The 121,896-nt window shown below is 41.6% G+C and overlaps 14 protein-coding genes and 1 long non-coding RNA gene across 26 annotated transcripts; 7 read left to right on the top strand and 8 right to left on the bottom strand.

Annotated features, from left to right (window-relative positions):
• The first annotated feature begins 16,511 nt into the window (after positions 1-16,511).
• On the top strand, positions 16,512-49,648 carry Cep164 (centrosomal protein 164). Of its 4 annotated transcripts, none has more exons than XR_013083529.1 (11): positions 16,513-16,815; positions 22,682-22,930; positions 33,044-33,808; positions 34,152-34,984; positions 35,460-35,879; positions 37,824-38,149; positions 40,445-40,923; positions 41,490-41,662; positions 43,173-43,404; positions 43,660-43,840; positions 45,430-45,568. XR_013083529.1 is itself a non-coding variant. In XM_076801502.1 (11 exons), the coding sequence occupies exons 1-11, from the start codon at positions 16,737-16,739 to the stop codon at positions 45,675-45,677; spliced, it is 4,002 nt and encodes a 1,333-aa protein (XP_076657617.1). In that variant the 5' UTR covers positions 16,515-16,736; the 3' UTR covers positions 45,678-49,648. The 4 variants fall into 4 exon arrangements, 3 of the variants coding, with proteins under 3 accessions (XP_076657618.1, XP_076657617.1, XP_076657616.1); XM_076801502.1 differs by having other exon boundaries at positions 16,515-16,815; positions 33,047-33,808; positions 43,640-43,840; positions 45,430-49,648; XM_076801501.1 differs by having other exon boundaries at positions 16,515-16,815; positions 43,640-43,840; positions 45,430-49,648.
• A 629-nt stretch (positions 49,649-50,277) lies between these two features.
• Positions 50,278-52,331, bottom strand: LOC143361347 (uncharacterized). The gene is made up of 4 exons (XM_076800682.1): positions 52,259-52,331; positions 51,085-51,335; positions 50,884-51,003; positions 50,278-50,644 (listed from the first exon to the last, which is right to left on the bottom strand). Exons 1-4 carry the CDS (start codon positions 52,329-52,331, stop codon positions 50,384-50,386), a joined length of 705 nt encoding a protein of 234 aa, XP_076656797.1. The 3' UTR covers positions 50,278-50,383.
• On the top strand, positions 52,264-55,618 carry LOC143361420 (uncharacterized). Its single transcript, XM_076800792.1, has 4 exons — positions 52,264-52,624; positions 52,700-52,872; positions 54,065-54,351; positions 55,441-55,618. Exons 1-4 carry the CDS (start codon positions 52,614-52,616, stop codon positions 55,579-55,581), a joined length of 612 nt encoding a protein of 203 aa, XP_076656907.1. The 5' UTR covers positions 52,264-52,613; the 3' UTR covers positions 55,582-55,618.
• A 2,365-nt stretch (positions 55,619-57,983) lies between these two features.
• Positions 57,984-61,211, top strand: LOC143361527 (H2.0-like homeobox protein). Its single transcript, XM_076801000.1, has 4 exons — positions 57,984-58,089; positions 58,178-58,384; positions 60,415-60,605; positions 61,016-61,211. The coding sequence occupies exons 1-4, from the start codon at positions 57,984-57,986 to the stop codon at positions 61,202-61,204; spliced, it is 693 nt and encodes a 230-aa protein (XP_076657115.1). The 3' UTR covers positions 61,205-61,211.
• Positions 61,212-62,449: 1,238 nt separating this feature from the next.
• LOC143361337 (putative cytochrome P450 12a5, mitochondrial) lies at positions 62,450-67,706 on the top strand. Its single transcript, XM_076800675.1, has 11 exons — positions 62,450-62,522; positions 63,064-63,339; positions 64,264-64,375; positions 64,775-64,897; positions 64,979-65,120; positions 65,857-66,107; positions 66,181-66,364; positions 66,594-66,763; positions 66,904-66,982; positions 67,333-67,533; positions 67,596-67,706. The coding sequence occupies exons 1-11, from the start codon at positions 62,450-62,452 to the stop codon at positions 67,704-67,706; spliced, it is 1,722 nt and encodes a 573-aa protein (XP_076656790.1).
• Positions 67,707-72,994: 5,288 nt separating this feature from the next.
• On the bottom strand, positions 72,995-87,494 carry LOC143361303 (uncharacterized). Of its 5 annotated transcripts, none has more exons than XM_076800594.1 (7): positions 87,437-87,494; positions 86,899-87,076; positions 74,861-75,267; positions 74,581-74,680; positions 74,043-74,144; positions 73,555-73,710; positions 72,999-73,246 (listed from the first exon to the last, which is right to left on the bottom strand). In XM_076800594.1, the coding sequence occupies exons 2-7, from the start codon at positions 86,965-86,967 to the stop codon at positions 73,139-73,141; spliced, it is 942 nt and encodes a 313-aa protein (XP_076656709.1). In that variant the 5' UTR covers positions 86,968-87,076; positions 87,437-87,494; the 3' UTR covers positions 72,999-73,138. The 5 variants fall into 5 exon arrangements, with proteins under 5 accessions (XP_076656707.1, XP_076656706.1, XP_076656709.1 ...); XM_076800593.1 differs by lacking the exons at positions 86,899-87,076; positions 87,437-87,494 and adding exons at positions 75,671-75,848; positions 76,643-76,758 and having other exon boundaries at positions 73,000-73,246; XM_076800592.1 differs by lacking the exons at positions 86,899-87,076; positions 87,437-87,494 and adding an exon at positions 75,671-76,215 and having other exon boundaries at positions 72,995-73,246; positions 74,043-74,117.
• LOC143361300 (uncharacterized) lies at positions 77,495-91,358 on the bottom strand. Of its 4 annotated transcripts, none has more exons than XM_076800582.1 (6): positions 91,063-91,358; positions 90,425-90,831; positions 89,567-89,666; positions 89,390-89,491; positions 88,846-89,001; positions 77,495-77,630 (listed from the first exon to the last, which is right to left on the bottom strand). In XM_076800582.1, exons 1-6 carry the CDS (start codon positions 91,354-91,356, stop codon positions 77,520-77,522), a joined length of 1,170 nt encoding a protein of 389 aa, XP_076656697.1. In that variant the 5' UTR covers positions 91,357-91,358; the 3' UTR covers positions 77,495-77,519. The 4 variants fall into 4 exon arrangements, with proteins under 4 accessions (XP_076656697.1, XP_076656700.1, XP_076656698.1 ...); XM_076800585.1 differs by having other exon boundaries at positions 89,390-89,464; XM_076800583.1 differs by lacking the exons at positions 77,495-77,630; positions 88,846-89,001; positions 89,390-89,491 and adding exons at positions 84,583-84,700; positions 84,784-84,939; positions 85,272-85,373.
• Positions 77,645-79,979, bottom strand: LOC143361700 (uncharacterized). Its single transcript, XM_076801291.1, has 5 exons — positions 79,607-79,979; positions 78,811-79,217; positions 78,618-78,717; positions 78,443-78,544; positions 77,645-77,869 (listed from the first exon to the last, which is right to left on the bottom strand). Exons 1-5 carry the CDS (start codon positions 79,898-79,900, stop codon positions 77,645-77,647), a joined length of 1,128 nt encoding a protein of 375 aa, XP_076657406.1. The 5' UTR covers positions 79,901-79,979.
• LOC143361699 (uncharacterized) lies at positions 80,892-83,547 on the bottom strand. Its single transcript, XM_076801290.1, has 6 exons — positions 83,254-83,547; positions 82,408-82,814; positions 82,106-82,178; positions 81,903-82,004; positions 81,097-81,252; positions 80,892-81,022 (listed from the first exon to the last, which is right to left on the bottom strand). The coding sequence occupies exons 1-6, from the start codon at positions 83,545-83,547 to the stop codon at positions 80,912-80,914; spliced, it is 1,143 nt and encodes a 380-aa protein (XP_076657405.1). The 3' UTR covers positions 80,892-80,911.
• Positions 91,359-92,663: 1,305 nt separating the features above from the next.
• On the bottom strand, positions 92,664-95,511 carry LOC143361246 (uncharacterized). Its single transcript, XM_076800490.1, has 6 exons — positions 95,073-95,511; positions 94,229-94,635; positions 93,904-94,003; positions 93,728-93,829; positions 92,913-93,068; positions 92,664-92,838 (listed from the first exon to the last, which is right to left on the bottom strand). The coding sequence occupies exons 1-6, from the start codon at positions 95,364-95,366 to the stop codon at positions 92,737-92,739; spliced, it is 1,161 nt and encodes a 386-aa protein (XP_076656605.1). The 5' UTR covers positions 95,367-95,511; the 3' UTR covers positions 92,664-92,736.
• Positions 95,486-99,079, bottom strand: LOC143361346 (uncharacterized). Its single transcript, XM_076800681.1, has 5 exons — positions 98,786-99,079; positions 98,166-98,572; positions 97,308-97,407; positions 97,131-97,205; positions 95,486-95,593 (listed from the first exon to the last, which is right to left on the bottom strand). The coding sequence occupies exons 1-5, from the start codon at positions 99,077-99,079 to the stop codon at positions 95,486-95,488; spliced, it is 984 nt and encodes a 327-aa protein (XP_076656796.1).
• Positions 99,080-100,635: 1,556 nt separating this feature from the next.
• Positions 100,636-103,686, bottom strand: LOC143361302 (odorant receptor 13a-like). 2 transcript variants are annotated; one of them, XM_076800586.1, is made up of 6 exons: positions 103,391-103,686; positions 102,753-103,159; positions 101,648-101,747; positions 101,471-101,572; positions 100,927-101,082; positions 100,636-100,843 (listed from the first exon to the last, which is right to left on the bottom strand). In XM_076800586.1, the coding sequence occupies exons 1-6, from the start codon at positions 103,682-103,684 to the stop codon at positions 100,736-100,738; spliced, it is 1,167 nt and encodes a 388-aa protein (XP_076656701.1). In that variant the 5' UTR covers positions 103,685-103,686; the 3' UTR covers positions 100,636-100,735. The 2 variants fall into 2 exon arrangements, with proteins under 2 accessions (XP_076656701.1, XP_076656702.1); XM_076800587.1 differs by having other exon boundaries at positions 101,471-101,545.
• A 2,945-nt stretch (positions 103,687-106,631) lies between these two features.
• LOC143361889 (uncharacterized) lies at positions 106,632-108,440 on the top strand. The gene is made up of 3 exons (XR_013083547.1): positions 106,632-107,075; positions 107,544-107,637; positions 108,010-108,440. It is a non-coding gene; the product is annotated as an uncharacterized LOC143361889 (long non-coding RNA).
• Positions 108,441-110,272: 1,832 nt separating this feature from the next.
• Positions 110,273-116,237, top strand: LOC143361597 (uncharacterized). The gene is made up of 4 exons (XM_076801135.1): positions 110,273-110,700; positions 110,894-111,056; positions 111,662-111,930; positions 116,079-116,237. The coding sequence occupies exons 2-4, from the start codon at positions 110,939-110,941 to the stop codon at positions 116,187-116,189; spliced, it is 498 nt and encodes a 165-aa protein (XP_076657250.1). The 5' UTR covers positions 110,273-110,700; positions 110,894-110,938; the 3' UTR covers positions 116,190-116,237.
• Positions 116,238-118,835: 2,598 nt separating this feature from the next.
• Positions 118,836-120,599, top strand: LOC143361817 (uncharacterized). The gene is made up of 4 exons (XM_076801507.1): positions 118,836-119,040; positions 119,417-119,557; positions 120,050-120,278; positions 120,424-120,599. The coding sequence occupies exons 2-4, from the start codon at positions 119,479-119,481 to the stop codon at positions 120,473-120,475; spliced, it is 360 nt and encodes a 119-aa protein (XP_076657622.1). The 5' UTR covers positions 118,836-119,040; positions 119,417-119,478; the 3' UTR covers positions 120,476-120,599.
• The last annotated feature ends 1,297 nt before the right edge of the window (positions 120,600-121,896 follow it).

Raw genomic sequence — 121,896 nt, 5'->3', positions numbered from 1 at the left:
ATCGTGGCCCGGTATCGGAACACACCGAGTGTCACTATCGCGTTTTATTGGCTCCGCTGCTGGACACCATTGTGATGTCGGTTCGAAGGTGAACCACGTGTCCCCGAGACAACGGCCGGGGAGTAGTACCCGCGGCAGCGAGCTGCGAAACTTTACTCTCAATATTCCCAAAATTCTCTCTCGAGTAATAAATCGTTTGTTCGTTCGAAGAGGAACCATTTTGTTCGATAACATTTTCCGAATTATCGATTCCGACGATTCTTCCGGGGCCTGCAGAGCGTCCTCGCTTCCGAGCAGTGCACGACGAGTCAGCACCGGTTGATCGACACGTTTTGATCGGCGATGACACCGATCCCAGCGAAGATCGAGGATCAAAGATCCATCGAAGTCTCGGGTTTCCGCCGGTCAAAATTTCTTCCGGTGGCCGGGGTTCGCGCAACAGAATGCCCGGGGTAACACGACACGTATATCCCTTCTTGGGCAAGCACGTGGGAAGAAACCTCCTCCTAAATACGCTCATAGAAACCGTGAAAGGGGTGTGTTTCAAAACATGTCACCTTCAATATCGGCGCTGGCCATCGATCCGATACTGGACCGAGGAACGGGTACCGGTGTTCCGTTTCTCGGATCCGATCTCGCCACGAATCCTCGATTTGTTCCTCTGTCTCGGTAAACCGGGGAGAATTCAGGCCGCGATTCATCTCGATCGATTCCGGTCGCTTCGTTCAATCGATCCGTCCGGATAGCTTAACGTTGTCGGGCCCGATCTACTCCGTCCTTCCGGTTTCGATTCTCGATCGCTGCCCCCTCGCGCAGGAAATGGCGCCCGTGATCGATTTATTGGCTCCCATCGGCTGGGAATTAATACTTGGTCCCTGCCGGTGATCCGATATCCTCAGCCTCGCGTGCTCTTCCGGAATCTCCATTTCAACGTTCGCCCGGTATAACTGTCGCAAAACACTCCCAGATTCTCGGTCTTTGTTTTCACATTGTTTCAGATATTTATCGTTATCAGCTCAAGCATATATCGCAATTAGAATCGAAATAAATTTCGAAGACAAGGACCGCTCACTAAATAATATGTAATGCAATTGCAAACAATTTGAGACATTCAAGCTTGACACTTCTTTGTAAAGCGTTCTAACAAAGGTTTCGGGATAACCTGTTAAGCGTTGGCAGAGAGCATTGTGATGCACATATACTTTCGGATGATTTGTAGTTGTACTGTGCGCAGTCTTTCTGACAAAACAATTTCGAAACTTCGGACTCTGTGGAATTATAAATTGTATTTGCTGTTGAAAAGACCGATATGTATTGCGAGTAGACTGCGGATTTATGCATTTATCACAAAAATGGAATGGTTAGATGCAAATCTCTAAAGACATTAGAAGAATTTAACAATGTTGTTATATTATTTCCTACTTGTAAAAATTATTAAAGGAGGAAGTACATATTCATTTAACTTCTGTTTCTTACAATTGGCCAAGTTAATTTTTATTTTGCATAAAAATTCGCAGTCTAACTATGAGCGATCGTACGACAGTGTTTTTTTTTTAAATATTGTACTTCCCTTATGATTTCGTTACTATTCTAACAACCTTTGTCAAAAGATATAGTTTGACAACTATAGTTTGATATCTTCTAGAAATAGCACAGCCATTAGAAAGGTCATTAAGAAACTTCCGACAGCTGAAATGTTAACAGTAAAAAGGAAAAGTGCTTCAATTGTTTATAGGTCCAGTGCACAGTTAATATCTAGTGCATAGTTAGCAGTTACTTTCACGTAAACAACAGATTAAAATACGATTTTTAATCACTCCTGTCGGCAAATAGAAGAGGTGTTCTCCTACTCTGAATATGTCAAACATTTTCAATATTAATTTTACTATACGTTATACTTTTTATAAGAATAATTAATCATAATTTACTCAAAGAAAAGAAAACCTGTTTTTCTTCAAGCGATTCAATTTTCAACGAAAGATATTCATTTTCTGCCGGTTCCTATATTTACAAATTCGGGTTGCTGAAATTTGTAACAACCTGCCATTTTAATGAACAAGATTTTAGTTAACAGCCTCGCTTCCCACGATAATTTAGCGTCGTCGGGAGCAATCTCTTTCTCTTTCTAATATCAACAACAACGCGGTTAATGTAACCAGCGGTCAGATGCGTGTTGAACAATTAATCTTCCTAATTTTGCCACCGGACGTTAATGGAATACCATTTGCGCGAGGAACGCAAGCACACGCGCGTCAGAATCTCTGATGAACGCATACTGTCCGGTGAGAAGCAAAAAAAAAAACCTCTCCTATTGTCAATGGTTGAGTTCGTCGCTTTCGAATTAGCATTTCAACGTTCGCGTCGCGTTAACAGTTCGCTGTCATTCGATTTAGTCTTTGCTGTTCCGGTTCCGGTGACACGCGGACACTATAATCCACTATCAATTGCGGCCGGACCAATTCCCGCTTCGATTGATGTTCCACGCGATTAACGAGACGTTACAAGCCCGACACGTGTGCGCCCACGCGTTTCCGCAGCTGTGGACACATGTTGATCTTGTGATCGCAATGCAAATCCTGCGAACGGGCGCAAAAGTCCCTGTGCACACACGGATTAGGCGAGCTACCCCGGAAAATGTAAAAATCTCTGTCGACAGATTACGACCTCAGAAAACTCGGCAAAATCAAAGTGATTCAGCTGATCGAACCAAAACTGGAGAGACAAAATTCAATCTGGAATATAAATTAAAATTCAGTCGTAATGAAAATTAATTTTCTCCAATATATTACGGCAACAATTCACGTCTAAAGCCGATACAGTGATTTCTCTATATATGTCGCCAAGGCCTGGATGATAAACGTCGCTCGAGAGGCCTCGGAAACCGAGGAGTGTAAAACATAACACGGTTCGGGTATGTCTCCTGCACGATACATGACGCTGACGAGACCCGTGCTGTTGACATATATCGAGAATTCACTGTATATGACCGATGTCAACATGGTAAAAGCAGACATTTTTGTAAGAAATCTATTTTCCTGTTACTGACAGTTCTCGTTTATCTCAGCGCAATCTTGAACATTTAACAACGGAACAACCTACGAAAATGACGTATTCAGACGTTAAAGACGTTCTTCAGGACATTTACTAGACACGATTATTTATTTCTAATTTGAAAAGATAGTCCCGTATATTAATAAATGCAGTCTCGGTATTTTTTAAAACATTACAAATTAGACACTTGTAATGATAGATCGCTCTAGTGTGAATCATTAAACGGCTGTAAAAAATCATAATGTGGCAGCCGATGGGTTAATTTATTCGAGATGAAATTTCCCGAGACTAGAATCTAACAACAGTTAATTTTACAGGATGTTATACCGAAATTTCGACAGGAACATTTTACTATTTAACTGTTAACTTTTTTAGAGATCGATCTGAGCAACCATTAAAACCAGTTAACTGTTTCGACCTCTTTGAAAAATGTGTACCTAAATTGAGGCGTAAAAATGAACCGTATAGCTGTTTTGAGTATACTCGTCGTGACACAAAATATTGCCATTTCTTCATGACGAGTATACTCGTCAAAAACAGCCAACTGGTTAATCAGATCGGTTTTAGAAAATGTAAAATAATAGCAAAATATTCTACCCAAGATTTATAGTGAACAGTACGAGAGGTGTAAAATTGCTGACTAAAACAAAATAAAATTCAGAAGCATTTTAGAAACAATACGTCACGAAGCATTTTAGAAACATACGTCGAACATGTTCCTCTTCCAACGAGCCCGTCAATTGTTAATAAAACGATGAAAAGTCAATTCATAGCACATCGTGAGAACAGTTTCCGAAGTTAGCGATCGAGCAGCTGAAACGGAAGACCCGCAGTCTCGGAAAATCCGCAAAGCTAACAAATTCGTTATTTATAACATGCATACCGTCTGTGCGTCTGATACAATATCGCGAAAGGAGGAAAAAGTAATCCAAAGGAACGCGGTCTCCGAGGAGGTTCGTATTCCCAGTTCGCTTTGCATCGTATCGGATTAATGATGACCGTGTGCGCAACTTCCATTACTTTCATCCACACACGTACACGTCCACACGCGCGCGTTTAACTTCCACGAGACTCCCCGAAATTGATTCTGCCAGCAATTGGATGAAATCACGGAATTAAGCTGAGAAGTTGCAGACAGAGTATCTTGGACGCGTATGCTGGACGGTGGTATTCCAGTTTTTCATTTTCCAAATATCGATTTTTCTATTTTCGTATTTTCATTAAGCGTTGTGAAATACGCGTGCGAGAGGATTTGTGCGAATAAACATTAACGTGGTGACCAGACGCGTTTTTCTCGGAACCACTTTTTCCCGAAACGCTTCCCACGATATCTCAAATTCTAGTTGACCAATTGTCTCGAAATTTTGAGAGCATCTTCAGCACATATCCTGCCATTGTACGAACCAAAATTATAAAAATCTGTCAACTTTTTCTTCTCTTTTTATCGTGCTGAAGGCCAAGAAATATTTTAAAAAATCATCAATTTGACCTCAGAATGCCGCCATTTTGTAAAGAATCGAGATTTTTCATTTTTTTTCAGCTCGGACCATAACTACACTTATACTGATCAACAATCAACTTTATTTTTAGTTTCCGGTCAGTAGGAAGACCGTCGACCCGTGTTTATCGAAGCATTCTCTGTAAAAAATACATAACTCACATAATTTTGATTATTTCAACTTCAAAGAAATCCCACATGTACCGAAGATGCCATCAAATATATGTGCAAAATTCCAGTGCAAAAATTCCAAAAAATTTGTAGAAACTGCCCCGAGAAACCACTCTTTTCGTACATCTGAAATCGTGTCTGCAAAAGAAGGTCGTTCGCATTGTTTAGGATCGTTTGTCCATTGCAGCGATCGAATCCCACGGTCGATGAAATTAATAAATCCCCGTTCCATCGTGCGCGGTGCTCACGCAGCGCACACACGCGCGCACCCATCACCCGGAGGCAGTAGGCCTGGAACACGCGACTGCACACATAATGCGTTTCTGTGTTCCGCGCTGCGGGCTCGAGTGTGCGTGGGGGGTGGGCTGTGGGCTAGGGGTGGGACCCCCTCGGTCTCTGCCGCTTTTAAACAGTAAATACATTTTAGCTGTGTAGCGGGTAATGTGTAATATTTTTAATTGGATCTCTCCGTCTCTGTCGCGCCCGCTCGTTCCTCGCCGCAGCGTCGGCCGCGTTCCCTTCGGCTGCTTCTTCCTCGCAGCAAGAAAACCGCTCGAAACCGTCGGTCTCTTTCCCTCCGAGGAGGCCAACCCCCTCCAATCCCCCTCCGTTTGTCGCCCTCACGGTCGTCACTGACGGAACTTGCAATTATTTTCTCGTACCTTGTGGATTGTCGCGCTGTAAAAATTCTTCCCGCTACCCCCCGCTCGCGTTCCTCCTGCTTCCTTCGCCGCGGAGAGCTGCTGGTAGCCGGGGTGGCTCGCACACGTTCGGCGATTCGCGGCCCTATCTGTGTGTGTGTGTGTGAACCTATGCGTCCCTGTGTGTGCACGTGTGCGTCTATCTGCGTGTGGGTGAGCCGCGATGTGTTCTTTTTTTTTTTTTGCGAGCGCGTCCACGTTTCGCCTTCGTTCCACCCTCCGCCCCCTATATCTTTCTTCCTCCCCCCTGCTCGCGCGCATTATGCATCCTGGCTTTGACAGCCGCGCGCGTAGCCTCCAGGTGGCATTAGACCCCGCAGAAAAGAACACTGAGCGGAATTAGTGACAGTGTGGCGGACGGCCACGATTCTCTCCGCGACGGGGTGGAAAGGGGTTGGCTGCTGGCGCGCATTGCGGCCTGAAAATTGAAAAGCAAAATGGCGCTTAAAGGCTAGACCGGCTCTCTCCCCGTTCTCGTCCGATGATACGCTGCTAATGGCTTTCCTGCCCGCTCTCTCGTCCTGCCGGCTTCCCGCCAGGACTCCTCTCTGTTCTCGAGCTCGATCTTCTTCTTCTTCGTCTTCGTCTTCGTCTTCCTCTTCTTTTGTATCCATCGCGGCGCTCCGATATCGTCGACGCCGTTCGCACCTGACGCGATTGCCGCCGCGGTCGCCTATTTCGACCTCCCCGCCGTCAGAATGGGCTCCTCGGACAGGATTATTAACGATAGAGCTCGGGAAACTGTGAAGTCGGCTGGCGAAAAGTTGCGAGGGATCGCTGGGGGACCGTTTAAATGAGAACGGGATCCGAAGTTGAGACGTTTAGCCCTTCGTCGAGTTAGTATTCGAGCCTGGAAATTATAACTGGCGAAGGAAATTTACCGACGCTCTTTCCAGCCGCTTCTCAACCTGCAGGCACTTGCAACTTTTTCCCGCAACCAGTCGAGCACTTTCGCAACATGGACGCTCGCTGCTGATCCGCGCTGTTTCCGCAGCATCCTTGTTCATCTTCAATCGCCACTGTCGACGCGTTTCCCTTTCTTAGCTCTTCCAGGGCTAGGTGTGCCCACAGGATTGCAAAGCTTCCGGGAAATCTGTAATTAAAGACAGATCTTGCGTTACTGACTGCTGCTCAATATCATTTCGAGTAATAGTTTTATCTGAATATTTCATTCTGTTGATTCACCCTCGAACCGCAGACCAGTCTTGTAACTAGACTGCGGATGTTTATGCAGTTTTCAATTTTTGTAGGCAAATTTTAAGGTAGTGGAGTCAAGTGAAATCTTATTTTCAGTGGTAGTGGGCTTTGTAGATCCGAAATGAATAGAAATCGTACTGAATTCTATGGAATTTTATATTTTAGCATTTTTTGAAAATTTCCAGATGCCAGACATGCAAAATAAATATTGTCTACCCCCGTTGTATCAAGCAGGGATTGAATATACATGGATTTCCTTTCTTAATATAACAGGTTGAAAATAATGTCCTATACATTTTTCTCATGAACGCATCAAATCCATTACTTATAATTCATCATGCTTAGGAGCAATCACTGCAGTGTTTATCAATTTTTTAAAACGTATTTTTGAAGGCACTTCTTGCAGATGCGTTAATCCTTCTATTGTTTCTAATGCAGCGGTTGTTCATATAATTAATTCGCCAAAAACTGAGTAATGGAATGGGAACTTTGATACTTCGGGTCAAAATAGACCCGGATTCCGCCGTCGGAGGGTCGAAACGTTAACAGGGGCGTTGATGCGTTAGTTTCGTACGTTTCTCGCGTAAGTAACGAACAGTTATGGTCTCCGGATTATTGGAGAGTTATTGGTACCGAATGATGGAAACTTGAGTTCGTTGTTTTAGTCCTTTTAGTCCTTGTGTGTGCTATAAATGATCTGCTATGTATATTGTATTAAAGAAATCCCGGTTTATAATTTTTGGAATTTTTATTGTAACATATTTGAATCACTTAAATTTCATTAGAATATATCAATCCTTCCGTAAAGTACAAATCCTAGCAGCTGCACCATCAACCCCCAAAGAAATCTTCTAAAACGAAAGCAATTTCGTAATTAAAATTGAAACTCGAAACCTAAGACTTATTAATCCTTTATATCGCAAAAATTATGACTTTCTAGTTTGTAAATTCGTTAACTAAATTCCCATAATTTTATAGGATTTTTTATAGACTATAACGCCTATACTAATACATCATATTAACCCTTAGCAGACCGAACATTTTTAACGCCATCAGCAACAACAAACTATTAAAGCGAAGCGCATGAATTCCAAACATTTATTTACATTGATTTCCTTCATGGACTTCCTGTATTCCAATGTAAAATAGCAATGCTGTTATTGCTAATGAGTCGTCATAGAGGCTTCAAAGGAGTGCAAATGGTTAATATTGTCTTTCACAAATTCACAAATTCAAATAAATAAATAACACAACAAATTGCAAAGTTCCCACAGAAGAATGACTATAGTTGGACTCCACGCAACGTTGCGACGTAGACGACGGATGCGTCATTAATTCAGAACAATTTCGTGCGAGTTGTCGCGATGACAATCGGATGTCGAGCGACACAAAACAGGCGGATAGTGATCTCGATTATGGTCCGAACGCGAGAAACGGACATGCCGTTACCAGCTGCACGGTGGATCTCGGATAAACATCTCGACCGGATGACGAAGAATTGCGTTATTATTCCGAACCGTGAAAAAGTGTCGTCGCCCGATAACCATCGGCGTGTCCGATCAATGGATTTGCAAATACAGCATTTTTTTCGTCGCTTTTCAGACGGGACAGAAAGCTCGACGACGACGACGACGACGACGACGACGACGACGACGACGACGACGGAGCGAACGGTGGAACGATAACTTGCCAAAGAATATTCTTGCGCTCGCCGCACCTCGAAATGAAATTCAGCGTAAACCAGCCGACACTTGATTTCATTTAACGCCGGGATTTTGCCCCGGCTGCGACTCGGAAACGGCGGATTATTAGAATAATCTAATATATTCTGAAGGGTTACTCGGAAACGAAGCTAAAAACGAGATTCCTGAAAACGGGGGAATTATTAGAACCATTGAAGCCGCGCTTTAATTTTCTATGAAACGCGTTCTTCACAACGGCGGGAACATTGATCAGTTTTCTACTCGCGCTAACTGGTTCTTACTTTTCCCCGGTGATCACGAATTACCGAACATAATATCACCGTAATGCTGATTAAACGCATTATTCAACGTGGCAATATATTACAAGTGGACCGCGGACTTTTATGCAGAAGAAAAATTATAATGCGGATCTCTGTGCAATTTCCCATTTTTATAGTTCGTTCTCGAGGAAAATGTTGAACTGAGAGAAACATTTCTGACTAATGCTAAAAATGTTATTTTGTCGGGAGGTGCAGTTTAAAAAAGTGAAAAGTTTAGAGGATTTTAAGAGTATTAATATATTACTTTTCCCATATTAAAATTATTAATGGACAATATGTATTCAGCCCCTGTGTCTTGCAATTAACGCACAGACTTATTATTTTGAGTAAAGATCCGGAGTTTAATATGTTAATAATATAAATATTTTCTTGCATTTCACGAAGCTACACGTGCCATAAATGCATAATTATCCGCAGCGTGATTACAAGAAACGGAAACAAAATGGATGTTTGTTTCTTCCTTTAAACATTTTCAGAATTTGAAACTAAGTGCATACCGTATTAACTACCGCCTCTAATTGCACGTATATACTCATTTTGGTTATAAAGTCTAATTATGAATGATCGGGGTAGATTTACTGTCGGAGTTTGTCTTTGTATTTTGCAAGTACTAAGAATATTTTTACGTTCTAGAATATTTTACAATATATTTACATTTATTTGAAATTTACAACTGAGCATGTAACGTTACGACATTTTGAGAATGCGATCTAGTTCTCGTTTGGAAGAAATAACTATGAGTATGCTTTCTCATGAGTTGATTCCACTTTTCTTCTTTTCCTTCATTATTACTGTTTCATTAATAAAAGGAAAAACGACACGAATTATAAAAATATATTTCTAGGCGTCTGCTGAATTTATTACAGCTTCGTTCCGCCCGACGCGTGTGGCTTCAATTTTTATTTGCATCGCGCGAAAAAGAAATTAATATGTAACTAGGACAATGTGCATCATTATGCAGCTATGAAGTGTCTTTCGCGAGGAAATAGTGACAGAAAACGCTTGCCGTCGCAATGGCGTACATTGTCGATACTTTTAGGCCTTCCGTTAATCGCCCACGCACGAGTTTTCGTTCGATTTTCCGATATTTTCGACAGTAAAAATTGCTGAAATTGTAATAAAAAATTTCATCGCGTAACAACCAAATGAAAAAAAAAAATAGGAAAAAAGTATAACCGAAGAAGTCGCGGCTTTTACGATTGAATCCTGCGATCGAAAAATGTTTCCCGACAAGAAACGAAAGTGATAAATTAATTTTCAGTCATCCAAACGACTTTAACAACGGAAAATTTATTATTGCACAACGATATTCAAAGTATGCGAGAGAGGGGCCTAAATTTTCCATTGGCCATCGTTGAAAATAATTTCAAACAGATTCGGAGGAAAAACAAACTTGAGATAAATGATTAAAAAACACGAGAGGCTTCGAATTCGCACTTTTCAGCATCCACGACGCGTTGGATCAAATAAAATTCTCGAGACACGAGACAAGGCTATCGGACGACAAGAAAATTTGTCTGCTTCCAAATGTATTTTTATACTAAGCGTGCCACGACGGCTTCACACTTTTCCTTTCCGTGATTATTGAAATAAAAAAGATGCTTCTATTCGAATGTACTAAATGAAATTATTGAACATTGCGAGAAATTTCAATGGATTCGGTGCTGTCGTGTTCATGAAAGACCGTGTACCATTTTGTGCTCGGTACGGTTAGCGTGAAAAATGGACCTTCCGATCGGAGGATGATGGAGGCTGTTGCAGCAGGGATTACGGTTCATCGACACCGAATTATCTCGACTTTCGACAAATGAGTCAGCGGGGTTAGGCTGCAATCGGCCATTGCCGAGGAAGATTGCAGTCGGGCTAAACGTCGCTCCTTTTGTGCTTTTCTTCGATCTGAATCCGCGCGTCGGTCCACCATTTTGAGGGACGCGGACGTTGGCCCAATTTTTAGGGGTTGGTCTTTTGTAGATCGGCTGCCCGGCCCCGAGCGACCCTCCTGCTGTGACATTTATTTAACAAGGTAACGACATTATGCTGTTAGGTCAGATTAGGGGATCCCCCGGCGCGAGTTCGAGGGTCTAACGACCAATAGAATTTATTGTTCCGGGGTGGGTACGTGATTTTTCGGTTGTTACGTTCTCCCATGATGGCTACGTAACGGATTTTTGCTGCTTTCGACAACCTTCTGGTTTCATTGTGCATCACTCTTTTTTATTCTTTTTGGCTACATACATACACACACGAACAGAGCTGATACACTGCTAAACGATCATTCTGTTCTACTGTTTGCTCTCGTCGGCACGAACAACCGAGATAATACTCTGTGAATAGAATATTTGAATGAAATCGTATTGAAATGTTCATTCGAATCATAGTAATTCATTTGTATTGTAGTTGATTTGATATGCATGGGTTAGGAAGACACTTGTATAAATTAATGTAGTTTCGGTGTTATTCGGTGTTATATTTAGTTATGATCTATCGTATTTATGTTGATCTGATCACTTTTTAACTCAAAACAGTGTGAAAATCCTAGATTCGAAACAATTGAATACGGAGACTCAATCCCGATGATATAACTTAAATATTATATTAAATACCATGCTATTTCATGTTTTATTTTTTATACAGGAACGTGAATTTGTATATTCTAATAATACCTCAGCTTCTATTTTTTTGCGTTTTTATGAACTTTAATTTCATCCTCATGCACTGTCCGAATCAATTGTACTCAAAAGGAGAACTTCGCTTTTTATTCTGATTTTTCTTGCTGAAATATGTGAATCATTTTAACGTCAACTATTTTTACAAACTGCACACAAGTTAAGAATTAGATCTTTGTTAGAATTGAACTTTAATTGCAGCCCAATTTAATTCTCACGATGCACATAGGTATCCAAACGTTCTGAACAATGCACAAGGGTTAAAATAACATTTCCGAAGAACCGAATTAAGGTAGACTGAATTAACTAAATTTCAGTGTTCACCAAAAACTTTGATCCGAACGGCTAGTGTTTTTCACCACCGCAAGTACACTATTTATGACACTATAAAAATGTCGACAACCTAAAACGCAGTTTGCATGCTTGGGGTCACGAACGACCCTGGTACACGAGCCAAACGTTTAGACATGAAAGACAGGACTTTCAAAGTGTGGTCTGGCTTTTCGCGATTAACCAATTTTCCTAGATTATACTCGTAGGAACGTAATCATCAGATTTAGATGAGTTTTCAGCGGAAAACACTTGGTTCCGACGAGTGCCATAAGTTTCCCCGGCGCACAGCGGTGGTCCAGAATCGCAAAAAGCTAGACAAAATTTATGCCCCCGTTGTTTATGCATTATTCATTTCAAACTACGGTTTCAGGGGTTTTTAGGGACGTAGAATCTAATTCTGATATTACTTGTTTGCTAGAATGAAAAGTTGTTTTTATAAAACTACCCTTATAGGGGTATGTTACAGTCTAGGACAAATTGGAAGTTTGCTAGTCGATTGCGCATGTGATTTTAAGTAATTAATGCCTTGTGGACATACCTTCGGAGGTAAATAGTTAAAGAGTTAATGTTAACGAAAGTTACGATTTTTAACGATTGCGAGTTTTACACGCCTATTTTAAACGAACAGGGAGTGAAAATTACCGAAAAAAGTTGATCAACTTTTATCCACGGTTACAGCTGCAAGTTGCTGCAGCTAAATTTTGCATTAATCTCTTACACTAAACGTAATTTTGATATACCTAACCATAGCAAAAAGGTTACATGCCTATCCTAGTCTAATATAAAGAACGTCTACAAAACTTAAGAAATGGACGTCCCTAGAACGACCGAAATTTGAGTCTTTCGAACGTCCTAGGGATGTTCAAAATGGACGTTCGGACATAAGCTGAACACGAAACGTATTATGCTATCTGGTGGACGTGTTATCGAGATGCAAAAAAGACTGACCGATACGTTGCTCCAACAGACTTGAACTTGGCTGTTATTTATTTAATAAGTAGACAGCGGATTTGATGCATTTATGACAAAAATGGGTGACCAAAATTTAAAGCAGTGGATATATTAACCCTTAGCACTCGATTGGTGACTGTGAGGCACCACTAAAAATTGCTGTATCATTATCCAAAATATTTTACATATATTATTAAATTCGTTTGCATTTAATAAGTTACTAAACACTTCAGTCTTGTACGAGTAAATGGCACCATTTTCGTATGTATAACATCAAAGAAATATATAGAAGGGAAATATTCTAGGTCGGAAGAAATGTTTCGTTTTGGAGTTAAAATAGCTTCGGGTGCAAACGGTTAAAAAGATTTAAGGATATCAGCGTAGTGTCATAGATTTTTATTTCGCTCCTGCGTCTTGCAATCGATGCAAACATTTTTTATTATGCATAAAGATCCGCAGATACAAGTCTGTGTCCTGTCCAGTTCATCTCATTGTGTCGAAAAGACCTAATTTCAACCTGCTTCGTGACGCGAAAACCTTCGATGAAATTCTACCGATTTTCCAGAAACGGTCCACCGTGCGGCGCTCGCCCGGATGTTTCAGCCATTTTGTCCGTGGCCGGGTGTAATCCTTGTCGGCGGGCGCCGTTCTCGTTCGCTTCGGCCTGTATCACGGAAGCCCGTCAATTAAGGTGTCATCGGCGATAGTTCCCGCGTGTTCGAGGGTCGATTGAGCTTGCGATTCGTCGGGAACAACGAGGAAGAATAATAAGTGGAGCGCCATTAGCCCGCGCTCGGTCACCGAGCCACCTCTAACGATTTATTTAGCTGCCGGGGAAAAAGAGTGGAAAGCCGGCGCGGCGCCCGCCACGGCTCCGTATAATACGCGGGGAATCGTGATTCGAGTTAACGAGGATTTTTACAGAACAAAAAACGCACGGTTCCCTCGAAACGGAACGACGACGGGGGAACAGAGAAAGAGGGAGAGAAAGAGAGAAGGAGAAACGGTTCGAGAAAGACGGAACAGCACGGCGAAAAATCCCGAGAGAGCGAGAAGGAGAGGGAAATAAATGTTCCGGGCTCGAAGGCCGCAAGTATTTCGCGGGGGCGTCGGCGTAGGATATCATTATCATTTAATTTTCGCGTTCGACGAAACGGCTCCCGGGATCCTGGCGTCGTTAACGTTAACACCGTTATTCAGCCCCCCTCCCCCCCTCTATCGTTGTTTTCTATAGAACGGGAAAATTTAAATGTCCCAATCGATGCCCGATCATTATTCCGGGCGTGTATCGGTGGGATCGCGACCGGCAACTAGTACCGCGCCCCACGGTCGAGATCTTGTAAATACGAATCCTCCGGCGAACTTTTCCGGCGTCTTTCGAACCAGCCGCGTCGAAACCACTCGTAAGGATTTGCGGAAACGATCCGCGCCTTGGAAAACTCGAGATCGTGTTGCTCCCATTTTACTCCGATGCGGAGCAACCGAACCGATCCTGATATATTTCGCTAACGATACGAGCTGGAGAACGCGTTTCATGTTCCAAAAGAAATCAATGGATCGATACCTTTTTGGAAACAATTATACACTTTGTTTTATCGATCTTCCGTTCAACGAGATTTCGACAATTAAAATGGAACTGCTACGCTCTGCAAGAGAGATCGTTTCTTATTTTATTCCTGGAGAATCTCTGGTTGGCGAAACGTGTGTTCGCGGAAATTCAATAATTGAATAATCTTGTTTATTTCGAACAGAAAACAAAATTTTATTGAACTTTAAAATTGCATTTAAATAGAAATACTGTTAAAGAAAGTAATACCGCGAAAACAGTTCGTCGAATGATATTTAGAGGGGATTTAGTGAATTTGAATGACTGAAACATAAACGAAACCATAAATGAAATAATCTTCCATTACGTTGAACGTTCAGCGTTACATAACGCGCCGTTCTGCATATATTATTGTGCCAGGATATTAACATTTACTTTTGTTATTATATCGCCAGTGGGAAAGCATTCGCATTCATAGAAACTAATTTACTTAGCGCATTGCAAAATACTTTAGCCATTTCCGTCATGCAGAAAATAAACGCGAGTAATCGAACGCTTTAAATTTTATTGAATGAAGGTGATTACTGGGCACAGTAATCTGCGTCGTTTCTGCATTTAGCAATAAAATAATTTGACCGGGGTGCCGGTAGTTTATCGCAAATAAGATTAACCCCGCAAATGATTATGCACACGATGGCGCCATCTCTGCTGGGGATAGGCAAATGTGTGGACTCCATTTTCAGAGTTCTTGTGCTTAATATGCATGAAGTGTAAACATTCGTGTAGACTATTCAATGGAAAATAACTGTTGTATAGTTTTCTTATTGGATGAAATCTGTTTTTTAGCATGCTTTGCAAAAACTAGTTCTTCTTCATCCTCCGATACAAATTCCCTAGAACTGTCGATAGTGTAGGAAGTTGCAGTCTTTACTCTGAAATGTCACTATATGATTCGAATGCAATGGCGCTGCGATCGAACCTAACCGGAGATATTTATATTGGCAGAGAGGAAATTTCCTCTCTGATATTGATTTAAACTTTTTAGCAGAATTTTCATTATCCCTTAGAAAGATTAAATTTCTATGAAAATAACAAAAAATGCTCGACAATCGTTATTTCAATTTTCTTCATTTTCTTTGAAAAGATCCCTACCTTGACGGCAGATGATAACGTGTACACGAAAAATTGTCACGAATTTTAAAAATGCGAATACAAAGTGTGTATAAAAATATTTAGCTATCCATCAATCGCCAACTTATTGATAGATATTTTTTACGCTATGATAAAAATATTATTGTGACCGTCGGTCAACACCCTCTGTTGTAACGATCGATTGAATTCGCAGAATTACAATGCTTGCACTATTCATTCGCTATAAATATGCATTACTGTTACATTTTACATAGAACCCTGCGACAGATACAACGCGACAAGATAACAGCACCGCAAAAAAAAAAAAATAGAGAAAATCGCAAACCGGTCGCAGCAATAAAAAGACAATTATATTAAACTGGAAGATAACAACCGGAGAAGATATTCAAGAAGAGATTACTCGTGTCTTTTTATCGAACTGAAATTGACATGTTCCATTAAACCCTACGGAATCCGACTACCTCTTCCTTTTAGATTTCGCGTTTAGCATTCCGTCGCGTGCGCATCCCCTGCATAATAAACCAAAATCCGTGCAGACAATAAAATTCCACGGAACCATTCGAATAAATCACCACTTCAAAAATACTCGAGATGTCGCTTTAGGAAATACGATCACGCGCTCTAGCAACGACTACATCTCACCCCCGTTGATCATGGCAATGGAACTTGGAAACAATCTGAAGCATAGCGATTAGGAGCGTTAATTAACCTTTTAACCTTTCCGTGCATGGCTAAAAAATATCCACTCTTTCTTTAAAAAACTCGCATTTCAGAGCTATACCTTGCATTAAACTACACCCAGCAAAACTATGATTCCAGGATAATTTCAAGAGACATTAAAACAGTACAAATTTAATTTCCGAGTTCTTGTAGACCGAATCCGTGCACTGGAGGGGTTAATTAAAAAGTTTGGGGAACGATGTGTCCAGCGTTCCTCGAGCCGAGCGTTTTCCATAAAAAGAAAAACCCACCCCCGTGGTGTCCCGCAGCCATGGTGAATGGGAACACGTAAGCAAGAAAGTTGCCGGAAAGATGCGTGGCGATCCGACGCGGCGCGTCTATTTTGCTCGAGCGAGCGGTGTCGAGCCGAGCGGCTTGCCAGTCCCTCGATTAATCGATAAGACAGTTGCCGGCGGCAGTGCCGCTCGTTTTCCTTATCATTGGCCTAGTTCGGGGTCAGGCTACCGGGGGCGCTGCTCGTCTCCCTCGCTCCGTCTCTTTCTGTCTTTTCTCTTTCCGCCGCCTACGTTCAAGTCGGATTCAACATTGACCGTCGTCGGACGGGCCTCGTCGCTGGGGCGAAAACTCTCTCGCGTGCACGCGCCGCCGTGACGGACTATGACGGGCAACGGCCCATGCGACGCTATCATGTGTTGGCACGTTATGGTGAAGCGCGTTATGTGAACGTCCTGCGACCGGGACCCGGCTGTTCCTCGTACGAGCTAGTATGAGCATTTCCCAGGACAGCGCCGCCACGATCGTCTGCAGGGAGGTCTTCGACGAGACGTCGCATCCGTCGAACGAAGGTACGTCCCCTGAAAACCGCGAGTCCTTCGGGCCCGAGGACCCTCGAAGGTCCTTTTCGCGGTGGGGAAGAGTGAGGGGTGAGAGGGGTGGGGGGGGGGTAAGCGAGACACCATCCTGTCTCCGCTCCCTCCCACGCGATCGATGTAGCACAGGGTGGTTTGGTTTTCTTGGCTCCTGCCGAGCTTCCGGCTTCCGTCCTCTCTTAATTCTTTTACACCGTCGGCCCCGGGGTCGCGGCCTTGACCATCCTCTTTCCGCCGCCGATCCTTTCCGCGAAGGGAACCCTCCTTCCGGCCGTGGCGTCCGAGCCCCGCTGACACCGCGCTCCTCTTAATTGGAAACTAATTGCGTCGCGGCGGGGCAAGGATAGCCACAGGCCGGGTTCCGGCGGGCTTGACACAGTTCGCAGAAGGAAAAGGCGTCGTATTGCGAAACACCGCTCGGTTGCGCAATGAAAACTGACGCAAACGTGCAACCGGGCGGGCTGCCGCTTTATGGCCGGGGGTGGTTTCGCCAGTTGTCGCGCGATTCCATCGTCGATGGGAATATTTACGTTTGCTCGAACGCGACCGGTTAGTTTGTCTCGTTTCCGCGGAGCGCGTTCGAGTACGGTTTCGGAATCGTAGAATTCCTTAATTAAAATAGACTAAGCCAGTGGTAAACCGTTCCCGAATTTTGGAGCAGTGTCAGGAACAAGATACACGCTTCGGGCGAACAACGAATGAAAATTTCACGAGCAGCTCTTGAGAAACTGGCCGCCTCGTGTGCGTCCCCGTGCAGGAGGCTAATTAGAGATCGAGAAAGGGGCGGTTCGGCGCGGCAATTAAACCGCGCGGGGTTAAGACGCGAAAGGTCGTGAATAAAAGGGGAGAGGGTCGAACGGTTTCGGTGGTGAGTTTCCTTGTTTATTTACACCGCGGCCGGACGGGAGCAGTGAGCTCGCAGCCGAGCGTTCCGTGAAAAATCAATAGGATCCGCAGTGCGGCGAAAGTTTTGTCATAAGCCTCGAGAACCCACCCCCTCCGGGCGCTCGTGCCAGTGACTGACTTCCGCAGGATACGCGTCCCGTCCGAACGAAAATTTCGCCAACCAATCCCTGCCACGAATTCGTCGGAAAAATTCGTTTCGATCCCGAGCAATCCGAAATCGTAGCTGTCCGAACGGCTACAAAAATTTCACCACCGCCGCGACGCGCCGCGCCGAGAAGACAGATGTTGTGGCGGGTCTACCCCCATATGCACACCGGGGTAGCCACCTGTCAAAGACTTCCATGATGGAATTTTTAACCGGGCCGTGTTTGCAGCGCTGTCGTCTTCTCCCGCAAAACGTAGCGTTAACTATTCAGAGAGCATAACCGCCGCCGTGGACGCGATGAATGAGGATCCGCTGCGCGGCGGCGATCTTCGCGGCTAATTATATGTTTAAACGCGAACGTTGCCAGCGAACGCTTCCGGCGACGCGTTATCGCTGGGGATTTTCGAACGTGATTCTGGAATTAATTTCCTTGTGAAATCGTGGCCCGTCCTCGGATTGTCATGATAATCATCGACAGACAAGTTCCCAGGAAGCGAGGCTTCTTCTCTTTTCTCTTTCTTTCTCTCTGTTTCTCTTCCTCTTCTCTTTTTGTTTTCGAACGAATAGCTCGGTAAACAGAAGCAACGTTTCACGGACAAAGTACACGGTTGAACCCGGGCTCGATGAATTATTTATAACGAGCGCGCGAAACGTCAAGCGGAGCGACACCGCGTAACAACTTCTCGGGCTCTCGTTAATCATGTTCGACGGTATTTAGCCGAATGGAGCGGGAAGATTAACGGCTCGTGATAGATTGACACTTTATCTACCATCGGCGCGCGCGCGCGAGCGCGAACGCGAACGCTTGCCTTCCGTGACTCTTAAAGCCGGTTCATTTTCAGATATTTGTCTCGGAAGCACGCCCAAGTGGCAGGCTTCTGAAGAATTAATTAAGCGCGAAAGGAGGTCGATGAACGTTGTATCGAATTAAACCGGCCGAATATAATGGACGGTCGTTACCGGCCGAGAATTCCCGTAGCTTCTACCGTGACGAGGTGGAGAATCAGGGGTTAGGTCTTTCATAGTAACTGCTCTCCGTCCACCACGTTGGCCCTAATGCTCGTCACGTTTTAGATTAGTGCGCGCAATGCAAATTCGGAGTAGCTTTTTTAAGAGAGCAACGGGAAGCTCGGGCAATAATCAAACATTAAAGAACAAACGAATGCGTTGTTAGTACATGCACGCGAAAGAAACTTTTGGGACAACCTGATACTGATCAATAGACTTCGTGCAGAAGAAAAAATGTTTGCATTAATTGCAAGGAATTTATTTCTCCCTTTAATGGTTTTAAATGTTTACACTGTTTGGAATTATACTCGTCTATTTTTTCCACAAATGCAGAAAATCCGCAGTCTAATAATCAAAATAATGAAAAACATGTCTTCTAACATGGTCAGTCGCAAAGAAGGGAAGATTCACTATGATTACGGTGACCATATTTTCTTCGAGAAAATAAAGGACATATTAGAAATTGTTTCATGTTCAATCAACATTTATACAATTCATGTCAAAGCTGTGTTTGGTGTAAATGCATGCTTTCAATGTTTCGGTTTTTAATTGGACTTTTTCACTGGTCCACGTATTGCTAACTAATGAATAATACTGCTATTGAATGCAGATGGACACAAGCAAAATTCAACGATTTTTTAAATATTTATAGAAGCCACGTCATTTATATTTCAGTTCCATTGCACTCAAATTTCGCACATTGTGGATCGCGTGTTGTAAACGGATGTCCAATTCCATTACAATTTCCAAAATAAAGGGAAAAATGGCCATTTCAGAAAAGAAAATTTATTTAAAAGACAAAGCAGCGAAATAGGGACTGTCCTCTTAAATAAAATATATATGCTCACCGTATTAAATGCAGATAGACACAAGCAAAATTCAACGATTCTTTTAAATATTTATAAAAGGCACGTCATTTATATTTCAGTTCCATTGCACTCAAATTTCGCACATTGTGAATCACGTGTTGTAAACGGATGTCCAATTCCGTTTCAATTTCCAAAATAAAGGGAAAAATGGCCATTTCAGAAAAGAAAATTAATTTAAAAGACAAAGCAGCGAAATAGGGACTGTCCTCTTAAATAAAATATATATGCTCACCGTATTAAATGCAGATAGACACAATAAAAATTCAACGATTTTTTAAATATTTATAAAAGGCACGTCATTTATATTTCAGTTCCATTGCACTCAAATTTCGCACATTGTGAATCACGTGTTGTAAACGGATGTCCAATTCCGTTTCAATTTCCAAAATAAAGGGAAAAATGGCCATTTCAGAAAAGAAAATTAATTTAAAAGACAAAGCAGCGAAATAGGGACTGTCCTCTTAAATAAAATATATATGCTCACCGTATTAAATGCAGATAGACACAATAAAAATTCAACGATTTTTTAAATATTTATAAAAGGCACGTCATTTATATTTCAGTTCCATTGCACTGAAATTTCGCACACTGTGAATCACGTGCTGTTAACCGATGTCCAATTCTGTTTCAATTTACACAATAAAGGGAAAAATGGCCATTTCAGAAAAGAAAATTAATTCAAAAGACGGAGCAGTGAAACGAGGACTGTCCTTTAAATAAAGGACGTACGGTCACCATAACCGTGATGCCACAAATTTGAAGCAATTTTGTTCGCGCATGCCCGATTACAAATATTCAAATGCGTTTTTAATTGTACAATGAAAAGTGTTCCGTGCATTGGAATAACAGCGAGTTATAAAATTTTTCCAACGTAATGGCGTCAAGTTCGTGTCTCCCCTTTTCTCGCAAGTTTCGTGCTCGTTCTTCGGCAAGTAACGACGTGCGTAACCCACGAAGATATCTTAACGTCCCCTTTCTTCCGGAACAACAGTTCCGCATTGCCACGTGTACGCTTCACCTGGACTGTAATCGATAGGCATCGTTATAATACGCGGTCGACCCGGGAACCTTGAAATCACTTGTTCGAAGGTTTATTAATACTTTCTCGCGTTACTTATTGACACTGGTATTTATAGTAGCCGGGCAATTTAAGATTCCCACCCTTAGTCACGGTGAACTCTCCATCTCGTTCGTTTTTCATGGAACTGAGATTCCAGGGTTCCGAACAATGCCGTCGAGAATTTCTTTATTCCGCGAACATCCTTGACCTCTTTGGAAGCTTTATAAAACTAGCAGGACGCACACGCATACATTCAACGAAAGCTGTCCGTTTCCAGGCGAATGAATTTTCGCGACGATTCGCGTGCGGAGTCTGTCTCCAGGGAATTCGCGAGGAAAGATAATTGTTTGCGCTTTCACGCTCTGGGCCGTTATCGTTCCCGTATGTCAATCTAACGAGCTGTCAGTTTAACATTACTTTGAACCCACTTTAGGGCGATATAATCTTCGAGTTACTCACTTCGTAATTAACTTCTGCGCTTTATCGGAACGCTTAACACCAATGCAATCCACTTTATTGATAACCGATTCACCGATCAGAGTACATCGGAGAATTGTCTAAAAATTATTGTATCGCTTTCGATGCTCTTCCAAAGGAGTGGCAAAGAAAAGTGGATTTGGTTGAACATTTTTTTTGCATTTGAAAATATTCCAAGAAGCCGTACAGATGGAACGTTCAATGCATTGTGAAGTTGCGATAGCAATCTTATTGTTAATTCTTGACGAATAGACTGCGGACTTTTACGCACAGTAAAAATTGTCGGCATCGATTGCAAGAGACAGGAACCAAGTAGGAATTTCGTAGTTACGTTAACAATTTTAATATGTCGCAAATAGCACATCGATATTCTTAAATTCTTTCAATTCTTTAACTGTTCAAAATTTTACCTCCACATTCTTCTCACATATGCACAAAACTAACTGTGTATTGACGAAGAGTTATTTTAATTGGGGAAGAAGTGAGGTGGAGGGGACGTTCTCATTGGAGGCATGTTGGAAAAATATTTAATAAACCATTCTGGGTTTTTGTACGTATACAATTACGTGAATACTCCTTTTTTTAAAAACTAAGACTACATTGTTGATTTTGATAATTGCACACATATGTATATGAGAAATGAATTAAAACTGTATGATAAACTAGCTATGTATGATGAAAAAGTAACTGAAAAAGGCATAACGTTAGAAATACCTCTTTAAGGGATTATGCTCAGTCAGAAGGCAGATAAGAAGTGATCATTTTTTCTTAAAAATTGTAAGACAGTTCATGAAATGTTTTTGTGTTAAAAATGGTTTAGAGAACAACTCATAAATCTTTGTTTATAAATATTCGTCAATTACAAAGTTAAAAAGGTGCAGATCATTTCTACTGAGTACTAGCTAGATTCGTATAATATTTGTGATTTTAAAAACCACAACATTATCTTATTAGCATATCTGCCGTCTAAAATCGATATCTCAAAAAGTCCTTCGTTCCGGCTGGACAATATGCATGAAGTTGTTCCATGAATTCGTGTGGTCCTTGAGCAATGTGCACAATGCAAAACCCGTTTAAATAAGCCAATGGTACAGCTTACGAAATGATGAAACATTATTAAAAAGATGAGCTCACTGTTCGCATATGCCCATGAAGCTACACTACATAAAACCATTCCTAGTAAAATAAGAATTCTAAAATAATTTAAGAAGAAATGAAAATGGAGGGTTTCGAGGGGGAAAAAAAAGTCTAGAAAATCCCATTTTGCTGGCAACGAGGCTGTTTAAATTTCGTCGAAGATACGCCTCTCTGCCGGGTCTCCTCGATACCGGGAGCCAGGTGGTAATTAACTAATGGAGCGCGCGATTGCTTTTTCAGAGGTGCTCGACTATGCGAGGCGCTTGGGAATTGACCCCGATGCGGAGCCGCACCTTATGGACTTGGCCCGGGAGGGCCTCATGGCGGCCCTTCCGAAGGGTTGGCGGCCATGCTACCAGGAGTCGACGGGCGCTTGGTATTACTACCAAGCTTCCACCGGAACAACCACCTGGGAGCACCCTTTGGACGCCGTGTACAGGGAGCTGGTGGAGCAGGCCAGGGCCGGCAACACCAGGCAAATGAGCGTCGGTACGGATTGCCTCGTCATTTCGGCTGAATGGAAAATATAGGATTAACCCTTTGCACTTGGGCCGAATCCTCGATGCACCCCGCACCCGGTTGCGAACGTGACAGAGAGACTGTGATATAACAGAGACAGAAAATAGGCGCACGGGCTTTCGAGCGTTGCTTCTCGCGTTGATCCGTAGTGAATGAACGAAACGGGCGGCACTGATTCTCGCATAATACGAACGCGCGACACAAAAACCGATCGACTGCATCGTTTTCGCATTGGCGTGCAGCGAAACGAACATGTAACCGTATATAGATCAAGTATTTTCTTATTGCCGATGTGTAGCGGTTCGTTTAATCACAGAGTCGCATCCCAGCATGTAACATACATTGTACATGAATAAAGTGTGAAGTGAATCCTTGGCTCGTGATTGGCAAAATTTTTGTTTCATCTTTTTTTTTCTCTCTTTCTTTCTCTCTCTCTCTCTCTCTCTCTCTCTCTCTCTCTCTCTCTTTCTCTCTTTATATTCATTTCTTTCTCGTTACGCGACGACTTCGTGCAAAGGGTTAACAGGGTAATTGTTGTCTTTCTCCGTGTGTACTGTTGGTCGAATGCTTGTCGATATCTCGCCTGGTTTCTTTCAGCGGAGCGTCTTTTCAATCGTGCCGTTTTTTGCACGTTCGCTTATTCCCCGTGACAAAATTCGTTTTCTTTTTCGTCTCTGCTACGGCGAACGACGAACCAGCTTCTATCAAGATATATGTAGAATTCTGGTGCTTACAATAAAGCGCGCTTTATTTATCAAGATTCTATATTTAGGAATTCTGGCGAGGTAGATAAGCATATTCTACGTAACGGCTTTAATTATACAGTTCCACGTTGCGTCATTCCCCGGGAAATTCTCCCCTGGTACCCAGTGACATTGTCAAACTTCCAGTTTTGGGAACTGTTGTGTTCTTTTTCATGAAATATGAACAAGTCGATCTCTACGTTGGCCATATATGTGGCTGGTGTTATTCCTTGACCTAATGAATTAATTTTTATCGCGATTTATTCGAGCTAGTCAAATTATTGGAGGATGTAGGAGAGTTCAAGGACTAACCACTACGATGAATTTCGTCTTTTCGGTTTCGATTTCACTGATGAAATTATCGATCGTGAACTATATTACATCCTTTTTAATGAATTATGAACAATTCGAATGCCACGTTAGCTATATACATGTGGCTGATGTTATTCCTCGACCTGGTGTAATAAATTAATTTTTATTGTGGTACATTCGAGTTAGTCAAATTACTGAAGGATGATGTAGGAGAGTTCAAGGACTAACCAGTACGATGAATTTCGTCTTTTCGGTTTCGGTTTCACTGATGAAATTATCGATCGTGAACTATATTACTTCCTTTTTAATGAATTATGAACAATTTGAATCCATATTAGCTTTATATACACGTGGCTGATGTTATTCCTCGACCTGGTCTAATAAATTAATTTTTATTGTGGTACATTCGAGTTAGTCAAATTACTGAAGGATGGTGTAGGAGAGTTCAAGGACTAACCAGTACGATGAATTTCGTCTTTTCGGTTTCGGTTTCACTGATGAAATTATCGATCGTGAACTATATTACATCCTTTTTAATGAATTATGAACAATTCGAATGCCACGTTAGCTATATACATGTGGCTGATGTTATTCCTCGACCTGGTCTAATAAATTAATTTTTATTGTGGTACATTCGAGTTAGTCAAATTACTGAAGGATGATGTAGGAGAGTTCAAGGACTAACCAGTACGATGAATTTCGTCTTTTCGGTTTCGGTTTCACTGATGAAATTATCGATCGTGAACTATATTACATCCTTTTTAATGAATTATGAACAATTTGAATCCATGTTAGCTTTATATACATGTGGCTGATGTTATTCCTCGACCTGGTGTAATAAATTAATTTTTATTGTGGTACATTCGAGTAAATCAAATTACTGAAGGATGTAGGAGAGTTCAAGGACTAACCAGTACGATGAATTTCGTCTTTTCGGTTTTGGTTTCATTGATTAAGTTATTGATCGTGAACTATACTACTTCCTTTTTAACACTAAACCTACCAAGCACAAAACATATAAAAATGAAACGTCTTGTAGAAGGGAGAAGATTGAATTTACTCAAACCTTGTACAATTTTCATTATAATATGTGCTTCAATAAAGAAGTTAATTTAGTAATTTCCCACGAAAACACGTTTTCATAATTACAATAATTGTGAAATAGAAAACCGGTCATTTTGACCGTGGTAGGTTTAGTGTTAATGAATTCTGAATAAGTTGAATGCCATGTTAGCTTTATATGTATGGCTGATGTTATTCCTCGACCTGGTCTAATCAATTAATTTTTATTGTGATAGATCCGAGTAAGTCAAATTACTGAAGGATGTAGGGGAGATCAAGGACTAACCAGTACGATGCATTTCGTCTTTTCGGTTTCGCTTTCATTGATTAAATTATCCAGGATTGACTGTGAACTATATTATGGTTGATATTATGGTTATATAGTATGGTTGACGCTATTCTTCGACCTGGTCTAATAAATTAATCTTTATGGTGATACATTCGAGTAAATTGAATTAGATTTGAAGGATGTAGAAGGATGTAGTAGGAAGAAAGGGTAACGATAAATTTGATCAGTGTTCGATGTCATTGGTTAAATTATTGCGATTTCGTAAAAGGCTTTTGGGGTGTATCTATTTCAAAGAAACACGAATAAAACGATCGACACGATCATCGTGGCTGCTACAATTTCCCGCAGCTCGCTACGCCAACGCCATTTGCTTGCTCAGGCAAATCCAATATCATTGCACACGCGCGACACTAATCCACGAGAATCGGATCCGAGACGAACGTTAGCTAGCGTGTCGACAAGAAAACTCGTTTCCTCGATTCCTACGGTCGTCTCGCGTATCGACCGATCACGCGGTACACGGAGGTCTGTCTCATCTCGTTTCTATCGAACTTTCTCCCGACGGCCGTACTTTCTGATTGAACTCGTGACTGTTGGTAAACAAGATAAGATAATTCCCCGTGAGTAATCCGCTGGTAATCATCGTGTTCCCTGCGCGTCTTATCTCTCCCTTTCGCCGACGGATACAGCGGGTAACGAGGCAAACAATCATGCTCGGAATTCCCATCGGTCGTCTAAAAACACCTGTTACGCGGCTCCCCGACCGTCAAAACTGTTCCCGCTCGCCTAACAGCCCGCGCGTCGTTCCCGTCTTCTCGGCAGTGTCCGCGCCAAGGACTCGGTCTGGCAGTCGATCGCCCCGGGAGCTGGCCGGTCGTCAAACGATGAATTTGTATTTTTAGTCGTTCCGCGGAGTTTTTGGCCGTCGTCAACGACCGCCCGCCGATTTCTCGCGTGTCCTCTTCCGCCGTCTCGTTCGATCCCGACGCCGGTATCGTCGAACGATAACGATTGCGTAACCGCGGAAACATTCTCTCACACTGGCGCGCTTGACCTTGCTGCATCGGGTTCGCACAATTGCACACGCGTTTCGTTTTCTTTCCCGACGACCGCAGATCACCGGCCACGGGACAGACGCTACTTGCTCGCATGGTTTCTCTCTCTCTCTCTCTCTCTCTCTCTCGCTCTCCGGTTTTTTTTCGCTCTTTTTACGTAACGCGTCGTTACCAGAGACGTTTCGGTTTTATGTAACCTTTCGATTCGCCGACGGTACCCGCAATCGAAACCTCCGCTCTCGATTATTTACCGGGACCGCGGAACGATTGCGATAACGAGCACCTTATCGCCGGGGACGTTCGATTGCGCGCAAACAGCCGCGATTGTTGGTCGCCGAACGTTTCGGAAAACCAGCCGGGAACCACGCTCGGCCATGTTCGTCGGTTTTCCAGTGGTACCGCGCGTTGACGCTCGCTGTCGCATTATCCGCACCGCGGGACTTCCGCTTTGTCTCGGTTCGAAAATGTAACGAGACGGCTGTCGCCGACTGTTTTTCGCTTTTGTGTCTCGTGATCTACCGTTTGGATCCGGTTGAGAACGTTTTGGAGTGCTTCAGGTTCGTTTAATATTCATTCGAAATTGACCCGGAACTAGGACACATTTCTTTTTTTGAATAATAGTCCAGAAACTTTAGAATCGGGAATAGTTGGTAAATTGATGTACAGTCTTGTCTGGATATATGTCGCAAATACCTGGCTGATAGAAGTCGCGGAACTATCCCCACTACCGCAGGGTATAGCCCGTGAGGGGCCACGAAGCTCGAGAGGCCTCGGACGCGTCGAGTGTAAACATAATACGGGTCGAGTGCAACGTTCAGCGTAGATGATATCTCCTGGACGATACATGTCGCTGGAAAGACCCGTGTTGTTGACAAATATCGAGGAAACACTGTAACAGGATGAGAATGAGAAAATTTATCACGGACATGCCTGTCCCTATTTGTACAAGTTATGTTATATCTGTGTACAGCACTATGATTGCGTAGAAGGTCACTAGGATGAGGACACATTTGGATTTTTATGCATTTAGGGCATTTGCGAAATTTGTGAAATCCGAGAAAGTACACGTATCCCCCGATTTACACGGTACATTATTTACACAATTTACACAATTTACACAATTTTACAATATGGGACACAGTTTTGTTTTTTGTTTTGTTTTTTTTTTGTTTTTTTTACACAATTTTTAAAATATGGGATTTAAAAAAAATGTCTGCAGTCATTTTTTAATTCCGTTCGCTTGGTAACACTGGTGCTTATATTCCTAGTCCTTTTTTAATTCCATTTATTCTGAATCGACCGTCTTGCTAGCATGTATAAGGTTTAATAGTCTACGAAAGTGATAACAGTAATTAAATTTTTGGTTAAATTTTTTAATTTATATTTCTTGTTTCTATATATAAAATGAATTACATACATGCACCTTTATATTTCTGTCATTTTATGAATAGACCGTTATTTTTATGTTTTTTAAGATATTTTTATTTTTATTTTACGGTGAAATAAATGACTGAATTACGATATACGACTTCGATTTACACAGTTTTCTAAGGAACCTATCTTCAGTGTAAATCGGGGGATAGGTGTAATAGTGGATCCTCAGTTTATCTTTATCACGTTTTTTCAATCAGTGCAATAATTATATTGCACGATTACGTTGGAATGACTGGGTCTATATTCTCGTTTAAACTCCATGTTTGCATTTAGAATCAAGATTACATGTGCACAGCGTAACATAACACTGAGCCAATTTATTCAATAGCATCCTGTAAAGGCTTCGTTACAGCTTCAATAATCTTAAAACAAAGAATTAAAAAGAGCCATTTTGACCTTCTCGATAATTCCAATGTTAAAGCTCAGTTAAAAAATAACGGAATTTTCAAGGTTCCACTTCGCCCCTTGAAAACAAATTTCTGTAGCAAAAAAAAAACACATAATTCATGCGCACAGACACACTACGCACCCTAAAATTGACACGGACCCACAAAACGTTAAAGTTTCATTACGGGCTCGGATAAAAAAGAGTTTAAAAAATCGACCGATAGCCATTTCCTGAAAATTTCGTTCGCCCGTTGTTTAGCAAACTAATTCTCCAAACATGCGAGAAAATCTCAACTGGTTCAATGTTAAGAAAATTATGCGATTTCGAAGTGTAATCGAATATCATTTTACAGGGGTTGTAGAGCGTCGACCGAAGTGAAATTAGCGGGTTAAAATCTGAAACCTTCTGCTCGAATTGCACGGCAAGGGGTTAATCAATGTTTAGGTCATGCGATCCATAGAAATCGTCCGTGCGATTGTAACGTGAAATGGCAGCGCGGAGATCGCCTATTCCCCTTTATGCGAAACACGAGATCGCGGTGGTCGCACGTGTGTGTGACTCCGATGTCGAGCGTATTGAGAATCGTGGAGAGACACTCTCGCAGCCGGGGGTACTTGAAACCGAGCACAATAACAAGGAAAACCGTGGTTGGTCGGTCGCACAAGTTTTCCTGTTTGTTGGGTCCGGAGGCAAACACATCGCGCGGCAAAACGCGCCCATAGTCGGTCGAAAAATGCGACAAGCGAGCCGAATGAAGGGAGCATGTGTTCATTCCGCGGTGGTTCGAGTGCAATAAGGTTACAGACGAGCGGATTTGTTGCGCGATCCTCCTCGATCGGATGGGCCGCGCGAGAGCGGACGACGTCGTCGCTCGTCCGAGAGCCCTTGAAACTCTTTTCGAGCGGCTGGCGGCCGTGCGACACATTCGTTAAGGCACTCACGTGCCGGAGCGCTCGCTCGTGAAAGTACGTAATAGTCGCTTGAAACGTAGATCCGTCCAATTATCGCGCCACCGCGTATCGGACGCGAATTGTTGCCGGGATGACGCTTTTTCGCCGGCGCGGCGCGGAGCGGAGCGGCGAGCCACCCGAGGCTGATGCGACGCGAGCCGCATTCAAAGGGAGCACACGTACACGTGCACAGGGCTGTCCCGCCCAACTGGGCCAACCTCTAGCAGATAGTCTCGAACCCTTCTGCACCACGTTCCAATTTCTGTTACGCTCGCACGGGTCGATCTGGCTCGACGGCGAAATCAACTATTGCACAATGCTTCGAACGCCACAATTAGGCTGGTCAAAATTCTGTACCGTGACCACTTCGAATAACTCGTGGGTTATTTGTTGCAAGAGTTTCTCGAACAAATGTTGCACGGTTTCCACGGGGGATGGGGGCAGTGCTGTAATCTGTTTTTTGATATTTGGCTTTTAACTCCTTGCACTCGAAGCTATTTTAACCCCAAAACGAAACATTTCTTCCGACCTAGAATATTTCCCTTCTATATACAGGGTCATCCGTTTTTAAACGGCCAAACGTCAACCAGCTATAGAGGACCCCAAATGAAACAACTTTCATCCCTAACACTTTTTTTGATTCGGTCTTGATTTTTAGATAATTGCAAAAACCCGTCATTTTTTGCGTTCACTTAAGATTAAATATATTAGGACTGCAATTATGTATCTTCATGATTTTTCGTTTGTTTGGTTTAAAATAAACAGGGGCATCTTTTTTATTAAGTCAACTTTTTTGTATGATCTTTGGATCTTGGTATTTTTAATATGGGGCACGCCGTGGAGACTGAATGAAATAACTTCGAATCAAAAAAAGTGTTAGGGGTGAAAGTTGTTCCATTTGGGGTCCTCTATAGCTGGTTGACGTTTGGCCGTTTAAAAACGGATGACCCTGTATATATATATTTTTCATATTATACATACGAAAATGGTGCAATTTACTCCTAAAATACTGAAATGTTTAGGAATTTATTAAATACAAACAAATTTAATAATTTAAAAAATATTTTGAATAATGATACAGCAATTTTTAGTGGTGCCTTACAGGCACCATTCGAGTGCTAAGGGTTAAATCGAGATATAAGGGTCATTTTCAGTTCTTTTCGGATGAAGCACCGAATTCTGCGCAAAAAAAGTAAAGTCAAAAACGGCTTAAAATTAAATTACGAATATGACTTGCCGTCGTGAACGAAGTCACGAATAGAAATTCTTCATCGTTCAGAATTTCATAGAACAAAAAGATAGATTATACTTATTGTATGCCTATGTTTTCTCCAAGGAATATACATCAACGAAATAGAATATTATTTCGGTTTAACACTTTGACAAAAATTCCATAAAATCAAAGTAAGAAAATAATTAAATGTATGATGTAGAGTAGTCGTCCAACTTTCTTGCATTTTACAGATCAAATTTGGTACAACGAATATGTTAACGTGAAAATTCATTTGAAAACCTGGACAAATCATTCCGTCACCCACATATGGGTGACATGGCAGCCAACGTGTTGCAGGAAATTAATAACATACATATTCATTAGACTTTGTTCGGAATCTTCATCACGAGTCTGACTCGATATTGCAGGGCAAGGGGTTAACCAGTTAGCTGTTTTTGACGAGTATACTTGTCATAAAGAAATGGCAATATTGTGTGTTATGACGAGTATACTCGTCGAAATAGCTATACGGTTCATTTTAACGACTCAATTTAGGTATACATTTTTCAAAGATGTCCCAACAGCTAACTGGTTAATAGCCACGCTGACTGAACATACGTTCATGAATATAAGATTATTAATTTGAGAATATCTCAATTATTCATTTTAAGCTTTATTTGCTTCACTAAAGCTGACTTGTGTTCTAATAATGAAATCGTGACAAAATGGTTTTGTTCAGCTTGCGCCAAGAGTCATCGAACCACTATGACGACTGCCGAAAGAACGTAGTCGCGCACAGGGGCTGGCAAAAATAAGACATCATCGTTCATCTCTTACATTATTGCCCCAAAAAATCGTGGAGAAACAAAGAATTCCAAATTGCATGTACAGCAGGGTGGTCCTTATTTTATGACTTCGATTTTTTCTGGCCCCCCAAAATTGTGAGACTCAAGAAAAATTCAAAGTAATTTCATCGATGAGCGCACAACTGAACAGTTAAATTCTTCGCTTCGCTATATCTATTTTCCTATCCACCTTTCCAAAACTGTAATTTGGCTTAGCTGCGCGTGACATATACATGTGTAGTCGTCAACGTAATCGTGACTAGGTTAAATTCTCGGTAAGAACAGACAGAAAATATTCGAACGCTCATGCTGCGCATGAAATTCAGAACGCCAAGAAGAACATGATCGAGCAATAATTTCTCGCGTCCCATTACCAGACAAAAACGCTCCTATTTTTATAGTGAATTCTCGATATATATCAACAACACGGGTCCCTGCCAGCGTCATGTATCGTCCAGGAGTCATACACGAGCTAAGCTCTCAAGTGAGGATAATTCCGCGACGTTTATCATCCAGGCCTTGGCGACATATATAGAGAGACGACTGTATATGTACATCTCAAATTCTTCTTTGTAGATTTTAGTGACATGTGTACATTTAAATCCATATTTGCCAGTTTATTTTTAGTTTCCATTGAATCAACTTTTTTCAAATCACAGACAAGAAAATTGGAACTAATCAATGACAAATACATTCGCTGTATTAGCAGTTTCATCGGATAGAATGGTGCTGAGCGGTGAACAAAGTTGCAGTTTTGTTGCACTGTGTGCTTAGGATAAATATTGATATTGGCCCGGAAAACGACGCGTCATTTTGCAGTAATCGTTAACACGGATTAGGAACTGTCGTCGGTTCTTTTTAAAACCGCGGATGCGGTTGGCTCAGTCAAGAGAGAATTGCACGAGCGCAAGAGGTCAATATTTGTTGGCAGTTCTCACTCTCCGGCTGTTTCGTTTTTGCTTGGTGCACGGCAGAAGATGAAACGTTCATCCAGAGAACGGACCTCTTGAAAGTTCGCCAGCATCGATGATCGATTTTGTGGATCTGTGTCTTCGATAGTTCGAGATCCTCGTTTATTTCCAAACGGTTCAGAAGCAATTTATCACAATTCATCAAAACGTTGCGCACGTCTTGTTACAAGATTAGTGTCCGCGAAGACATTTTTAATAATTCTGTAAATGTTTATCGATCATCGCTCGCTATTCAGTTGCGAGCACGGGTTCGAAAGAGCGAGAGAGATAGGCGAGTGCGCTCGGCGGCTCTGAGAAGCGTTTGAAAAACCGGGAAAAAGTGAGCACGCGGTTCTAGACGCGTCGAGAGCACTTCTCGTTGATATATAATAATCGCTTCCGCGCTGTTCCAGGCTTTTAGGCGTATTTTCTTATCCGTTTCATTGCTGTCCCTGTTATCTCTGCGGTGAAAGAGAAAAAATAAAAAAGAGAGGTAGAGACGCAAAACACAGTCGTTGACATGCACTCGAGGGAACGTTGACACTGTCGCCTCTTTCCCTCGAGAGGGCCATCGTGATCGAGGAAAGGTTGCGTTTCTCTGATCCATCAAGTATCGGTTCCCATCTCTTTCGAGTTTTCTCCCCTGTGGCATCGAGGCGGCTCCAGGGGGAGTATTTTTAGCGCAAAATATTTTAATATTCACCCACAAAGGGAAAATTCGAATACGGAAAATCCTTTTACAGTCTCTATCTTCTATTTTTGACGACAGTAGTGTTCGCGCGCCAGTATGATTTCGTTCAAGCTGAAACTGGTCGGGTTACAAAGATTTGTTTTTCAATCAGCAGAGGAGGATTCGAAGACGACGGCCAAGGACCTGGAGTCGCACGAAGAGGCGACGTTGCCCAAGGAACCATCCACCTCGAAGGACCTAGCGAAATCCTCCAGCAAGACCAGTTTACCGCCGACGAGGATCCCCACGAAGTTGACGCCGCTGAAGAAACCGGACAAATTGGATGGAACAAGAAGAAAGGAAAGTCCGAGCCAGGAGAGGCCGACCAAGTACCAAAATGAGAAGCAGGACACCCCGCTGGCGACGGACAGGGCTGCCAGGGACTACACCAACCTGAAGTTCCAAGATCCCAAGTTCTACGAGTGCCCGAAGCTGCTGGAGAATGTCGTGTCCCCGTCAACGTCGATGTCGGCGTCGACCGTGCCTCCCCCGAAGGAGCTCGACCTGAAGGAAGTCCTGAAGAGGTCCGAGTCCCTCAGCCCGAGGAACGAGAAGTGGGAACAGCTGTCCTGCAAGTTCAGCTCCGAGGAGAGCATCATCGACATCGATAAACTCAGCGCTTCCACGTTGTTCAAGTCGGAGAAGACTGACAAGTTCGACAAAGAGAAACACCCGAGCCAGTTCGGCCAGCCGAAGGAGCTAACTCTAAGTGGCGGGGGGACCATGTTTCTCAAGAGCAACAGGAGCCGGGATAATACGCCCAGTCAAGAGGCTGCCAAGCTCGACGACTTCCGGACCATGGCGATTACCGACGAGACCGCTACCGTTGGCGGAGACAGGCTCAAGTCCATTCTCAGGGAGAAGCAGTCCGAAGATGGTAATACCACCGTTTTGCAATCTTTTCATACATTTGTTTTTAATTGCGTACTCTCTTCGTCTCACTCGAAAAGAATAGTCGAGGTACAGTGGCCGATTAAATTGTCAAAGCCGCGGCCAGAAAAATTCATTAACCATGTGACGAGTAATTTTGTCCGCGGCACTGCTGGATGTGCGCGTTTACAATTTTCAAAGTGTTTCAAAGAATCTTTTTAACGTTTCTGTATAGAGTAACTGTAGGCAAGTAAAACGAATTCTAAACATTCGGCGAGAAGCTGTAACCGTTTTGTTAGATTAAAGAATTTCTGAAACGGAGAATTAACTTTTTGATTCGTGTGCGCCAGATGACAGACCAGTGGACGAAGAGCGGAAGAGCGTCCGTTTCGACATCGAGAGGGAGGTGGACATCAAGTTCACGTACTCGGAGGACGACTGGGACTCGGAATCGGAGGAGCAGAACCTCCGGATATCGGCGGTGGTCATGAACAAAGTGACCGGCTCGATTCTCTCCTCTCAACGATCCACAAGCCAGAGCTTCGACGACAAAGAAGAGCCCGAGAACAAAGAGGACTCTGAGAGCAAGCTCGACGAGGACACCAGGAGGAGTTCTTCGTCGGACAAGGCGGAGTCCTCGACGAAGAATGCCAAAGTCGTCGGCAAGAGGTTCGTCGTCCAGAACGTCACCGAGAACGAGCACCGCGATCAAATGGCCAAAGAAAGTCTTTCCAGAGAGAGCAGCCTGGACTATGTGCCGAGCAAGTTCGATAAAGTGAAGAACATCGATCTGGTCTCGAAAAGCGAAACGGACTGTAGCGTGGCGAGGAGCACCGACTCTGACGAATTCCGGAAGAGCAAGCTGAAACCGGAGAAGCCGAAGAAGTCGGCGATCAGGTTCTCGAAGCAGACCGACGACGACGACACGTCCGACTTGTCCAAAGTGAACCAAGAGCTGGACCTTCCGCGACAGGACAGCGGCGAGCTGAAGAGCTACGAAGAGACGCGGGCGCAGCTGAGGATGGACCATCAGAATGAGATCGAATCGCTGAAGAAGGAGTACGAGGAGAAGCTGGAGAAGACGAGGTGGGACCTGGAGGAGAATTTCGTAGCGCAGAAGACGCTCTTGCAGAAGAATATGGACGACAGGCTGGAGGAGCTGAGACGCGTCATGGCTGAGAAGGTAGGCCATTATTGGCAAAAGAAGTCTCCTAAGATGGCACAGGGGCAAGGGGAACCTCTCGCTCGACACGCCTCATCTATGCTTCCGTAGTCCCAATGGCTTTTACGGCACACGCTACATTTACTCTATATATGTCCCAAATGCATAGGCGATAAAAGTCCCAGAACTATCCCCACTGCCGCGGGATATACCCTTCTAGCCGATACTTTTTGGACATAAATCGAGTAAACACTGTCTTTGTGACCGCTTCGTCAATATAGTTTTCTTTAGATATAAGACGATAGCTAGGGACGTCTCTCGACGTATTGCAGATGAGGATACTTATTTTTGAGTGTACCGTGAAGTTTATCGGTCCCATAAAATTGTCCGGCAGACCATGAAGTGAGAGATAGAGATTTTCCTTGCAACAGACTTCTTTAGAGCTCTCAATAATACTGTTATCGATTTACGTTACCGTTGCTACTCGATTTTGCAGGAGGAACGAGAGATCCAGCAGCTGATCGCTGAAATGGACGAGGCGAGGCTGGAGAACCTGAAGAAAGTGAGGGCCGAGCTGGAGGTCTGCTACGAGAAAGAGAGACAAGAGATTCTGACGAACCTGAAGATCGAACTGGACGAGAGGAAGAGGGAGCTGTTGGAACTGAGAAACCAGGAGATGGGGAAGCTGGAGGACGAGCACGAGCGTGATCTCGGCGAGGAGAAGCTCGCCAAGCTCAGCGAGATGGAGCTGACGAAACAGCACAACGAAAAGATCGAAGCGCTGAAGAAGGAACTGGAGAAAGAGTTCGACGAGCTGCGCGCCGAGCTCTGGACACGGCAGAGGGAGAAAATAACGAAAATTACGGAGGATCACGAGAAGTGCCTAGAGGACATTCTGCGTAATTTCCGGATCGACGTGAGTACCTGACGATGCCTATTATTCTAAGTACCTGAGACCGTGTGCACGCGACCCTGTTGCGCAACCCTGTCCGATTCTCCCATTGCGCCGCGATGCGACTCCGGTTGAAATGCTACCTCGAACCCATCCTTGTTTAAGGAAATTAGGTTATTTATGGGCGATGGTAACGATTGCCGTTATGCAACCAGGCTAGTTGACTCCGGTGCTCGAGGCGTTCGTACGGCGAGACCTCGTTAGCCGGCTACTTCTTTCTGCGAACGCAATGAAATGGCTCGCGCCGAGCTCCTTCGGTGTTAATAGATTCGTCATTCGGTCACCACGGTTTCGCCCATGATTGTGTAACCACGTTCCCCGGAATGCCTTGGTGTAGCCTTAAGAGAGTTTCTCCTCGAACTATGTGTATTCGGAAAGACTCGGAGTTTAAGGGGGTCTTTTGTTCTGGAGGCCTTCTTTCGAAATTTTCCTAGAGAAATCGGAAAACCGTTCCGTTATGGGGTTTCGCACACATATTCTCTGTTATTTCGACTACACGATAGAATTTTTTCAAGTGAAAATACTTGAAGTTGTCGAAGTTCTAGTTCCTTGAACAGGGACGGTACAAAAAAAGTGCCTTAATTGGCTGTAAAATGCCTCTAAACCGGAAGACCCCCTTAACGAACAACGAAGTATATCGCGTGCCTGAAAACGCACCGACAGAGTCCACATATCTACTACTAAATACTAAACACTATTTTACTAGAGCAGGATATTAGAGACGAATTTAATTATTTTTTTAACATTATCTGATTCAGGATAGCGAGGCGCGAGGGGTTATGCTCGAACGAGTTGCACTATTATTTAATTAGAAAATGCTAACAATTTGAAATGACGCGTCAGAGTGTAAATAACAGTTCCCAATAATAAAAGCGTTCACTGTTAGATTAACTAATAACCGTACGGTAACATATAATCGATAGAGCGATTTCTATGATTTACCATTACTCAATTATTCAAAACTTCGAACCGAGCATACTCCCTTAAAGAAATAGAAATATCATCTGGCCAGTTTTATACACTATGAGTAGTTACGAGAGGTGTGCCAAAGCTAGTAGGATCGCTGTATCAAGTTTTCCAAGAATTAATGTATTTATGTATATCAAGGTTCAAGTAAGCTTGACGACGTTTGTCATAACATTAATTGCATGAATAAATGTGTAACTTAAATTCGGAACAACACCACTTCGGGCAACTTTCGTGAAAATAGCAGAGAACGATACAAACGCTATTGTGAACTTCTCTAGTATTAAGTATCGAGTAAATCGAAATAGACTACTGATTATGGCTTAACAGTTGACGCTGGCTCCGATATGAGATAATAAAAGTAATACGAAATATGCAGTCTCTGTGTCCTAACACTAACATTCCCGCTCATAAATCTTAGGATATCTGTTGTGCCAGAGGAAATAGAAATGATAGACTCGACAGAAACGTTCTAAGCATATAGTCGACTCGGCAAGTACTTGGACCTGTTGCCAAATCTGCTGCACATCGGTACCTAACAGTGATTTCTCTATATATGTCGCCAAGATCTGGATGATAAATGTCGCGGAACTATCCCCACTACCGCGGGCGCCGATACTTGTCGCTGGAAAGACCCGTGTCGTTGACATATATCGAGAATTCGCTGTATTTACGAACGGGTCTGTACCTATAATATACATACACGTGAATCTATGTGACCCGATAGGCAAGCGATGAGTCCCAGCACGATTGCGACGTCCCACGTTCGAATCCTAGCAAGTAATTGCTCCTGCCTCCGTGGATCACGATGGATGATGCTTGAGGAGGATTAACGGGCCAACCGGTGTTTGTCGTTCGATGTTTGTCAACGTTTTCACGAATGGGAGTCCCGTTTCTGGCTCGGAGCTGAGTCTGAAGGGAGTTTGTCTGCTGCCGTTTCAGGAGACCGTAGCCCAGCAGCAGATCTACAAGCAGCGTTTAGGGGATATGTGGCCGGGCAGATCCGTGGAGATCAAGGCGAGGAAGCTGGCGGAGCAACGGTCCTTCCAACAGGAGAGCGTCGACATCGAGAAGATGAGGTCCGAGAACCGTCTGATGCAGGACAAGTATACCGCGCTCAGGGAAAAGTACAAGAAGCTGAAGAACGACGTTCGTCTGGCTGTCGAGAGGAGAAGCTGGAGGAAGGCGGAGTACAACACGGCCTCCGAAACCGAGAGGTCGACGTCCACCAGGACCAGGACCGACATAACCGAGTCGTCGGAACAAAAGTGAGTCGAACCTTTACGCTTGCTAATCCTAGCGAATCCGATCGGCCAGCCACTTGCTGTTCCCGGAACGACCAGATCGCAATGATCAAATTCAAGGTCGAACGGGATCGGGACCATATCCGCGGATATGCTCCTTCACCCGCTAAAATACTCTTCCTTGATCTTGACAATAAATAGACTCGAGTGGGGTTAGACTGCTGTCACCACCTGAAAATCAGGGACTTGTATCGAAATGTAAAATACAGTGATTTCTCTATATATGTCGCCAAGGCCTGGATGATAAATGGCGTGGAATTATCCCGACTACTCGAGTGGCCTCGGACACCGAGGAGTGTAAACATAACACGGCTCGGGTATGTCTCCTACACGATACAAGACGCTGGCAAGACCCGTGTTGTCGACATATATCGAGAACTCACTGTACCGGTATTTTGCCTACCCGAAACACCGAAATTTTTCGGTTTTCTTATTTTATTGCAATACAATTTTCAGAATATTTTTAGACCGCCAGGAAATTTCTAGTAACTTTGCAGTGATCTAACTCCCTAAGTTTTCAGGTCGAGATGACAGAAACAGAGAATAAATTGTTTCACTCTGATCGAAAGTAAATTGTTTAACGGCAAATGGTTGACACGTTGTACAGTATCGTAGAGCATTGGTAGATGTAATAGCTGTTTGTGACAAGCATGCTTCCCGTCTACACTCGAATGCACAGGGTACTTTTGTCGCTCGTCAAAATGTCACAGAATACAAGTGGTAAACAACCAAGCTTTCAACAATGAACAACTGTTCGAGCTTGTACCTTGTGTATTCCATCAAATGTCTCGATCACGTTAAATGTACTAACGCTAAGTTCTTGCACATACATTTATCTCATCACTGCCTCAGTACCTTCACAGTCAGTGTCACTTGCCGTACCCCAAATAACTATGCGGACTCTGTAACATATTTCTAGCGTGTCCCAAGGTGCCTTTGACAAAGGTGCACCACTAAAAATCGAGTACGCCCAAATGAAATTCTCTGTAACCTTTGCAGCTAAACGTGAATCAGAGGCTACTGTCGATGAATATTAAAATGTACATATTGACTAACAAGTTCGAAACTGCGCCTGTGGTGGACCCTTTCGATTAACACATTCGCCGCTATCTCAGTCAGTGATAACCTAACGAGCATTTCCATAACAAGAGCAAAAGTGAAGGGACTAACAGTACTTAATAGATTGCAGATTTTATGCGTTTATCATAAAAATGAGATTTCCAACCGATTCGAGTGATTTGAAGAAAGAAAGAAATTTATATGTGGCTCTTGTTCCGTGCAATTTTTATTTTGCATAAAAATCCGCAGTCTAGTGCTTAACGATAATTAATGAACGCTAGGTTGAGTAATAAGTCCGTTCGCGTTTTTCAACGGGAACGTTGCTATATTTATATTGACACGTTGGAGAACTAAAATACAGTGATTTCTCTGTATATGTCGCCAAGACCTGGATGATAAATGTCGCGGGTTATACCCCGTGCGGGGCCACCAAGCTCGGCTATGTCTCTTAGACGATACTCGACGCTGCGCTGGCAAGACCCGTGTTGTTGACATATACAGAGAATTCTCGATATATGTCAACAACGCGAGTCTTGCCAGCGTCGGGGAGACATACTCGAGCCGTGTTATGGTTACGCTCCCCGGTGTCCAGGCCTCTCAGTGATTGGAAAAGTATCACTTTAATGTTATTTTTGAAACGCGCTACTTTATGGTAAATTTTATTATATCAAAATAAAATAGATTTGTTGCACATTTACTTTTTCAAAATGTAATTATTATCATTTTCATGCTCGAGGCCTCTCGAGCTTCTTGGCCCGTCACGGGGTATAACCCGCGATAGCGGGGATGATTCCGCGACGTTTATCATCCAGGCCTTGGCGACATATATCGAGAATTGTGTATACCTAGTCAATAAAATGTTCGTGTTTTTGTTATCTTAAGAAATACGTGTATCACGCGGGACACTAACCACTCGATTACTCAGTCTAATAGTTGTTACGAATAGCCGAACGTTTTGTGATTAGGGACGATAGCGAGGACGTGTTTGCATCTTGACGCTGCTGAGGCAGCCGTGAAAAGTCGCTGCGACGGCGAACGTGTTAGCCACTCGCAGCCGTGATTGAGGCCTGCACTTGTACGATTATTGTCACGTCACACAGACCCTACGATCTCGCCGGGAGAATAAACTGTGAAGGTACTCTCTCACGTTCATGCGAATCGTCCTAATGTCTGGCTATAGGCCTTAAATCGTGCTCGCAGTACCCCGGTGAGGAACACGCGGTCTAGCTCTGCGACGAGAAACGGAAAGCCGCAGGAGGCTCAGTCCGCGGCCGATCGGTCCGATCATCCGGATCAGCAGGATCAGCCGGACCAGCAGGAAGCGGACGCCTCGTGCTCGCAGAAGACAGCTTCCGGTTTCCAGAAGATGGCCGCCGCGGGCAACTCGAAAACCGCCGTGAAATTCGAGTCCGACGACACGACCACCGCCAGCGAGACGAACGCGAACATGATGATGATGAAGAAGAAGAAGAACTTCAGCAAGAGAACGTCCAGCGCAGTACGGGCCGGCACGAACACCGCTGCCAACAACAGCAACAACAATAACAACAACAACAACAACAACCCCGACAATCCGGTCGAGAATATCAGGAAGCAGCTAGAGAAGCTGGAAGACCTCGGCGACCAGCTTCCTAGCAACGAAACGGCCTACACCTTGCGATATCCTTTCCAAGACAAAGGTGAATGTTGAAGAATGCCGTCGAGCACTCCTCCTCTTCGTCCTGTTCAGTTCTCCGGTTGCGTTCGATAGCGTTTGTGTATGACGCATGAGTTATTTTCTAGTCGATTAACATCGTTAGTACTTTAGCCTGTACACCCAACGACTACTTTTACGGCTTCCGAAGAACGGCTTCGATTTTTATCAACTCGACAGCTTTCTTTTCCTTTCGTGCTCGTCCGTTTATCAAGTTATTTTCTTGTTACAGCCTAGTGTGATTTTGCTCGTTGATTTTTTACGTTTACGAATATGGTATACTTCTTTATTCCCCCAGGCATCTATAGACTTTACTTTGGCTAACAGCTTACGCTCCTTCGACTCGCTCTCGTAAGTGCACCTCTCTTTTCTTTCACCTTATTGCACCGTGTTCGCTTCTCTCTCTCTCTCTCTCTCTCTTTCTCTTTTCTTCCTTTCCGTTGTCTCTTCTTCTTTCTTTTTTTCTCGCACGTCACACCGTTTTCGCGAAGCTTTTCCGAATTCGAGGGCTCGCCTAGACGACATCGAAAAGGGTTCTGCTCGATTTTCTAGCACCGGCGAACGCCTCTTCGGAACTGGAATTCTTCCGGCACCGTATCCACGTCGAGAGGGACTCCGTGAGGAGGGCGCAGGAGGCGCTCCGAGACCAGGAGACCGCTTTTCAGGGACGGCAGAGGGCTTGGAAGCAAAGCAGCGCACGGGCGACCCTAGAACAATTAGTTCAGGTACATCCTCGAAGAGAGCATGCCGACATTTTCCCACTTTCCCCTGAAAACACATACCCTCGACACTTCGCGTTCTTCTATCGGCCTTCGTTCGCAATCAGAAGCATTAAAGGCTCGATACAGGCCATCGGTCTGCTCACCGTCTCGTGTAAACGCTGAAAAATTGCTACATTTGCGGGACTAATTTTCTGTAGTTTTAATTACGAGCGGACTGATACATACAGTGACGAGCAAAAGTGTAAACACACTTCGCTGGTTTTACATAGAACGTGATAATACAATCTATTTTTCAATTCAATGGTAATGCTTAGTTAATTTCTTAGTTAACCCTTTGCACTCGAGTGGTGACTCTGAAGCACCACTAGAAATATTATTGTGGCATTATTTCAAAGAAATTAGAAAAAATATTACAAAATATTTGTTACATTACAAAATTTCTATTTAATAGATTACTAAACATTTAAATATTATATGTAGAAATCGGATCGGTTTCGTGCGAATAATATGAAAATATTGCAAGACGGAAGAAAAATTTAGTTTTAGATTGAAAATAGCGCCGAGTGCGAAGGGTTAATTTGCTGAAGATGAAGTAGTATTTCCAGAAGACGGGGACCCTAAGCATACTGCAAAGATAGTAAAAACCTGGCCAGGAAATCAAAAGTTTTCTGTGATGAAGTGATCAGCACAAAGTCCAGATATGAACCGAATCGAAAATTTGTGGTCAATTGTGAAGAGAAGGCTAGCAAAATATGACAATCCACATTCAGGTATTCATGAATTGTGGAAAAGGACAGAACAAGAATGGTACAACATTGAGCCGGAAATGATTAAAAATTTAATAAATAGAATGCCACGCAGGCTAGAAGCAGTACAAACAAGTAAAGGAAAATGGACAAAATATTAATTTAAAGCTTTATTTCGACGAGCACAATTAAAGTGCAAAACATGTTTTGCAAACACGTATATTATTAATATGAACGAAAATAAACTGCTGTGTTTTGTTTATCCTATTCACTTTGTAATTATTAGTACGTAATCTTTCAATTGAAAAATAGGTTGTATTATCACGTTTTATGTAAACCTAGCGAAGTGTGTTCACACTTTTGCTCGTCACTGTAGTCTACATCGGACCTTTGTTCCCCTTCCTCAGGGGGAGAAGAGGCGGCCGCCATTTCGGTGCGTCCAAGGAGGATCGGGTATACCCGGTGTCCCTAGGCTACTGGGGAGATGGCCCGAACACAGTGGCCAGGTTAAGACTTTCCCCCCACTCTACCTTCCCCCTCTACGACTCCATTCCCCCACGCTTCCGCCACGGGCCGGTCACGTGACGCGTTTCGCAATGTCCCACGACCAATCAGACGAACTCCCCGAAATCTGAAGTCGAAATAGCTTCGAGCGCAAAGGATTGATTTATTGTTATTGTTAGACAAGCTGGTGCGTCGACAGACGACGATTTCCGAATGGATTTTCCCCGGACAACGTGGCTAACGCGTTTATTGATGGATTGCAGGAAGAACGCGAGCTTTCAGATGTGGAAGTGAGTTTGCACCGTACGAAAAGTCTCCTCGGGGAGAAGGTGATACATTTGAGACACTTAGAGCAAACGCTGGAGAGAGTTGCCAGCGCAAGACGGAACGAGAACGACGCGACTTCTACAAGAAACGACGAATTAACTTTGAGCGATATGTCTAGCGCGAGCAGCGGTTTCAGCTCCACTGATCTGGGAACGGACACGTTTATAGGTGAGCGAACCACCGCGAGAACCTAGATCACTCCGTCCGCACTGTCACTGCGTCCTTTTTTCTTTCATTTCTCGTCATCGTTTGAAACGTCCTTGGTTCGATTCTGTTCGTTAAATCATCGTCGAGAGGCTTTCACACACGTCTGGCTTCAACGGCAGACAAGACGTTCCCGGTTAACGTTCCATCCGCACACATATTTATTTTTCGGTTTTGTGTCATGATCCCCCGTATTCAGACAAACCGGATCACTACCAGGAGTCGACGGAAATCATCGCAAGCCTGGAAAACCTAAACTCGGAAATACGTGAGATCTGGGGCGTCCTGAATAAACGACAGGACAGTAACGTGCCGCCGCCGCCGCCCCCAACTTTGATGTACTCTTATTTGCGATGGCTACGATTTCATCATCTCGCCGCGCAGCCGAACAATGTGCAAGGTTAGTGATCATACTCATCTCCCTTTATCCCCTTTGCTCATACACCATTCTCTCTCTCTACTCGTACACTCTTCTGCATGTCCTTACTGTACGTGCGACGTAAGCATCCCTGCCGCGAAAAATCCCTCCAAGGGATCACATGACGTCACGTCCCGAAAATTGCCCCAGCGGTGTACCGATAGTGGGGGTAAGTGACGTCACGGTCCGGACTGTAGAATTGTGATAGGCCCCCCACCCTCAGCACGGAACGCGACGTTGCTAGTTGGGATAGACTACACTATAGCTTCGTGACGTCACCCAGGTTCAGACTATAGCGTTCGCCCCACTATTTATCCCGGAAATCCCTTGATCTAGCAACGACGTAAGTCGATCGTTCCATTAATCTTAAAAGCATCGATACGTTCAATTAATATCAACAATTGAAAAGTATATTTGTGAAAGCATGTACGGCTGAAATTATAAAATTTAAATATATTTAAAAGAGGGTGTTTTTTATCTTCAACTTTAAGAGCCGTTTTTGCACCCCAAATATGGATCATTAATAAAAAATAATTAAAATCGACTTGCTAACCTCTGTAAGCACTGACAGCAGAAAAGTAGGATTTTATTTCGGTTTAAAAGAGATTAGTAACTTATATGTTTGATAAACTATTTGCACGCTGTTCGTTATATGAAAAATAGTCTAAACAAAGATTGTATTGTGTAAACGTGGATTTAAAACTAGTTGTTGTTATTTTGCTGTTTATTAATATGAATATGTAGGTCTCTTTCTTCACGCTTCTCCACCCACTCGTCGATTATTCTTCTTCTACACCCACACCCTCGTCCTTCACTAATAATATACTCTTCTCCCTCGGTCAACCATCATTGATTTCCTCCTTCTAACTATGCAACATCTGCTTCAAAACAGAAAAAAAATAGTACTTACTTAATACTCTTTATTAAAGGTTCAATGCCAAATGGAACCATCATTTTTCAAGTAATATGTTTCTAAACACAGTGAGGTATGCTAGAACGAAATATATGTACATATTTAGCATTTCTGTTCTAGCATGTGTCAAAGTATATATGTAGTTATAGTTAATCAGTTTCGAACCTACACTTTAGAGCAAACTTGCCACCCAGTACAACAACTTAAACGAGACACGTGTAAAGTAAGTCGTTAAACAAAGGCATGGCAAACGTAACTGTAAAAATATATCCCCTTAATAGAAATCCTACTCAATCGTACAAAAATGGAGGAAGAGATATCACAGTTGGTCTCCGAAGGACGAAACCACTTTTCTTAAACGTTTGTTACAGTAATATTTATTCGAGCGTAGCATTCTAATTTTATTGACAAGAAATTAACTAACCATGTTAACCCTTTGAGGACAAGTGCGGAAATAATAAGAACCTGAAGCTGGAAATAAATAATTCAAAAGATCAGTACATATATTTCTTGTTTTCCAGGTGTTTAAGACCTTCCCTGGAGAATTCAGATTTTTCAGAAAAATATTTTCGGGTGTTTTAAAAAATCCTTGTCTGCAAAGAGTTAAGTCGATCGACCGTTCGAGAGCGCGGCATTAACATAGTTTCTATTTTTGCAGGAACGTTTGGTACTCCGAATATACAGTCAAACATCCTGTCCCAACTGACAGCTGCGCAACCACCGACCACCGCCACGCAGAACATAGTCGCCCAATACGGTCCTAACAGCGGTTTCACGACCAGTGTTGGCACCGTTGAGAAAACCACCTCGAACCTGATGGAACGAACGTGGAATTTGAGGGACTGGCTACGACAAGCCCGTGTCGAGAACACTGACCTGATCACCCCTGGGCAGGCGACCCTCTGAAGAAGAGCCACTAGTATACTAAAGAGCAAAAATTCGTTTCCAAATGTCGACCGCTGACAGAACGATGTCCTACACATCGGTGATGCGAACTAAAACCCCATCGAGCTGTTTCGTGTATACCAGATAGTCTGTGCGTGTGTGATTTCGTGGCAAAATTTAGATCACTTTGGAGGTTCTTTAAAACGGTGTTAATCAATATAGAAATCGAATACATTAGACCAAGCCTGGGCAACCGATCGCTCAGGGCCGCCCCACTACAGCGCGAGAGGGGAAGGCGAGCTCGTACTCCCCTCTCGCGCTCGTGGTGGTGGGGGTAGCGTCTCGAACGTCGGCAACACGTGAACAATCAGTCGCCCAGGCCTGCGTTAGACTTTAAGAGAGATAGAAACGCCTATCGTTATAGTAGGTCGGGATTCGTGCAAGGATTACGTTCCTGATGACTGTCAATCGCGACATTCCCATCAACCGTTCCAAATAGTTTTAACCAAGTATAATCGTTTCGTTGAAAACTGCGAGGAGATTTAGGCACCCGTTTCGTTACCGTAGTGTTCTGTGCACGTTCTCGAAACTAGATGCACACAGCGACCCTCTTAGCGGACTATTACATTGAATTGTGTAGAGCATTTAATGAGCAGTAAGGTGTTTCTATGAGATGTTTGTCGGTTTGAGTCGGTCAATTTTATCTACGAATTAGAATTTAGCGACTTCCTGAACGGCTACAGTCAAATTTCTACAGGGTCTCCCAAAATTCAATCAACACCGTGGGTGGTTCATGTCGCTTGAAATGACCTCAGGAACCACCCATTTCACCGAGTTGAATTTTGGGACAGCCTGTATAAATACGAATTATCGTCATTTGAGTTGTCAAACCATCCGCCATCGACGACCATCTTTTCGATCAGTAAATTAGAGTACGTTTGTTCCACGCTTCGTTTGATTCGTATACCTAAGAAGTGTAAAATTTTATAAGAATTGTACGTGGATTTACAAGAAAACTCTCGCTGCTTATTAAACTCCGGCAGCGTGTTTTGTATATTCGTACCTGTATAAGTTAGTTGTTTATTTCACGGGCGAATTATACTGACCAAAAATCCGCATCAAGTCATTTGGAAGCGAGTTTCCTGTCGATCGTCGTTAGGATAAGTCTCGAAATCGTGCTCGTTCCGGCCTAGGCCGGTCAGAAAAGCCTCACATCCGCTTGTTCCTAACGAGTTCTGTTCATCTCTTCGCTGAACCAGCAATCAAGACTGCAACACGTGCGTGTACATCGTATACGCACAAATATCGTCATGATTTCCGGACGGCTACTTGGAGAAAAAGAAAGTAGCCTTCGTGTTACGACATTCAGAGTTCCGTGTGTCCGCGCGACACTTGTAAACCTCGGTTCACGTAGCGTACCTTGAAACAATCTCTGTACCCGAGCATTCTGCTCGACGACGCCACGAAAGTTGCGTTTCGTTGCGTTCGTTTCGCCCAGAAAAAGTGTCTCAATGCAGAATGATGAATGAAACTTCACTGGATTCGCCAAGTTTGAATGTGGATAAGGGAACAGAACGCGTGTGCGAGTGATTTCCCCGTGAAACGTATAGTCTGATCGACCGAGTCGGGAGCCTCGACGCGCCTGCGCTGTCAGGTGACGCAAAGGGGAGGAGCCTGAGCCGCGTGCTCCTCCTCCTTGCCACGTCGCGCTGCGCTATTGGCTCTAGTTATGCTTTATCAACAATTTGTTGGAATTCTATTTAAATTAACTATTCAAGTTCGCGTTCTTTTGAATCACTTTTCAAAGAATTTTTTAACCAATTCGTTTTGAGATGCTCCGGAATTTCTCGTGAACGAGAATTGGAAGTGAATCAATTTACTGTTTACTGTAGATGACGTATATCTATTGTCGAGTGTTGTGACACATTTTGACGTGTTTTGCGTTTAAAGTAAACCTTTTCTTTCAGGATTTTCTGAAATCCTGGACCTACTTTTCGACGAGCACAAGTCGAATAGAGTGTTAATGACAATTTGACTCGGTCGGCCAGACTACAGGAGCTTTCGGGCGCGTTCTCTTGTAAATAAGAATTCCTCGGTGCCCGTACGCGTCTCGGTACGGTTCGCTGGTTCCTCCTCCCGACAGTCTGTTGATCCTTTATATATATTTTCGAGAACGATTTTTCCGCGTGCGAGCAAGAGGAGACTGTAATTGTACGTATCTCTCTCTCTATATATATATATTCTATACACTTACTACGATACACGTATATCCAACACTTCGAATCGTTTTGCGTAAACGTTGACCGCGTTCGCCGCGGGAAAGTAAACGCGGGCTCTTCGAGGCGCGAGAAGCGGTCGCGAGGCTCGTCCCTCTCGCCACCTATGTTTCCCGAACGCAGAATGTGATGCAGCCAATCAAAATTATTTGTAAAGAGACTTATAAGACTTGGGATCGACACGATCCTCTTCGACAGCTTCTCGAGCTTCGAATCTCGGCCGCGTGACGAGACTTCGCTCCGTTTCGCCACGACACACGTCTCTCGATTGCCAAAGTTTCGTAATTATCGACACTCTTAATCATAATCACACGACGCCGCGCGTACTACGAGTATTTACAGGGATAGGTAGAGGCCGGTGTAATGCCAAAACGTTTCTGGCCCGACCCGACGACCCAGAGGCGATTCGATTACTCCATCGTGTACCGATCAAGGAATGTTTTTAGTGGTTTCTAGCGATCTTCGGACCCTGAAGCATGTATCTCGCAATAATCCTGATCTCGTTAGATGTATAGTGTAGCGCGACCGATCATTCTCTATACTGGAACGCGGGAGAGTATTCGTTGGATTGCCGATCACCTCCTCGCGTGACATCTCGTTTTTCACGTAGTTGTTATTTGAGAAATTGTTCTTTGTTGTTACGGTCGTTGATACGTTCCGTTCGATCTTGTTCCGTTCGAGGATCACCCTGCGACCGTCGATCGACGTTCCCGATCTGGCAACGTCGATCGAGGCAGCGGGTCGCCATTTTGTATCGGTAAAGGGTAATAGCGATAGACAATTTTTTCGGAATGATCGATATTCCAGATTGTAGAGATTTTCTATTAGCACCGTCCTTGCGAATCGTACAAGTATCTTCCTCGTAAACGAATGATATTACGTCCGACTGTTTTGCGTTTGTTCTATCGTCCACTTCGGAACGCTATAGTGCGGAGCTCCCTCTCTTGTATAGCAACGCCGTTCGCGACCGGCGATTATTATAGAGCAGACCTCGGCGAACCGATTGCTCGCGAGCTGCCGAGCCGCTACCCCCACTACCGTGCTCCGACTGGCATAAGCGCGAGAGGGGAATACAACCATACTCACTAACAAGCAAGGCAGCTTCGGTCGTCGGCAGCTCGTGAACAATGAATTGTCCCAGGCCTGTCATAGAGGATCACGAACGCGATTTTGTTCCGATCGTAATGAGGATGGGAGTCGAAAGGGGACGAAGAGGGAGTACCATACGTTACGGATAATATATTTTATAACTTAGTTACGTTTTCATGTTACGTCACTCCATGTTAAAGCTCCTCGCACAACAAATCTCGCGAAAGCGAACGCGCTTTTGTCATCGACAAAACGATTTCACCGAAGACGATTCACGCCGATGGACAACGCGTTGTCTGTACGGATCGAGCGAGTCGATGTTGTTTCAGTTGCGAGGGACTCGTCCATCCTGGTGATGGTTGGAACTGTGATGAGTGTCGCCAATAATTCATTATTCGGTCACCGGAGAATTTTGTTTAAATAATAAACGACGAGCATGCTCGGAGAGGAGTTGACTGAGATTCGATCGTTTCTTTTCACTTTTTCGTTCGACGACAAGCACGTGTATGATACGGGAGGCATTACGACGTACAAGATTCGATAAATTAATTTTTGGACTACCTTGTATATTCTGTAATATAGTATATATTTGTATGGACGCAAATATATATGGTCTATAAATGATTACTTTACTCGCAGACGATTTATTCTCTAACCCCCGTTAATATCGTTCTGTACGAACGTACTGCGCCTGGCAAAGTTTAAAAAATTATTGATACTGTTGCACTTTTACCAAAAATAAAATTATAAAAAGGACAAACATAAAAATTATGGAAGTCTTTAGTCAGCTTCGCATAGCATCAGAGAAGACAGAAGGATTTCTCAAATTTTCTCATTTTGTATTTTATAAAAAGGACAGACATTAATGCAATGAAGAATATGTCCTCCTTGTACGTATGCGACTAGTTTCAGCAATGTGCCATAGTATAATCATGAATTAAAAATATACTGACAGACGCTTAATTTATCTGATCGAACACATTTTGCCGAAGGTGTACCATAACGATTATTAAAATGATTTTTCTGAAACCGTACCCGCATTTGTCTTTCCGTTTGCCATGCCTTCAACGGTAGAGCTATGTCCATATTGAAACAACCACCAGCAACAATTAGTTGACATTGCGTGTCTCTTGAAAAAATTGCCGCTTTTATCGAATAGAAAGAGAAATAAAGAAAGCCTTCAGTGTCGAAGTTACACTTTCCGTTCCAGCCTCGTGCGAATCGAAAATAATTTAGGTGAAAAGCGGTTCGGCGTCGGATAAGAAATTCTTCGGAAATTCCACGAGACTTATTGACCCCTTTCTTCGCCGACTTTTCAGCAGATAAAGTTAAATAAACTGTAGCCCGCCTCGATAACCGCTGCTAAGAAAATAAACTGCAGTCTGCGTGCGTGTGCTCGCACTGGTCGCTGTTTTCCTCGAATTTATCCTTGCTGGGCAGCCAGGCGGTCATGCGACGGGACTCGTCCGGAACATTGTTCTTCAGATAATGCTGAGCAGCCCTTATCACCGGTGAGGTTTTGCACAGTAATAATCGCACGCAAGCGGCATCCACGCTATCTATCCTTTCCATCAACTGGTTGGGCAGTTCTTCGCTGTGTGCTTGCTCGATTAATTTCTGAATCTTGAAAATAGTAGTCTTTAAATATCATTCGACACTCTAAAAGAACCGATAAATTATCTGAACTTGTTAATATTAGACGGAGCGAAATAATATTCGAATTTTTTCGCTTTATGTTTTGAAAATTATTTTTCTAATTTTGATTGCTTGTATTGCATCCAACTTTAAAGCTTATTCATTAATCTAGCTATATTTATATGTTTCTTTCGGACACGCATTTTTGAGACACCCTGTACACTCACTCTTTCGTTTTTGCTTTCCATGATCATGCTGGCTGGATTCCAGTTGGAAGTGTCGTCCTCGTCGTTCGAATCCCTTCCGATATTTTCCTTCGGCGGTTTCAATTCGAACAGCGAACTGATCTGGGAAAGTAGACGCGAACTTTGTACCTTGACACTCTACTGTTTGTTATTTGACGCCTCGACAGCTCGGCACATATTTACCATTTGCGCAAGAAATATGACGCTGTTCACAACGATCGCCGTGACTTTCTGCGAGTCCAGACCGATCATCCGAAAAAACGCTGTCATGACGTTCGAAGGCACGAAACCTCCCTTCTCGTTCTGCTCGTCCTCCCCTCGTTTTTCTTTTTGTTTTCGGCCCAAACTTCTGGCCACCAAGTCAGCAATGTCTTTTGCTGTTTCTAGGTAATTCGTTGCGTACTCCAAACCTGCTTTAATCTTGTCCAGCACTCCTGAAATGTATGGGAAACACGCAAGTGTTTTCTTCTCATTGGACAAATAATGCGATATCCTCGATACAGTATTTAGGAGAGTACGGTAGAACCTCGATCGACGCACGAAACGGGACCGAAAGTGCGAGCAAAAGTTGTGCAGCGCTTGACTGACTTCAAGGGGGATCCCTCAATGGTGGGGAAAAAATGTTGACAGTTACAGTAGAGATCTCGCCGACAGTTACGGAGAGAATACTAAATAGTGACTCGTAGTGTCCATCTTCTTTTCCCCACCATCAGTTCCAGAGCTTTGAATAACTGGTGGTGGGGATCGTTAGTATGCAACGAACGAGGATTCCGTGCAATCAACGAGCGAGGTTCTACTGTACTGCAAATTACTGTGGACGATTTAACACCCTGAGTGTCGCACGTTTGATCGTATATCCAGATTTAAAAATTTCTTTCCAACTTTATCTCTGGTATACTCACTGTATCGATTAGAATTTGCAAAGTGGAAAATTCAAATTGATACTCGGTACAACTTAATTTTTGTTTCCTTAACACTAAATCTACCAAGTATAAAACATATACAAGTGAAATATCTTATAGAAGAGAAAAGATTGAATTTACTTAAACTTTGTACGATTTTCATCATAATATGTGCTTAAATAAAGAAGTCAATTCAGTAATTTCCTATGAAAACGCTTTCATAATTTCAATAATTATGAAAAAGAAAACCGGTCGCTTTGGCCGTGGTAGGTTTAGTGTTAAATAAATTACTTTGATTTTATGGAATCTTCGGGGTTGCTGAATTGGCAGTCAAAGTGTAGTTTACAATTCTCTTGAACTTGCAAGCAAATTTAATAGACTCGAACGGTCAGCGTTGAAATAAATTTTCAAGCCTGGATGAACAATTCCGTCGCTCAATTATGGTTTGAACTTGCCATCCTTCTGTTGCAAGGAGTCGGCAACAGAGATTCCCAGGACACAGATCAAGACGCAGAGAAATTTTCGCATGATGCCTCGGCCGGGCTTCCAGCTGAACTGAAAATCATTCTCGAGGTGTTCCTAACGGGTGTTAATTACTTATTTCCACCCCGTTGAGCACTAACGTTACCGTTCACGCCACGGTGACCTTCTCGCTTTGTCGGCCAACCACGGGAAACTAGATCTCGCGATTCGGAGGACAGTTGTGTCTCCAAGTAGTACGAAAACTGTCCTGCTTCAAGGTAGGAAGAACTTCTGCGAGTTTCGCGAGAACAATACTAAAAGCGTTGGCTACTCGGAACAGACTTGAATATGGCAACGGGGTAAGAATTTCCGTAGCATAATTTCGGCGCTTGTGTTGATTGTTTATGGAACGCTCTCGACCCCGTCGGTTTCAGAAACACCAGCAGCGGACCACTCATTTCTGCGGCATTCATTTTATTCGTGTTATCTTGTTTAAAAGTCGCGTCTGCGAATCGGACGACTTTATACGCGGACGAGGCTCGCGGTCTCAGCGAGTTGCCGATGAGCGAGCTGATTCACATCAGGTCTTCGCTCATGGACGAAGAAGGTAAGTCAAAATGTCCTGATAATTAGTCGAATGTAGGGTTAGACCGAGTATGACTTTCGTTTTCGGGCGGAAATTACAAGTTAAAGAGATATTTCAAAATACTTTCTCATTAGGACCGAATTCTGCTTATAAGTATGCATTAGGGTGGTCCTGAGCTATAGGGGTCAACATTCCATTGAGATTTTTTAGTTTCACCCCCCCCCCTAAATTGTGAGCTTCGGTGAGAAAATGATTCAAAAACGTTTAATAATATTCCCAAAATAAATATTGAAATAAATATAGTTTTAAATAAAATTTTAAAACGACAAATTTTTAACAAATTCTGCACGCATCGTTTTCTCACCGAGTCTCATAACTTAGGGGGGTAAGATCAGAAAGCATCGAAAGTCGACAAATAAGGACCACCCTAAGTTGTGCATCTGTGACATAGTCGCAGGCATAGTCGGCCGCATCTGTTACAGACAAGTGGCTTCGAGTCTTCCCCCGCACACCTTCTCCACAAAAACCTAACCCAAACCAAGCCAGCATTCGAACTTTTTCCTTGCTAGAATAAAATTATTCGCAATTTTATATAGTGAAATTCGTAGATGTGTAAATACCAACTTTTGTTTCCAACATTTAAAGAAAAATACAATATATTTTGTGTCTCGTTTAAGTGTCCGGGGATACCCGCCTCTCACCTACGAATTAATTGATAAAGTTCGAAATTTTAAATAAATTTTTTATTCGAACCTTTTCCTTGCTAAAAGAAAATTATCTGCAATTTTATATTTTGAAATTCGTAGATGTCTAAATACCTACTTTTGTTTCCAACATTTAAAGAAAAATACAATATATTTTGTGTCTCGTTTAAGTGTCCGGGGATACCCGCCTCTCACCTACGAATTAATTGATAAAGTTGGAAATTTTAAATTTTTTTATTCGAACCTTTTCCTTGCTAAAAGAAAATTATCTGCAATTTTATATTTTGAAATTCGTAGATGTCTAAATACCTACTTTTGTTTCCAACATTTAAAGAAAAATACAATATATTTTGTGTCTCGTTTAAGTGTCCGGGGATACCCGCCTCTCACCTACGAATTAATTGATAAAGTTCGAAATTTTAAATAAATTTTTTATTCGTGCGTAGTTATATAGATATTCTTGAAATTTTCTGTGCGCTTTCGGGCATTCTTTATTTCCGCGTTTGCAGACATCTTCGAGGACGACGAAGCATCGAGCAGAACGTTATCCGTCTCGCTGCCAATGGCGCTTCCCTTGAAGAGGAACGCGAAGAGGAACAACGAGAGGCCGTTGAGACGATACGGCGAACACTACGAAGAGAAAGGAAAAGGAGATACGAAAATCTCAAAAATATTCCAGCTGGCCGTAACCGCGCTCTCGTTCCTCGCTTTCGGCGGCTATTTGCTCACGCTCATAATAATGGCAATTCGCCGAAACTCCGGGGGCGGGAACAACGGGAACGTGATCGTTCTATCGGTAAGATCTGTATATTATTTCTCGAAGCGTTCGCGCAACTCATTTTCGATCCATAATTTTCCGTGTAATCGATATTTCCCGAAACTGGATTCAAAATTTCCGAACGAAATCTACACGTCCAAACAAAACAGAGAAAACGTCCTGAAATTCATCAAATTCGCATGGGATAAAATCTACATAATGATACAGGGTGTCCCAAAAATGGTGTGTTTCCTTGAAAGGGACGATTCCTAAGGTCATTTGAAACAACTTTCTCCTTTACGAAAATGTTCTCCGTGGCTTCGTTCAAGAGTTATTATCGAGAAATACGGACCAATCAGAGCGCGGCTATAGCTGGCTGAGTGCGGCGTTGGCATTGGCCGAGCGGGAATCCGTCTGCTGTAGCCGTGCTCCGATTGGTCCGCGTTTTTCGTTAATATCCACTTAACGGAGCCGCGGGGGACATTTTCGTAAAGGAAAAAGTTATGTCAAATGACCTTAGGAATCATCCTTTTCAAACAAATACAACATTTTCGGGAAACCCTGAATAGTCAGATAGAAATTTCTTTCTGTAATAAGTTTAGTAAAATGAGAATAACTTCTTTAACGAAGTTAAATCAAACAAGGGTTATGTTATCACAATTTAACCCCTTGCCCTACAATATCGAATCATACTCGTGATGAAGATTCCGAACAAAGTCTAACAAATATGTATGTTATTAATAGACATAACTCATATAGGCATACAATAGGTATAAATTGTCCCCTTTTTTTAAGGAAATTACGAATTACAAAAAAGTTCTAGTCACTGAAATTAGTCGTAGTGCGAGGGATTAAATACTAATATTAAAATTCTTCACGGTGCCATTGGAAATTGAGATTTCCCTTTTATAAGAGTTTAATGAAGGTTCGTAACAGCTTTTCGTCGAAATCGAACGATCCCGGTCTTTCTTGATACGGTCTCGGAAAACATGCGCCGCTGTTGGAAAACAAACTCCGCGGCGCCGCTGAGAGTTGCGTGAAAAATTACGTCATTTTCCTGAAACGCGGGAAATGTTCCAATTCGAAGTAGCCCGGCGGCTTTGATTCGAGCGGACTTCTGCGTTTCAGAATCTGCAGGGACTGCAGAACTACATGCGGCCGAAGCGGAACATCTTCGATCCTGCGGAAAATAACTTCGAGGTCGAGAAACTCTATCAGGGAATGATCATGTTGTCGCGATCTTACGCGATATACGAAACGCGAAAATGAACATTCACTACAAAATTATCCTTTAAAAATTGTCAAGAAAATCTACACGGTTGAGGGGGATCCATGAAATTTCAGTAGTCTTCGTTTACGGAGAAACCGGAAACGTTAGTGAAATTAAGTGATTTCTTAACACTGAATTTACCAAGCACGAAACATATAAAAATGAAACGTCTTATAGAAGAGAGAATATGTGTTTCAATAAAGAAGCAAATTTACTAATTTCCTACGAAAACGTTTTTATAATTACAATAATTGTGAAATAGAAAATTCTGACAATTGGTAGATTTAGTGTTAATATTTTGACCTCGAGTCTGCAATAATTTTAACACGTATTCGATAAGTACAGTAACACAAAATGAACCGTAAATGGAGACTATGATTTTCCATATACATATAATTTTTACCACAGATTATAAAAGCACTTGTATGAATAAAAATATACTTTTTCACTTAGAATGGCTCCGAAATATTGTCCTAAATGTGTTCATAAAAATTCGAATGCGCTGCATCGAGATACGGCAAGATGTAAATTTGGCATAGGCTAGTCTATTAGCTACAGTATATTTTTATCTTTTCCATTGTGTTCGCCCGTAAGGGAAGATTTTTTACGAAGATCTATCGAAGTGAAATGCTCTATCGTGACCAGGACCAAGACTTCGCGATCTCGATCGACTCAATTAAAGGTTCGATTATCACGATTCGGCGGACTCTCGAAAATCCTAAAACCTAATAAAATCGAATAGAGGATCACGGTGTGTACATATCCCGAAGAATATTCTTGGCGTGTGGGTAGAGAGGCTGCTTCAAACATGGCTCTTCAAATAAACACCTAAGTGACTGTATACTCCCGAAAGTCTGCATGCAAAGATAACCATATGGCTCCCAGAGATATCATCGGCCATACGTCTCTATGCTATTATTCCACGGATATGTATAGCCCGGGTAGCATTTTTCAGAACTTCATCGTTACTATATTTTTTGGCCACGCTCTTTTCCGCGATCCTCGATCATCGTAACGCCATAGTCCACGCGCTCGGATCAAGAAAATATTCTTGACGTAAATATTAACGAAACTCGCATTAAACTAGAGGAAAAAGATATTCTATTTTCTTTTTCTTCAAAAATATTTAGCTTAGTATTAGTAGAAATGTGGATATTCTTTTTAAATAAATTTCCAGAACCGACGAATCGATCTATGATTCAGACACTTTTATCGATATCGCGCGTATACAAAGAATTCAAAAAGATTGCTTTCTCGTTTAGAATATCGATTTATAACGCTTCCAGTACTATTGTTTACACTCGATTGCCTTATAGTATATACAAACGTAAGTATTTTCTAAAGAATTCAAGCACGATGGTTTATAAAAACGTTTCAACACGCAATTATATGTATACTATTTTCAAGTGTAATCTTGGCTCGGCATTTTTAGTAGATTATAATATTTTCCATTAGCAAGATGAAGTCACCGCGTGCCGTCTACGTATTTAAATATGTCAACGAAAGCACACTAATACTATTCAAGTAGCACCAGCACTATTATCAAATTATGAATAATTGCAGGAGCGGTGTTACAACAGCGTTTACATTTGTGGTTTCGGTAACATCTGTCCGCGTTTCGTTTCCCGATTCGAGGGTTATTTATTATTTTCTATAATGGATTCACGAAAGGGGTTAGCTCGACATTTACCCACAATTTTGTAATATTTACTCCGCATCTTGAGGAGCGGAATTGTTGCGAGCGTCGCACCATGGAGTCTCCGCAACCCTGGCCTCGGACTCATCATCCTTCAGGGACCAATCTTCTGTGAGACACGCCTACAGCATCCGCGTGGACCAATCCCCACGGCCGAAATTACGGCGAGCTCCGATGATTTTTCTTTTTGTACACGAAAATCTCCGCTGAACATGGCAGGAATACGCGCGCTCATTCATTCTTATGCACTTCCGTGAAAGTCGTTCTTTAACTATCATCCGCCGCGTCTCGTGTCCCTTCTGATCACCGTCGATCTTCTCCCAAACGATGATCTATTAAAATTCGGACGCTATTAGAAATCACATGCTCGCGTTCGAGAATAAAGCGTTGCTTCCGGTCACGGTGTGAAATGCGTGAAATCGAGTGACGTGCGCCGATTTCGAACCATTACTGGTTCGCACGAGTGTCCGAGGTGTCAAGTGATAGTTGGACTATTTTTCTACGAGAAAAAATAGGATTTTCTGCGAGAAAAGTGAATAGACGGGGCGTAAAGCGGTAGATGAAAGAAATTATATCGTCGCCAGCTTGTTGGAACTGTTGAGATGAGAAATGAAAATTTTTCTTCGGTTCCAGCGTTTTGTAATTGATGAAGAGAACTTTTGATTTTGCTAGTGATAACTGACGCGAGGCTTTAGGAATTTTAAGATGAACGAAGTCAAAACCCGCGTCGTGGATGCAACGAACTGTTCGAGGCAGTTGAAGTTCGGCGTGGAACGCATACTATCGGACGAAATCTCGGCGAAGAAGACAGGTGAGAACAGTGCTCGATTAAGTATCGTTGTCATTGTTGTGTGTCGGCGCGAACGACATCTAAGAGTAAGATTGCGCAATTTCGAAAGATGTACTCAGGCCACTTCCGGTGCAATTCTCGACGGTGCGGTGCCCTTGCCCTGGAAGCTGCGTCAGGTGCGAGGCCCTCCGAATCTGCCCTCCATTTTCATACGGGCAGACCACCATCCCCGGGAACTATGGCAACACGAACCACGGAATTATCGAAAATTATGGGAATATTTATCGACCGGCTCCGCTTCGACCTGTTCCTCGACGTAAGTTTCTCTTTCTAATTATTCGACGATTGCGAAAGCTCGTGTTCGATTTGAAAATAAAATACGCGCGAGTATTAATCAATTATACATACAGTCGCCACTGGACTGCGAAGCTTTGTGCAAAATCAAAATTGTCTGCAGCAATTATCGCGATACTGGAACCAAATGAAGACTTGTTTCTGCCATTAAAAATTTTAACAACTGGCCGATAGTCAGAGTCCGGTTAAAGAATTATTTTATTATTTCTTTGAAAATTAACACGCTACGATTGCAAGGAATGCTTAACACCCCGTATGCTACGCCGTACAATTTTATTACGAGAAAAGCTTTCTATTTCGAAATAAGAAAATCACTATATCTTCTTCTCCTTATTCGTCCGAAATAAGACGAAATCCTGTCCCGAGCCATCGTCTTGTATCGAAAGAAAACTGTAATTCGTGATGCGAATGACTATTATTAATTTCGTTCCGAAAATCGATCTCTTGGAATAATTCTGCCAGAATTTGTTTCATTTAAACGTTAATACAATTCTCACCGAGTTTCGTTGTAAAAATTTTATTATCTCTTCCTTTCTTTAACGATCTTAGTAAGCGAAAAGATTGACAGTCTTAAATTCTTTTAATCGTTCTACTAAATTTTAAATCGCATCCATTTTCGCCACAAATGCATAAAATCCGCAGTACAAATCACAATCGACAAATTCAATGGTTACGAATTAAATCGTGACATAATTTTATTCTAGATCCAAATCTTTTATCCATGAGATCGAAGATTCGGTAATTATTTCGAAGACGAAGTAAATACACAGAAAGTGATCATTGTCGATAGTGGAAGAGTTGTTAGACGGTAATTAATCGTCGGCCGGACAGATTGTTTCATCGTGGCGGCTAATCGATAATTCAAAGACCCCCCAAGTTCGCGGCCGTTTAGATCATCTTAGCGGAAACGATCACGGGTGCCCTAAACGCTGGTGAAACGAATGTTGCGTCATTAACAAATGCGACCATATGGGCTGTGCTGGTCTTGTCTCTCGAATACTCGGCAGCAAGTAGGGCAAAATATTTACGCGTCAGTGTATTCTCGTGTTTCCTGTCCGTGTTTAAACGACATCTTAAGTGCCACCGTTGGTTTACACGTCGTGTAAACAGCGGTTTCGTCGTGACCCTTCCACGGTTAGTTAAAACTCGGGAACCACTGTACTTAATCACGGGACACTCGAATATCCGAGTCTTGAATAATTTTACACGTTTCGATCAACTCGTTCGAACCATGTTTTCGACGTTATTCGATTAATTTATTTGGAAAACGATATGGTCAACCGATTTCAATACAATACCAATTGCAATAATATTAATTACAGTGTTTCTATAGCAATTTTTCCCCTCCCCCTGGTCGATTGTTTATCAATCTCCGCGCGATTCCACGATGGCGGTGTCGAATCGAACCGGGATTAATGGGGCGGTAGGGATTCGTCAATCGCAGTTGCACCTACGGAAAGCGCATGCTAAGCGGCTCCCGAAATAACTATGATCTTGCCCGTCCAATTCATTGGGAGGACCGTACCAACCGGAGAGGGAACCGCACTGTTTAAATTCGTACACATGTTGTATACATTCTGTAGGGCTGTAAATCAGCCAGAAGTACCCAATCGCGGGGGCCTCTTGTTCGGGGCTGAGATCTGTTGAAACAGACACCCGTCCAGCTTAGGCTACCGTTTACATCGCGTCACGTCTCCGTCTAATTTGTGATCTTCGTTCTGTACATCCCATACACCACTACCGAAAAGCTGCCAAAGTTTCGGAACTGAGACGAACAATTTTTGTTCTCCAAAATGGTTAAATATTTTTCATTTATTCTCTCATGACGTATACTTCATCAAATATGATAAGTTTTTATAGTACACGTGTGCCTCTCTTAAACGTTCTCCGAACCACTAATTTTTGCGGTGATCACGTTTACGCAGTCTCTTATGTTTACGAGAGGTAATATGTAAATTCGATACTTTCTATAATAATAGAAATTACTTTCAGCTCCGATAACAACCACCACGACACCGAACAATCAACCAGAGGCCAGTACCAGAAGAAAAAGATCGTGGTCCAGAGCAGTTTTCAGCTCCTTACAGCGGAAAGGATTAGAAAGAAGATTCACCTTGCAGAAGTACATAACGAAACCTGACAGGAGGCAACTCGCCGCGACATTAGGGCTCACGGATGCTCAGGTAATATTATTAACCCTTTTTAAAAATTTTTAATTAGAATTTTAGAATCTTTAGAAACACTTTATCGCCTATTAAACGTCAACAGTTGGTCCAAAAAATGTTTGGACTCTAAATTTCTGATTCTCGAAAGATTGTTGATATCTTTTCGAGAATAGAGAATTTTTTGATCCACTGTAGCTCTTTTCGAGTATTGCTTAAAATAATGATGGCGAAGATAAACTCGCGGTGAGGAAATACTGATTAGAGCGATTTTCTAAAGCCCTTTAATTTCTTAAAACCCATGTTTCGTGGATTTCGGACCGAAATCGTTTCTTTCGAGCTTCGCTGAAAATGGCGGGACCCGAAATGGAGAAATAAAAAGGATTCGGAGTTCCAAGATTGCAATTGAGAAGATAATCTCGCGTTTTCAGGTGAAAGTCTGGTTTCAAAATCGACGAATGAAATGGCGACACACGAAGGAAGGCGAGATCGCTTCTCCGTCGAATCCTGACTCGCAAAAGGACACGACTAGGAAATTAACGAAGGACACTGCAAAATGTTCAACAGAAAAGACTGTTTCCGAGGACGAGGAGGATGTCGAGATCGAAGTCGACGTGTGAAGATCGAGATGTACATTGAATAGAGTATGATAGATTGTAATTTGTAACGATAAATTTGTAATAGGAATAAAGTTTGTATAAAATCGACGACTGCTCGTTCGTTGCAACGCGGTTGTGAGTGAAATTGCACCGAATAGAAGGAGAAGCGGAGTTTGTATAAAATCGACGACTGATTGTTCCTCGTTCTCACTTCGAAAAGGGGTTCACTTCAAAAAGCTCGCTGCCGAGGCAACTGATTCGTTGTTTCTCGCAACGTCAGCTGTCACAGAACCGAAAAACAAAGTTCCCAAGACGAGAGATTTTTCTATTACATACACTGGGACACTGGTGAGCAATATTTGTCGTTTTATTTATGTATTTCGACTGCGGAACGTTACCATTCTTATTAGATTGCGAATTTTGCGCACTTATGACGGAAACGAATAGGTGAAATACAAAATAGTAGAAGTAGAAGACTTCGAGAATGCTGTTACATCATTTCCAGTTTATTAACATTATTATAAATTTTTGTGCAATGTCTATTCTTGCAATTATTGTGTACAAATCCGAAGTCATGATCTAGTACAATTTTTAAATATCCATCTTTAAAATAAATCAAGACAATTATCGTGTAGGACAGACGAAATTTAAGAATTTGTCAGTAGGAAAAAGTTTTCGTGAATCAAACAAGTATGATAAAATTAATAAGCGTTTATCGAAAGAGATAAAAAATTCCGTGATCCCTCTCGCTACTACTGATATTATACTAACCCTTTCATGTCATTTTTAACGAACACGAAACAAATAAAAATGTCTATGATTTACTAACTTTCACCTACTAATTTTTGTCATAAAAGCATAAAATCCGCAGTCATGATCTAGTACAATTTTTAAATATCCATCTTTAAAATAAATCAAGACAATTATCGTGTAGGACAGACGAAATTTAAGAATTTGTCAGTAGGAAAAAGTTTTCGTGAATCAAACAAGTATGATAAAATTAATAAGCGTTTATCGAAAGAGATAAAAAATTCCGTTATCCCTCTCGCTACTACTGATATGATACTAACCCTTTCATGTCATTTTTAACGAACACGAAACAAATAAAAATGTCTATGATTTACTCATTTTTACCTACTAATTTTTGTCATAAAAGCATAAAATCCACAGTCCACTGATCGCTTATTACAACGTTTATAACAGAATCAGTTAACGATGCAACGAATTTTCCCAACGATGGCGACCTTGTCGCGAAAGTGTTCAGTGATGAAGATGGCGAAGCCGTTGACGGCGAACGATAACCAGAAATGCCTGAATCTGAATACCACTGAGATAATCTGTAAGTCAACGTCAAGCTCTAAAATATATATTTTTTCTTACATTCGATAGTGAGCATATGAAATGTACGATTACTAATAGTGACGATAAACAAACGTAACTATTTTTCTAAATAAAATTGTCATCTCCATTTCGTAGTCTTTTTACCATCAACGAGTGATACCTTAATTAATCACCGCATTTTGAGCAAAAATTATATGTATAATGCTACCAGCAATATATTGTTTCTTCATACACGTGAAAAGAATCCACGACAATCGTATTAATTGACGTAGAAATCAAATTTATTTAAAAGTAAGATTAGACACCGAAATTAAAATAGAAGATGGGACCTTGAGAATCAGCCTTGTATCTCAAAGTGATCTAATAATAAATCTGCAGACTGCCATAGTATTTCTTCTCGAAAACGCGTTACATAATATAGACATATAACATAAATAATATTTACATTCAAAAATCGGACATTTCATACGCGATAACCTAGTAAATAATTCGATCTGGTCATCGTTTTTCATTTCGAATGACTAATAAAGATGTTTCAGCTGCATCGATGGCACGGAGTCAAGCGGCCGTCGTTACAGACACCTTGAATCGCACAGACGCGATTCCATTGTTGGATCCGATCGACGATTCCTCATCCTCCTTCGAGGTGTCTACTCAAAGAATTGATCCACCGTTCCTCGCGGATAAATCACCGTTGCCATTCGAGGAAATCCCTGGGCCCGCGATCCTGAAGCTTTGGGAGAAGTATTGGAAATACGTGCCGCTCCTCGGTACGCAACTGTTTTCCAGTCTGCTAATCAACAGATTCACCCAGGGTACGATCTGTTGAAGTACCGATAGGTCGAAACCCGAAGATCGCAATATCGCATGCAACAAAAATTCCCGCGGAAAATCTACTACGAAATTCACCATTCGTTATACACAGTCGATCTAAGAAAGTAGAGGCTTCAAGCTTTAAAATGAGTCCAGGCTTACAGTTACACTGATTGTTTTTACGGAATTATCAGAATTTAACTATCGACAATTTTTTTGGAATGCATTGTTTAAACACTCTTTGGATCCGCTGGTAGATGGAGAATTGAAACAGATTGGCTCATCGGGTTTCCTTGCAGGTTTTATTTCGAAGTGATATCTACTAAAAATCAACCATAATTCAGTGAATTCTCGATATATGTCAACAACACGGGTCTTGCCAGCGACATATATCGTCCAGGAGACATAAGGTGTTATGTTTACACACCTCGGCGTCCGAGGCCTCTCACTAGGTATACCCTGCGGTACTGAGGATAATTCCGTGACGTTTATCATCCAGGCCTTGACGACGTATATAGAGAAATCACTGTATTTAGAGCTACAATGCTTCGATGTTGCATACGTACGATGTACAATGATCGTACAATGACTCACGGATTCGTTCGCGGAAAGATGTTGGATTTATTTGTTGGTTCTAATTGTAGTGGTAGAATTCTTTTTAACAATTTCGTAAAAGAAAAAGGAAATTTATATTTGTTCTATATTTTCGCTTAATGGAATGTTTAAATATTGTTTAGAAAAGAATGCGAGAAAAGAATTTCTTTTAGAACGAAATGAAATTCATATTCAGTAGATTCTACAAAGTTTCAGGTTCATTGAAATTTTCAATTATGCATAAGTAGTAGGGGGAATAGTTTTCTGTCTGACAATTCGCTAACGCTTTTGTCCACCGAAGCGAATGAAGCTTTTAAATGTACAATTTTCAGGACGCTTATCGTGGAATCGCAACGTCACGCCGATGAAGTATCTTTTCAACGAATACGGATGCATCGTGAGAATCAATGGACCTCTTTCAGGAGATATTGTCATGATCCACAGGTAATATTCAAGGACTCAGTTTTTTTAAAGGTGAATAAAAGTCACAACCATGTGGGATTAATTTTACCCCGACCATTAGCCATCTACAATACAAATACATGATTTGAACATGTATTATAGGAAAGTCTTGATCTAAGCCGGACGGAGCTACGCGATCATAGTCAGTTCGCCTATCCCCTCCACTGGAGGGCATACCGGGTCACAAGAAAATAGTAACCCTACACGATCTATGTCACAGCACGGACACGAGAATCCGGCTTAGATCAAGACGTTGCTGCAGTATGCATATTTGAAGATACTAGTTTTAAACCCTTTGGGGTTAATTTAACCTGGTTCGCCGAGAGTTAAACGACTATCATAATTGCACGCATGCTGCACATTATAATCTGATAATTTCAGACCGGAACACATAGCCGAAGTATTCAAACAGGAAGGAGACACGCCGATTCGCAGCGGTATCGACATATTGCAGCACTATCATTTGCATCATCGGAAGTATCGTTTAGCTGGACCCTTTTCGCTGTTAGTGCATGCCATGAGATAGTAAACCAACTTGATGGTTAACCTTGCCATTCGAAAAACAGATTATACTATATTATTTAGGCAGTCTTCGGAGTGGTTGGATATAAGAGAGAAGGTCGAAATGGATTTCAAGAATATAGCGTCCAGTTTCTTTGGCAGGATCGATTTGGTCTGCGACGAGTTCATTTCCAGGATATACAAGACGCGCAACAAACAGGACGAAGTGTGTAATCGATTATTAACAGACAGTGGGTGATCAAATTATTTATTCGGGCCACAGTACGAAAAACATATTTCGATTTGATTTTTAGATGAACATTGTTTACAATACCTACTGCTTAATGGTACAGTTGCAATTTGCGAAAATCAATACTTCATACAAAAATGATAAAAATTCAGTGTAGATTTTTCATTTGGAGTATTAATTGTTTCAATATTTAATCGTCAATTTATGCAAGTGGTTCTGATACTTTGATCCCCCATTGTCTCGCTTTGTTTAAACATTGTGTTTACACACGTTTGAATGACCGCACTATTATAAAAAGAAAAAAAATACACTGCAGAAAGCAGAAAAATTTTCAAGTTCAAAAAGTGAACCTTCAGCATGCAATTTCTGAATAAGCTGAGACTGCTAAAGGAACGCGACTTTTTCAATTTGGACAAAATTGATGATGGATAATCAAAGAGGAATACAGTGTTTATTCGATATTTGTCCAAAACACGGGTCTAGCCACGGACATATATCGGCCAGGAGATACTATTCTTTGATCCTCGCGACCTTAAACTCCTCGGCGAGATCTCTTGAGCTTCTTGGTCCCCCAGGAGATATACCCCGCGGCAGTGGGGATAGTTCTGGGACTTTTATCGGCTAGGAATTTGGGACATATATAGAGTAAACACTGTACGCCTAGAGAATCGAAAGAGTTATGACAATGTACTGTCTGACCTTGAATTGACAGGTGCCCCGCAATTTCCACGAAGACACGATGCGCTGGGCCATGGAATGCTTCTCGACCATCGTCTTCAACAAACACATAGGTTTCTTGGACACGGCCGGTTACAACGCCACGTCCGAGCCCTCGCAGATCATCAACGCTGTAATGACTGCCCACAAGTACATGAATCGCTGCGAGACAGGCTTCCAGGTCTGGCGGTTCTTTTTGACGCCGTTCGCCAAGAATCTCTTCGGGGCTTGCGACGTTATCGACGGGTATGCAATTGTCTGGCGAAAGTTCCGGCAAGAATTCGAATTCTAACAAAACCTCGAACTTTTCATTTGTCAGAATGATCGGGAAGTACGTTCGCCAGGCGCAAAGTAAACTTCGAAGTCGATCTCTCGCGGGAGATAAAACGAAAGAGACGGAAGAAGACCTGCCGGTTCTTGAGAAACTTCTCCTAACCGATGGCGTACACTCTGACGACATCTGCACGATACTGCTGGACATGATCATTCTAGGAGTGCAGGCGGTAATGATTGCCCTAAAGTTGATTGCTTTATGCATTTACAAGGCTCACCGCTAAAAGCCTTGATCAAGTCGCTCGAGCATTTTGTTGCGGTTTTTAGTATGAAATCCGGAATGGGTCGATTACGTTTCCGTTATTTGAAATTACTCTGCAGATGTGTCGGTCCGCATAACGATCCGCAGTCTAATAATGGTGATCCTGAGTGTACTAATAAATATATCTCTCTTTTTAGATGGCGAACTGCGAGGCATTCCTTTTGTATCATTTGGCGAGAAATCCGAGGACCCAGAGGAAATTGTACGACGAGATAATAAACGTTTTACCAACGAATGATTCCCCGTTGACCGAAGACGCGTTAAGGGAAATGCATTATTTAAAAGCGTGTCTTCAGGAGAGTCTCAGGTAGCAACTGCATTAACAGTGTTTTCGCAATTGCATTATCTACAATAATTTGTTGTTCCATTGACTGCCATTAACAAAACCGTAAATATCAGCAGTCTTTTAAACATTGCAAAGGATAGATAGTTTCATTTCGCTTGTAGGTTGCGTCCAGCATTTCCATATTTCACCAGACTATTGCCGAAGACCATATCTCTTCACGGGTACACGATACCAAAAGGGGTAAGCAAAGTTACAACAGCGACCATAATTAATATACAATTTCTAATCGCAACCCGGATTTGAAACTGCAATTAATAATTATGTTCTTCGCTTCTTTAAAGCCATAACAAAATAATATTTTCTGTGTTTTTAACCCTTTGTCTGCGGAAAGCATACACACCATAGGGATATTAATATACGACTAATATACAATTTCCACACGGAAGGAGTGTATGTGTATGCGATCAAGAAATTTTAATCGGTCAATTATTTTAGCTAGTGAGCGCCGCAGTCGAATGGTTAAATAGTTCATTTCCTATCAGCTAATTGTCTTCAATTAAATATTTAAGAGATTTTTTAACGTTTTCTAGACGTTCGTAATAATGGCGAATCAACTAACGTCGCAAAGAGAAGAAAACTACGAAGACCCTGAAAAGTTCCGACCAGAAAGATGGATGAGCAGCTCCTGTGAACAGAACACAGATTTCAGCTGTCTACCTTTCGGTCATGGCGCGCGGTCGTGTTTAGGGAAGAATATGGCTGAGACGACCATGATGTTGCAAACTGCGAAGGTATTGAAATTAATATAGATCTAATGTAATTCTTTCAATTAACGATCACCTGGCTCTCTTAGATTGTCCGACAGTTCAGAATCGAGTACGATTACGCTGACATCAAGAGTAGATTTATGATGATGAACGTGCCGAACAAACCACTTCGTTTCCGTTTTGTCGACAGGATTTAAGCTACAATGAAAATGATCGAAACCTCTGAAACATTTTGCTATTGTACTCTATAATAGCCAGCAGTGTTGTGTTTGTCGTTAAGTTTTTAGTATATGTAGAAAAGGGTAAAACACCCATCGGAACAAGGAAGACTGTGGGGAACAATAATCGTAATTTACTAGGACTCTATTCTGTTGCACGTCTGTAGGATAACAATAAAATTTGTTCAATAGATATTCATCCGATTCATTTCGTACATTACGGTAGATTCAGTCGCGTAATATCGCCCTAATCGTCGAGAACGAGGAGAAAATTGAATAATAGACCTGTAGGATAACAACTGTTAGTATGTATTTGATGTTCTTTTAATTATTATGTTCCAACTCACTTGACCACAGAAGTGCAACGACCAAGCAGTTAGAAATCTGCCTGCATTTATCGTGATGGGTTTCTGGCACATTTGGATAATAATCATCCTCTCTTTGCGAAACCTTGGCGCCAAGTTTGTCCAAGGAGTAGCATAAACCGTCCAGCCAATATCCTGTGCCTGTTTGAAGTGTTCAAAAATTAGCTGAAATAGCAGCAGTTATTTTCGCGGCAATTTTCTTTCTCATGCTTCGACAGTATTTTTGAGGTTTCGAGAATATTATTTCAAAGAATGCACTTGAGGATGGTGTACACTTTAAAATTCCCGCGCACCGCGAAATCGCCACGCAATTTCAAGAAAACGATTTTTCAAAGTTCGAAAATATTCAAATCACGTTTTCAATGTGTCACTGATTTTCCAATCGCGTTTTACGTCTATAATCGATTAGCTATATGCTTATTTGTTTTGGGATATCACTTTTGTTAGGCAGGATAGTCGGTAAATGAATTGACGTGTTAATTGATTCACTATATGCTTTAATACGAATCCACGTGTGTGACTTTCTCACGACTAATTGCGACTAATTGCTCTGCGTCAAATCCGGTCGCCATGTCTGCCTTGTTTCACCACGTATCTCGCAAGATGGCGCTGTTGCAACACGATCTCGCCAATAATGCGGCGTGTCTTCGTAAATTGTACTTGAAGGTGAAACTTTCGCAAGTTCGCGGATTTGAACGGAACGACATAAGGAAATTGTTAAAATAGAATAGAGAAGTGGTAATTTTGGACAAGAAAAAGAAATTCTCACGTTTTTGGTCATCGTATCAGCCGCCCAGCTGCAGGCCAGAAATCTGAGCATCGAGAACGCGGTCACTATGAAGAATTTCGACAGTTCAAGCAGAAGTAGGTCCTGGAAGGGTAATGAATAAGATCGAGTATTTGAAATAGTCTGCGGATTTTATAGAAAGAATTTAGAAACATTGTTAAAACTATTGCAAAATGAACTAAATGTCTCTGCATCTTGCATAGTTGCATCTCTGCATAGTTTAAAACTAATATCCAGTGTTTCGGACCATTGTTGAGAAATCCGCGAAATTAGTACGCAAATACTCACGTGCGTGAGCAGCAGGCAGGACACGATCACGTACAACGCTACAGCAATTGTTGATTTAATTGCGAGCGGTGCTATAACACGGTTGACTTCGTTCGCATAACTATCACAGAAAAGCGAGCGTTTTACACGTTAAACGTTGTAATGAAACGTTTTAACAATGTACGTATTATTTATTTATAGAGGGTGTCGCAGAAAGATCGTAGGAAAAAGAAAGGGTAATTCCCGCGAAACGCTTCGTTTCCGAGTTATCAACGAAAATCGCGGACCAATCAGAGCGCGGCTACAGCAGACGGATTCCAGATCGGCGACAGGATCGCTGAGCGTGGCGTTGCCATTGGCCAAGCCGGAATCCGTCCGCTATAGCCGCGCTCTGATTGGTCCGCGTGCGTAGCCGGCTATACACTCATTTATTGAAGTTTATTTATTAAGTTTATTTATCGTGTATTAATCGGCGATTACCTGATTGCATCCTGATGCTCTCTAATCCATTTCCTCACTTCAGCACGTCTTCTTTGATTGCTGTTTCTGAATGCCTCGCCTAGTAATACGAATTTGCAAGCAGCGTGCCATATTAAACAAATTATTAAGAGGTCAAGGAAGAGCACCGAAGCCGCGTTCACTATGTGAAGTATGTTAAGCGCAAAAGTAACGCAAAATCCCCAAGACTCCTCTCTTGGTATCGAGGAGTATACCGTGTTCACTGGGGTTACATAGCTCTCTGCGACAAGCGGTGAAAAAATGAAAAGCAGTCCACCGATTGTGAATGTACTGATTAGGCTGTAGTGTGCAACTTTTGTACGGTTTAAATAATTTCGTCTAATTATTCTCTCCTGTGGATCAGACGGCCGAAAAAATTCTTCCATTTTGATAATCAATCGCTGAAATCAGCATGAAATTTTCTATCAAATCGCCACCCTCGCAACTGAGGTGGCTAACTTTTAATTTGTTCCGATTAGAAAAATTGTTGGAAAAATACAAAGTCAACGAAATCGGCCACTAATTTTTCATCATAAATAGACTATGCACAATAAAAATTGTCTGCATCAATTGTAACAAACAGGAGACAAATAGACACTTTCTTCCCTTAATAATTTAAAAAAATTGAAAATAATGTATCGTTATCCTTAAATTCTTTTAATCATGCCACTGTTTTCAATTTCACCAACTCATTTTTCCCATCTACTTATTATTTAATATATCTCCAAAGTAAATAATGCTAGTAATAGTGGATAACAATGCAATAATATAAACAATGTATAAGATATAGATGCAATATAACAACCTCAAATTGCGAAGACCGCCTTCGGTAATAGATTAAATTGAACATTGTTTCTAACATGAACACGATTTCCACGAACGATTTAACGATTCCTCCGACACTAGTGAAGCAACAATAAAGACCATTTACAATGGCTAATGCCCCGAAAAATTCATTTACAAAGTGTATCCAATAAGTCACTTCCGGAACAATCAGCCGCCATTTTGGAGCGTTCGGATTCGAAGGCCACTGGCCGAATAATCGACAGCATATTCTCAGAAAACTGAGTAAATCATTATTTGCAAAATTACACATACTGCAACTTCGTTATTCACTTCAATAAAATCGTTCAGTGATTAGTCAAATCTACATTGTTCATCTCACGATCCATATTGTCTGGAGGATATCTCAAAACTGACTTCCGAGACGTTCTCAGCAAGGACAATAGCAGGGACAGAAGAATCGATTGATATAATTAAATGAGCCATCGTTAGTGACGGTAGTTACGAGCACAAGTGGGAAACGCTGTAGGTCATTTCGTAATACTGGATAAATAATTAATTTATGATGCTAATGTGGATGCGTCTCTCTTCCACACTTTATTTGAGGCGTAAATAATGAAAAACGTTTGGATACGAAAGTTGGTAAAAAATGTTTTTACTTAATCTAAAAGAATAAATAATTTTATATCGAATGCGAAATAAAAGGAAACGTTGGCGAAAAATAAAAGTACCGTCGATTAAATAGAAAAAAAAATAAGACAGCTATATAAAAAATGAGACAGCTGTTGAAACACCACAGGAAATACGTCCTGTCCGTGCAATTGAATAATAACAAAAGGCCATAGGCGGCGTAGAGGTATAATAGTTGCATGTAGTATAAAAAGTAATGGTCACTCGTTCTAGGGGTGAATCTACACCTCTGGAACGGTGGACATTTGTCAAAGAAAGAAAATTGTTGTTAAAGGTTTTGTTTATATCAAAACCTCCTATACATCGAGAAAAGAAAAAGTTTGAAAGGAACTATATGTCGCAAACAAATAGTTATTGAGATATAAACTGTTTTCAAAAATTTGATTTATCTTCACAATTATTTTCCAAATAATTCATTTCGAGCCTGGCTGCAGCCACTCATTTTAAAATTGAAATGATACATGTACAAGGTGTATAAAAAAATAATGGTCATTCGCCCAAGGGGTGAATCTACATCTAATGTAAATTACTAATTACTAATGTAAAGTACACTTACAAATTTTTCAGGATCATCTGTTTCGCCGTCGGATCCACAGCACACTGCCTCAGGCGAATACGTCCGAATGATTGTGCCCGTCTTCCGGAGCGTATTTTCGAAGCACGAAACATCACACAATCACTAAACACTACGCAACACACTTTACAAAATCGTGACAGCCAACGAGAAGATGTTACTCCGACCACGATCAAAATAATACTGCGATTTTAACCGTTTCGGACCCACGGACGTGTTATGGTCAGATTATACTACGCAGGTCAAACGCTGAGGGTGTACAAAGGCTATATTACAAAAACAGAGTAAACAAATTCCGTCGGCAGAATTGAAGAAAAAGGGAGGTATAGAACAATAGCCGCGCGGATTGGACATTTCTATCCCTTACTGGGTAAACGGACAGACGATGATTTATGACAGTTTGGGTCAGATTACAATAAGGGAGGTCAGACGCTGAGGGTTTATAAACGCTAGATACAAAAATGGGGGGGGGGGGTACCCATTCGGTTATGCTGACAGAATTTGTTTACCTTGTTAATTCGACCCTAACACGTCCGTGGAAGAGAAGCGGTTAAAATCGCAGTATTATTGTGATCGTGGTCGGAGTAACATCTTCTCGCTCGCTGTCATAATTTCGTAGTGTGTTGTGCAGTGTGGACGTATTCGCATGAGTCAACAATAGCGTGCTGTGGATCTGACGGTGGAACAGAAGATTCAGAAAATTTTGTAAGTGTACTTTACATTAGTATTTTATAATGTTCGATTAGTAATCGTACGTAGAACATTGAATATAGGGCTTTCTTTCATATTTTGCAACTTCTTTATAATCCGAATGGGCGGTGTGATAATGATTTGGTACGCATCTAGCGACGAATGTCCGTTTCGTTTGTCTCGAGACACGCACACGATTATGTTCTGTCCTATCGCCACGGTCAGATGGACTGTAGTAGTAGACTTTTCACTATACTTATAACTCCACACAATCAAATTTTAAAGAAATTTGAACAGTTCATATCTCAATAACTATTTTTTTGCGACATATGGTTCGTTTCAAACTTTTACTTTTCTCGATGTATAGGTGTTGATGTAAAGAAAAACTTTAAAAACAATTTTCTTTGTTAAAAACAATTTTGCGGCAATTTTCTTTGACAAATGTCCACCGGACGGATGACCATTAGTTCTTATACATCTTATACAAACCACCATTCGACAAACGTCTAGTTAGTAAATAAAATACGATACAATTATTGGGCATTCGTTACCATAAGCAACGAATTTTTAGTATTAATAATATAGTTGCCGCGTTTATATGCGGAAAACATACTACAGACCGAAGTCTAAATTCTTAACGATTGTAGGTATTCCATAAAACGAAAAGAACACGTTTCAACATTGCAGTACTTTTATTCCAGAATATAAAATTTCTAATATGTTTCCATGTCAAACGTGTATTTTGAACTGTGAGTAATTAATCAGCGCAACATGTGCTATTAGTTGATTTGGATGACAGAAAATCGGCGTCTTCGCCAAACACCATTCGCAGAGCAGTAAATAAGGAGAAAGCGTGTGAAAGGTACTGGAACAGCATAACTGAGTTTCAATTATTATCAAGACAATGGATATACAATGGCTTGAAAATGTGTTCGAACGCCCTTTAAAACATTATAACATTTTTAAAATCGGACCAAATGATCTGACTTTTGTTTTTAGCAATTAGAAGCATTGGTTTACTAAATGATGAAAAACAAAAGATTTTGAAAAAATTGAAATTTGAAGGAATTACGTGAGAAGGTAAAAATGGCACTTTTTAAAACTTGTTAAGGCGTTTGAACACTCGTGAGCCACTGTAGATGAAATGAGTTTGCATATAAATTAGATAGATACCGAGCAGTAATATTCCAAAGACAGTGCAGGGATTAAGCACGTAACGCGGATGGCCATAGCCTCCTGAGGTACTAAAACGCGAAGTATAGTTTTTTGCACAGCCAGTACTTGATCGTACCATGTCGATTCGTATGCACTTCGAACAGCGTTTGTACTCTAATTGCGACGAGTAGATGAAACCGATGCAGAAACAAATGAAAGAAGTACAGTAACCTCTCAAGCCGGTAATATAGCACGGGGTTAAACTTCACCTTGGCAACCCAGAAATTTTTAATTTTTTACTTCTATAGTCCTGTACATCTTGACGAGAAAATGTCAAAAATCGAAGTTTTAAGGCGAGGAATTCAAAAGTTAACTTCAAATTTTCGAAATAATAATTTAACAGACAGTGAGGTTCTGTGGACGTACGCGAGTACGCCGAACAGGCTTGAGAGGTTATTCTTAACCAATATCTTGACAAATGGACTCGTATTAAATTCATAACTCACCGTATTTATCAAACTGTCGGCCGGCAACGCGCACATGAAAACCTCCATCAATGTAGTCCAAGCCAAAGTCATAAACTGCACTTTTTCCAAGAAGGTTGTTCGCTAGTTATGAAAACACCGGGTAAATATTTGGAATGGGGGCGACCTCACTGATTTCAATGACCTTGAAACACTTGTTGTCAAGGTACATTCTGATCAATTTTTTCCTATACATATTACCGCCACTCGGCTTTAGTTTACATGATATTTACAAAAAACTGTGGACACCCTCCACAGCAAATTCTATCCTTTTAAAGTGACCCAACACGCGTTTTAGGGTGGAACCTCTCCCCTGCAACCCCTCTCTAAAAAATCTACCCCAGACCTAGCTAAAATTCATAGAGAAAAGTTGCTTAAAGTGATAACCTTGACAACATAGTTCGAGGTCATTGAATTCGGCGAGGTCGCCTCTGTTCCGAATAATCACCAAAAATACCATTTACGCTGGCATTCATCATACAAGTGGAAAGCGACATAGTTGTTTCAAGTAGGTACTCACTCCTATAATATTCAAACCACATAGTACAACCTTCATACTGCCAGCTGTTACCGTGACGACAGCTATGCCTCGAGTACCATTGATAACATCCTTTGCAAATCTTAATTAAACCGACAAAATTTTCGTAATAATTATACGGTTTTTCGTACAAGGAAACTTAGTGTGAAGATTATTATAGCAATTATGTTGACAGCAATCTCGAAAGTTGCGTGGTGCTGATTTCGAATTGTGCTGTCGCGGATAATTAATACATCGACATCCAGGATCACTGTGGTCTCACCTGGTCACTGCGTGATACTTTTTCACGCACGCGATCAACGCATCGATGCTGGTAGACTCTCTCAGATCTATCATCAGTATCTCGTATCGCGCTGCGGCGTACAGAAGTAACAATGCTGCGAACATGTTCAGGCTGATCGATGCTGAGCATTGAAGGCCGACAATGGCTTGATGCAGAAAGATTACAATCCTCACGAGTCCGTAATCGACGCGGAACGGATATTCGGAGATCGTTGGGAGCGGCTGAGGTAGAAAAATACTCCCAACGATGACGACCATTGCGCTCATGTAATTCCACATTGCAGTCAGTCCGTAAAACTTGTAATACGTGTCGACGTATCGTTGATAGACGTTTCTTTCGTAGGACTTCGCGTTTTTCACGGAAACTGTTATAATCTCGACTAAACGCTATAATACGTTGTCAACTTATTAAAATAATTAAGAAAATGAATGAACGTCTACGCTCCTCTTGTTTCTTGCAATTGACTTGGAATATTCTTATTTTGCACGAAGATCCAGAGTCCAACGATAAACGATGTTGAACAAAAATATAGACAGTCACCAAAACAAACTACAGTGAATTCTCGATATATGTCAACAACACGGGTCTTGACAGTGTCATGTATCGTCCAGGAGACATACCCGAGCCGTGTTATGTTTACACTCCTCGGTGTCCGAGGCCTCTCGAGCTTCTTGGCTTCTCACGGGGTATACCTCGCGGTAGTGGGGATTATTCCGCGACGTTTATCGTCGAGGCGTTGGCGACATATATAGAGAAATCACTGTCTAAAACGAATGTCACATACCTTACCTGAAAGCGATCATGATGAATGGTGGTGATGAGTGACAATACACACACCTGGCCCGTAGCAATTGCCATGAAGGCAGCGTTTGAGAAGGCGCTTGCATCGCCGGAGTGAAGTATGGTCGCACTTAATACTGCAAGGAACAATCCAAACACGTTGATAGCACTCAACAATTTCGAAATTCTGAAACACAAGACCTGAGCTTTCGTAGACACCGATGGCTGCGGCCAGCCGCAGACCAATCGTATGCTAAGTCGAACGAAAGTGATCGCCTTCTCTGGCGTCACGGTTCCGAACATAGCACCGCGAGATGAAAAGTGGAATTGAATATCTTGAGCGACAAAGACGCCCTGGTAATTCTGTTTCTTCGAGAAGTGACGTTAACAGTACAGAAAACGATACGTTCCACGCTATCAGCTGGATAAGGAAATGGCGATTTGAGGCGGAAACATTTGCTTGATTCACCGCATAGCGAATAGATTCGCGAGAACGAAGCTTTCCTTAAAATCCGCTGGCAAAGAAAAGATTTAATAATGAACGCACCACTTAAAGGAACTATACACGGCCGCTCGCGGAAGTAACTCATCCACACGTGTTGAACGCGATATGGGCGGGTTAATATGTGATATGGCGGCTGTAATGATAGCTTGTATGTCTTCGTTTTTGTCGGAAGGAAACGGATTTTTTTCTAACTGCGATTTAGTACCGCAACGGTACGATAACGTACAGCCATTGTTATCGATCAGTACTGGTACATTCAATTACATTGTTCACCGCATAGCGAACAGATTTCTGAGAAAGAAGCTTTCTTCACAATATGCTGGCAAAGAAATGCATTAATAATGAACGCACCACTCAAAAAAAGTATACACGACCGCATCCACACGTGGTGAACGCAAGATGCGCGGGTTAACATGTGATACGGCCGCTGTAATGATTATGTCGGATACTGCATGTGTTTATATACTATTTTATACATGCTGTAGCCTGTGCTTTCTTAACAATGACGGCCAGGATGCCACATGTGTAGCACATTACAGCGAGTCCCATTGTTGACCTATTTTCTTCCGATGATAGTAGTTTTCTAAACGCAGGTTTTCTTGCAGGTGTCTTGATTCAACACATTTCTTCATTCAAACACGTATTGTCATAAAAATTGTGAGAAATCTAAATAAATTCAACGTTGTAATGTCCATAAAACCATGTACGCCAGCCACATTTTGTGCTCCGTACGGTTAGTATTAATCTAAAAGAATTTATGGATATCTGTGGAGAGTGATATAAAAGGAAATTATAAGTTATCGCTTGCGGAAACAGGTGTCGAAACAGCACAGAAGGTAAGGCTTTTCCATTCAACTGAACAATAAGAAAAGTCCATTGCGTCGTAGAGACAATAGTTGCGTGTAGAAACCATCCTTCGATAACTGTGTTTGTAGTAAGTGCAATGGAAATGCCGCAATGAAACGTCAATTATAGTTCGCGTGCAAGAAAGAAATTTCGATAGACATCGCTTAACGTCATACGGGAATTTTATATTTAATCGGTATCCGTAAACAATTTTACGGTCGGAATTTTAATAAACCGTTGTTATTTTCGTATGACAACATCAGACAACAATGTAATAATATAAATACAGGATGTCCCAAAAATACATACACAGTTAAGTTGTAACAATTAATCCAGTTAGTTCAATTAGATCAACGCATAATCGTATCGAAGTAAGACTAAATTCATTTAAAGCTACACGAAGCCTGTGTTCAAACAACAATAAACAGTATTAACAATATATTTATTCCAAAATATAAACTTTCAAGTATGTTTCTATGGCGGAATTGTGTTTTAAACTATGTGGAATTAACCAGTGCAACATGTACCGTTAATTGATTTAGATGACAGGAGGTCGTCGTCTTCATCAAGCACCATAACACGCATAGCAGCAAACAACGAAACTGCGTTTGAAATGTACTGAAATAGCATAGCTAATATTCAAATATTACTACGACAATAGATGCATATAAAATGAATTTGCATATAAATTGGACAGGTACCGAGCAGTAATATTCCAAGCAAAGTACAGGGATGAAGCATTTAAAGCTGATGGCCATCGGTTTCTGAGGTACTATCATTCGAAGTACAGTTTTTTGCACCTCTAGTGCTTGATCGTACCATGTCGATTCGTATACACTTCGAACAGCGTTTGTACTCTAATTGCGACGAGTAGATGAAACCGATGCAGAAACAAATGAAAGAAGTAAATTAACCTTTCAATCCGGTAATATCACACGGGGTTAAATTTCACCTTGGCAACCCAGAAATTTTTAGTTTCTTTACTGTATAATCCCATTCGCCTTGACGAGAAAATACCAAAAATCGAAGTTTTAAGGCGAGGAATTCAAAAGTTAACTTCAAATTTTCAAAATATTCAAATTTTCGTGTACGTCGAACCGGCTTGAGAGGTTCTTCTTGACAGATAAAGAGCTCTTAACCCTTAGCACTCTTAGTGACTGTAAGGCGCCACTAAAAATTGCTGTGGCATTATTCAAAATATTTTTCACATTATTAAATTTATTTGTATTCAAGAAATTACTAAACACTTCAGTATTGTACGAGTAAATTGCACCATTTTCGTATGTATAACATGAAAAAAATATATATATAGAAGGGAAATATTCTGGATCGAAAGAAATGTTTCGTTTTGGAGTTAAAATAGCTTCGAGTGCAAAGGGTTAAATGAACCTTTGTACAATCAACGAACTCGCATCAAACTCATAACTCACCACATTTATCAAACTGTCGGCCGGCAACGCGCACATGAAAACCTCCATCAATCCGGTCCAAGACAAGACCACAAACTGCAGTTTTACCACGAACGATTGCCGCTGTTTATGAAAATCGTTTACGCCGACGTTCATTTCACTACCGGAACGTATCATGGTTGTTCGAAATACTCACTCCTATAATATTCAAACCGCAAAGTACAATGTTCGTACTGCTACATAGTATCGTGATACAAGCGATATACTGAGTGGCTGCGATGACATCCTTCGCAAATCTAAATAAAACAATTTAGTGATAATTGTACGATTTTCGATACATGAGAGTAAAAAGATTATAACAATTACGTTGACAGCAATGTCACACTTACCTCTTCACTGCGTGATACTTTTTCATGCACTTCATGAACGCATCAACGCTGGCAGCCTCTCTCATGTCTATCATCAGTATCTCGTACTTCGCTGCGGTGTACAGAAGGAACAATGCCGCGAACATGTTCAGGCTGACCGATGCTGAACATTGAAAGCCGACAATGGCTTGATGTAGAAAAATTATGATTCTCACGGGTGCGTAATCGACGCGGAAAGGGTATTCCGAGATTGTTGGAAACGGCTGAGGTAGAAAAATACTTCCAACGACGACGACCATGGGGCTGACGTAATACCATATTACGGTCAGCCCATAAAACATGGAGTACGTGTCGATGTACCGTTGAAAGACGTTTCTTTCGTAGGATTTCGCGTTCTTTAAAGTAACTCTTATGTCCTCGATCAAACGCTGTAACACGTCGCCGAAGTTACACAGTGAATTCCCGCTATAAGTCAGTTGCGCGGTTCCGGCGAGAGACATTTAGACGAAATCAGAGGTTCTCGCCGAACGTTGCGTTTGAAGTACACGGTGCACGCTGGAAACGCAAATGTCACTATCCTTTTATATGGTTTATGGCATAGAGACAAGGAGGCGGAGAAAATGTCTTTCTCTGATAGAATGTTTGTGTGGGTAGTTCCAGTGACTTTTAACCGCGATATGCTTCCACTGACTTACAACGGTAATTCACTGTATCACGTGTCAATTACAGCGGTTACTCGATGAATGTCCACTACACGGTTCTGGCGAGTGACATACATAGGATAGGAGACTTGTTTGATCCACGCCACATGCCTCACCTGAAAGTCATCGTGCTTTGCGGTGCAAAGCAACGTGAAGAAGAAAACCTGAAGCGCGGAAATCGCCATGACGACTGCCTTCGAAAATGCGGCGAAATCGTCGACGTAAAGGATCGCTGCGTTTAATACTGGAAAGAACAATGCAAGCGCGCTAAGAGCACTCAACACCTTTGCAATTCTGAGACACAAAACCTGAGCTTTCGTGGCCGCCGTTGGCAACGGCCAGCCACAGATCAAAGCTATGCTAAGTCGAACGAAGGCCATCGCCTTGTCCGGCGACACGTTTTCGAACATAGCACCGCGAGACGGAAGGACAAATTGAGACGACGAATGGTTAAATTTCTTCGAGAAATTAGGTTAGTGGAATGGCAGACGAAACATTCCACGCTATCAGCTGTAACGCGCTCCGTGACGAAAACATTTGCTTGATTCAGCGCACAGTGAGCAGACTACGAGAAGATAGCTTTCCCAGAAATCTCTTGGCGAAGAAAAGGATTAATAATGAACGCAGCGCTTAAATGAACTATAGACTACCGCCCGCGGGGCTTGCTTATCCGCGCGTGGTGAACGCGGATGGGAGGATTAATATGTGATACGGAGCCATAATGATAACTTAGGAGTTTTTGCTTTTTCTAGACCGTACGGAGGGTGTTTTTTTTTAACTCTGATTTAGTACCGCAACAGAATAAAAATTGCACGGCTAATGGTATCGACCAGTGCTGGTAGTACTTTCAATTATATTGTTTAACGCGTAATTGTACTAGAAAATTTTAGAGAACGTTTCTTACATGGTCAAGTTTGAAGAAACACGCGAAATATCCAATTTCGAGACGTCCTTTGCTGAAACAGTAAGAAGTATACAGCAGTATCCTGTGGTCTTCCCTTAGTCGATACAGTTTAACATTACACCGAGTATATGGGAATACTTTTGAACAACGAATAAAGTGTTAGAGATACTTCAAACCAAGCTAATTTATGTATATATTTTTCAATTTATTTCGAGAACTAAACATCCTGGAAAACATGTATGTATGTATCCTTTATCGCATTGCGTTCAAAGTTGTAGCAGGTGAATCGAAAATTTTTCATTTTGCATAAAGAACCTACTTATGAGTTTACGAAAAACGTAGCCGTCTCTATTGAAATATTTATTCGGAAATGTTTACCGACAAAAGAACGATTGTCGAGGGACTAATAAATAGCCGCAGGTAGGTGAATTGTTAATACAATACATCTGGCTGGTTTTTCTCTCCACTTTAATACATAGTGTTTAACATAACGTAATATTTAACGTAACAAACAGTGTCAATCGTCCTGGCAACAGGTGGTGTTAAAAATGCCGGATGACGTCACGTCTTCCTGGTCATTCAGTATAAGACGAAGAGCAGTGAATAAGGAGAAGACGTTTGAAATGTACTAAAAGATCGAAGAACTTGTAGAGAATGGTACAAAGACATGTTACCAATGAAAAAATATGTATAAATTTTTACCGAACAGTAATAACTCAAGGACAGTTGTGGAACGACGAATAAGAAGCTGACGATTATCGGCTTCTGCGGCACCAGCATCTGATACACTGTTTTCTGCACGCTTAAATCTCGTTCGTACCACTTCACGTCGTAGACACTCCGAATTGCACCTGAACTCTGATTAGTAAATCATACTTGAGCAATTAGTGTTACTTAAATATTCTTATTCAGAAGACTTTCCTTTTTTTCAAGGCGACACTTGTACGGTAGATATAAGTAAGTAAATGCACTGATACGTGCCAAAAAATCAATGCTCAGAAATGCTCAAGATTCTTATTTAATACTTCTTGACAAAGTTCGCATGAGCAATTAACCCTAAGAATACTAGGGGAAGGGACGGGGAGAGCTCCTGAAACCCACAGCTTCAAAACTGTTAAATTTGAGTTATTTACATTCTGTAAAACGTTCTCAAAAAATTACTTATTGTTTTGTACTGCTTTATGTTTAATTTACAAATTGCCCCATTGACGTATCTAAAAAAGTTTATAAGAAATCGAAAACTTACTGCGACCATTGTGAAACCACTAAATACATAAGTAAATATTCACATAATAATGAAATTAATTTTGGCAGATATTCTGTGACAAATGTCTCTCCCCCGTTTTCTGTTGGGTTTCATTTGTCCAACCCGTTTAAGCTGTAATGAAATCGATTAAACCGAAATCCTGAAAGTACTCACTGATTTTTGAAAGTAGAGCAGTCATTGGCGTTATACTTATCCCTTTAATGAATTGTTTTCAGTAGTCTGTCGCGAATTAACAACTCACCGCTTCTATCAGACGATCGGCTGGCAACACGCACGCAAAAACTTGCAGCAACTCCGCCATAGCCACAAACATAAATTCACATTTTATCAAAAACTCTCGACGCTGTTAAGAAATGTTTCGTTTTAATAACATCGCAATCCATTTTCGATGAGCTTATGCTACTCAAGAGTACTTACACCAATGATATTAAGACCGGAATTTACGAGTACTACGCTACTGAAAAGTATTGTGTTCAAAGTCGCGTATTGGACACCGTCAATGGTATCCTGTGCATACCTAAATTGGAGTATCATAAATCAGGAATCTTTATAACTCGATGCAAACAGAACTATTTTTTAAACATTCCCGAATGTATCAATCGCAATAATATAATGTCCCCTTTAATTTGGTTACAAGTAGTAACAAGTATCATAGTTCAAACAATGCACACTGACTCGTGAAAGTATTTTGACAGACAGAACGACCAAATTCGGACACTTCGCCGTGCTCTGATCCTCGTTCTTACCTTCTCACTTCGCGATACTTTTTCACGCATTCCTTCAAATCGGCGACGGTGACAGCCGATTGCAACTCTAGCATCACTATGTCGAATCTTGCCGCAGCGAATAGAATCAGCATCGCTGTCAGCGTGTTCAAGCTCAAGGTTGAAACGTTTTGAAAAGCGACGAATGCATGACTTAGGAAAATAGCTGTCATGACAGGTTCATAGTCGACGCGGAATGGGTATCTGCAGAGTACAGGAAATTGCTGGTCTGTGAAGAAGGTTATAAACACCACGACAGACGCAGCAACGTAAAAACCTATTGTAGAGATCCCATGAAATGGAGAATACGTGTCCACGTATCGTTGGAAGATCGCCATTTCGTACAGTTCTGCATTCTCTAAATAGTCCGTCATTTCCTCGATTAATCGCTGCAACGATTAGGGTACACGTAAACTACGGTGGCTCTTATTTACTCTTGATGAAAACTTTGTTTACGCCCCCTCCCGAATTGTTCTAATTAATAAAAAAAAATCTGCAAAGTTTGAGCTCGATCGAATAACGGGAAAATGTGTCCCTCCCACCCGCCACTTAAACACTAAAATAATTAATTAAATGCTCATCAAATCGTTTTTCTCGAATACCTTCCAAAATACTGACCGTATCAGAAACTATGTTAAGCAAAACGTGTAGATCTGGTGCGTCCTTTAGTTTGCGTCTTTTAAAATTAAAGATTCAAAAGAAAAACACCCCAGCGTGAAATGACAAGAGAAAATGGTGCTTGGAATCACCTCAGGAGTCACCCCTTCCGGGTATCAAGAACAGAATACAATTAATTCGAAGAAATGTAGAAATGTAGAAATGTCTCACCTGAAAATGATCGTGTTGAATGCTACAGACAAATATATACACGATGGTCTGACACATAGCAGCAGCAAGGCCGAACCCCTTGCCGAAGAGAACTGGGTCATCGATGTTAGTCCAAAGGAACCAAAACGCAGGCAAGATCACTATAATGTTGAATAAAACAGACAGCACTTTCACGATCACATAAAAGTAAATGTGACTTTTAGGAGCTGACGAAGGCAGCGGCCAACCGCAGCCCAAGGTCACGCTGTATTTGGTGAAAGCGATAGCCTTTTTCGGCGTCACGTTCGCGAACATCCTACAGCGAGAACGGGAGACAACCCGACTGTTCCCGAGCGAAAGAAATAATCCCTGTTCGAATTGCTTCGATAGTGACGTTAACACTACAATCTACCAAACGTTTTACAGCCGATCGGTTATCGAAGCAGAATGATTTTTCCCTGATAAGCGCATTTGATAGTCTGAAGGGGGATTCTACGCTTCCAACGGAGGAAGTACGAGGCAAATGAATTAGTAAACGGTGGCTGCAATATTTACAGTCATTTCGGGGGTAAGAACAACGTAGTGTTGGTGGGACAGTGTTACAATTTCTGTAACAATGTAGATAGTACATAATGATAGTCTGAGAGCTATATTTCCTACCCCCATTGATTTTTCTTGGATTTTTCATCCGTGCGAGTCTGGGGCGGCATAGTCTTTCATGGGGCTCCGCCAATCACTTGTTCTCTATCCCGTGATTAACGGCAGCATATTTGATGATCTTGACGTATCTTGCCGAGGTTGATAGTACGAGTATTTTTCTTGTGTTCAGTATACACGGTTTGGATTTAACATCGTCACCATCATTGCCTCGGATAGTATCGTGAGTTCACGATCACGATTTATGGAAAAATGAATCTTATTTAGTTATACAGTGTTTACTCTGTATATGTCCCAAATGTCTAGCCGATACAAGTCTTAGAATAATCCCCACTGCCGCGGGGTACATGTCCCTGGTTAGACCCATGTTTTGGACATATATCGAGTAGACACTGTATCCATAACTTGCTTAAACATCAATTTGTATGACGTCCCGGCAATCAAATTGAATTACAGTTTAATGAACGACGTACTGTCGAATTTACAATAATGTAAGATGCACTGTACTCTACACGACCAAACTTGTTCCTCACTTTTGTTCTGTAAAACAATGAAACGGAATCGTACAACAATTGTTAGGAGGTCGTTGCAAAGGCGTGAGAAAACGAGAAACTGAATATGTAACGCAACGGCACCTTTATTCCAGAATATAAAACCACAAATACGTTAGTGTATGATAACATTTCTTCTAAACTAGGTGTATTCAATCAATGCAACATGAACTATTAGTAGATTTGGATGACAGAAAATCTGCTTGTTCGCCAAGCACCATTCGCAGAGCAGTGAATAACGAGACGGAGTTCGAAATGTACTGAAACAGCATAATTAATATTTAAATATTGTTACGACAGTGGATACATGCAACACGAGTTAGAATATGAATTGAACACATACAGAGCAATAGTATTCCAAGGAAAGTCTGGGGATGATGCACCTAAAACTGATGACAACGGGCTCTTGAGGTACCAAAATGCGAAGCACAGTCTTTTGCACACCCAGTACTTGATTGTACCATGTCGATTCGTATACACTCCGAACAGCGTTTGTACTCTAATTAAGACGAGTAGATGAAACCGATGCAGAAACAAATGAAAGAAGAAAATTAATCTCTCAAGCCGGGAATATAGCACGGGGTTAAACTTCACCTTGGCAACACAGAAATTTTTAATTTCTTTACTATACAATACTGTACGTCTTGACGAGAAAATGTCAAAAATCGAAGTTATAAGACGAAGATTTTAAAAGTTAACTTCAAATTTTCGAAATAATAATTTAACAGACAGTGAGGTCCTGTGGACTCACGCGTGTACGTAGAACCGACTTGAGAGGTTATTCTTAACCAATATCTTGACAAATGGACTCGTATTAAATTCATAACTCACCATATTTATCAATCTGTCGGCCGGCAACGCGCACATGAAGACCTCCATCAAGGCAGTCCAAGACAAGGCCATAAATTGCAGTTTTACCAAGAAGGTTGTTCGCTGGTTATGAAAACACCAGGTAAATATTTGGAATGGGGGCGACCTCACTGATTTCAATGACCTTGAAATACTCGTTGTCAAGATACACTCTGATCAACTTTTTCCTATACACATTACCGCCACGCGGCTTCATTTTACAAGATATTTACAAAAACCTGCGGTCACCCACCACAGCGAATTCTGCCCTTTTTAAGTGACCGAACACATGTTTTAGGATAGAGCACCTCCCCTGGAACCCCTCACCAAAAAATCTACCCCAGACCTAGCTAACATTCGTATAGAAAAGTTGCTTAGAATGACAACCTTGACAACATTGTTCGAGGTCAACGAAATCGGCCAGGTAGCCCCTACTCCGAATAGTCACCAAAAATACAGTTAATGCTGGCATTTATCTCACGACTGGAACGCGGCATAGTTGTTTCAAGTAGATACTCACTCCTATAATGTTCAGACCACAAAGTACAATCTTCATGCTGCTAAGTATCACCGTGGTGACAGCTATGGACTGAGCGCCATCGATAACATCCTTTGCAAATCTAAATAAGACCGTCCCAATTTCGTTAAATATACGGTTTTTCATACAACGAAACTTAGTGTAACAAAATTATTATAGTAATTATGTTGACAGCAGTCTCAAAAGTTGAGTGGTGCTGATTTCCAATTGTCCTGTCCCGGATAATTAATACATCGACATCCAGGATAACTGTGGTCTCACCTGGACACTGCGTGATACTTTTTCACGCACGCGATCAACGCATCGACGCTGGTAGCCTCTCTCAGATCTGTCATCAGCATCTCGTACCTCGCTGCAGCGTTCAGAAGCAACAATGCTGCGAACATGTTCATGCTGACCGATGCTGAGCATTGAAAGCCGACAATGGCTTGATGCAGAAAGACTACAATCCTCACGGGTTCGTAATCGACGCGGAACGGATATTCGGAGATTGTTGGGAACGGCTGAGGTAGAAATATACTTCCGACGATGACGACCGTTGCGCTCATGTAATACCACATTACAGTCAGTCCGTAAAACTTGTAGTACGTGTCGACGTATCGTTGATAGACATTTCTTTCGTAGGACTTCGCGTTCTTTAAGGAAACTGTTATGTCCTCGACTATACGCTGCAATGCGTCGTCGACTTATTAAAATCTTTAAGAAAAGGAATGACCGTCTACGCTCCTCTTGTTTCTTGCAATTTACTTATAATATTCCTATTTTGCATGAAGATCCGCAGTCCAATAATAAACGACGGTGAACAAAAATGTAGATACTCGCCAAAACAAACTACAGTGAACTCTCGATATATGTCAACAACAGGGTTCTTGTCAGCGTCATGTATCGTCCAGGAGGCATACCCGAGCCGTGTTATGTTTACACTCCTCGGTGTCCGAGGCCTCTCGAGCTTCTTGGTTTCTCACGGGGTATACGTCGCGGTAGTGGGGGTAATTCCGCGACGTTTATCGTCGAGGCGTTGGCGACATATATGGAGAAATCACTGTCACAAACGAATGTCACATACCTTACCTGAAAGCGATCATGATGAATGGTAGTGATGAGTGACAATATACACGCCTGGCCCGTAGCAATTGACATGAAGGCGGCGTTTGAGAAGGCGTTTGCATCGCCGGAGTGAAGTATGGTCGCACTTAATACTGGAAGGAACAATCCAAACGCGCTGATAGCACTCAACAATTTCGAAATTCTGAAACACAAGACCTGAGCTTTCGTAGACACCGATGGCTGCGGCCAGCCGCAGATCAATCGTATGCTAAGTCGAACGAAGGTGATCGCCTTCTCTGGCGTCACGGTTCCGAACATAGCACCGCGAGAAGAAAAGTGGAATTGAATATCTAGAGCGACAAAGACGCCCTGGTAATTCTGTTTCTTCGAGAAGTGACGTTAACAGTACAGAAAACGATACGTTCCACGCTATCAGCTGGATAAGGAAATGGCGATTTGAGGCGGAAACATTTGCTTGATTCACCGCATAGCGAATAAATTCGTGAGAACGAAGCTTTCCTTAAAATCCGCTGGCAAAGAAAAGATTTAATAATGAACGCACCACTTAAAGGAACTATACACGACCGCTCGCGGAAGTAACTCATCCACACGTGTTGAACGCGAGATGGGCGGATTAATATGTGATATGGCGGCTGTAATGATAGCTTGCATGTCTTCTTTTTTGTCAGAAAGAAATGGATTTTTTTCTAACTGTGATTTAGCACCGCAACGGTAGGATAACGTACAGCCATTGGTATCGATCAGTGCTGGTACATTCAATTACATTGTTCTACGCACAATTCTGCTGGCAACTTTCCGAGAATTTTTCTTCAACGTTCTAACGTGTTGTGGGAATCAATTGTGATGAAAAACGTGAATTGTGAAATTCCAAGACGTCTTGAGCTTGAGCAGTAATAGCTACACGTTCCTAGCCTATACATAAGGACATGGTCACTGAGGTCACTCTTACAAGTGAGTAAGTACAAGTAATAGATATTTAAAATACATAATCTCCATGGATATTTATCAATACATTTTAGAAATTTAGTGTGTAGGAAAAATTCTTTATTTATTTTCAATAGTAAATTTAATATTCATTACAAATACTACAACGTTGGTACTAACTTTATGACAATCGTCCGTTTATTAACCACATCTACAGGTTTGTAATGTTCCCTGCTGCCTTCAGAATTTTTTCAAATTGGCTTTCTCGACGAGTTTTCATCGACAATACTAGCAGGGACGAAAGAATCGATCCCCATAATTAAATGAACTATCGTTAGTGACGGCAACGACGAGCACAAATGAGAGACGATCTAAGCTATTCCGTAATTCTGGGTAAATAATTGAATCATGATGCTAATTTTCTCGTATCTCCATTACGCATATCATTTGAGGAATAATTAAATAAGCAGGTGCAGACATAAAAATTGGCACAAAATGGTCTGGATTTCACATTCTTTCTTTTGTAAATGCTGAGATTACAAAGATGAAATCTAAATAAATTCAGTCTAGTAATGTTTAAAACTACGCATGTACTGTAAAATTTATTATAATGTAAGGTGCACCATGCGGGGCTTTACACGACCAAATTTTTCTTCCTCGATTTTGTTCAATAAAACAATGAAAGCAAATTGTACAACAATTATTAAGAAGTCGTTTCAAGGGTGGGGGGGGGGCGAGAAAAGGAAAAAACTGAATATGTAACGCAACGGTACCTTTATTCCAGAATATAATCCCTCAAATAGTATATGGTAACATGTCTTCTAAACTACGTGTATTTAATCAATGCAACATGAACTATTAGTTGATTTGGATGACAGAAAATCTGCGTCTTCACCAAGCACCATTCGCAGAGCAGTGAATAATGAGACGGAGTTCGAAATGTACTGAAACAGCATAATTAATATTTAAATATTACAACGACAGTGGATGCATGCAGGATGAGTTTAATATAAATTGAACACATACAGAGCAGTAATATTCCAATGAAAGTCTGGGGATGAAACACTTAAAACTGATGACAATAGGCTTCTGAGGTACCAAAATGCGAAGCACAGTTTTCTGCACTCCCAGTGCTTGATCGTACCATGTCGATTCGTATGCACTTCGAACGGCGTTTGTACTCTAATTGCGACGAGTAGATGAAACCGATGCAGAAACAAATGAAAGAAGAAAATTAATCTCTCAAGCCGGTAATATCGCACGAAGTTAAACTTCACCTTGGCAAACCAGAAATTTTTAATTTCTTTACTATACAATCCTGTACGTATTGACGAGAAAATGTCAAAAATCGAAGTTTTAAGGCGAGGAATATAAAAGTTAACTTGAAATTTTCATAGTGTATTAATGAAACTCCAAATATTAATTTAATAGACAATGAGGTTCTGTAGACGTACGCGTGTATGTCGAATCGCATGCAGGAACGAATAAAAGAAGTAAATTGACTTTGACAAACGAGGAGCTCTTTAATAAACTTATATGTCAACGAATTCGTTTGAAATTCAGAACTTACCACATTTATCAATGCGTCAGCTGGCAAAGCGCACATGAGAACCTCCATCAATGCCGTCCCAGCCAAGAACATAAACTGCAGTTTTACCACAAAGGGTTGCCGCTATTTATGAAAATACCATTTACGCTGGCATTCATTGCACTACTGAATCGTGTCATAGTTGTTTCAAGTACTCACTCCTATAATATTCAGACCACAAAGTACAAGAACTACACTGCTAAACATTATCGTGAACGAAACTATGTACTGAGTAGCATCGGTGACATCCTTTGCAAATCTAAACAAAACCAACACAATCTCGTGGTAGTTATTCATCTCGTGATCTTTAAAGAAAAGAAACTTATCTCTAACGAAATTAACAGTATGTTTAAAACGGCTATCGCTTCGAGTGTGATAGATTTGAAAATATACTGTCGATGACACGGCCACCGGAGCATTTTTTTGTAATACCCAGTTTAGGAATATGGCGACAATTTGGTGAATTTTCATGTTAAGTTATAATTCTAATCGTAAAAATTTCATCGTGAGCAAAATATTTATGATCACAATTCACAAAATCACTTAAACGTTCTGTATAAGTAGACTGCGGATTTTATGCATCTATTGCAAACATGACAGGTTGCAACGTGAAACTGTAATGACGTTAGAAAAGTTTAGGAATATTGTTATGTCATTTTCGAGTTACTAAAATTATTGAAATACTTATATTTCATTTACAAATTAGGCAATGTTGAATTTTGCATAAAGATTCGTAATCTATTCGTAAATCCTGAATGCACAATTACTTTTGATCTTGCTGCGTTGTTCCATTTACATCTTTATTTCATTAACATTATTATGTTTCAGTGTCGCCAGATTAGGGGAGTTACCTCGAATTGAGAGGAACGCAGTCCTCTTCCAGTACCGGATGAGTCACGTGACATTGTGTCACGTGCACGACAAAGATGAAACGCGTCACGTGACCGGGACATGGCGGACGCGTGAGGGAATAGCGACACTGTTGGGCCTGTACAAAATTCTTTGACCCAGCCTTACCTGGTCACCGAATAATACTTTTTCACGCACATGGCCAAAGCATCGATGCTGGTAGACTCCCTCAGATCTATCATCAGTATCTCGTACCTCGCTGCGGTGTACAGAAGCAACATTGCTGCGAACATGTTCACGCTGATCGCTGCGGAGCATTGAAGGCCGACAAAGGTTTGGTGTAGAATGATTATAGTCTTCACGGGTTCGTAGTCGACGCGGAATGGATACTCGGAGACCGTTGGGAACGGCTGAGGTAGAAAAACACTTCCTAAAACGACGACGATTGGAGATACGAAATACCACATCACGGTCAACCCGTAAAACCGGCAGTACGTGTCGACGTATCGTTGATAGACGTCCCTCTCGTAGGACTTTGCGTTCTTTAAGGAAGCTGTTACGTTCTCAATCAAACGCTGTAACACGTCGCCGAAGTTACATTACATGTCAAATGCAGTGATTACTCGATAATTGTCCACAACACGGGTCTGGCGAGGGACATATATCGGATAGTAGACATAAATCGGATTCTTTGATTCACCCCGAAACTTTCATCGCTCATTACACAAGTAAAAATCATGGGAATTACGATTACCTGATATGCTCTTCTTTAAGGCACACCGTGTAATGAACGTCACAATCCTTACCTGACAGCGATCATGTTGAATGCCGGTAATCAATATTTGTGTTACAACTTGGATACAAGCTAATGCCATGACGATCGCCTTCGTGAAATTGGTTGCGTCGCTAACGTGGAGAATCGCTGCGTACAATACTGGCAAGAATAATCCAAGCGCGCTAATAGCACTCGACACTTTGAAAATTCTGTAACACAAGACCTGAGCTCTCGTAGCCACCGATGGCAGTGGCCAGCCGCAGGTCAAACCTATGCTAAGTCGAACGAAGGCCATTGCCTTCTCTGGCATCACGTTTTCGAACATTGTAGCACCGGCCAAACGGATCAAATTGAATATCTCGAATCACGGAAACGCACTGTAATCGAATTTCTCCGAGAAACCACGTTAATACTGCGGTAACGTAAACTTTTGCTTGGTTCAGTGCGCAGCGAACAGACACTGAGGAAGAAGCTTTCTTTCATATCTGTTGGCGAAGAAAGGAATTAATAATTCACTCACCTCTCAAAGTAACTATATACGAGCGCTTGCGGAAGTAACTCATCCACACGTGTTGAACGCAAGATGGGCGGGTTAATATGTGATATGGCGGATGTAATGATAGCTTGTATGTCTTCGTTTTTGTCAGAAGGAAGCGGTTTTTTTTTTAAGTGTACCGCAACGGTATGAAGATGTACTGGCATTGGCATCGATCAGTGCTGGTACCTTCAATTACGTTGTTCTACGCACACCTCTACATTCCGAGAAATTTTCTTCAACGTTCCGACGAGTTGTGGGGTTCAGTTGTGAAGAAAACGTGAATTATCAAATTTTGAAGACGTCCTCTGCTTGAACAGTAGCAGCTGTAATGTTTATAAAACCACGAATACCAGTCACATTTTGTGCGCGGTACGGTCAGTATTAATAAATCTATTTGAATTTATAGATATCTGTGGAGGGTGAGATAAAAGGAAATTATAAGTTATCGCTTGCGGAAACAGGTTTTGAAACAGCACAGAAGGTAAGGCTTTTCCATTCAACTGAATAAGAAGAATAGACCATAACGGCGTAGAGACAACAGTTGCGTGTAGACCACCCTTCGACAACGTATATATTATGTGCAATCGAGATGCCGCAATGAAATGTCAATTATCGATCGCGTGCGAGAAGGTAATTTCGATAGAGATCGCTTAATATCAGAAGGAAATTTTATATTTAATTCGTATAAATTTCCGTAAACAATTTTATGGTCGAAACGTTAACATGCCGTTGCTATTTTCTGGGTGTCCCAAAAAATGTATACACAGTTACTTAATAACAATTAAACCAATTAGTCCAATTAATTATACTGAAAAAAAAGAAAAATCAGACAGTTGTGACATTGTGAAGTACCAACAATGTTCGTAATGCTACATCTGTAGATCTTGTTTAATTTTTTTCGTGGTCGTATTTAGTGGTCTATCGAAAATTCTTCATTTTACATAAAGAGTCTCTGTCTACTTATGAGTTTACGAAAATCATAGCTGTCTCTATTGAAATATTTATTCGGAAATGTTTATCGATAAAAGATCGATTGTCAGGGGACTAATACGTAACCGCAGATAGGTGAATTCTAAATGCAATATATCTGGCTGGTATTACTTCCCACTTTAATGCATAGTGTTTAACATAGCGAAATATTTAACGTTACAAACAATGTCAATCGTCCTAGCAACAGGTGGTGTTAAAATTGTCAGATGACGCCACGTCTTCCTCGTCGTCCAGTACAAGACGAAGAGCAGTGAATAAGGAGAAGGCGTTTGAAATGTACTAAAAGATCGAAGAGCTTGTAGAGAATGGTACAAAGACATGTTACAGATGAAAAAATGTGTATAAATTTTTACCGAACAGTAATAATTCAAAGACAGTTGTGGAACGATGAATAAGAAGCTGACGATTATCGGCTTCTGCGGCACCAGCATCTGATACACTGTTTTCTGCACGCTTAAATCTCGTTCGTACCACTTCACGTCGTAGACACTCCGAATTGCACCTGAACTCTGATTAGTAAATCATACTTGAGCAATTAGTCTTACTTAAATTTTCTTATTCAGAAGACTTTCCTTTTTTTCAAGGCGACACTTGTACGGTCGATATAAGTAAGTAAATGCACTGGTACGTGCCAAAAAATCAATGCTCAGAAATGCTCAAGATTCTTATTTAATACTTCTTGACAAAGTTCGCATGAGCAATTAACCCTAAGAATACTAGGGGAAGGGACGGGGAGAGCTCCTGAAACCCACAGCTTCAAAAATGTTAAATTTGAGTTATTTACATTCTGTAAAACGTTCTCAAAAAATTACTTATTGTTTTGTACTACTTTATGTTTAATTTACAAATTGCCCCATTGACGTATCTAGAAAAGTTTATAAGAAATCGAAAACTTACTGCGACCATTGTGAAATAGAAGCAACCACTAAATACATAAGTAAATATTTACATAATAATGAAATTAATTTTGGCAGATACCGTGTGACAATAGTCTCTCCCTCGCTCTCTGTTAGGTTTAATTTGTCCAACCTGTTTATGCTCTAATGAAATCGATTAAACCGAAATCCTGAAAGTACTCACTGATTTCCGAAAGTAGTGCAGTCGTTGGCGTTATACTTAGCCCATTAATGATTTGTTTCGAGTAATCTGTCATCAAATAATAACTCACCACTTCTATCAGACGATCGGCTGGCAACACGCACGAAAAAACTTCCAGCAACTCCGACAGAGCCACAAATATAAATTGCGATTTTATCAAAAACTCTCGACGCTGTTAAGGAATGTTTCATTTTAATAACATCGCAGTCCATTTCCGATGAGTCTGTGTTACTTTGGAATACTTACACCAATGATATTAAGACCGCAATTTACGAGGATTACGCTACTGATAAGTATTGTGCTCAAAGTTACGTATTGGACACCGTCAATGGTATCCAGTGCATACCTAAAATGGAGTATCATAAATCAGGAATCTTTATACCTCGATGCGAAGAGAACTATTTTTTAAACATTTCCGAATGTATCAGAAAAATATAATGTTCCCTTTAATTTGGTTACAAGTAGTAACAAGTATCATAGTTCAGGCATTCTACACTGATTTGCGAAAGTATTTTGACAGACAGAACGACCAATTTGCGACACTTCGCCGTGCTCTGATCCTTGTTCTTACCTTTTTACTTCGCGATACTTTTTCACGCATTCCTTCAAATCGGCGACGGTGACAGCCGATTGCAACTCTAGCATCACTATGTCGAATCTTGCCGCAGCGAATAGAACCAGCATCGCTGTCAGCGTGTTCAAGCTCACGCTTGAAACGTTTTGAAAAGCAAGGAATGCATGATTTAGGAAAATAACTGTCGTGACGGGTTCATAGTCGACGCGGAATGGATATTTGCAAAGTACAGGAAATTGCTGGTCTGAGAACCATGTTGTAACCACGACGACCGCCGCAGCAACGTAATAACCTATTGTGGAAATCCCATGAAATGGGGAATACGTGTCCACGTATCGTTGGAAGATAGCCATTTCGTACAGTTTTGCTTTCTCTAAATAATCCGTCATTACCTCGATTAATCGCTGCAATGATTAGGGTACATGTAAACTAGGGTGGCTCTTATTTACTCTTGATGAAAACTTTGCTTACGCCCCCTCTCTCCCGAATTGTTCTAATTAATAAAAAAAAATCTCTGCAAAGTTTGAGCTCGATCGGATAACGGGTAAATGTGTCCCTCCAACCCGGCACTTAAACACTAAAATAATTAATTGAATGCTCATAAAATCGTTTTTCTCGAATACCTTCGAAAATATTGACCGTATCAGAAATTATGTTAAGCAAAACGTGTAGATCTGGTGCGTCCTTTAGTTTGCGTCTTTTAAAATTAAAGATTCGAAAGAAAAACTCTCCAGCGCGAAATGACAAGAGAAAATGGTGCTTGAAATCACCTGAGGAGTCACCCCTTCCGGGTATCAAGAAAAGAATACAATTAACTCGTAGATATGTGGAAATATCTCACCTGAAAATGATCGTGCTGAAAGCCGCAGATAATTATATACGTGATGGTCTGACACATAGCAGCTATAAGACCGAACCCCTTGCCGAAAAGGACTGGATCATCGATGTTAATACAAAGGAACCAGACCGCAGGCAGGATCACTGCAATGTTGCATAAAACAGCCAGCACTTTCAGGATCACATAAAAGTAAACGTGAATTTTAGGAGCTGTCGAAGGCAGCGGCCAACCGCAGCACAAAGTCACGCTGTATTTGGTGAAAGCGATAGCCTTTTTCGGTGTCACGTTCGCGAACATCCTACAGCAAGAACAGGAGACAACCCGACTGTTCCCGAGCGAAAGAAATAATCCCTGTTCGAATTGCTTCGATAGTGACGTTAACACTACAATCTACCAAACGTTTTACAGCCGATCGGTTATCGAAGCAGAATGATTTTTCCCTGATAAGCGCATTTGATAGTCTGAAGGGGGATTCTACGCTTCCAACGGAGGAAGTACGAGGCAAATGAATTAGTAAACGGTGGCTGCAATATTTACAGTCATTTCGGGGGTAAGAACAACGTAGTGTTCGCGGGAATGTGTTACAATTTCTGTAACAGTGTAGATAGTACATAATGATAGTCTGAGAGCTTTATTTCCTACCTCCATTGATTTTTCTTGGATTTTCCATCCGTGCGAGCCTGGGACTGCACAGTCTTTCATCGGGCTGCGCCAATCACTTGTTCTCTATCCCGTGATTAACGGCAGCATATTTGATGATCTTGATGTGGCCAAGATTGATAGTTCGAGCATTTTTCTTGTGTTCAGTATATACGGTTTGGATTTACCATCGCCTCGGAAAGTATCGTAAGCTAACGATCACGGTTCTTAGGGAAATGAATCTTACTTAGTTTTACAGTGTTTACTTTTTATATATGTCCCAAATGCCTAGCCTATAAAAGTCTTAGAACTATCCCCACTGCCGCGGAGTATGTATCCCTGGCTAGGCCCGTATTTTGGACATAATCGAGTAAACACTGTATCCATAACTTGCTTCAACATCAATTTGTATGTATCCGGCAATCAAATTAAATTACAATTCAATGAACGATGTACTGTAAAATTTACAATAATGTAAGGTGCACCACGCGGGGCTCTACACGACCAAACGTGTTTCCCCTTTTTGTCTCTAAATTAATGAAACGAAATCATACAACAATATTTAGGAGGTTGTAGCAAGGGCGAGGCGTGAGAAAACGAAAAAACTGAATATGTAACGCAGCGATACCTTTATTTCAGAATCTAAACATGTCTTCACGTGATAACAAGTCTTCTAAAGTACGTGTATTTAATCAATGCAACATGAACTATTAGTTGATTTGGATGACAGAAAATCTGCGTCTTCGCCAAGCACCATTCGCAGAGCAGTGAATAACGAGACGGCGTTCGAAATGTACTGAAACAGCATAATTAATATTTAAATATTAAGACGACAGTGGATACATGCAGGATGAGTTTAATATAAATTGAACACATACAGAGCAGTAATATTCCAAGGAAAGTCTCGGGATGAAGCACTTAAAACTGATGACAACAGGCTTCTGAGGTATCAAGATGCGAAGCACAGTTTTCTGCACTCCCAGTGCTTGATCGTACCATGTCGATTCGTAAGCACCTCGAACGGCATTTGTACTCTAATTGCGACGAGTAGATGAAACCGATGCGGAAACAAATGAAAATAGTAAATTAACCACTCAAGTCGGTAATATCGCACGGAGTTAAACTTCACCTTGGCAAACCAGAAATTTTTAATTTCTTTACTACACAATCTTGTACGTCTTGACGAGAAAATGTCAAAAATCGAAGTTTTAAGGCGAGGAATATAAAAATTAACTTGAAATTTTGAAAGTGTATTAATGAAACTCGAAATTTTAATTTAATAGACAATGAGGTTCTGTAGACGTACGCGTGTATGTCGAATCGCATGCAGGAACGAATAAAAGAAGTAAATTAACTTTGACAAACGAGAAACTCTTAAATGAACTTTCATATCAACGAATTCGTTTGAAATTCAAAACTTACCGCATTTATCAAAGCGTCAGCTGGCAAAGCGCACATGAGAACCTCCATCAATGTCGTCCCAGCCAAGAACATAAACTGCAGTTTTACCACAAAGGGTTGCCGCTATTTATGAAAATACCATTTACGCTGCCATTCATTGCACTACTGAATCGTGTCATAGTTGTTTCAAGTACTCACTCCTATAATATTCAGACCACAAAGTACAAGATCTACACTGCTAAACATTATCGTGAACCAAACTATGTACTGAGTAGCATCGGTGACATCCTTTGCAAATCTAAACAAAACCAACACAATCTCGTGGTAGTTATTCATCTCGTGATCTTTAAAGAAAAGAAACTTATCTCTAACGAAATTAATATTATGTAGAAAACGGTTATCGCTTCGAGTGTGATTGATTTGAAAATATACTGTCGATGACACAGCCACCGGAGCTTTTTTTTGTTATACCCAGTTTAGGAACTTGGCGACAATTTGGTGAATTTTCATGTTAAGTTATATTTCTAATCGTAGAAATTTCATCGTGAGCAAAATATTTATGATCACAATTCACAAAATCACTTAAACGTTCTGTATAAGTAGACTGCGGATTTTATGCATCTATTGCAAACATGACAGGTTGCAACGTGAAACTGTAATGACGTTAGAAAAGTTTAGGAATATTGTTATGTCATTTTCGAGTTACTAAAATTATTGAAATACTTATATTTCATTTACAAATTAGGCAATGTTGAATTTTGCATAACGATTCGTAATCTATTCGTAAATCCTGAATGCACAATTACTTTTGATCTTGCTGCGTTGTTCCATGTACATCTTTATTTCATTAACATTATTATGATTCAGTGTCGCCAGGTGAGGGGAGTTAACTCGAATTGAGAGGAACGCAGTCCTCTTCCAGTACCGGATGAGTCTCGTGACATTGTGTCACGTGCACCACAAAGATGAAACGCGTCACGTGACCGGGACTTGGCGGAAGCGCGAAGGAATAGCGACACTGTTGTGACTGTACAAAATTCTTTGACCCAGCCTTACCTGGTCACCGAATAATACTTTTTCACACACATGGCCAAAGCATCGACGCTGGTAGACTCCCTCAGATCTATCATCAGTATCTCGTACCTCGCTGCGGTGTACAGAAGGAACATTGCTGCGAACATGTTCACGCTGACCGATGCGGAGCATTGAAGGCCGACAAAGGTTTGGTGTAGTGTGATTATAGTCTTCACGGGTTCGTAGTCGACGCGGAATGGATACTCTGAGACCGCTGGGAACGGCTGAGGTAGAAAAACACTTCCGAAAAGGACGACGATTGGAGATACGTAATACCACATCACAGTCAACCCGTAAAACCTGCAGTACGTGTCGACGTATCGTTGATAGACGTCCCTCTCGTAAGACTTCGCGTTCTTTAAGGAAACCGTTATATCCTCAATCAAACGCTGTAACACGTCGCCGAAGTTACATTACATGTCAAATACAGTGGTGATTCGATAATTGTCCACAACATAGGTCTGGCGAGGGAAATATATCGGATTCTTTGATTCATCCCGAAACTTGTATCGCTCATTACGCAAGTAAATATCATGGGAATTACGATTACCTGATATGCTCGTCTTTAAGGCATACCGTAAAATGAACGTCATATTCCTTACCTGACAGCGATCATGTTGAATGCCTGTAATCAATATTTGTGTTAGAGTGTGGGCACAAGCTAATGCCATGAGGATCGCCTTCGTGAATTTGGTTGGGTCGCCAACGTGGAGAATCGCTGCGTAGAATGCTGGCAAGAATAATGCAAGCGCGCTAATAGCACTCGACACTTTGAACATTCTGTAACACAAGACCTGAGCTCTCGTAGCCACCGATGGCAGTGGCCAGCCGCAGGTCAAACCTATGCTAAGTCGAACGAAGGCCATTGCCTTCTCTGGCATCACGTTTTCGAACATTGTAGCACTGGCCAAACGGATCAAATTGAATATCTCGAATCACGGAAACGCACTGTAATCGAATTTCTCCGAGATACCACGTTAATACTGCGGTAACGTAAACTTTTGCTTGGTTCAGTGCGCAGCGAACAGACACTGAGGAAGAAGCTTTCTTTCATATCTGTTGGCGAAGAAAGTAATTAATAATTCACTCACCTCTCAAAGTAACTATATACGAGCGCTCGCGGAAGTAACTCATCCACACGTGTTGAACGCAAGATGGGCGGGTTAATATGTGATATGGCCGATATAATGATAGCTTGTATGTCTTCGTTTTTGTCAGAAGGAAACGGTTTTTTTTGTTAAGTGTACCGCAACGGTATGAAAGTGTACAGGCATTGGCATCGATCAGTGCTGGTACCTTCAATTACGTTGTTCTGTTATGCCGTGCATAAGGAAGAATGGGATTCTCTCGAGAAATAATCCTTGTCTTCTTGATAACTTGAAGTTTTTATTGTGTAGGCCACACACACCAACATATTGCTTACAAGAACCTCGCGCTTACAGAAATTATGCGTCCGTACAATAGAAGTGTTAGCTGGGAAGTGATCTTCGTTCGATGAGAAGGCTCCTTATGTGGCCCTTTTACAAAGACCTTTGGCACCCCAATATGTGTCACCGGACACGTAACTCCGCCGTTCCTAGTCCAGTCAAATAAGTGATTCAGCCGGGTAAAAAGGGCGAATATAAGGTTGGAGGATGATGCGGCATAACACCTCCTCCCTTATGAATAAGAAAATTCTTGTTCAGTTTAAGGTTAAGAATTTTCGTCTAAACTATAGGTTTAAGTAGTACTTTCTTTTTACAAGGTTTTGACAAGGTAAGGGGTTCCTCTTCGATTTCTGCAAGTGCTAGTATAACTTCATTTGTGGTTACAGATGTTGATGGTTGTTGAAAATGTACCGGATGTCGTGGTGGTGCCGGCGTATTTCTATTTTGAGTACCTCCGTTATTGAAGCAATTATAATAATTACAAGGAGCGAAGCATAATCTAAGAATTCTCCAAGCTTTAATTTTGAATAAAAAATAGAATAGTGTCAGTAGGCCAACACTTTCTCCAATAATTTGAAATATGGTCCATATGCTTTCATTTCTACTGGCAGAACGAACTTGGGAAGCTATTAGATGAGCTTCTTTGGTTATTTCATCTAAAGGTTTCACGAGATTTGAAAGGTCGTTAACATTTAGTATTACTCCATTAATTGAGGGTACTCTTGCGAATACAGAGATAGATTCGTTAATTGTAGGTACTGTCATATTTGATAACCCTAATAGAACAGTATGAATTTGTAGATCTTTGTATTCGATTGACGGATATTGATTGACGGAAATATGACCGGCAATCAAATTAAGTTACAATTTAATGAACGATGTACTGTCAAATTTACAATAATGTAAGGTGCACCATGCGGGACACTACATAACCAAATTTATTCCACGTTTTTGTTTTACAAAACAATGAAACGAAATCGTACAACAATATTTAGGAGGCCGTTGCAAGGGGCAGGCGTGAGAAAACGAGAAAACTGAATGTGTAACGCAACGATATCTTTATTCCAGAATCTAAACCCTCAAATACGTTAGTATATGATAACATGTCTTCTAAACTACGTGTATTTAATCAATGCAACATGAACTATTAGATGATTTGGATGACAGAAAATCTGCATGTTCGCCAAGCACCATTCGCAGAGCAGTGAATAACGAGACGGAGTTCGAAATGTACTGAAACAGCATAATTAATATTTAAATATTACAACGACAGTGGATGCATACAGGATGAGTTTGAATATAAATTGAACACATACAGAGCAGTAATATTCCAAGGAAAGTACAGGGATGAAGCACTTAAAACTGATGACAATAGGCTTCTGAGGTACCAAAATGCGAAGCACAGTCTTTTGCACACCCAGTACTTGATTGTACCATGTAGATTCGTATGCACTTCGAACAGCGTTTGTACTCTAATTGCGACGAGTAGATGAAACCGATGCAGAAACAAATGAAAGAAGTAAATTAATCTCTCAAGCCGGTAATATCGCACGGGATGAAACTTCAGCTTGGAAACCCAAAAATTTTTCATTTCTTTACTATACAATCTTGTACGTCTTGACGAGAAAATGTCAAAAATCGAAGTTTTAAGGCGAGGAATATAAAAATTAACTTGAAATTTTGAAAGTGTATTAATGAAACTCGAAATTTTAATTTAATAGACAATGAGGTTCTGTAGACGTACGCGTGTATGTCGAATCGCATGCAGGAACGAATAAAAGAAGTAAATTAACTTTGACAAACGAGAAACTCTTAAATGAACTTTCATATCAACGAATTCGTTTGAAATTCAAAACTTACCGCATTTATCAAAGCGTCAGCTGGCAAAGCGCACATGAGAACTCCCATCAATGCGATCCAAGCCAAGAACATAAACTGCAGTTTTACAATGAAGGGTTGCCGCTATTTACGAAAATACCATTTACGCTGGCATTCATTGCACTACTGAATCGTGTCATAGTTGTTTCAAGTACTCACTCCTATAATATTCAGACCACAAAGTACAAGAATTCCACTGCTAATCATTATCGTGAACCAAACTATGTACTGAGTAGCATCGGTGACATCCTTTGCAAATCTAAATGAAACCGACACAATCTCGTGATAGTTATACGCCTCGAGATCTTTAAAGAAAAGAAACTTATCTCTAACGAAATTAAGAGGATGTTGAAAACGGCTATCGCTTCGAGTGTGATAGATTTGAAAATATACTGTCGATGACACAGCCACCGGAGCATTTTTTTTTAATACCCAGTTTAGGAATATGGCGACAATTTGGTGAATTTTCATGTTAACCCTTTGCACTCGAAGCCATTTTAACTCTAAAACGAAACATTTCTTCCGACCTAGAATATTTCCCTTCTACATATATTTTTTCTTGCTGTACATACGAAAATGGTGCAATTTTCTCGTACAGTACTGAAAAGTTTAGTAATTTATTAAATACAAGCAAATTTAATAATGTAAAAAATATTTTGAATAATGATACTGGAATTTTTAGTGGCGCCTTACAGTCGCCATTCGAGTGCTAAGGGTTAAGTTATAATTCTAATCGTAGAAATTTCATCGTGAGCAAAACATTTATGATCACAATTCAAAAAATCACTTAAACGTTCTGCATCATAAGTAGACTGCGGATTTTATGCGTCTATTGCAAACATGACAGGTTGCAACGTGAAACTGTAATGACGTTAGAAAAGTTTAGGAATATGGTTATGTCATTTTCGAGTTACTAAAATTATTGAAATACTAATATTTCATTTACAAATTAGGAAATGTTGTATTTTGCATAAAGATCCGCAATCTAGTTGTAAATCTTGAATGCACGATTACTTTTGACCTTGCTGCGTTCTTCCATTTACATCTTTAATTCATTAACATTATTAGGATTCAGTGTCGCCAGATCAGGGGAGTTGACTCGAATTGAGGGGAATGCAGTCCTCTTCCAGTACCGGATGAGACTCGTGACATTGTGTCACGTGCACCACAAAGATGAAACGCGTCACGTGACCGGGACATGGCGGAAGCGCGAAGGAATAGCGACACTGTTGTGACTGTACAAAATTCTTTGACCCAGCCTTACCTGGTCACCGAATAATACTTTTTCACGCACATGGCCAAAGCATCGATGCTGGTAGACTCCCTCAGATCTATCATCAGTATCTCGTACCTCGCTGCGGTGTACAGAAGTAACATTGCTGCGAACATGTTCACGCAGACCGCTGCGGAGCATTGGAAGCCGACAAAGGTTTGGTGCACAATGATTATAGTCTTCACGGGTTCGTAGTCGACGCGGAATGGATACTCTGAGACCGCTGGGAACGGCTGAGGTAGTAAAGCACTTCCGAAAACGACGACGACTGGAGATACGTAATACCACATCACGGTCAACCCGTAAAACCTGCAGTACGTGTCGACGTATCGTTGATAGACGTCCCTCTCGTAGGACTTTGCGATCTTTAAGGAAGCTGTTACGTTCTCAATCAAACGCTGTAACACGTCGACGAAGTTACATTACATGTCAAATACAATGGTTACTCGATAAATGTCCACAACACGGGTCTGGCGAGGCACATATATCGGATAGGAGACATACATCGGATTCTTTGATTCACCCCGAAACTTTCATCGTTCATTACACAAGCAAATATCATGGGAATTACGATTACCTGATATGCTCGTCTTCAAGGCACACCGTAAAATGAACGTCGTATTCCTTACCTGACAGCGATCGTGTTGAATGCCGGTAATTAATGTATGCGTTAGAACTTGGGCACAAGCTAATGCCATGACGGTCGCCTTCGAGAAATTGGTTGCGTCGCCAAAGTGAAGGATCGCTGCGTACAATACTGGCAAGAATAATCCAACCGCGCTAACAGCACCTAACACTTTCAAAATTCTGTAACACAAGACCTGAGCTTTCGTAGCCACCGATGGCAGTGGCCAGCCGCAGGTCAAACCTACGCTAAGTCGAACGAAGGCCATTGCCTTCTCTGGCATCACGTTTTCGAACATTGTAGCACCGGCCAAACGGATCAAATTGAATATCTCGAATCACGGAAACGCACTGTAATCGAATTTCTCCGAGAAACCACGTTAATACTGCGGTAACGTAAACTTTTGCTTGGTTCAGTGCACAGCGAACAGACACTGAGGAAAAAGCTTTCCTTCGTATCTGTTGGCGGAGATAAGAATTAATAATTCACTCATCTCTCTATGAAAGTATACACGACCGCTCGCGGAAGTAATTCACCCACGCGTGGTGAACGCAGATGGGCGCATAAATATGTGGTTACTATAATGATAGGTTATGAGTCTAGTTTTTTTGTTAGACTGTGAGGAGTCTCGTACCATACTATTTTTTGTAATTCTAAGTTGCTACCCCAACAGAACGTAAATACTTTTTTTATTTAGTCTGAACTCGAACACAGTGGTTGTAATTGGTAACTGTAGCATAAATCTAGCGGACCTTGCCGCAATTCAAATTACGTTTCGCGTAATTCCGTGACTAAAAATTCATACTTCATACTCATAGGTTTGTGCGTTATGATTAATCTTCCGACGACAAAAACATATTTAATGATCTTGAAATACGATATTAAAAATCGATGTTCTGAGCAATTAGAATAAGCATGAAAATCCAATTTATTAGAAACCGAACACTCGCTCCTATTATACAATTTTGTAGTTAATTTTAAACACATCGATTAATTCACTGTCTGTCTTTTGCAACTTCGGTGCAACGATACAAATAATCGCGTGAACTATGGGCTATCGTTTCACACTCTAGAATTAATTTGCTGCTGAGAAATAGTCAAGCGAAGGTCATCGAAGGTCATAAAAATGGGCCCTACGTACTAAAACGATTTTCGTAGTCGATTCTGTTACCTAAACAGAAAAATCTAAACATTTCAAAGTGACTAATATGCTGTTTGTTCTACACGTGTAGATTTACAAGTGTTATATCTTAATTGTCGCAACACGTAATATTAGTAGATATCATCGATGATACTGAACCACCTGATTCTTCCATTACAGCACGCATAGCAGTGAAGGCAGAGATCACGTTCGAGGCATACTGAAAAACCAAAGGAATGGTAGAGAATACTGCAACGAACACACTGAGAATCTGTGATGCGGGTATATATCTAGAATCCTACCGAGCAATAGTACTTCAAGGAAAGTGATGAGATCATACATTTGATGCTAATGGTTACCGACCTCTGAGGCGTCATCATTTGCAAAACAGTCTTTTGCAATTTCAACTCTTGATTGTACCATTCCGATCTGTATACGCTCTGGATCGCGGTTTGGCTCTGATTTTAACAAAGTACCAGTTAATTACTAAAGCTACTACATGTTCCGAATTACAGTGAATTCTCGATATATGTCAGCAACACGGGTCTAGCCAGCGTCGTACATCGTTCAGGAGACATACCCGAGCCGTGTTATGTTTACACTCCTCTCGAGCTTCACGACCATGTTGGTGAAAGTCCCATGGAAAAAAGTAATGAAAAATAAAGAAGTTTTGTTATTGGATTAGTAGTGGTCTTCTCGTCTCACACCGATATACCTAACCGTGTTAGCTAAAATACAAAAATAAAAGTTAGCTAAAATGATATCGCAGTGGATTCTCCGGGAAAAAGCTCGGTTGCAAATTTCATAATAATTACATGTTGGCAGCGACGAAGGGTGAATTCGTAAGCTATTGTGACCATTGAAACTACAATTACAAATCTTTTTGTAACTGGGAAAAATATAAACGCATAATCATGCGCTGCGATCGATTGGAAACGTTCTTTTCACCTGGCATTCTTGTTCTCACGAATTCCAAACTACTTTTGTTAGGTACTGCCTCGGTCTAACCGCCGTACCACTTTCCTAATCACGCAAGTCAAGCGACAATGCTAATGCTTAGTGTTAGTAAAAACACTGCTAAATCCGTGCATCCATACGCGGATTGAAATCAATCAAACCAATCCCACTTCCATAAAATGTTATTCCAGGAAAAGTCGATTCTCCACTCCGCTAAAGAGCAAGCCATTATTTTACGCGCAGTTGACGAAATAAAAATCCAAGATAACGCAAACGCACAGTGATCGATACTGTCGAGCACAACCTTGGCAATCGCGTAATTTATTTTTAGTAAAAATGGCTAATAGTACTTTAGATACAAGGTAACTTTTAAAGCATATCTTGAGCAAGTCAAAGTAACTTTTATGCATGATTATTGGGAGTTATGTTATGTATGCTGTAATCTATTGTAATTCTCCAGTTGGTTGTTGAAACAGGATAAGATGACTGGACTGGCCTACTCCTACATCTCGTCTCTGATATTAGTTCCACAATATTAGATCCACAATAATAGTTCCACAATATTAGTTCCACAATATTAGTTCCGACCGATATGGTAGGATGTGACACAGAAATGGTAAGGGGGCTCCAGAGCCCCGCAGACGTGAGACAAAAAAATACATGATTTGTCTACTCCTATACATCGTCTGTGCTGCAACACACAAGATATATGTCTGAGGAAGCGAAATTTTACTGCGTTGCCAGGTTTAAGCATCCGTAGTAAAAATGAAGTATACAGAATATTCAGTTCTTGCTAATACGCCTCAATCCGCGAACTGTCGGTAACATTGGGCGCGACCCCGAAATGGTACGGCGGCTATTGGAGCCCTCCGAGTCCTAGACAGAAAAGCCCATAAGACACCATGTTTGTACTAATCTGTGTATGTGTACAGACACAGGCAACTTCGTCTGTGGTGCAAACTTATGATCTTTTCAATCTGCAATGCAGATTGAAGTCGAACATTTGTATTATTTGATACACGAAACGACTGCATAATAGACCTGTTCTGGAATGGTAATTTCGAAATGCGAGCAATCTAGAAAATTGCATGCATGTACTGGGACACGAGTTCATAGCAGGACATGTAAATTCGTTGCACGATTCTCCTTACACAAAATTTCGAAAATATTAAACGTCTATGCGGGCAGTTTATTCTGCATGTTTCCGATCGTTTCGTCCACGTTAGGCACTTACTTAAGGAAAACGGTAATTCCAAGGGCTGCTATTCTTGACTGATCATTGTCTCCGCGTACAGCTCCATTTTATTGCCACCGAACGGTCTTCCGAAGTTCTAGGACCGACAATGGGTACGCTCCGAACCATTCGCAGGTCAAGACGACCCACAATAAACAAACCCGAACTCGGAAACCATAAATTCCTTGGAAAATCCCAATACTGGGAAATATAACCGAGGTGGAAAGCCATGATTTATTCAGTCGTGCACTAAACTCCCTGCCAGAATGAAGTCCATCGTCCTTTTCCTCCTTCTTGCAATCGCAGTGACCCTCGTCGTGTCACGTCCCTCAGGAAACGAACCAGCAACGTTAACAAGTAAGTAAAGATCATATGAAATGTACAGAATTTGTCTGTTCAGAACTGGGTAAAATATTATCTCAACCAGTGAACAATCTATTTTATAAAATCGTGTTTACTTTTGAAAATAAAATTATTTGTGAGGAAATAGTATTTATTCGAAATTTGTATTATTCATTCTACATAAAACAATTTATTCGTGATAAATGCTCTCTTTTGTTCATTTTTATTGTCAAGAAATATTTGAAACACTGCTTATGATGTTATATTCAAACCATGTCGTTTTAAATTGTCGAAACGAAAATATTTTGTTCTCCAAAATTTCACTTCTTGTTCAAAATACCATTTTATTTAAACTTCAAAATCACAATCGCTAAAAACAGTATTTCAATTATTTCTCCTATCGAATTTTATCGATCGCTGGTTATATTCTCGTGTCCATGTGTGAGCGTTGAAATAATAACACATAATTTCATTTCTCCATAGATATGAAACCCGAGGAAGACATAATGGTTAAGGACGATTTCAAAAAAGACAAACGGCACGTGTCTCATTGCAAAAATAAGGCGCACAGCAGCAGGTAAGTCGCAAAAATTCATGAATAGACTGTGCATTTTTATAGAAAATGAAAATTGTCCGCATTGTTCGCAAAATACAGTAGCCACGTAAACATTTGTTTCTTTTCTTGATCTCTTGTGCTGCGATTTATTTTACGGTTACAGTGATTATTTTCTTTGTCGTTTATAATTTCCTAGAAGAAAAATATTTGTGTTTATCGTATGCTTGTGTATTTTTCCATGGCTATATTCCGGTAACAACGAAGTAGAATTTCATTTCAGATTAAAAGAAATTAATACATATTTGATAGATTCTGTTCGACGTGACATGTCTGACACGATATTATAGTACAAGGCTCCAAAATGGGGTTTTTCTTTAATCATTCACCTTGCAGTTTCAGCTTGCAAACGCGTTTGGTCAACATAGCCATCGCTAAATCTTCGGCCTCCACGCATGGCAGTCTGCATCGTCACCACCCACACTTTCTGACTGGACTGGATTGTTAACAAATGGAAATGATCAATTTTTATAACCGATTTAAGCCGATAAGTTAATTATTGTACAAGGACTCCTCTGTCTGCTATCGTCATGCTGGAGAGATACAAGACTGAAATTGTTTAGAAAATCCATTATTTCGATGTGAAATCGATAGATAAAAATCATTGCACGAGTAATATCATTTTATTCATGAAATCTTCGAGACTTCGACTTTAAAGGTAATAGCGTATTGTTCTTACAAAATGTATGTGTAATCTGTATTTGTATAATATTTTACCAGCACAATTTTGTTGCGTATGTTATTGATAAAATGCGTAAGATGAGTAAGATGTTCTTCATTTATCATGTACGAAACATTTCCAGCAAACTATGAAATACAAAATTCAAAAATATTTTCCATAACTTTGTAGCCCAACTATTAGCATATTTACGTCACATGTGTATTATAATCGCACTCGTTCTTCCACTGAAATTGGACAATTCGGTTTGCGAACGTCAAAAAAGTCATTTTTGAAATTCTGTTTAGTTGAATAAATAGTTGCATACGTAAAAGTTGTATCCGTAATGTTCAAGGTAAAAATTGGAAGAAACTCTGTAGATGGAGCTTATAAACTATTAGCGATCTCCGGTACTAAACTTTAAACGTGTTTTTTTTTAGAAGAAAATAATATTGGACCGAAATTTCGATTGTAGTTTATTTGAATGAATAGTTGCATACGTAAAAGTTGTATCCGTAATGTTCAAGGTAAAAATTGGAAGAAACTCTGTAGATGGAGCTTATAAACTATTAGCGATCTCCGGTACTAAACTTTAAACGTGTTTTTCTTGAGAAGAAAGTAATATTGGACCGAAATTTCGATTGTAGTTTATTTGACTGAATAGTTGCGTACGTAAAAGTTGTATCCGTAATGTTCAAGTTAATAATTGGAAGAAACCCTGTAGATTAAACGTGTTTGTCTTGAGAAGAAAATAATATTGGATCGAAATTTCGATTGTAGTTTATTTGAATGAATAGTTGCATACGTAAAAGTTGTACCCGTAATGTTCAAGGTAAAAATTGGAAGAAACTCTGTAGATGGAGCTTATAAACTATTAGCGATCTCCGGTACTAAACTTTAAACGTGTTTTTTTTTTTGAGAAGAAAATAATATTGGACCGAAATTTCGATTGTAGTTTATTTGACTGAATAGTTGCATACGTAAAAGTTGTACCTGTAATGTTCAAGGTAAAAATTGGAAGAAACTCTGTAGATTAAACGTGTTTTTCTTGAGAAGAAAATAATATTGGACCGAAATTTCGATTGTAGTTTATTTGACTGAATAGTTGCATACGTAGAAGTTGTACCCGTAATGTTCAAGGTAAAAATTGGAAGAAACTCTGTAGATGGAGCTTATAAACTATTAGCGATCTCCGGTACTAAACTTTAAACGTGTTTTTCTTGAGAAGAAAATAATATTGGACCGAAATTTCGATTGTAGTTTATTTGACTGAATAGTTGCGTACGTAAAAGTTGTATCCGTAATGTTCAAGTTAATAATTGGAAGAAACCCTGTAGATTAAACGTGTTTGTCTTGAGAAGAAAATAATATTGGATCGAAATTTCGATTGTAGTTTATTTGAATGAATAGTTGCATACGTAAAAGTTGTACCCGTAATGTTCAAGGTAAAAATTGGAAGAAACTCTGTAGAAGGAGCTTATAAACTATTAGCGATCTCCGGTACTAAACTTTAGACGTGTTTTTCTTGAGAAGAAAATAATATTGGACCGAAATTTCGATTGTAGTTTATTTGACTGAATAGTTGCATACGTAAAAGTTGTACCCGTAATGTTCAAGGTAAAAATTGGAAGAAACTCTGTAGAAGGAGCTTATAAACTATTAGCAATCTCCGGAGCTAAACTTTAGACGTGTTTTTCTTGAGAAGAAAATAATATTGCACCGAAATTTCGATTGTAGTTTAAGAAATGCTTGAATATACAATTCCGTGAAGCGATACGAGAGAAAAATGATCGCGCAATCTCCAATAAAGTACACTCTCGGATCGTAACGCCGGAAATCCCGGGATAAAATGAATAAAACATAAGCGACGTCGCAACATTTCGCGGGGACGCGTGTATTTTTGTGTTCCCCGGCCCCCTTGGGCAAGCGATTCCCCGAATCGGGCACACGTTCGACAACACAAAATCGACGTTCCGATTAGCGTCCTTAGGCTTAGCCGCGCACGCTTTCTTGGACCACTTTCGATCGTCCCTGGACGGTAAGGACGTCCACTCGTTGGGTGTCCATGATAAATAATTGTCGGACGTCTTCCGAACCCGCCGCCGGGTGTCTTCCAACGATTTCGACGGTGAAGGGACCTAGTCGTATAAAAACACCGTGGACCGTCGACTTTCTTCGACTCGCGTTTTCGTCTCTTTGGTGGAACGTTTCTACTAATCACGCCGACATGACGTCGCGCCGGTTCCTCTCGATAGCTTCGCTGTGCGTGTTCTTCGTCGCATGTCACGCGAAACCGACGGAAGTGCTCGCCGATGGATCCTCGGCGCTGAACCCGCTGCAACAGCAGCTGATCGCAGCTGTGGAAACTGGTCGGTCCTCGTCCTGTTTATCGGTCGAACAAGTCGCCAAACGTCTAACTCGCATGGACCGTTTTTGAACCCTAAAACAGTGTATCACCCGGCGCGGTAATCGGCCACCCTTTCGAGGTTGTCGATCCAACGAGATCCGTGCGAGTTAGGCGTTAACGTTCACGCGTTATCGAGTGTATCTTTCGGTTCGCAGATGTAAAGAGAGCGCAACGATCCCCTCAATTCGGATTCCCTGGCGATGATTTTGCCCCTTTCCCAGAATTCGACGACGAACGCCGTTTTGAGAACCATAGGCATCACCATAAGCACCATCACAGGCCAGAGGGTTGCGGCGAATTCGGATGCGGCGGAGAAGGGTAAAATATTTTTTTCAAACAGCGATTAACCAGTTAGCGTTTGCGACCTCTTTGAGAAATGTGTACCTAAGTTGCGTCACAAAAATTAACCGTATAGCTGTTTTGACGAGTAGACTCGTCGTGACACAAAATATTGCCATTTCTTCGTGACGAGTATACTCGTCAAAAACAGCTAACTGGTTAATGGTAGTAGGGTAAGGGACCCCGTTACTGTGGGGGTACCAAATACTGAGCGTATATTACTTACACTTATTTTTAAAGCGTAGTAAATATTGGAAAAGAGATATATACCATCCATATTAACTAATTTTAGTGAACAAATTTAATATCTCTTTTTTAATATTTATAATGTTTGAAAGAGAAGTATAATTAATATACGCACATGAATTGGTACCCCGCAGTAATTAGGTCCCTTACCCTATAACCTCGTTCATCCGAGCATGTTGGGGAACACGTAGAGGCGTGATACTGTTATCGATAAATATCTATAATATTGATATGTTGCCAATACTTTGATATATACATGATATCGCTAAGGTATCGGTATTAATCAATATTAATTGAGGTGGTCCACATATAACAGTTTTTGTTTATTGATTGTACAGATTCGGGCCACAGCCAGGATTCTATCCATCAGCCGGTGGCTCATCTGAGTCCACAGCACAGGCTTCTGCCGGATCCAATGGATTCGGAGGATCCCAAGCTTCGGCAAACGCAGGATCTGTTGGAACTGACGGACCGTTCGGAGGAGGAGAAGCCAGCCAAGCGAACGCACAGAGCGCCAGCTTCAACTTTGGTCCATACTCCGCCTCGTTTAGTATCGCCGAATCGTCGTCGGGTGCTCAACGGCCCCCGATTTTCTGAGACCTCTCCGGTGAGTTCCAATGAGTTCGTAATCACAGAGATCTTGTCCGAAATTGCTGGGAAATTGCGAGATTAACCCTTTCACTGCCAAACCACAGAAATTCCATAAAATCAAAGTAAATTATTTAATCCTTAACGGTCCGGAAATATTTCAAGTTTACCTCCCAAACTATTTTTCATACGAAGAGAAACTGTGTACTCAATATTTTTCTATTAAGTATAGAAAGGAAAATATGTATATTTTAGTGAAAATTTACTAATATGTATTCAGAGTAATAGGATAACAAGATGATTTAAATTTGATTTTTGCCGCCATATACGCGGCATCGGACCCAGTAAGTAAAAGTGCCATGCCGCTTATATGGCGGCATTGCTGCGTTGAGGGTTAATCAGGTGAAAATTGAAATTAAATCTATGATATTGAGTAGTCCTCCAACATTCTTGCATTTTATAGGTCCTGATAGGTACAATTAATATACTAACGTAAAAATTCATTTTAAAACCTGGACAAATAATTCCGTCGCATATGGGTAACATGGCAGTCAACCTGGTGTCCCATTTTCAGAAAGTCGAATTATACGTTTAAAAAATACTAGAATTCGATTTATTTTTGTCTCTGCGACACTTATACGTTTAAAAAATACCAGAAGTGTCGCAGAATATGTGTGCAAAGGGATTTGTTCGAATTCGTGAAATTAGCGTAGTTATACACGTGCTCGAAGAATGCAAACCATCAACATATCTTGCGACATGGCAAAGATTCGTTCATTTTGAATGAGCCATGATTTTGAACTTTTTACCTACTTTATTAGTACGCACCGTGAAGCTTAACGAGGATCGCGTGCAACCGGGACGAATCGGTTCGACGCGAATCGGTTCTTCCCGCAATTCCCTCGTGCGCAAAATGCCTGAGCGTACGCGGATTTCGCAGTTAACGTGTCGAGTACGCTTCGCCAGTTAGCGTCGATTAATCGACGCGTTTTTCCTTTTCATTGGCAAGCGACGACGCCTCGACACGCGTTCCAGGAACCAATCGGTCGAGCGGAACGCGAGGCGATTTGATTATGCTCGTGTGACAGTCGAAAATTAAAGCGGTTTTCGCGGAAATTATGCGGTCGAACAAACAGAAGCGGCCGAGAGAGAGCATATGTATAGTTGAACATGTGGACCCAAAGCTTCTCGATAATTCTTGTATACTTAATTTTGGATCAGCTTCCACTAGAGACTTTAGGGTGTCATTATCAAATTCAACTGGTCGACCACTTGGAGGCCTGTCAGAGAGATCATAATCACCAGCAGCAAAGTTTATAGCTTAGCTCTCCATAAACATCGCAAATTTTCTTTGTTGTTACCGTTGCATTAAGGGGGCCGGCAGGCATTTGGCCTTGACTGGCACGCTATGTTACGCTGTGCATTTTTTTCTAGACATTTTACGTTTTAAATAAGTAAGTAATCAATTAAAAATGCATACCACCGTGTTTGTACATGTCTTTGCTACGTCTGTCCAGAGCCTTTTTTCCGATACGAACACTAAATCTCTCGAAATTAAGAGAATCTCTCTGCGGCAGCCATCTTGTGACGTCATACTTGCTTCAGAAAGCGAGTTCTCTGCCGAATATTACAAATTACTCCACGATGAGGTAGAAATTCGCAATTTGGGCTCTTGACAGACGTAGATTGGACTTTTAGGAAACACAAGTGACCACTTTTAAACTGCTCATTGCAATATTGAAGCGTCAATTTGTCAAGATTTTGACCCTTGCAAGTTCATATACGTATATTGCAGAGAGATTCTCTTAATTTCGAAAGATTTAGTGTTCGTGTCGAAAAAAGGCTCTGGACAGACGTAGCAAAGACATATACAAACACGGTGGTATGCATTTTTAATTGATTACTTACTCATTTAAGACGTAAAATGACTAATAAAAAGGCACAGCGTAACATAGCGTGCCAGTCAAGGCCGAATGCCTGCCGGCCCCCTTAAATCCCGCATGAAAATGAAAAAGTCTGCAATGACGAACATGATCCTCGGAAGGTACGGACGCCGCCATTTTATTACAGGGTGTTGTAAAAAGAAATTATACTTTTTAGAATATTTTGATCACAGGCTGCTTTACCGAAAATTGTAGAAGAATACGTGTTTCCTCTTCAATGATCGGTACAGGACTAAAGGCGAAACAAATTCTTTGCAAATAATGATGGGTACCTCTAATATCTATTGGGAGCCATCGAAGCTAACCGGAACAATAGTTTGGTGAGTCGTGTGAGTAGCGCGATCGGTGAACCTTGCGGAGGGCACGACGAGGAAAGTTTGGCGGGTTAACGAACCCGGCGGATTAGAGGTGAAAAAGGAGGGAACCTGAGGGAACGCCTGGTGGATCGCGAGGTCTCTCGCGCCGGCACATACTTAGCCGGGCAGATCGCAAGAAACCAGCGCAGCGGAACATCTGTCCCGAGCACCGGCTCGTTTCCAGTTCGAAGATGCAACAATCTTTGCTTATATGTCACTTTTGTCGAGTGGCTTTGACGTCTCCTTTCCCTTCTTTCTTCGTTTCACCCCTAGTCTCGTACGGTCTCGGTGGACGCGCACGACACAGCCAAACAACGACACGGACGCAGACCGGCGCAGCAAAGCGCGACACAGCGCAGCACAGCGCAGCGTGTACGCGGCGTCGATTATTCAAATGCGCGCAAAACCGTGTTTGCGCGCGCGTGTATGTGTGTGCACGGCACGGAATATGCGCGCGTGCGTGCGAAGCGCGCGGAACCTGTGCGGAAGGGACGTCGTAAACGCGCGCGCTGCCCGCTATTGTCCTATTGAGCCGTGCTCCTTTTGGTACGGTGTGAAAAAGAATGGACAAAGGGAAAATGAATCTTCTTGGTTCTCAGGCGATCGGCAGACGGCCAGACGGGACGGATTAACTCGTTTTAAAGGGATCGGGACGCCATATTGTCGGTCGGGCCCAGTAACTCCGGTACCTTAGCAATCGAGCAACAAGGTCCCTCGGACCCCTTCGCTCCCTGCCCTCGAACCGGTCTGTTTTGATTTCGAAACGCGCCTACGCCGCGGTCCACGAACTCGATCCTCGATCCTCGAATCCGTTTCGTCGACACGATCCTCGGATTCGATCGAGAACCGTCAGAAAATCGCGAGAACGATTTCCACGTTTCGTCGGATCTAGTCGGCTCCCCTACTCGGTGTAATACTTTTTTTACACGGAATTTGCTGCTTCATTCGAATTCGAGAAAAAATATTGGGCATTCCATTTAAATAATCGAAGGTGACCCTCGTATTGCGATAAAAAAGCACAGTAACCAAAAACCGATTACAGCATTATATGTCTGGAAATTGTTTTCATACAACAAATGACTTACGAGTTGTTTGAAGTCGTCGTGTTGCGAGACTCACCCTGTATATTTTGAAAAGCACGTATCACACGATACGAAAGAATCGAGTATACTTCTCTAGCTTTTTCGTGTTTCTGTAAACATTGCTTTAAACAAGTATGAAGCCCTTCGGAAAATAATTGTCATAGCTCTTTAAATCGGTAGTGTTTTTTATATTTTCGTAAACATTTGAGAGGATGAAAAAAATTGGATCCAGCCCACTGCGCGCGCCGGTTCTGGTAGAACCCGGTATGCAAATCGGTCGGAGTCTCTCCCTGTTAGCGGTCATCCGGGAAGGGTTAAAGGTCACAAGTGGTTCCACGTCGTACATTTATTTACGTTCGGGACTACGGCCGGGAGAATGTAGATTTTCGGCTACCCTAACCGTGAAAGAGCCAAATCCAGTTATTATTGCGTGCAACAAACAAACTCTGACTACACTTAAAGCGCGCGCGGCCACGTTAAACTCTGCGCATTATATCTCGTGGTAAGAGTGTCAACAAAGGATAAATATTAAAGTCGAATTTCGGGGATCGATTTCAATGCGGACGATGAAATTAACTCCCAGTGAAACAGGGGCTCTGATAAATTTTCTTTCTCGAAATCAATAAACTTTCCATATTTCTACCGATGCTGAGCAATTGAGGAGCAATATTAAAATTTAGGATTGAGAAGCGTGTGGTTTTTCTGAATTTTCGATGATTGATCTGACTAAAAACCAAAAGACAACTGTGTATTTGGATGCTGACTAAAAATGTTCCTCTTCCACAGGTCTCGTCGCCCCGAGCATCTGCTGACCCTAATTTATTCGAGCACCGATTCCCCGGATCGCCGATTCGCGGCAGCGGTTGGCCATTGTTTACAAACATTCTACGTCACTAGTTCTAAGTAAACGAAGCAGCCGAGGAAGAAGAATGATAAGAGGGAGAGGAAGAGGACGAAGCAGCAAGAGCAGCAGCAGCAGCAGCAACAGCCTGACGCTAGAGGAGACGAAGGAAGAGGTCCTGGGCGGACGCACGCACCACCCTCCATCTTTGAAGATTTCCTGGGAGCGAGTTCCCTTTGTCCGCGCGAGCAAACCACCAGATGTTCTCGGAAATAAAACCTACAAAATATCGCGACGCTGCATCCCAGATATGGGAGGAACGAGGACTGGCGCGCAAGGGCGGAAAAGGACCGAGAGGAGCCGAGCGGAGGGCCCGAGGATGAACAGCACAAAGGGAGACCAAAGAGCGGAGAGCTCGCCAAAACAAAACAAAAAGCGAACACCGAAAATTCGGATCCGAACCGAGAGAGCCGTGCAATGACCGGGCCCGATCTGCACACGCGATCATCCGCAAGGCCCTGTATCATCCTGCTCGCGTCCCGAATCCGCCTCGAACTTTCTCCGGCTGAACAGCCTGTTACCTGTTCTTGCAAATAAACGTTTACCGCCGCGCCGATACGCCGCCTTTATTTCTACCTCGTTCACAGAGCAAATCAATTTTCCAGTTTCTCGATATTTCACCGCCGAAACGCTTCGTTCGTGCTTAACACGTTCAATGCCAGACGAACCGTGATAATTATGCTCAAGATATTTTACGTGATACAATATTTATGGAAGTTATCATTATGAGGAAGAAGGCATCACGGAACGGAGCAAACATTTTTATTTCAACTAATTGAATCACCCCTTTCCCGGTTGTACCACCAGTTACCCATCATTCTGTTTATTCAAAGAAATAGATTAGTGAATAATTTCGATTCAATGCATCCTCGTAGGCTCATTCAATTTTTATTTAAAATTCTGAAAGGTGGCATTCGGCACTTCTGGTCGAAATAGTGTTAATATAGTACATTCAGTACATATAGTACATTTAGTACATATAGTACATTTAGTACGTATAGTACATTTAGAATAGATCTCCTTAATACAGTCAAACAGCAAAAGTTAACACTAAACCTACCAAGCACAAAATATATGAAAGTGAAACGTCTTGTAGGAGGGAGAAGATTGAATCTACTTAAACTTTGGACGATTTTCATTAAAATATGTGCTTAAATGAAGAAGTCAACTCAGTAATTTCCTATGAAAACATTTTTATAATTTCAATAATTGTCAAATAGAAAATCATTCATTTTGATCGTGGTGGGTTTAGTGTTGAAAGACCTTTGACAACGAACGTATACTGTTTCATGGATTTTCTCCGATATTTTGCGGAGTTCGAATCGGTTTGGGAAACGACCGGCTCGTGTCGCGTTCACGTTGCGCCGCAAGCAATCGTAGTCGTCTCTGCGAGCCACGCACTTCGCAATCATCCATTGCAGCCGCGGGCGAATGACGTGATCATTTGCTCAGATTTATTCCTAAACGACATATTGATGGACGCAAGAGTAATCGGCAGGCTGCGGATGTTTATGCAAATTCGTATTTCCGAGAGAGACCTGTCTATATAAAAGAGGATTATACAAAACACTCTTTACATATTTTATTCGGCTGAATATCAACGAAAGATGGATAATAGTAATATTTTTATTTCCTCGAAACATAAGGGGACAAAAGAATAAATATAGGTATATATCTATCGTATACAAATCTTTGCACTCTTCTTTGCGGAGCGTACCTACTTAGGAACGCTCGAGTCTCCGTAATTAAGTTTGCGGCAGTTTCAACACCGGACCATTGAATTTATTAAACTAATACGGTTAAATATAAAGTGGTACGATTTTGAGACATTTTTATGGTCCCCGGTTCGGCAATAAACGTGTCACGACGGCAACAACGCTGGAAGCATAAAATTCGCGACGCAAATTAACCTGTATTTATGGCGGCCGGGTATCTTCCAAAGCTCGCACGGAAATTGCCTCGTAACCTGCATCCTAATTGCGCAGCATCCTCGGTCCCGCGGATTTCTCGAGAAATTCCTTTACGAACGGCGCTTCTCCTATCGCGTCTCAACGCGATGCGTGTACGCATGTTGTTATACTATTAGTATACTATTTGTATGCACGTGGACGGACCCAATCAGGCGCTTTTTCTAGACTGCCGACTTTCTCGCCGATATTCCTGGACTAATTTACAAATATTGTTGATACAAACAAAATTTCTCTGCTACGGGTGCTGCCATATTGTAAAGAAGACAGAAATCTCTCTAAAACTTCCAGAGATTTCAACATTTTTCTATGTGCACCAATCTAGTAGTAATATGTAATTAAGAGAGACACGATTTTTGTCCAGATTATCGCGTTTCTGGCCAGTTGTGCACCACTCATTGGCAATTTTGCAAAGGTGTATTTCGCGAACGAAGCCGCGAGAGACGCGGCGTGCACGGTAGCCGAAAGAAGTGACGTTCGTGACACCGGAGATGCGTTAAAGGGGCTCGTTAAAGGTCCGTCTCCTGGTCGTTAAGCATTGTTTAGCCGCTCCTGGACGCGCACGGCTCTGCCGACCGGGTAAACCAGTCCAGGTCCGCCTGGGCCGGTATTGGTGTACCCGTGAGGACCGAGAGAGCGAGAGACGAACGTTCCAAAACGGGGGGGAAAAAATGAAATAGAAAGTGGTCTGTCCGGTGCAACGATCTACAGTTTGTTGAACGGTCCGAGGCGCCTCCGACTGGACCCTTACCCCCGACGTGTTCCTGTTCACCACGCACTATAGCAAATCCGCGATGCTCTCTTGAAGGCTTCCGCGGCATTGTGCTCGCATTTCTCGTGCGGTTGTCGACTCGGAAAGTATCTTCTGGTCAAGTCGTCGGTAAGTCGTACTCCGGGCTCTAAGTGCATCCTCCAAGATCCTCGGTTCTCTCGTCGATCCTCTTACCGTTGTCCTCTTACGGTCGCCCTCTCGTCTCTGGTTCTCGCGATTATTTCGAAGGATTATTCCGTCGAAAGATTTCGCGTTTCGATCGTTGCATCGTCTCTCGGACTTGGTCCATTCGAGCTCGCGATCGTAGACTCGACGCTGCCTCCCACGATTGCTATTCCCGAGCCGAACCGTTGCGAAATAAGCTGTGTCGAACGGTGGCCTGGGGAAGGGGACCGCGCCTCCGGTGACGTTTCCTCCGCGTCGCGAGACACCGTCATCCGATCATCCGATCGCACTAATTTCCCGTTGTTCTCTCGCCCCGCAGGTTTAACTAATTTTCGGACCCCGTCAAAAAAGTGAAGAAACAAAAATCTACAACGTCGCAACATGGCGAACCTTTTGGCCCTTCTGGTGATCACTACAGCCTGCGTCGTCGTCCACGCCCAGCAACAACCCAATCAAAAACGTAAGTAACAAAACATCACCGATTTTCTCGTTTCCTCTTCGGTAATAATAATATTCGGCTCGTTCAACGGTGGTTCTTTCACCCTCGAAGACAAGGAATAAAATTTCGAAATTGCAAGACGATAATGTAGGAAATAGAAAAGAAGTGTCCGAAGACTCGAACGAGAGCATTACTGGTTCACATTTTAATTCAGATTCCCATTTTCCGAAGAACGGAAAATTTCGATTCTCGGACGTCTGCTGACATACTCTGTCACAGGTATTTTAATAATCGCCGCTGACTAACGTCGAATGCATTTTCTTTTTGTCAAGCGTCACGGTCTGAGACTGCGCAGACCATGACTCCGTTCACCGAGCGAAACGATGGTACAATACCTGTTTCTCGTTTTATCATCACGTTTCTTTGTCAACGCGCAACGATTCTCGCGCGCACGGTTACACCTTGGTTCCTTTTTTTTTTCAGTGGAGTTGATTCGTGTTCTTTACGTTTCAGTCGTTCCCGGTCAAACTTTCGACGAGATCGTAGTCTCGTCGGACCTGCACGTTCGGAGAAAGTCTAAGGAAAATCGTCAGGGCAAAAGATTGACAAACATACCTTCGGGCACCACCGGCCCGCCTGAGAAGTCTACCATAGTCGCATCCAGGTTCGTCGCCGACGATGGAACTCGCATCGTGTCGGAAAGGAAGCAACAGAAACGCGAAATCTCGACTCTTCGGAAAAGGTAGGCCGGTGAAAGTACACCTCGCGCGAGCATAGTGTGTGCACGCGTTGCATCGGTTTCGCTCGTTCGACGATGCGACTGTCGTTGCATGACGCGTGCAGCACGCGCGACACGGTTTTTACCTCGGACTCCGGATCGGTTGCAGGTATCTGGACATGGGCGCCGCGGGATACTTGCTGAAATCTCGAAAACGATGAAAATTCCACTCCGAGGACAACCGCACGGTCCTCACACAGCCATCCCGACCATACCCTTTCGGCTCACTTTCGGACCCAGGCCTGGTAACAAAAAGTGTAATAAAAATTTTCTGTGTCACAGTAACCCCGACTCGGCTACCTTATTTAAACCTACACCGGGCGACCTATAAGCGTTCCACTATAGATTATAATTTTTATTGTACTGTTCTCATTCTGATTCAGAGATTTAGAAAGATTTTATACGGTCTACACGAAAGCGAAAAATTAAAATTCATCGTCTAGGTTCTTCGACGGCGGTGCTCGGCTCCATTTTAAATCACCGCCCCTGAAGCGTCATCTAATTTCTCAGTGTTCAGTGATTAATTTAACTTTTTAGAGCTTTTTATTGTACTGTTCTCATTCTGATTCAGAGATTTAGAAAGATTTTATACGGTCTACACGAAAGCGAAAAATTAAAATTCATCGTCTAGGTTCTTCGACGGCGGTGCTCGGCTCCATTTTAAATCACCGTCCCTGAAACGTCATCTAATTTCTCAGTGTTCAGTGATTAATTTAACCTTTTTAGAGCTTTTTATTGTACCGTTCTCAGTCTGATTCAGAGATTTAGAAAGATTTTATACCGTCCACACGAGAACGAAAAATGAAAATTCGTTGTCTAGGTTCCTACTCTTCGACGGCGTTGCTCGGCTCCATTTTAAATCACCGTCCCTGAAGCGTCATCTAATTTCTCAGTGTTCAGTGATTAATTTAACCTTTTTAGAGCTTTTTATTGTACCGTTCTCATTCTGATTCAGAGATTTAGAAAGATTTTATACGGTCTACACAAAAGCGAGAAATGAAAATTCGTCGTCTAGGTTCTTCGACGGCGGTGCTCGGCTCCATTTTAGATCACCGTCCCTGAAGCGTCATCTAATTTTCCAATGCTCCGTGATTAATTTAACCTTTTTAGAACTAAGACTTACGGAGAAAAAATAATTCAATTCAATATTACTTTAGTCTTTTTATCATTCTTTTTAAATGCGAATACATGTGTGGTCGCGAAGGGGCTAAGAAGGACTGCGTTTACCTTTAAGAATAGTTCTGAAATATTGATAAATAAAAGCCTAAATTGACGTAACAATAAGCATCCGCTGTGTAAGAGGATATCGACGCGTTCCAAGATTTTTGCGAAAAGTGAAATAACTTGACGAGAATCATAGTTCGTGGAGGGTTAAGAGATCGACTCCGATAGCTCAGCGATCGTAGGGGACACGGCGTCGGAAGATGACGCGAGACGGCCGTTTAAAATATTTAAAATCATTCGGCGCTCGTTTCGAATGCACCCTTATAGACAGCGCGTCACGATTCCACGATAAGTTCGTGGCGACGCTGGCGAATTGTCAGGCATTCCGTGTCCGGCAGCGAGTTGAAAAAATCGGTTG

The sequence above is a fragment of the Halictus rubicundus genome, chromosome 15, assembly GCF_050948215.1.
Source record: "Halictus rubicundus isolate RS-2024b chromosome 15, iyHalRubi1_principal, whole genome shotgun sequence".
Classification (NCBI taxonomy): Eukaryota; Metazoa; Arthropoda; class Insecta; order Hymenoptera; family Halictidae; genus Halictus; species Halictus rubicundus.
The sequence above is the reverse complement of the archived record's forward strand: the minus strand, read 5'-3'. Positions and strand labels throughout refer to the sequence as shown.

Bases quoted from the DNA above. Each gene is read 5' to 3' on its own strand.
- Cep164 (XM_076801501.1), top strand. From the start codon at position 16,737: ATGAGCATTTCCCAGGACAGCGCCGCCACGATCGTCTGCAGGGAGGTC. The intron at 16,816-22,681 runs GTACGTCCCCTG...TTGCTTTTTCAG, and splicing joins GTCGCATCCGTCGAACGAAG to AGGTGCTCGACTATGCGAGG. The intron at 43,841-45,429 runs GTTAGTGATCAT...CTATTTTTGCAG, and splicing joins GCAGCCGAACAATGTGCAAG to GAACGTTTGGTACTCCGAAT.
- LOC143361337 (XM_076800675.1), top strand. From the start codon at position 62,450: ATGAAGATGGCGAAGCCGTTGACGGCGAACGATAACCAGAAATGCCTG. The intron at 63,340-64,263 runs GTACGATCTGTT...TACAATTTTCAG, and splicing joins AATCAACAGATTCACCCAGG to GACGCTTATCGTGGAATCGC. The intron at 64,898-64,978 runs GTTAGTGCATGC...TATATTATTTAG, and splicing joins TTAGCTGGACCCTTTTCGCT to GCAGTCTTCGGAGTGGTTGG.
- LOC143361597 (XM_076801135.1), top strand. From the start codon at position 110,939: ATGATTTTGCCCCTTTCCCAGAATTCGACGACGAACGCCGTTTTGAGA. The intron at 111,057-111,661 runs GTAAAATATTTT...TTGATTGTACAG, and splicing joins TTCGGATGCGGCGGAGAAGG to ATTCGGGCCACAGCCAGGAT. The intron at 111,931-116,078 runs GTGAGTTCCAAT...CCTCTTCCACAG, and splicing joins GATTTTCTGAGACCTCTCCG to GTCTCGTCGCCCCGAGCATC.
- LOC143361300 (XM_076800582.1), bottom strand. From the start codon at position 91,356: ATGTTCGAAAACGTGATGCCAGAGAAGGCAATGGCCTTCGTTCGACTT. The intron at 90,832-91,062 runs GTAAGGATTGTG...GACGTGTTACAG, and splicing joins TTCAACATGATCGCTGTCAG to CGTTTGATTGAGAACGTAAC. The intron at 89,002-89,389 runs GTAAGTTCTGAA...CGTCGCAATTAG, and splicing joins CTGACGCATTGATAAATGTG to AGTACAAACGCCGTTCGAAG.
- LOC143361347 (XM_076800682.1), bottom strand. From the start codon at position 52,331: ATGCGAAAATTTCTCTGCGTCTTGATCTGTGTCCTGGGAATCTCTGTT. The intron at 51,004-51,084 runs GTAAATATGTGC...CTACTTTCCCAG, and splicing joins TCATATTTCTTGCGCAAATG to ATCAGTTCGCTGTTCGAATT. The intron at 50,645-50,883 runs GTGAGTGTACAG...ACTATTTTCAAG, and splicing joins TGGAAAGCAAAAACGAAAGA to ATTCAGAAATTAATCGAGCA.
- LOC143361817 (XM_076801507.1), top strand. From the start codon at position 119,479: ATGGCGAACCTTTTGGCCCTTCTGGTGATCACTACAGCCTGCGTCGTC. The intron at 119,558-120,049 runs GTAAGTAACAAA...TTTACGTTTCAG, and splicing joins GCAACAACCCAATCAAAAAC to TCGTTCCCGGTCAAACTTTC. The intron at 120,279-120,423 runs GTAGGCCGGTGA...GATCGGTTGCAG, and splicing joins ATCTCGACTCTTCGGAAAAG to GTATCTGGACATGGGCGCCG.
- LOC143361346 (XM_076800681.1), bottom strand. From the start codon at position 99,079: ATGTTCGAAAACGTGATGCCAGAGAAGGCAATGGCCTTCGTTCGACTT. The intron at 98,573-98,785 runs GTAAGGAATATG...GACGTGTTACAG, and splicing joins TTCAACATGATCGCTGTCAG to CGTTTGATTGAGGATATAAC. The intron at 95,594-97,130 runs GTAAGTTTTGAA...TAAATATTGCAG, and splicing joins CTGACGCTTTGATAAATGCG to CCACCGTTTACTAATTCATT.
- LOC143361700 (XM_076801291.1), bottom strand. From the start codon at position 79,900: ATGTTCGAAAACGTGTCGCCGGACAAGGCGATGGCCTTCGTTCGACTT. The intron at 78,718-78,810 runs GTAAGTGTGACA...TGTTTTATTTAG, and splicing joins AAGTATCACGCAGTGAAGAG to ATTTGCGAAGGATGTCATCG. The intron at 77,870-78,442 runs GTGAGTTATGAG...CGTCGCAATTAG, and splicing joins CCGACAGTTTGATAAATGTG to AGTACAAACGCTGTTCGAAG.
- LOC143361302 (XM_076800586.1), bottom strand. From the start codon at position 103,684: ATGTTCGAAAACGTGATGCCAGAGAAGGCAATGGCCTTCGTTCGACTT. The intron at 101,748-102,752 runs GTAAGGCTGGGT...GGTTTCATTTAG, and splicing joins AAGTATTATTCGGTGACCAG to ATTTGCAAAGGATGTCACCG. The intron at 101,573-101,647 runs GTGAGTACTTGA...TTTCGTAAATAG, and splicing joins GTGGTCTGAATATTATAGGA to CGGCAACCCTTCATTGTAAA.
- LOC143361420 (XM_076800792.1), top strand. The intron at 52,873-54,064 runs GTAAGTCAAAAT...CCGCGTTTGCAG, and splicing joins TTCGCTCATGGACGAAGAAG to ACATCTTCGAGGACGACGAA. The intron at 54,352-55,440 runs GTAAGATCTGTA...TCTGCGTTTCAG, and splicing joins GGAACGTGATCGTTCTATCG to AATCTGCAGGGACTGCAGAA.
- LOC143361699 (XM_076801290.1), bottom strand. From the start codon at position 83,547: ATGTTCGCGAACGTGACGCCGAAAAAGGCTATCGCTTTCACCAAATAC. The intron at 81,253-81,902 runs GTGAGTTGTTAA...TTTACTAATCAG, and splicing joins CCGATCGTCTGATAGAAGCG to AGTTCAGGTGCAATTCGGAG. The intron at 81,023-81,096 runs GTAAAAATTTAT...TCGATCTTTTAG, and splicing joins CCTTGAGTTATTACTGTTCG to TACATTTCAAACGTCTTCTC.
- LOC143361246 (XM_076800490.1), bottom strand. From the start codon at position 95,366: ATGTTCGCGAACGTGACACCGAAAAAGGCTATCGCTTTCACCAAATAC. The intron at 94,004-94,228 runs GTAAGAACAAGG...ACTCCATTTTAG, and splicing joins AAGTATCGCGAAGTAAAAAG to GTATGCACTGGATACCATTG. The intron at 93,069-93,727 runs GTGAGTTATTAT...TTTACTAATCAG, and splicing joins CCGATCGTCTGATAGAAGTG to AGTTCAGGTGCAATTCGGAG.
- LOC143361527 (XM_076801000.1), top strand. From the start codon at position 57,984: ATGAACGAAGTCAAAACCCGCGTCGTGGATGCAACGAACTGTTCGAGG. The intron at 58,090-58,177 runs GTGAGAACAGTG...CAATTTCGAAAG, and splicing joins AATCTCGGCGAAGAAGACAG to ATGTACTCAGGCCACTTCCG. The intron at 60,606-61,015 runs GTAATATTATTA...TCGCGTTTTCAG, and splicing joins TAGGGCTCACGGATGCTCAG to GTGAAAGTCTGGTTTCAAAA.
- LOC143361303 (XM_076800591.1), bottom strand. From the start codon at position 75,964: ATGTTCGGAACCGTGACGCCAGAGAAGGCGATCACTTTCGTTCGACTT. The intron at 75,268-75,670 runs GTAAGGTATGTG...AACGTATTATAG, and splicing joins TTCATCATGATCGCTTTCAG to CGTTTAGTCGAGATTATAAC. The intron at 74,145-74,580 runs GTGAGTACCTAC...TTTCATAACTAG, and splicing joins GTGGTTTGAATATTATAGGA to CGAACAACCTTCTTGGAAAA.